The sequence below is a fragment of the Spinacia oleracea genome, chromosome 6 (assembly GCF_020520425.1).
Source record: "Spinacia oleracea cultivar Varoflay chromosome 6, BTI_SOV_V1, whole genome shotgun sequence".
In the NCBI taxonomy this organism is placed as follows: domain Eukaryota; kingdom Viridiplantae; phylum Streptophyta; class Magnoliopsida; order Caryophyllales; family Amaranthaceae; genus Spinacia; species Spinacia oleracea.
In genome coordinates, this window is record NC_079492.1 from 86,627,454 (window position 1) to 86,771,632 (window position 144,179).

At 36.2% G+C, this 144,179-nt stretch overlaps 3 protein-coding genes, 1 long non-coding RNA gene and 1 other non-coding gene across 19 annotated transcripts; 3 read left to right on the plus strand and 2 right to left on the minus strand.

Annotated features, from left to right (window-relative positions):
- The first annotated feature begins 18,668 nt into the window (after positions 1–18,668).
- Positions 18,669–34,645, plus strand: LOC110802716 (uncharacterized). Of its 15 annotated transcripts, none has more exons than XR_008924019.1 (9): positions 18,669–19,293; positions 19,854–19,922; positions 25,053–25,143; positions 25,503–25,659; positions 26,966–27,166; positions 27,960–28,676; positions 28,853–31,417; positions 31,521–31,706; positions 34,447–34,645. It is a non-coding gene; the product is annotated as an uncharacterized lncRNA (long non-coding RNA). The 15 variants fall into 15 exon arrangements; XR_008924028.1 differs by having other exon boundaries at positions 26,966–27,075; XR_008924021.1 differs by having other exon boundaries at positions 25,527–25,659.
- A 12,932-nt stretch (positions 34,646–47,577) lies between these two features.
- LOC130464640 (small nucleolar RNA R71) lies at positions 47,578–47,684 on the plus strand. The gene has a single exon (XR_008925010.1). It is a non-coding gene; the product is annotated as a small nucleolar RNA R71 (small nucleolar RNA).
- A 9,806-nt stretch (positions 47,685–57,490) lies between these two features.
- On the minus strand, positions 57,491–68,370 carry LOC110802715 (uncharacterized). The gene is made up of 14 exons (XM_022008171.2): positions 67,912–68,370; positions 67,323–67,484; positions 66,307–66,372; positions 65,974–66,117; positions 65,780–65,890; positions 65,414–65,515; positions 65,152–65,337; positions 64,741–64,830; positions 64,533–64,667; positions 62,046–62,168; positions 60,120–60,205; positions 59,437–60,049; positions 59,200–59,277; positions 57,491–59,012 (listed from the first exon to the last, which is right to left on the minus strand). Exons 1-14 carry the CDS (start codon positions 68,215–68,217, stop codon positions 57,972–57,974), a joined length of 3,243 nt encoding a protein of 1,080 aa, XP_021863863.1. The 5' UTR covers positions 68,218–68,370; the 3' UTR covers positions 57,491–57,971.
- A 38,654-nt stretch (positions 68,371–107,024) lies between these two features.
- On the plus strand, positions 107,025–107,501 carry LOC110802710 (uncharacterized). The gene has a single exon (XM_022008164.2). The coding sequence runs from the start codon at positions 107,127–107,129 to the stop codon at positions 107,499–107,501; it is 375 nt and encodes a 124-aa protein (XP_021863856.1). The 5' UTR covers positions 107,025–107,126.
- A 105-nt stretch (positions 107,502–107,606) lies between these two features.
- Positions 107,607–127,635, minus strand: LOC110802708 (DEAD-box ATP-dependent RNA helicase 39). Its single transcript, XM_022008162.2, has 9 exons — positions 126,937–127,635; positions 126,048–126,143; positions 125,757–125,945; positions 125,546–125,686; positions 117,450–117,590; positions 113,257–113,399; positions 112,195–112,324; positions 112,045–112,093; positions 107,607–108,373 (listed from the first exon to the last, which is right to left on the minus strand). Exons 1-9 carry the CDS (start codon positions 127,618–127,620, stop codon positions 107,751–107,753), a joined length of 2,196 nt encoding a protein of 731 aa, XP_021863854.2. The 5' UTR covers positions 127,621–127,635; the 3' UTR covers positions 107,607–107,750.
- Positions 127,636–144,179: the final 16,544 nt, after the last annotated feature.

Consider the following 144,179-nt stretch of genomic DNA (forward strand, 5'->3'; position numbering starts at 1 on the left):
AACAGCAGTACTCACACTGAATCGTGCTCCGTCAAAAGCTGTTGAAAAGACTCCATACGAATTATGGACTAGGAAACTTCCAAAGTTGTCTTTTCTAAAGATTTGGGGTTGCGAAGCATATGTCAAGCGATTAATTTCGGACAAGCTTGAACCAAAATCTGACAAATGTTTCTTCGTTGGGTATCCAAAAGAAACTAAGGGGTATTACTTCTACAACAAGTCAGAGAACAAAGTATTCGTTGCTCATGACGGTGTCTTTTTGGAAAGAAATCACATTTTCAAAATGACAAGTGGGAGAATAATAGACCTCGAAGAGATTCGAGACGAACAACGAACCAATAACTCTTTAGAAGCAGTTCAAGGTGAAGAACCTCCAAGGCCTTCAGAAGAGCCAGTGGGAGTAGTTCCTCAAGACGTTGTTGCCCCTCCTAGGTCACACAGAACTAAGGTACAGCTGAGCCGTTGTCTACTAGCCCGAGAGGGATGTTTTGACCTTTGTATCCGATAACCAAGTAAAGCGCCTTGTTGTGGGCACTTCCTTCTTTGGGTAAGTCATTTTCAGTAAAGACTATTGCCCGGTCTTCTATGTCCCTGGTAACTTGGTTTACTAGTAAATCCGGAGTGATGTCGGTGGGGACTGAAACGTGGTCAAGGGACCTGATCACTTTATCACGGTGCACTTTTGAGGTGCACATTAGATCCCAAATAGTTATTTCTGTCTTAGTTTTCTTCAATTGTCTTAGGAAAGGATCTTCTATAACTTCGGCTATTGTATTAGGCCGAGCGGTTTTGGGATTTTTCCAAACTGGGATATCTCCCACAGGTGGTGGGTTGATATCTGGTTGATATATCCTTCCGGACCGAGTTTAATTATTGACCTCGGTCTCTGCCGGAGGAGAGTAAGTGAATGGCACCGCATGCCAGTACTCAATGAAGTAGTTATGGCCTGTGGCCTCTGCTTGGAACGAATAGACATCTTCGGTATCGTCATCCCAAATGCCGCAGATGTTGTCATACTGGTGGTTCGTTGGTGATTGAGCCAATGGCTTCCCTTGAGGTGTTATGTAGTTCAAGGGGTCGGCAACTGTGCACTTGAGATGGTCGAGAGTTATGCAGCAAGTTTCCAGAGGACTTTTTCCATTGCTGGGTCTGTGAACATTGGGTAAAGGGATGACGTTATCTTCTATCATATCCTATATTGTTTTCTTGAGGTGCCAACAACTTTCAACATCGTGGTCGTGGCCTCTGTGGTATTTGCAGTAAGCAGAGGCGTTCCAGTATTTCCCTTTGACACAAGGCTATGGTGTTGGTCCTATAGGAGCCAGCTTATCTTCAGTGCAAAGTCGGTCATAAGCTGCTTCCAGAATGGACCCTAATGGGGTAAACTTTCGATCTTTGATCCATCGTTTAGTCCTGGGTGGGTTGCCTTCAACAGCGTGAACTTCTTTTGCTTGGGAGGATTAACCTTTTTTATGGGGGTTGTTCCTGGGCGTGTATTGCAGTCTTGCCGCAAGGCTTTGGATAGTTTGAAGAGGTCGTCTTCAATTCTAATTCCCACATCGTATATCCTTTTGAATGAATCTAGGCCGAGGTACCGAACGTGCTATTTGTAATCAAGGTCCAAGTTATCAATAAACATTTGAACTAGCTTAGGTTCGGGAGGCCTCTGTATTATTTGAGCAGCCTGCTCTCTCCATCGGGCGAAGTAGGTGGTGAAACCTTCATTCTTGTTTTGTGAGAGCACTTCTAACCCCGCGCATGGTCACTTGGAAACCCATGTTCGATGAATATTGGCAAATGAAGATATTTGTGAAGTCTTCCTAGGTGGGGAAAGTCTTGGGATCTAACTCATAGAACCATTGAAGTGCAATTGTCTCTAAGGATAGAGGGAAGGCTGGTAAGTACATATACTTGTCGATCCACACCTTTAAGGTTCATCGCACCCACAAAGCTTAGAAGGTGATTTATGGGATTGTCTGTCACCTGAAACTTGGGCAGACCAGATGAATTTAATTTCTCTGGTAATTTTCCAGTAAGAGGTTTAGGATCGAGAGAGAATAATTTGCTTCCCATGGTTTGCTGAAGGACCATGTTCTCGATTTTCCTTTCATTGTCTTGCTCATTTTGGGCTTGAGTAGCCGTTAGTTTCAGATTTTCCATGCGAAGCTGTTCCATAGCAGTGGCCATTAGCTTGACTTGTTCGGTCAAATCCCCGAGCAACATGGTGCTAGTTGGTGCAGGAGAGAACTGAGGTTGGAAGACTGGAGATCCTGGAAAAGGGGAATGATGGGCGGAGACAGGAGTTATTATTTCTGCAATTGGGCTAGCAACTGGGGTAGAGGACTCGAGACGCGTTAATCTTTGGTCTTCAGTTCGGCAGCGAGCAGCGGAACCGACCCTATGTTATGAGACAGCTATTTAGGATGACAGACTTTTCAACTTTTGGGCAGAACTTTGACATGGGCTCGAAATGACTTGTTTTCTAACAAAAAGCGATTGTTTTCTAGAGACTCGGCTTAGGTGAACATCGAGATTTTTAGCTTTGAATGGTATTATGCCAGTCAATAATTATTTTACGAATAGTTCGCTATTAGCCTAAAGAGGAAAGGTTTGTCGGTGAATGAATCAGTAGGCGTTGGAATTTTCTGAAGGAAATAATTCCCTTGGTCCAAGTATGCATTTAATGGTAAGTCTAATAAATGCGGTTCAGTGTTAATTATACAAGTTAATAATTCAGTGAGATCAAGTGAACTGTATGCCTAGCTAGAGGCCGCTTCAGTTCAAGTGGATTAATGATATTAATCCACAGCTTACTCTTGACTGAACCCGTAGGGTCACACAAATAGTATGTAAACGGATCAAGTATTTAATGGCATTATATACTCCATCTATGGATATTCGGAATCGACGGATCTTGGTTTCAGTGGGAGCTGAGATCGTCAAAGGCAAATAAATGAATACTCCGGAAACGATGATATTGCCGGAAACGGAAATATGGATCGTATCGGAAATATAAATATTATCCAAGTCGTAGATGTTGCTGGAAACGGAAACATGGTACGTATCGGAAAATATTATCGAGAATGGAAATATTACCGGAATCTGAAATATTGCCGGAAACGGAAATATTGTCGGAATCGGAAATATTATCGGAATCGGAAAATAATTCCGGAAACGGAAATATTAAATATTCGTTCGAAACGGAAATTAATTCTGGAATCGGAAATGTTAATATTGTTCGTATCGGAAATGAATTCCGGAATCGGGAAATTAATCGGAAGCGCGTCGTACGAATTAGCATCGGACGAGTTTGCTAGACGAAGGCCCAGCGCGAAGCCAGGCCCACGTCCAGCAAGCCTGGCGCGCCTCATAGCAGCCCAAGGCCAGGCCCAGCGCGCGCCTAGGCTGCGAGCACAAGGCAGCAACGCGTGGGCTTCATAGCTGCGTGGGCTTTGCGTATGCGCAGGCATGGCCTGCGCGTATGCGGGTCATGCTCATGTGTGCTTGCGTACGAAACCTAAACCATGTAGGATTCGTTTAAAGATTAAATTCCTATGTCTACTAGATAAATTAATTAATAGAGTTTTAATTAAATTCAGATTAATTAATTCGTTTCCTAGTAGGACCAATACCTTTTCCATACCCTATAAATAGGTGATCAATGCTCACAATTTATAACGAGTTTTCTAAGTATTCATAAGAGTTTTAGGCATAAAATTCAGTCACTTATTTGCCTCATAATAACCGAAAATACATAGTACCTTTGGGGCGATTCTAGTTAATTAAACCTAAGGCGGATCCGGACGTGCTGTGGACTTTCTACGGAGGGACGACACTTGGAGTCCTAAAGACTTGTTCTTATTCGGTTCGGCGCAGCAAGGGAGGGCACGCTACAAAGAGTATGCATCCTAAATTATGCTAATTGTTTTGTGGCAATTAATTTGGCATCCTGGCTTTTATGGTTTTTCCGCATGATTTATATTCATTTATATGTATCATAACCTAACAATGGTATCACAAGCCTCTAATTAATTCCATAATAATTGCTTAACATGGTTAGATTTTATAAATTTGCAAGGAATTAAAAGGGGTGATTAATTTTCGTAATTGTAATTAATTGCAAATTTGCGTTTATTTAATTATATGTACGCAGTTTTTCGGCAGTTTCTTCGTTACTCAACGAAATCGAGTGATTTTTGTGTCAATTTCGCATGTAAAAGGCATTCTAAAATTTTGACACAAGTGCTATTTTTCGGCCGGACCCAGAATTCCCAAATTCGAAGCCTAGCTATGACTTTTCGGAGGTTTTAGTTTTTCGAACGCAAAGTTTGTAATTTTAAGATGTTAAAATAAATATTTGCGCTTCTTGTTGTTAAATCTTGAATTTTTGATTGGCCTACTGTATATGTTTAAAAAATTTGAATTCCTAAGCTTGTTAATTATACAACCTAATTTGTAATTGTAATTAATTTGTTGAAATTCGAATAATTTAGAATTGATTTGATTTTCATAATTAATTGATGATTTAATTAGGTATCCATGATTAAAAACCACCATAAAAATGGTTAATTAATGATAAATTTTAAATTTTTATGACCTAGATTTGCACGCACAAAGCAAAGGACACTACGGGTTACCCTTAAGGGGTGTTGTATAGTGCGGGCATGCGAGGACGAGCAAAGGAGCTCGTCGCCCATGCGGTACGAATGCAGCGAGCAACAAGCAAGAGGCGCGCGCGCGCGAGGAAATGGTGCTGGGCGCGTGTGCTATGGGCGATGGGCAATGCATGAGCCGAGCGAGCAGACGCGTGTGGGCAGCGAGCGTGCTGCGCCACAGCGCGCGCTGCCTCGCCCAGCGAAGAGACCAGAGGCGTCGAAGCAAGGCGGGCTGCGCGCAGCGTGGCCTGGGCTGGCTGCGATGCGTGTGGTCTGCTCGTGTGTTGCCGAGCATTCAGTCGATGGGGCGCTGCTGCCTCATGACTCGATGGGGCTTGGGTGCAAGCCCAAGTGCCTCGTCTTGTTACGATTGATGCGTTTTGAATTTAATTTTGAATTTTCAGTTCGGAAACGATTTTACTTAACTTTAAAATACGTAATATTAATTTTTTTCTCGGAATTTAATTTTGAATAATCTAATTATTATAAATTCTAATTTATACTAATTATTTTACTAAAATTAAAATCTTGAATAAATTTAAATTCATTTAATTAATTCAACTGAAAATAAATTAAAGGATTCAATTATAAATTTATATGAGCTTTAAATTTTAATTAAATCTGTATGTTTCCGGTTAGACTAGGAAATACAATTTTATGTTTAAAATTAGTAAAGCATGTAAATTTATTGGTTTAAGTGGGAGCGTTTTAGTCATAAACTCTTGATTAGGTCTACATTCCTTTAAGGTTAAAACAACTTGATTAAAATTAATAAGGATTGAATAATTGGTAGATTATTGGAAGCCTTGATTAATTGCTGCAAATTTTTATGTGATGCATAATATGTTCTACTAACCAGCTATGTGGGCCATTCATGATAATGAATGGGTGAATGGTATATATTGTATATGTACTGTTTTGCAGGTTATTGAAAAGTGACTAGTATGGCCCAAATAGGATAGAAAATATGGTCTGCGTACCATTAATTTGAATGTAATATTGGTCTAAAGTACCAAATTTTATTGCTTTAAATATGGTCTGCGTACCATCAAATAGTTGTAATTAGTTTAATTATAGCTTATCCTATTTTAATAAAATGGCGCCTCCCATCACTACTACATTTCTTATCAGATGCAACGCCTAAAATCGTTGCATTAGGCATCAAAATCCGTCGTATTAGACCTAATGCGATGACAAATGACCCTTGCATCCGGTGGCGTTGCATTAGGCCTAATGCGACGATCAGTGACCTAATGCAACGGGAAATTAATACCGTCGCATTAGATAAGCATCTAATGCGACGGTCCTTAGATGGGATGTCGTCTTTAGCTAATGCGCCGGTTATTTTAGCTAATGCGACGGGTATTTTAGCTAATGCGACGGTTATTTTAGCTAATGCGATGGATTTCTAAGTTGGCTTAAAGAAATAATGCAACGTGTTTTAGCCTAATGCAACGGTAATTTTTTGTCAAAATAAATCTGTTGAGCAACGAGTTCATTTATTCATAATAATAAATAATAATAATTAAAATTAAAATTAGTTTTCTAAATTAAGAAAGGATGTTAATAATAAAATATTTTTATTGACTTAAAGAGTAATATTACAATATTAGTGGCCATAGGACACATGCATTACAAAATAGTCGTTCACTAATTAATTTAGTGTTTTTAATGAAAAACAATACATAAAATAAAAATCCATATAAAAAAATTCAACATTACTATAAATTACAAAATAACTCAAAAACAAACAAGAGCCTCCACCGTCTCATTTGTTAGATCTACATTTATTCTCCATTTAGCTCACCATACTCCTGCAAGTTTAAATCACGAATGGGCACAAGTTAGAGATGGTGCACTAGCTAAAACACGATAAATAATATAATAAACTTCATGTTTATTCAAATAAAAGCATGAAATTTCACAAAATTGTAAGTAATACCTAGATACGACTATTTTTATATGAAAATCTCAAATCCTTAAAATGACTCCAATCAAATACAACTTACTGTTTTAGGACGGAGGAAGTAGAAATTGTGTTTAAAGTTTGAATGTGGGATTCAGATTATTCATCTAGGGTAAGTTTCTTGCATCTTCTCAAATTACCGACGAAATCCAGGCCAAGGCGTTGGTAATTTGGTATGAGCTTGATGGGTTCAGTCAAGGGCCTCAGTCAGGTCACGGGTGCAACAAGAACACAAGTCCCTTAACAAAAAGTTCAGAAGACAACAAAAAAGATAGAAAAGAAGGGAGACAGACATTACATCGATTCTATATTGGAGAGTGAGACAATGCAAGATAATATAATGCCAAAACAAATATATTACCTGGTTGTCCCAACAGACTGCCCATTTAGCTCACTGACATACGCGCACTAGTTGCATCCTTTGGAATTGATGGATTCACAAAATCAGGAATAACAATATTTATCAAATCAAATTCAGGGATTAGATTCTTGAGGTTGAGATATAATCTTAGACACAACGCTATCAAATCAAATTCAATTAAAGAGAAGAATAAAAAGACAAATTAGCTACCAAACTTTGTAAAACTTAGCAAAGCTCGTGCAAAGATGTCATACACAAATCCCACAATATTAAACATGCTAAGCACATTCTAGTAATTATTTATCCTCAGATTGCTCAAATACAAGAGAGCAGAAGAAACCAAGATGAAGACAGGAAACTCTCCACATTGATCACTTCTTGCTTGATTACCAAGCACTTGCAAGGCTGAAAAGGAGCTTGTAAATGAATTGAGTTTCAAGTCAAAACTATCACGATTAGCTCAATTGAGAGCCAAATTCGGCTAAATCTCTTAGTTAGATTTGAATATATATCATAGTCGGGTGAAAATCCACAATTCAACTTTGAGATGACCAAAGCCAAAATAGTTATTATCTTCACTCTTAAATGCTATAACATACTCATTGTGATAAACATTGACATAGAAAAGCAGAAAAAAATTGCCAGAAAGTGTGAACTTTCTACTTATGAACTAAATGCAATGATTACAGACACAAATATTGCATGTTATCACAGTTCCAAACAGCTGAAACTATAATCACATATGAAGAAGCAATCAAATTTCGCATACAAAGCTCTTCTTGAAACAGACACCAACGAAAAATAACCTACGATTACATAAAATAAAAGCACATTCCCATGAAATCAAATGAACAACAAAATCATAACTACACGCACGCACAAACACACGCGGTGTAAGGTGATCTCCAAAGGTATCCCCGAAACCAAAGTAGGAATCAAAACCAACAAGCCAGCTTCCAGCAGAACAATGCAGCAGATTATTCAAAACTATCCTCAAAACAAATCAATCAATTAGCCAACAAACCACCATAAACAGAACATCAAACCGAACAACACAACCCATCAAAACCCGAAACCTAATCTCAAGACCAGTAGAAAACCCACTTAAGATCACAATCCACCATCTCTCATATCCCAATTGACACACAACTTTATTTCATAAAACCACACTCCCAAAAAAACAAAAAACAGAATCAAATTATAAATCAAGTAAAAAAAATTGCACACGAAAAAAAACTCAAGTAGAATAAAATTGCTCAGGAAAAACAAAAACAGAATCAGAGAACGTTGAAGCACAAAGAGATACGAAAATCAAATTCTCTTTGAAATAAATTGCACCAATTGAAGAAAAACACCGGGGAAAAAAATCACTATGACCCAAATTCCACACAAGAGAAAAAGAAAATTAGAGAATTGAAGAAAGGCATTGTTGGATTACCTGATGAAAAAAGAATCCACTATTCTGGAAACGAATAATAAATCAGCTTCAATCTTGGAATTCTCAATCAACAAGTAAAAATGTATAAGATCCTTCAACAATCTGCAAAAATAAGATAAAATAACCAATTTTTTTAGTGAAATATAATCAAAAATTAATCAAAAAAACATTCAGATCGAGCTTCTTTGGTAAATTAAAACAAAATTGAGGTGAAGACTTCAAAAATCAGAACCATAACTTATCAAAATTTTAAAAAAAATATAGAATTTGCTGGAGAAGTTTGAGAATTCGGATCAAGTATAGTGCAGATGAACACAAGAACTTTCTAAAGAATGGGGTTTGCGGATTCGGCAACAAGTAGTGCTTAGGGTTTTGATTTTGGTATTCTGGTTCAATCTTATTTTGTGAAAGTTGGAAGGTTAATGGCCTAAAGGGTTTATCGTTTCTTTGTAGAAGCCTAGAAGGTTCCTGTTAAAAAAATAAAAAGCAAAAGGGATTTTAATGGTTGTTGGCTCGTTGCGGCGACGTTGCATTACCAAACCCTAACGCAACGGTATAGATGCTATCTCGACGGCTAAGATGATACCGTTGCATTAGATAAACATATTACAACGGTTAGGATAATGTCGTTGCATTAGACCTTTCTATTGCAACAGCTACATAGTGACCGTTGCATTAGTACAATTTCAACCGTTACATCAGCTCGAAAATGTAGTAGTGCATGGTGAAATTCAAGACGGAGTTTCCAATCCATTTTCAAGACGGACTTTCAAGTTGAAGCTTCAAGATGAAGTCGGGTCATACTAGATCACATTTACATCTTATGCATGTTTTAAGTTATTTATTGCTTTAAATATGTCTTAAAATGCATGAGATCAAAGCTTGATTATGTTGCATGATTAAGGATTTTAGTTCACTTAAAATCTAACCAACATAGTAAGAGCTTAAGTTCCAAACTTAAAAAAAATTGAGTTAAAAGGTGCCATGCCAAAATATACACTTGCTTGGATATCCTTTACATCAATCTAGTAATAGTTTTCCGCCATAGCGAGGTGTTACTTATTGATCCTAAAGGGGTAAGGTACACAAATAATTGTGTGTACATGTTAGTTTTGGTGAAACTCAACGATATAAGTAAGGAGTCCTTTTATGTCGTGGAAAATGAGATAGGTTTACCTAATAAGTTCTTAGACGTACCTATCAACCAAGAGTAGTTTCTAGACTATTAGCAAAGGCTTTGCTTACCTAAAATATTTTAGAATTGAGTCTAAATACATAATGTGCTTAATTCTTCAATGATTTAAGGGTCTTGGAATCATTTTATTCACACCTGCCGGAACAATAAATTCGAATAAAATGCCAATAACTTGTTTAAATTGCATGATTGCTTTAATTTTCAAGTTATTACTCATGATAAATTTTTAGACTTTGCATGCTTCAATATATGTTTTAATTATTGTTTATAATTAAATATCTTGCACTGCAATAAATCCTTTTAGAAAGGTAACAGTAAATTTCCTCGATTGGTAGTGAATCCAAGAACAATTCACGAAAATGAGAGAAAGTGAGCAAGTTAAAATGTACGTTTCTTTTAGCGACTTTAATGGTTGTTTTCGAGTATCAAAGTCGAATGGCAAGCCGATTGGTGCTTGTGAATTCAAAATACAATGTAGTTTTGAGAGCATAAAGCATTGAGTTTAAACGCTCAGCTTTACCAATGGTTAACAACCTAATATATTTGTCCATTTAATTCTCGAATGAGTCTAGTCCCTAGACATTCAAATAGATCGATGCTTAGAGAACTTTAGAAGCTTCTGGTAAGATCATCTAGTTGAAGCAAATATTCAACATAAATAAAATGGTAAGAACCTTGTTGGAGTGACATTATACATGTCTAACAAAGTATAAAAGTCAACACTAGAGAAGTCAATTCTTAAGACTATAAGAGAGGGTATAAGAAATAGGAAAATAAGGAACAAAGGAAAGGAATTTACGATTCCATTTCTACCTATAAGTTTATGTTTAAAGAGAAGTGACCTAGCAATCAAACTTCCTTGGTATCACATACCGCTTGAGGTTCTTACTTCGGTAATAACTCAAACAATGGAAGCTAGGCTACACAAATGGCCTACAAGTGGGAAATGAAGCCTACATTAATTGTAGGGTCATCTAGTTTGTTTTAAGTCCTTTCAAGGCTGGAACTCAATGGCTATTTTGTTCCATAATCAGCATACCTAAATTTCTGTTTTCAAACACAGAAAGACTCACATTCAAGAAAAACAAAAACAACGTTTGTTTGTTTATTTGAATGAAATGGTCATTTATGGGTTGAGTCAATATGCTTGATTAAAACAAACAACTCTTTAACAATAAGAACTTTACTAGGTTCAAATCAATCTCTTGATCTGAGTTCCATAAACCTTTAGCATTGTTGCTTAGACCATGTCAACAAGTTAACATTCAAAAACTCTATTTTGATGGACTTTTGAAAGTTGGTTGATTTCTAGATCAAGACAAGCTAGTCTTACTTGTTGAAAGTAACAAAAGATACGAACTATTGTTAGAACGCCTAGACAATAGAGTTCAAAGCTAAAGAAAGATTTTATGACTTTATTATTTCACATAGATTTGAGTGAATATAGGTTTATTTACTCAAAGTGATATAAGTTTGAATCTGTTTGGCTAGTTCAAAGATTCAGAAGTATAAAATCCACTTGGCAAGAAATCATAAAGATCTAGGTTAATTAGATCATGACGATGATTACTTTAAGACCAAAAATGATCATCAATGATTGTGTGTTGTAATTTCACGATCTAGCTCCATAAGATATGGCATATCTACGTTGGAATGATCGAAGTCAATTAGTTCTTGATTCGATCAATGATGAATCATAAAGAATTTTCCTATAATTTCTAAAACAAAATGCTCAACTACCACCAAACTAAACCAAATTCGTCAAAGCTATTGAAAAGTAATTTCAGAATATCTTTTCATAATATATATCTAAAGAGTTGTTAAACTCAGTGGGAGCTTAGTGTTTGTTATTCGACAAACTAAGGCCCAAGTATAGATATATGTTTCATTGTGATTTATTCAAATGAGACACAAAGGTATTGTTTCTACCACGAATTTTTGAGAACATAATGTTTGTTTGCTCGAAATAATGTCCTTTTGGAGATTCGTTTCAAAAATGACAAGTGGGAGAAAATAGACCTCGAAAGTCTTCGAGGCGAACAACAAACATAAACGGACATTCCGGAGGCTTTTCGAAGTTCTTTAGAAAATCCAAACACGTATTCTTTAAGGACTTTAGAAGTGGCTTTAAAGAATAGACATCTCTTAGAAGACTTTACAAGTGCTTCAAGGAGAATGGAATATTCAAAGGACTTTCAAGTGGCTATTGATATTCTATTGTTTGATGTTCTATACCCAAGTAGGCATAGAGTTCAAGTCACTGAAACTATGAGATTCTTCTATTAGATGGTGAAGAAACATGGAGTTCAGGTCACTGAAGCTATGAGATTCTTCTATTAGATAGTGAAGAAACCTATAACTTGCAGTCAAACTATTATTATGTAGATTAATGAGTTTGTGACCTGTAAGAAAGCTATGACGAAACCTAGATTCCCTAAAATGGTTAGAGTCCATATATAGACTCAATGTTTTAGATGGTTAAAGGCCATAAAACATAATCAATGTTTTGATGACAAAATTGAAAATTTGTTGATTTGCAAGAATAGGTTAACACCTAATGGTTGCAAATTGGTTTTAAGGATAAAAACCATCAAACATGGAATTGTGTTCATACACAAAGCTAGATTGTGTTGAAGCCTCATGCATAATCTTAATGCTCAAGTCTATAATTCAAGCAATGATTGCATATTGGTACATATGGCAATTGGATGACAAAACGTATTCCTTAATCAAATGTTGGAATAAACTATGTACATGGTATGTCATAGGATTTGTTGATCCAAATAGATGCTTGAAAAGGAAATCTAGCTTATGAAATCTAAGTACAGATTTAAGCAAGCAATTGGGAATTAGAACTGTATTTTAGTGAAGCTAATAAGTATTTTAGTTTCATAAAATGTTAATGATTCTTATACATATATAAGAAGTTTAGTGGGAGTACATAAAACTTAATTGGTCCTATGTGTATCACACACATATCTCTCTATTATGAAATAACATTCAAGTGCTAATGACTTAGATTTGAAATTACTCATCAATGATGGACCATGGCGAAACTTAGTACATACTGGGTATTAAGATCTATTTACAAAGATCTTATAGGATTAAGTAATGCATTTAGTAAATCAAACACGAAAGACTCCATTGGAGACATTCGACCCATATGAATAAATCTAAGTAAAGGATGTTTGAACTATGTATAAGCATTTACTAAGTTAAACATCAAAGGATCTAAGTGAGATTCTTAACCTATATTATATGTCAAAGAATTTAGCTGGATTTAGTAACTACTGAAACTAGAATGAGCTAAAGTTACATGAATAGAATTCAATTGGGAATTGTTCTGCAAAAGAATTTATCATGTATGATATAATATAAGGATCGCCAAAAACGTATCGTATGACTTTAGGCATGACGAACATATACCAATCTCTAATTGATCTAAGTGAAGATCAACTAGATTGAGATCAAGGAAAACTTATGGTACTTGAAAAGGTACATAGGAATAGTTCTTGATTCAAGGAAATAAAGATATGCTAAATATTGGTGTTACACGCATAAACACTGGCAAAGGATCAAACAAGATTCCTTTGGAGATAACCATTGGCAAGGACGAGCTGAAGAGTATCGTGTTTTGAAATGGCAACATGGATTAGAGACCATGAGTTGTTGCGTGGGAAATTAAATATTAATTTCTATGTTCTGAGATACATATGGAAAGTCTTCCACATATCTATGGACTGCTTGGATAAGTAAATCCACAAAGAATCACTAGCAACCTATATAGTTGAAGTAAAAGTAATTATTGCCTAAGAAGCAATGAAACATAGTTGTTTATATTAAAGAGTTCTTCACTGAACTTGGGTGGATCACATGTCTGCTGATTTGATGGTTCTTCATTGCAAAATGCGTAGAACCACTATTGAAGTAAGAGAGACTAGATCACATAATAAACAAACTCAAAATATCTTATCATCCTATCTCGAAAGACATTCGATGAAAAGGATATTAAGATTGGCAAAGCATGATAACTATACCTATGCAACAAGTGAGAAACAACACTCACATTGTAGCACTGGAAATCAAGCATAGCTTTGAATTCCATGAACTATTTTAAAGATGGGTTTGAGTCCCATGGTTGTAAAACATTGGGGTTGAACATTTATCATATATGAAATGTATTTTCATATTCCATTTAATCTTGGTTTAGTATTAAATGACGAGTCCCTTCAATTTGACGATATATTCAAGATAGACTGTCAGGACCAGTCTTGTGACTAAGAAATGTCTATCAAGTGAACTTGAATGTCAAAAGTTGAAAATGGTCCCTGGTCGGAGTTTTCTATAAAGATAGACGCATAGAAAACGCTAGACAAATAGAATGCAAGATGACTAGAAGTTCTGTTTCTTGAACTATGTGGACATGGCAATGTCGCAATCATTTGCATATATACTTACTTTGGGAAGACTAGTATCGGACAGACCTATGAAACTTTACTATAAGAGATGAAAATCTGTCATAAGTAAATTTCATTAAAATTATTAGACACTAATCCTCAATACTGAGTGATTTGAGATTACTTGTTTGAGAACTGCTTACTTTGACGTTGTCAACTGTCGCACCGTAAAAGGAGGCTATAAAGGCAACGCTCGGGTAATCACCTATTAAACAAAGCCTAATCTCAAGATCGCAAGATTAGGATTGTCCTCCCATAAATCGGGATGAGATGCTAAAAGTTGTACAACGCCACTCGGAGAGCTAGAAACTGTAAAATGCATGGTCGTGCTCAGATGAATCATAGGCTATGAATATCTACTTATTTGATCAGTTGAACTTTGAAACCGAGAAACACCTCTGGACATAATAAGGATGACAACTCTTACCTTATGTTCAAAGAGCAAGCATCAAGTGACAAAGGAATTAGGAAATGCACACTTGTCCCTAAGGACAAGTGGGAGAATGAAGGAAATAATTCCCTTGATCCAAGTATGCTTTTAATGGTAAGTCTAATAAATGCGGTTCAATGTTAATTATACAAGTGAATAATTCAGTGAGATCAAGTGAACTGTATGCCTAACTAGAGGCCGCTTCAGTTCAAGTGGATTAATGATATTAATCCACAGCTTACTCTTGACTGAACCCGTAGGGTCACACAAATAGTACGTAAACGGATCAAGTATTTAATGGCATTAAATCCTTCATCTATGGATATTCGGAATCGACGGATCTTGGTTTCAGTGGGACTGAGATCGTCGAAGGCAAATAAATGAATACTCCAGAAACGATGATATTGCCGAAAACGGAAATATGCATCATATCGGAAATATAAATATTCTCCAAGTCGTAGATGTTTTCGGAAACGGAAACATGGTACGTATCGGAAAATATTATCGGAAATGGAAATATTACCGGAATCTAAAATATTGCCGGAAACGGAAATATTGTCGGAATCGGAAATATTATCGGAATCGGAAAATAATTCCGGAAACGGAAATACTAAATATTCGTTCGAAACGGGAATTAATTCCGGAATCGGAAATGTTAAATATTGTTCATATCGGAAATGAATTCTGGAATCGGGAAATTAATCGAAAGCGCGTCATACGAATTAGCATCGGACGAGTTTGCTAGACGAAGGCCCAGCGCGAAGCCAGGCCCACGTCCAGCAAGCCTGGCGCGCCTCACAGCAGCCCAAGGCCACGCCAGGCCCAGCACGCGCCTAGGCTGCAAGCACAAGGCAGCAACGCGTGGGCTTCATAGCTGTGTGGGCTTTGCGTATGCGCGGGCATGGCCTGCGCGCATGCGGGTCATGCTCGTGTATGCTTGCGTAGGAAACCTAAACCATGTAGGATTCGTTTAAAGATTAAATTACTATGTCTACTAGATAAATTAATTAATAGAGTTTTAATTAAATTCAGATTAATTAATTCGTTTCCTAGTAGGATTCCAATACCTTTTCCATACCCTATAAATAGGTGATCAATGCTCACAATTTATAACGAGTTTTCTAAGTATTCATAAGAGTTTTAGGCATAAAATTCAGTCACTTATTTGCCTCATAATAACCGAAAATAAATAGTACCTTTGGGGCGATTCTAGTTAATTAAACCTAAGGCGGATCTGGACATGCTGTGGAATTTCTACGGAGGGATGAAACTTGGAGTCCTAAAGACTTGTTCTTGTTCGGTTCGGGCGCAGCAAGGGAGGGCACGCTACAAAGAGTATGCATCCTAAATTATGCTAATTGTTATGTGGCAATTAATTTGGCATCCTGGCTTTTATGGTTTTTCCGCATGATTTATATTCATTTATATGTATCATAACCTAACATTTTCCAACGCTGGGACAATCAGGTTGGAAATTTAGCATCGGTGGCCTGTGGTGTGAAGGTAATTTCTAGTGCTTGCAGGCTCTTTTCATTATTTGTTTGTGCAGTTGGCCCATTGTAGTCAGATTTTTTCCGCAACTTAGTTTTCATTAATCTAAGCCCCTTCATTTAAGCTTTCATGCGCTCACATGTTCAACATTCCGACGCGAAGAATATGATTCCTGCGTACTAGCCTTTAGGTTTGATTTTGTAAAAGCTGATTCGAAATATTAACTTTTTGACTTGGTTAGGCCTAATTTCTTAAAAGTACCTTCGGCGCAAATTTAAATATGCCTTCCGTGATGGGTATTTTCAGCCAGTCCTACGTAATGCTTAAGGAAAATGCGTATTCCGGTCTTTTACATCAGTTGCACAAAGGTTCGACTTTTTAAATTTTGAATTTTAATTTACAAGCTCGAATGCGAGGAACAAGCAGGGTACGCGCTAGAATAAATAGCGCACACTAGTGAAGCGCCAATTTTTTCCAGCGCTTGCTTGGTCAGCGTTGTTTAATTTTCTAGTGTTGGCAAGGGTAGTGCTAATTTTTTTCTAGCGCTTTGACCCTGGCTGCAGAATTTTTTTGATTCGTAGCTTTTTATATATCTCGATGTTTAAAGCATTTTTTTGAATTTTGACAGCATTGTTGGCCTTAAACTAAGTGTCTGGTTGGTTAGTTTCACATAGCACGTAAGATTTCTGCACGAAACTAACAACGAACATGAGTTCAGATACAATACACATTTAGGTTTATGCTAGTCTCTAAAGTTCAATAGGTTTGGGTGTCGAAGTTTACCAAACCTAACTCCAATCCCCTGACAGGCCCTTGTTAGAGTAGCCAGGTTCATGACGAATTTTACCAAGGCCAATCCGATACGTGCTGGAGTGACATATACCGTGAATGGACCCATGAGATAAGTGGTTTAATTTTGGTGGATTTGCTACATTTTGAACGTGCCGAGTGGACAACATCCGAAGCGCGTGCATCCCCGGGCTAATAGGTGTCCTTATTCCCAACTTCCGAGATGAAACATGCCCCGGAAGCCAAGATTAGGTATGTGGTTCTGTCGCTTTCATTCGTCACATTGAATACATCAAGTCGCCCCAACTGAATAAGGAAGTTAATTGGGGTGTAGCGTTCGGTTTCTGCTATAAGGCTTCTTCACCGACGCACTAATTGCACAGATTACTTCAATATTGTCCCCAGTGGAGTCGCCATTGTGAGGGGGTCAAAAAAACACGACAGGGCGCTTCTAAAAGACTATACGGCTCGCGCGACCTTTTTTTCCTCTGGATGTGGAAAGCTATATTAAGTAAAACAGGGACTAACTGTGGGCATTAGCCTCTTTTTCACTAGTCTGTAGGAGTCGTCATTCAGTTTTCAATACATTGAGGAAAATTAACATAACCCAGTTATCGTGATATGCATGGACTGCAGACATATTTGACTCACAAAGGCCATAGGTTCCCTTATGATCCCTGATGTGGAGATCGCTCAACATACATCCAGCGGAGTAGAGATAGAGAGTTCGGGGGATTACTATTGCGGGGAGTGCCCAACATTAACCCACGCGGCGGTCCTTACTAGTTCAATGCGACGATGAAAGGGACATGCGTAATGCTACATTACTAATCTGAGTTGATTTTAATGCAAAGATAATTAACTAAACAACGTCAAAAGAGTGATTTAAGTTGATTTAAGGAGCCTAGAAATATCAGATTTGTCCAGAGATTACCTTATTAGGCGTGATTAACAAAACAGATTATATGAACAGATTTATATGATGGTAAAAGTGATCAAGAGTAGATTTCAGGTTACAGTATAGCGTAGGCTATACTGCGGTCCTCAGGAACACTAACCACTTGACTTTGCTAGCTTTCCTTTTAGTTTTCGAACCTCCTGGTAACTGACTTAGTGCGGGACGGGATTCTTTAAAAGTTTTAAGTGTTTAGGCTAGGTATTGGGACAGAGCTTCGGCAATACTGGAACTTAGCTGGTCAATCGTACGGGTAGAGTCTGCTTAACAGTGTGTTAATGCGGCAGACTGTTGAAAATGCGGGACAGAGAGAAGATGATTAAGCTTCGGTCAATAATCAAGCTTAGGGTTTTTTGAGGGGATTGTGTGTATTTTCCGGGGTTTCAGTGGCCTCTTTTTATAGCGTAACAGGCCGAAATAAGATAAGATTGAAGAAATGAGAGTTTTCTGAAAAGCACGTAGTAGCGCTGTAAATTTGTAGCTGTAACAGCTCTGATTTTCAGCAGCTTTCAATTTGGTGTCAAAGTATGTTTATTAGCCTAATCTCGCTCCTAAATGACTCTTGAAATAAATTCGAAAATTAAGATTTTGAGTTTGTTATTTTAAAATAATTTACTGTTTATCGACGAGTAATTATTAAATTAAGATTTCTATTTTAAATCGAATTAGCAACTTAATTTTGATAATTTATTTCCCTAAATGAGTAAAAATTTATAATTAAAATTGGTACGAAATTTTAATTTTTTATTTGAGTTATTAAGTATATTTATATTTTAGCTTAAAAATAAAAACTAAACTAAATCATATTGTTAACTGAATTATGTCAATTCATTCCTTTTATTTTATATGATTTTATGTGTCAACTCTAGAAAAATCTAGAGACCCTTTTTTTTTTTTTTTTTTTTTTTATTTCTCTCTCTTGGGCCTCACGAAACTCTCACTCTCACTCTCTCACCCTCCCACTCTCACCCGACACTGTCTCTCACTCTCACTTACAGACACACTCTCTCTCTCTCTCCACCCTCGTTGTTTCTCTGCTCTTATGCGCCGCCGAGTCGCCGGCCTCGACTGCCGTTCCCTCTCGTCGGCGATGTTTGTTGTTGGTTGGTGTGGTTGAGTATGCTGATACTCCTGTCTCTCGTTTCTCCTCCTCTCGACCTTGCGCAATACCACCGCCGACGGTGGCCTTAAATGGTCGTCGTCGATATTCCATCACTCAATTGGGTAATCTCTTTAATCATATTGTTAATTGATTTGAGTTTTATTGAATTGAGAAAATTCCAAACCCTAATTTACTCTTTGATTTTCACTCTCACCTCTGACGGGAGATCGTTTCCCCGTCCCAGTGGGCTCGCCACCATTGTTGGTGGCATCGGGTAGTAGTCCTCGAAGTTGGTGTAGCTATTGTTGGTACCCTGATCGTCCTCCCTACTTTCCTTGCCTCTTCTCTCCTCCTTGCCACAGTTTTTGATGTTGTTGGTGTTGATTCGATTCGATTGTTGCTGTTGATTGTTGCTCCAATTGTTGTTTCTTCTCTGCTTCAATCTCTCTGAAGGGTATAATTCAATCTCTAATTCAATCTTATTTAGTTCATCTGATCAGTTTAATTATTATATATATTTTTTAGTTTAATTATTCTGGTTTAAATGTAGAAGCTTTATAGAATTGTGTTTTAATTGATTTGTTAGTTTGATATTAAAGGAATGATTTTGAATTATTGAATTCAAACAAATTTCATTATTTTGTCAAACAATATAAATTTATTATTTCATTTCCAAAAAGGTTTCTCTTAAAAATAAAGTAAAATTAAGGCTTCATAGTGCGAGCATAATAATTTAAGGATGCTTATAAGTAATACCTTGTATAAATTAATGGTTATTGATGTATATAGTCTTCAATTAAAAATGTTTTGTTTATTAAGTTTGATTCGATTTTCTTAAAAAAATAGGTGCCATGTCAATTTCTAAAATAAGTTTATCAAGTTTATGTTTAGTTTAGAATGAAATTTGAAAGATTTATTAGTCAGATTTTGAAGAGAGTTCGATTTAGTTCTAATTCGATTAAAGTGAATGGTTTATTGATTAGAGACTTTGTTTGTTGGGGTGTATTATTGGAGGTCGTTGAATTATGGATTTCCGCGGAGGTTGATGATCGAAATGTATAGTTATTGGAGTTTATATCAAAGGTACACATCGTCCAACCAACTTCAATGTTTGAAAATATTTTTGTGTTTAAGTATCATGTATATGTATAGATTGAATGTCGTTTTACGAATTGAATGTTTTTTTGCGAATTAAATTGTGTTTTGCAAAACTGAATTGTATTTACAAATTGATTTGTTCTTTGCAAATTGAATTGGATTGTAATGCTTTTATGAATCATGATTCATTTAAACGAATGTTTGTGTCAATGAGAACCCAAGTGAGAGATGGTTTGAGTTGTGGTATTGAGCGGCTAGAGAATTGAGTTCATTGAGTATCTTGAGGTCGAACTTAGAAATTGTGAGATATGTGAAAAAGTCAAAAGGTTAAGAGAGTGTTAATTAAGAGTTAATCATAAGTGAATACGTTAATGATCAGGTAAAAGTCCTTGCATAATGGAATTAGTCCTACTTGAGTTTCTAAGGAGTTGAGGTCTTAGTGTTAAACTACATAAGAGATCCCAAAGTAAGATTTAGTGGAACCAAAGACATCGCTTTTAATTTTAAATTCTTGTTTTCAATGAAGGTTTATGTTTTCTTTCAACTGGGTCGTACTTGTTTTTAATTTCTTTTTAATTTCTTAAAGGACATATATTTTATCTTAATCAAGGGTTAATAATAAAAGGATTCTTTTAATGTAGTAAATGAGAAATCTCTATACTATTTTAAGTATAACAAAAGCCGAGTTTTAATGATTCTTGAATGAGTCGTTTCAAAGGTTTGTAATCTTTCCTAACAAGCCATATTTATTTTGGAATTTCCTAAAAGTCTCATGTTTTTCCCAAAACTATGAATTATGGAACTCAAACTAGCTTTGAACAATATTAAAGTGTTTAATGAACTTAAGAGTTGAAATAATAAACTAAAGATGTTTCGGTTTTGTTTTAAGTTCTTTAAATACAAACAGTTTGCAAATAAGTAAATCTTTGACAAGTTTTATAAAAGAAATTATTGTAAAGAATAACGATATACTTTAAAATAAATAATCAAGTTTTCATATTTTTGAAACCTATTAGTTTGATATATAACTAGTGGGCATTTCTAAGAATAATAAAGTTTAATTTGAGTAATTGAGTTTTATGTAAACGTTTCTAAAACACATTTCAGGCACACTAAGCTCACCTAATTTAACTTTTATAATTAAATCATACTACGAGGTTATTTAATATTCAATTAGATTCTCTAATGGACTATAGTTAACGATGTTACCCTTTTGAGGTCAAATTATGAGTTTGTTGGTTAAGAAGTTTAATCAAAGGAATAAATCAACAAGAGTGAATTCATGGGTTAACTAGATCTTTACGATGTGAGTGGTGTAAGTTCAAAGAGTCAACGAGTCTCGAGGATGATTTATTTATTAGTTGAGGAATTACTCTGAGAAAGGAGTTGAGTTGAAATGTTATGGGAAAGAAGCAAATAGATGATTAAAGAACGCGAATAGTAATTTGAGAGCAAAATCGTATATATATATACTTGAAAAATAAATTCTTAAGTAGGGGAAAGTAGTCGAGTATGTGAGGCGTAGTCCTCACATGCATCGGTGATGAAAAACATTGGAAGCGAGTGCTACATCAGTAGACTCGTGGTAAATGGGCTTGACCCATGTTTGGAAGCGAGTGCTACATCAGTAGACTCGTGGTAAGCGGGCTTGACCCGTAGTTCGGCGGGATAGACCCGTTAAAGCGGCTTGGCCGTAAAGCGAGTGCTACAAAAGTAGACTCGTAGAAGCGAGATAGACTCGTAGTTAGGGACATGTCCTAGTTAAGTCTTGCAAGCGTATGTTTATCAGGAGGGCGACGACCCCCACCGTATAGAGAGAGCTGGTCGTGCTGACCCCTCTCTATCCGTGTTCACTTTCCCCAACTGCAAACTAATATGTGGAAATAAATTATCACTTTTCGCATTGTGTTATGAAATTATATTCGAATATGCATTGTGAGTTTGAATTGTGTTTGTGAGAATGTTACGTAGGAAAGTTATAAGACTTGGTAACATTGTGGCAGTGAGTTTTGTAATAAGCTATGAATAAATATATATTATGAGTACATGATTTATAGAGTTATGATTGGAAATGAATAAGAGCACGTCAATAACTAGATGAGTAATAAGTAGCGAGCTAAATTATTGAGGTAATTGTGAATTGGGAATACTATGGTGATGTAAAGTCATGAGTCTTTGTGATAATACTATGGTGATGTGGTTGCATCACGTTTTCTTTTAAAAGAATAACATTGTTTGAATCATACATACTTCACGAAATTGTTTTTAACGAGATTCGAATTCTTTCTTCAAGTTAAATTTTTCAGGTGTTTTGAATAAGTAAAGTTGCATTTCAAAATAAACGTAAAACTGAATCAAAAAACTATTTTGAGCCACCTATCAAATGCATTTCAGGTTGGATGTGTGTACTCAGATTACGCTGATTTTGTTATATGAACCTGTCCCGGTGGGGGCAGAGTTAAAATGTTTTGCAAGTAGCAAGAGTCGAGTCTCAGTTCAGATTCAAGGTTCGTAGAGTTCCCCAATGGCCTTGTGTGTCCAAGGTTGGATTATGGATTCGCCAAATGTAATTTAGTTTTCTAAAGTGTTGTTAATAGGCTGTATAATTTCTTCTTAAAGCTTTTAGTTATAATTTATGGATTATATATATGTATTGGAGTCGTAGTTATGTTAAGTTTCTTTAGTTTAAGGTTAAGTGATGTGCTTAAAAGTAGCTCATTATGTGTGGGCTGCTACAGTGACACGCTGGAGATATTTTGGGATAGGTTATATGTTGGAATGATGTAATTGAAGCAGGCGAAAGAGAATCTGACGTAATTTCCTAAACAATATCTTAGGTTGTCCATATTTAGGGGGAGTGCTGCCGAAATTTTTAATAACTAATTAAGTTTAAGGGTCTTGATTAGTGTCTTTGAGTTAGGCTAAACCCGTGATTAAATCTCTGAAGTTGTTTAAAGAGTTAAAGTTTGTTTAGCAGGGTTTAAAGTTGTAGTTACGTTGAGTTTGTTTAAATTAAGACTAAGTGTGTTTAGAAAGCAGCTCGTTAAGGGCGGGCTATTACACTAGCGCTTTGATCAGGAACACTGGAAATTTTCAGCGCTTAACAATGCAGCGCCAGATCTGTATTTTACAGCTAGATTAAAACTTTATTTTTGCTTGAATAGGTAAGAAACCAATTACAGCGCCAGAAAATTATGGCGCTTGTGTTGGTGCGCTGGAATAATTGTGGCGCGTGCTTGCCAAGCACTGGAATTTTCCAACGCTAGTGTTTTACTTCCACTTTTCCAGATTTATTCGGTTTGATCCGAATCTCACTCACGGTTTAATCTTTTAAGAATATCAGTTGGTGTGCAACTCTTCATTCTTTATCCAATGATTAATTATAGTGCAACATAATAACTTGAATATTTATTTTACACGGTTACTATTTTGGGCATCAGTTAAGCGTAGAAGTTACTATAAATAGCAGTTTCTAAAAATGGAAATGCGGTTTTTAGGATTGTCAATTAGTCACAGGCTATTCGTCGCATACTTAGGAAAGCGTAGTCAAGCAGAGTTTGGTTTCATCATCGAACACATCACTTCGGGCCTAGGGACAAATATAGGCGTCTACAAGCTCCAAATGTCGCCCCTCCGTAGATAGTCCAAAACACATTCAGATCCACCTTAGGTTCAACCAACTAGGATATAATTTAAGATTTTTATGTACTCAAGAACTCTCTATAAGTGATACGCAATAATATTGATCGAATTCAAGTTGTGATGTATATCTAAATTTATGATCATGGATCACATATTTATAGGGGAATACAATAGTCATATCCTACTAGAATTAGATTTATCAAAACCCTTAGAATTAGGATTTAAGTCAATCTCAAATTCTTAGTATTTTAGGAACCTCCAAATACTTAGGTATTAAGATTATCATAAAGTTCTAAATCAAGTAGGATAAGGAAAACGGGTATCTTGTGGCCCAAGCTACTTGCCTCACAAGTAGCCTTAGCGCCCAAGCCCATTGCATCGCCCAAGTACCACGCTGGTTGTTGCCTTGGTGCGCAAGCCTTGCCTTGCTGCCTTGGCGCCCACGCTGCTACGCCTCCCATGCCAAGGCTGGCAAGCCACGCTGGGCGCTGGGCCTTGTGCATGGCGCTGGCTTATCGTGCCTTATGGGCTTGCTCGTCGAGCAATGGGCTGGCTCGCTTGTCGGCATGTCGATCGTCGTACTTCCGATTCCAGAATTTATTTCCGATTCGTACAATATTTACGTTTCCGAAAAAATTTCCGATTCCGACAATATTTTCCGGTTTCAACAATATTTCCGATTCCGATAATATTTTCGTTTCTGGCAATATTTCCGATTCTGACAATATTTTTATTCCTGTACTTAATATTTTCCGAAACAAAACATATTCCCGCTTCCGGTAATATCTTCGACTTCTAATATTTATATTTCCATCATGAACCATATTTCTGTTTCCGGCAATATCTTCATTTCCGGCAAATATTCGTTCTTTGCCTTTTGATGATTTTAGCTCCCACTGGAACCAACATCCATCATTTCCGAATGTCCATAATTAGAGTCTTTATTGAATCTTATATTCACCTAAATACTTGATCCATTCACGTACTATTTGTGTGCCATTACGGGTTCAGTCAAGAGTAAGATGTGACATTAGTATTCTTAATTCCACTTGAACTGAAGCGACCTTTCGCTATGCATTCAGATCACTTGATCTCACATAATAATTAACATGTTTAATTAATACTGAACCGCATTTATTAGACTTAGCATAAATGCATTAAATGCAAACTTGGACCAAGTGCATTATTTCCTTCAATAATTTTAGCTACTTGGTATTAATAGATTATCTCATGTGGTGTTTAATGTAACTCGTTTATTTGTGTCACATTTAGCATAATATCATGTTATATACATTTAATAAAGTTTCATTAGCAAGGTGTTTGGTCATAATCCGGCCAAAGGTAGTATCTTATAACATAACATTTTTATAAGGTAGTTTATTACAACATTTTTTTTATAAGGTAGTTTTTCGCAAAAATCATATTTTATAAGGTAGTTTTTGACAAATTTGCCTCTTTTAAATTAAAATTAAGGTACTTCTTGTTTGTTGGTATAATATCCATAGTGTGTGTGGTGGTCGGTGGACATATGATGTTACTCTCACCCTATCATTTATTCTATAAGGTATTTTGCTTCCTTCCTTTCTCTGCTTTTCCTTCAGGAATATTAATGTGTAAAATAGTGGAGGATTCCCATGCACTTAATACTATCCAAATATGCAAATAACAAATTACTCCAACAGTAAACAATTGAGAGATTATATATTGTAATGTTTCTAATTGAAACTTAGGCTACTAGAGTTGGAAGTCTGTTTTCTTATGCTCGTCACTAAGCCGTCTTAATGTTAATGTTTTACCTCCTTGAACTACAATTTTTGTTTCTTAGAACAAATAGTTTAAAACTAAAATTTAGGAAATGTGTGAACCATAGAGTTTACGCTTATTAGTACCTACAATGGTTATAGCTGACCCGTTTGTATCAAGGTGTTGTTTTATGTCAATCACCAGGTTTCAAGGGCTCCTCTTTGTTGTATGTGTTCGCATTGTGGCAGTTGTTTCTGGACACTTGATATTGAACAACTTGTTAGGAATCTCCATCTGTATCTCATTTATAAGTCATGTGCGGCTTCCAAACAATAAAGTATGTGCGATGCTCCTTGCATGATTGTTTATGTACAACATCTTTTTGGTTTTCTACTCGGAGAGATTCTTTGGTGAGAATTTTATGGTATGTAGCAACCCAAAAAGCATCTAATCCCATTCATACAGTAGCAACTAGGTTGAGTCTTCCTGGTTTGCAATTGATTACTTAGAAATTGGAGATGAAGATTGTCTTCCATAGGAATTTACTATGTGGAGTCACTCCAGGAGAACATGCAACAGACTTCATGATGCTTATACTAGGAGACATGGTATAGCATTTTCGCAACTTTACTATCTATATCAGTGATTCAATGGTTGGCGTGTTATTCAGTCTTGATTCTCGAGTTAATTTAATGTTGTTGATACTAAATGCTTTGAATTTTAAATAATACTCCCTCCGCCCCTTAATATTCTCCCCAGTTTGATCGGCACAAAGTTTTATGTAATTTAATTGACTTATTAATTTATTGTAGTATTTGATAGTAAGGTATATTTTTTTTAATATAGTTAGTGGAAAAAGTGTCAAATAAAGGGGTGGGGGTGGGGGTGAATTGAATTTTTAAATTCTTTTTAAGGAAGTATGAATATATGTAAATCATGGTCAAGTGAGAAAAAATGATATAATATTAGTAAAAATATGTCATATATAAAAACGAGACGAGTATTAAGGGACACCTTTATAAGGAAAGTGGGGAGAGTATTAAGGGACGGAGGGAGTAGTACATATGTTTGCTGGTGCCTGCTGGTGGTAGGCCATAATCAATCATATACACTTTTCTTTTACTCTCCTAATCATTTCTTCTTATGGTTGGAGAGCCTACGTGCTAGCTCATCACAATATCATTAAGCAAGGTTGTCTGTTGATACTTGGTAGTTACCCCCATTCAAGCTTTTAGATGCTTCAGGGCTTTGTGCATTGAGGTGCCATCAACTTTGTGTTCTTCAACTTAAAGTCTTTTTCTATTTTTTAGGTTTCCTTTGGCACGTGAAAGAATTCATTTCCAGTCCTTTTACAATGAAATCCTCTGTTGAGGCAAACATATCAAGTTAAATAGCAGGCTAATTCGATCTTGTCCATTTACAAATAAAACATCATACGTCTACTTAACATTTTTATCAGAGATGGAAATGTTGTTAGGTAACTTTCAGGACATAAATTCACAGTATATTTTCCTTGCCTTTTCTCAACTAGTAGTGAAATGTTCTGATTGTCTTCATCTGTCCTCATCACTAGAAAAGCCTCAGTCCTTTGTCGCTAAGGAATTGTGTACTTAAATATATTTTTGAATGTTTTTTATTTTCAGGCTATCCCTGCCATGCTTTTAGCATTAGTTTTCAACTTTGATCACAGAAAGAGCAGAGATGTATTCAACCCATTAGAATTTGCATCCTCTCGAGGGCACAAGTATATATGGTACGCCACTTGTAGATATGTTGTCGGCCTTGTAACGTCTTTGGCTGTTGGAATTTTGACACATTTTCCATAGCCAACCCTTTTATACCGAGTAAGATGTTCAAATCCTTTTTATTTATTTATACGTTTATAGTGTTATTATAAGGATTCCAGCATACCGGCATACAACAGTTGGGAAATTTTGAAAACGACATGGTTGATGTGAATCCATGTGATTACTTATTAGAAAGAGATGTTTCTTCTCGCGTGTAACTTGCTATTATGGGTTTTAAATGTCAATCCATGCTCACTTTTAGATAAACGGCATACATCATATAAAATTTTGTAACTCTAAGTAGATTTTAGAACCAATTTTGTGGCCTTTAGGTTAAGATTTTACTGACATATATGTGAACTCATGGGTCTACAAATGCCCTGATTTTTAGCTTTGCTGGTAATAGGACATATGTCTGATTAGTTGAACATGGAAGGAAATAATTATCTGTGAATTTCATCCAACTGTACATGGAACCTGGAGCTAGTTCTATTCCAAGATAATTACAAAAGTTTCTTTAGATCCCCCGCTCCCCCTCCAGTACAATAGTGAAAAGTATTGAAACATATTGCCCGCTTCTTTGAGTGTTGGAAATATTGAAGCAGAGAGGCTTCCGTGATTATATGTTTTTGATAAATTCGCAGTAAGGTTTATGAACATTTTTGTTGTCGAGGTTTACCTATTTTGTTAAAAATCGTGGAACTTCGCATAATTACTAACTATTTTACTTATTACAATTTTGTCAATAAAGTTAATTTCTCCCCTGCAAGGTCAAGCATCAATACATCATTTGTTAGTTTTTCTACAGTAACTTAAGTTTCAGCCAAATTTTAAATGGTTTGTTGTACAGGTGGAGGAGATGCAAGTAGGACTGTGCACCGGTCAAGAACTGGCCCGGTCGGGACTGGAACCGGAAAAGTCCAGATCTGGAATGTCGTATTTTCTACGTCCAGAGACCGGACCGGACTAATTCCTGTCATGTCCGATCCGGACCTGATTATTCGGGTTTGATCCGAACTTAGATCGGTGGATCCCAAAATTTGCAACTTCTTATTTCCGGATTTATTTTTTAAATAAAAAAAGCACTTTAAAATTAGACTACAACAAACTCTAAACACATAAAATTAAGATGAGGACATGAGGTAATCAATAATCTCATCTTATCCAAAACAATATATGTAAATCAGACATTATTAGGCTCTGTTCTCTTTACCTTATTTTCACTTATTCACTAGAGGAAAAATTGCCATCTGCTTTCTTTCAAGTGCGGCTCATTTAATAAATTGGCAGCACTTTAGAGCACCAAAAAAAAAAAAACACATTTCACAAGTGCGGGCTCATTTTAGAAAATTGCCAGCACTTGAGTTTATGTGCGGGCTATTTTTAAAATGAGCCGCACAAAATGTCACGGGTTCTTTTATTCATTTTTCATTTCCCCGCTCCTCTGCTTCTTCTCCGGTTCTTCTCTGCCTCATCGCCGCTGCTCTTCCTCTCCTCTTCCTTCCGCGTCGCTCCTCCTCCCCCTCCGCCGCTGAGCTCTACCTTCTTCCAGATCGAACTAATTCAGGTTTGTTCTTCGATTTTTTTTTAAAATTTTCGGTTATTTTTGGCGATTCTAGTGTTTTTATTGTGTAATTATTGTTAATTTCTCTCAGTTTTGTTATTTTATTTTTTGATTGTTCGAATTGCGATTGTATTTACCAAGGAGTTATTAACTTTGATTTTGCTGTTTCGTTGTCGTAGTGTAGTAAGATTGACCTCAAGAAGAGCTCCTAGTTTCTGAAAAAGAAGAAAAAGTTGTTTAGCATGTTTTTAAGTCGATCAATTAGTAGGAGGGATGACAAATAGAATATTTGGTTTCGTTTAATCTCACACGAAACGCAAAAGTTTCGATCTTCCCTCAAATGTTTGGCCCCTTTATCCTCCCAATTTACCAGGTATTTTAATTAATCCCCCACTTAATCCTTTTTTTCTCTCTCTCCTTTTTCGATCAATTATTTTTCGGAATGAGCTGAATTACTATTTTATACGTATAGGTTGTTGATTGTCGCAAAATTCATAAATAAAATATTTTGTTTATTACAAAAATTTGAGCATATTATCATTGTTGAAATAACTTGAATTTAAGTAATGAATTTTATGGTTTTGATTCAGGCTGCGATTAATTTATGTTGTTGTTGATTGGGCAACTTCTAACAAATTTTTATGATGTTAATTGGCTATGAAGATAGTGGGTAAAAAATTTAGTATCATGTGTGTTAGATTGATTAATCTTGGATATTAACATAGATTTTCTTGAAGGGGTGGTAAACTAGTAGTGGAGAGCTCTTATGGTCTTTGATAAATGTATGTGACACCAATTTTGGATTTTTGTTGTACATAGAGATATAGTTTGAGTAATTGAATTTCTGTTTGTTCAATGATAGGGATGGGGGTGGTTATTAACTTTGATTTTGCTTTTTCTTTGTCGTAGAGTAGTAAGATCGACTCAAGAAGAGCTCCTAGTTTCTGAAAAAGAAGAAAAAGTTGTTTAGCATGTTTTTAAGTCGATCAGTTGTAGGAGGGATGACAAATAGAATCTTTGGTTTTCGTGTTAGTCTGTCTTAAGTGATAGGAGTAGCTATCAGCAGAAAGTTCTTTCCTGGATTAAAGCAACAAATGGAGGTAGTCTGTTGTTGTGGTTGTGGCTTGATAGTAAATTGAACTTAATGGTTGGTTGTATGAGGATTTGTTTGGAGTCAATAAGGTTGAACAATCTGATGGCTGCTGGTGTAGAATATTGTACATGTAACAGTCAGGGTACTGGTGTACTAGGTTTATCTGGAACTTTGTTTTGCTAAGGAATTTGGTATGGGAACTTGTTGCACAGAATGACATTCCTAGTCTAAGACTTTCAGAACTCTAAATTTGCTTGATATTGTGCGTTTCTTATGTCAAATGCCAACAGAAAACTCCTCAGTTTTGTTATTTTATTTTTTCGGTTCGAATTTCTGAACTCTAAAGCTGCTTGATATTTTTTCGATTCGAATTTCTGAACAGAAAAGTTGCTTGATAAGTTTATGTTGAATATGCTTTGTGAATTATAAAATTTAAAGTTGCATAGTATTTTGGGTCGTGTAAATTCCTGTTTATTTTCTTTTCAATGAAGTGGCTATACGCAAACTTGAGATTTAAGTCATTTAACTTGATTACATTTTGAAAAATTGAAAATTTAGCCGTGATTTGGAGGGCCTTCTGAAATACTGAGATTTTTAAATACCTAGATGTGAAACTTCATATTAAATATTACTGCAACTCTTCTTGATCGGCAGTTCTTATCATAAGGAAATTGGAATTTTCTTTATACATAAATCATTTTGTTTGTAGAATAAGCTTCTCAGACTATAGACAGGTAATAAGTCTTGCAACTCTCTTTCTAAAGACATCAGACTTCTTCCTTTTGCTCAAATATAACCAAGCAGCCAGCCTGGAAAATAAGGCATCCTTCTCAAAAGCATGAGAATGGAGACATCATTATTTCAATTTCAAAGAACAACTATTGATAAATAAACTTCTGAGACTTTTGACCTATATACATCCCCATTTAGCTGGCTTATGTTGTCATTATTAGAAGCTTAAACAGATTGGCTGGTTATGCTGCCCATGCTAAATGTCTGATTTCAGAGTACTTTTACCCTTCATTTTTTACCTCTGAGAGAGTCAATTTTCTCTGATATCATAAAGGAAGATTTTGAAGTTCTGTTGGCCAAAGGCCCGAAACTAAAGTATGATCTTAATCTCGGTTTTCTACAGCAACTCCTCTCCACTGACATTCTTTCGGGATTTCACTACCTCCTTTGACCTTTTATATTTTGGTCGATACCAGATTATTTATTGGTCTTTCTGTATCTAGGAAGATTTATACCTGATAGAAAAGTTTACTTGTTTTATCAATGGTATTTCAACATTCTTAGAGGTGTTATGATACAACAAAGCTGATATCCTTGTGATTAATTAATCTCAAGAAAGCTGTTTATCTCACCCTCTTTAGATTTCTATTTGAGATTAGCTATGTAAATCTCCCAACAGTAAAGCAATGTACTGCTACGCTTCACATGTTCTGTGTTTCTTGTGTTGTATTCTGATCTCTTTGGGTACTGTGTTTCTGTACTGCTGCGGTGCATTTTGATCTGATCATATTTTTTTTCTGATATGTACTGATGCTTACTGATCTGCATTGATGTTTTACTGATCTGCACGGCTGCTGCATAACTGCTCTGCATGTTGATTTGCACGGGTGCTGCATCATTAAGGTGCTTAAATATTAAGGTGTTTGTTCTCATCCCAACTTTGATACTCATATTTTCAAAACTAGTAGTTCAACTATGAAGATTATGTATAGCTAAATACTTTCATTATTATGATTAACCAGGTTATGCTTTCGGGAATACTAAGTATTGTGGAGACCGATGTTGCATTGCTAAAGGCTGTATTTCCTCTTTCTATTGAATGTAAAGGAAATTGGCAATAGGCAGTCAAATATAATCCTCACAAAAATCCTGAAGGTGGAAAATATTTTTCGCATTCAAGAAAGCTTATGAACTCCTGCAGCGTGTAGGTACATCTTGAATATATTGTTTTTAATCTAGTACACGTATGATGATCATAATGCCTTTTCAATTTATTGTTTTGTAGTCAAAATATGAACTATAATGAACAAACGAGCCTTAAATGTGCATAACTTGACCAAATTAGGTGATAATGGTCTTTGAAACATAAAACTAATTGTATTAAACATGGAAAGACTTTAAAATACTTATTTAAGTTCATTAGTTGAAAGTTGGGATCGAAATAAGCCATTTTAGTCAAAATGTGAACTATAATGAACTAACGAGGCTTAAATGTGCATAACTTGACCAAAATGGGGTATAATGAGTATTTGAAACATTAAACTAAGTGCATTAAACATTGGAAGGCTTTAAAATACTTATTTAAGCCTAAATGCCTTTTCAATTTATTGTTTTGTAGTCAAAATTTGACCGATAATGAACTAACAAGGCTTAAATGTGCATAACTTCACAAAAATGGGTGATAATGAGTCTTTTAAACATAAAACTAATTGTATCAAACATGTAAAGACTTTAAAATACTCATTTAAGTTCATTAGTTGAAAGTTGGGACCGAAATAAGCCATTTTAGTCAAAATGTGACCGATAATGAAATAACGAGGCTGAAATGTGCATAACGTCACCAAAATGGGTGAGAATGAGTCTTTTAAATATAAAACTAAGTGCATTAAACATGGAACACCTTTAAATTAGTCATTTATGTTCATTAGATGAAAGTTGGGACCGAAATAAGCCATTTTAGTCAAAATGTGAACTATAATGAACTAACGAGGCTTAAATGCGCATAATCTGACTAAAATGGGGTGATAATGAGTATTTGAAACATAAAACTAAGTGTATTAAACATAAGATACTTTAAAAACTCAATTAAGTCCATTAGTTGAAAGTTGAGACCGAAATAAGCCATTTTAGTCAAAATGTGACGGATAATGAACTAACGAGGCTTAAATGTGTATAACCTCTCCAAAATGGGTGAGAATGAGTATTTGAAACATAAAACTAAGTGCATTAAACATGGAAACTCTTTAAAATGCGCATTTAAGTTCATTAGATGAAAGTTCGGACCGAAATTAGCCATTTTAGTAAAAAATGTGACCGATAATGAACTAACGAGGCTTAAATGCGCATAACTTGACTAAAATGGGGTGATAATGATTATTAGAAACATAAAACTAAGTGTATTAAACATGAGATGACTTTAAAATACTCATTTAAGTCCATTAGTTGAAAGTTGAGACCAAAATAAGTCATTTTAGTCAAAATGTGACCGATAATGAACTAACGAGGCTTAAATGTGCATAACTTCTCCAAAATGGGTGAGAATGAGTATTTGAAACATAAAACTAAGTTTAATAAACATGGAAAGGCTTTAAAATACTCATTTAGGTTCATTAGATGAAAGTTGGGACCGAAATTAGCAATTTTAGTCAAAATGTGACCGATAATGTACTAACGAGGTTTAAATGTGCATAACTTCACCAAATGGGTGAGAATGAATCTTTGAAACATAAAAATAAGTGTATCAAACATGGAAGGACTTTAAAATACTCATTTAAGTTCATTGGATGAAAGTTGAGACCGAAATAAGCCAATTTAGTCAAAATGTGACTGATAATGAACTAACGAGGCTTAAATGTGCATAACTTCACCAAATAGGTGAGAATGAGTATTTGAAACATAAAAATAAGTGTATCAAACATGGAATGACTTTAAAATACTCATTTAAATTCATTTGATGAAAGTTGGGACCAGAATAAGCGATTTTAGTCAAAATGTGACTGATAATGAACTAACGAGGCTTAAATGTGCATAACTTCACTAAATGGGTGAGAATGAGTATTTGAAACATAAAACTAAGTATTAAACATGGAAAGAATTTAAAATACTCATTTAAGTTCATTAGATAAAAGTTGGGACCGAAATTAGCCATTTTAATCAAAATTTGACCGATAATGAACTAACGTGGTTTAAATGTACATAACTTCACCAAAATAGGTGAGAATGAGTATTTGAAACATAAAATTAAGTGTATCAAACATGGAAAAACTTTAAAATACTCATATAAGTTTATTAGTTGAAAGTTGGGACCTAAATTAGCCATTTTAGTCAAAATGTAGCCGATAATGATCAAACGAGTCTTAAATGTGCATAACTTCACCAAAATGGGTATTTGGTGAAGTATAAAATAAGTGTATCAAACATATAAAGACTTTAAAATATGTATTTAAGTTCATTAGTTGAAAGTTGGGACCGAAATTAGCCATTTTAGTCAAAATGTGACCGATAATGAACTAACGAGGCTTAATTGTGCATAACTTTACCAAAATGGGTGAGAATTAGTCTTTGAAACATAAAAATAAGTGTATTGAACATGGAAAGACTTTAAAGTACTCATTTAAGTTCATTAGTTGAAACTTGGGACCGAAATTAGCCATTTTAGTCAAAATGTAACCGATAATGAACTAACGAGACTTAAATGTGCATAATTTCACCAAAATGGGTGAGAATGAGTCTTTGAAACATAAAACTAAGTTTATTAAACATGGAAGGACTTTAAAATATTTATTTAAGTTCATTAGATGAAAGTTGTGACGAAATTAACCAATTTTATTATTATACGGTTTATTTTTTCTTTGTTTTGAACAAATTAAGTCTTAATTTATTATACGATTCAATATTTACAATATAACTAAAGTGTATATATATTTTTTGATGGTCGATCTTTTTAAGGTATTCAATAATCCGAGGGAACGGCCTTTCACCTTTGAGGAGATAGATGAAGTTCGAGAAATGTTGGCAAACTTCATTACCAGTGATCGTCTTTGATATTTTCTTGTACTGAATCTTAAATTATGAATGCTAGCTAGTTTTTCATATGATTGTAATGTAATCGACTTTTATATTTACAATTATATACTATTTGATTTAATTATCCATATAATTGGATACTTTTATATGACGTATGGAGGTTAATCAGTGGCGTGGCCCAGTTGTAATATGTAGCAGGAAAATCGGTTGAGTAACAAATCTAGATCAAGTGCGGCTCATTTATAGGCCAACGCTCATTTTTATGCTTGTGCTACCCATTTCTATGTCAAGTGCGGGCTCATTTTCAAATTTGGCAGCACCAAATATGTCAAGTGCGGGCTCATTTTCAATATTAGCAGCACCAAATATGTCAAGTGCGGACTCATTTTCAAAATTGGCAGCACCAAATATATCAAGTGCGGGCACATTTTACAAATTGGCAGCACTTGAAACATCAAGTGCTGCCAATATTTTGGCAGCACTTGAGAAACATCAAGTGCGGGCAGGCCATGTGCTGCACATGTAAAAGCCCGCACTAAACCCCTTAAAATGAGCCCGCACTTGAGGTTTTTTCCTCTAGTGATTTCAGGTCTGATAAGATAAGATAAAATAAGGGCCAATAAGATAAGATAAGTTCAGGGTTAATAAGATAAGATAAGATAAGTTCAGGGTTAATAAGATAAGATAAGATAAGATAAGATAAGTTCATGGCCAATAAGATAAAATAAGATAAAGTAAGGTAAATATTATCTAAGGTAATACTATAAGTTCCAATAAGATAAGATAAGAGCTAATAAGATAAGATAAGATAAGATAAGGGTCAATAAGTTCAGATAAGATAAGATAAGGGTCAATAAGTTCAGAAAAGATATGATAAGAGTCAATAAGATACGATAATATAAAATGCCTATAAAATAAGATAAATTCAGGGCCAATAAGATAAGATAAGATAAGATAAGTCAAATTCAGGTAAAGAGAACACTATAACAAAGATCCAAAACTAAAATTCAAATGAATATCATTAATACTTAACCACATATATGATTTTTTCACAAAAACTAATTTGTAAAAGAACTAGATCATCATATTAAAAATCCAATTAGAACCCAAAACCACAAGACTATAATTTTATTAAACTTTCAAGTTCCGTAAAAAAACTTCCAAGTTGACAAGTTACTCCAACTTCCAGATTGCCATACTTAGCCAGATGCTAATGCTTGAAACTTCGAAGCGGGAAGCAGAAGTAACGTATCGGCGATCTTGTGGGCCGTTGTGACTGACCGTGGATGGCTGATTTTGGATTTGTGGATAGAGAATGGGGGTGAATGAGAGAGAATGAGAGAGAAGGATACAACTGGGTAAGTGAAAGGGGGAGGAGAAAGAAAATATGACTATTTGGGTAATGGTGGCGGCTAAGTCTGGTAGAGTTTTTTTACTTCTCAACTTGTGTTATTATTTTAAAAAACTCAAGTTTCAGGTCCAAATCGTTTTTCCGGTTTTTGACCGGTCCGGAATCCGGAATCTTAAAATTTTTAAGACCGGTGTCCGGTCCTGAATCTACCGGCCTGGACCGGACCGGACAATTAAGGTCATGTTCCAGACCGAATTCAGAACCCGATCAAGTTATGCACACCCCTAGGTGCAAGTACATGAAAATGAAGGTGGCATGACGACTACACATGGTGGCTTTTGTTGGTTTATCTTGCCTGCGGGATGTAATTACACATTTTTCTCCTGTAAACTGCTTCATTAACCAAATAAAGTCGTGATCTTTAATTCTTTTAAATTGGGTTAATATTGGATCCTTGGACGGAATTGGGTCGCTTAGACATTCATTTCATTTGTTTGGGAAGTTTTATTATTCTTACATGATGTGTTGTCTGAATTTTTTTTTCCGGTTGATGGCTTTAATACTTGCATCAACAAATATTTTGACGCCAATTGATGAGCCGATTTCCGGCTTTAATACTTGCATCAACAAATATTTTGACGCCAATTCATATAGCTAACCGGCTATATTAACTATAGCGGCAAGCATAAGGTTCGTTCCAAGAGAATGGTTATGTTTGAGTTTTCAATCTAATGTGTTTAAAAGCTAATTCGAATGGAAAAAGAATTTGTGTAAGTATGAATCTATTGAAAGCAAGAAAAGTATGAAATATGAACAAGTAAAGAAATTCTAGAGATTTCGGGAATCGGCAATGGAAGTTGAATTTGGAGTTCCGAAGATCAAAAATGCAAAGGTCAACACACATTGATTATGCAAAGACTTGACAATTAGAGGAAAAGCAACGAATGACGCGCTCACCACCTCTCGGGTAGAACGCGCTTAGTTCTCTAATATAGGAAGAGCTCTCGCATGATCCTAAGACTAAATAACTAGCAATTGAAATCAACTCTTCACATGCAACATCCTAATTCGCAATCTCTTGCCAAATTAACATGAAGCACTCCAATCAATCCTAGTATAACTAGCATTTGCAACTACCAATTCAACTAGTCATGGAAATTCTAAGCATCAAATCAAAGTTTAATTACAACATAAACCTGAGTTTCCCTTCATTTCCCCCAAATTCATTCCCAAGCTTCACCCCTAATCTCTAGACTATGAACTATTCAATAGGCATGATTATGACTAAGATTAAACTAAAACTAATCCTAATCATGAAACTAATTGAATTAATGAAACTAATTGAATCAACAAAATTCAGAAAATTCAAATATCAAAATTGGGGGAAAAATCAAGAAAATTCAAAATACGAAACTAAATCTAAGATTCAACAATGAAATCAAAGCTTAAACGAAAATAATGAAGCATTTAAATAATGAAATAACAAATTAAAGAGAAAATTAAGAATTATACCTTGAATTGTTGAAACTGCATCAAAATTGAAGAACACAATTGAAGAACAAAACTCAAATGAAAGAGAAGAGAAATCTGAAATTTAATGTTTGAATCAACTAAGAATTGAAGAATTTGAAGCTAAGAATCCTAATCCTAACCTCTAATCTAATTCTCTCTCTTGAAATCTAATTATGAAAATATAAAAATGAAAACTAACTAACTACGTGCTTGAAACAATGCTGCGCATTCCCTTTTATAATAGCAGTTCCGCGACGCCGTGCGACCGCACATCATTCTCGTTCGTTCGCACACAAACACACTGAGTTCCTGGTCTTTTTTTGCTGATTCGTGTGCTCGCACAGAAGTATGTGCTCGCACAGAAAATCCGTGTGTTCGCACGGCTGTTGTGGTTGTTGTTCTGATGCGCGCTACTCCTGCTGTTCTTGCTCGAAGTTGCTGCTGTTCTTGCATGAGTAGGAGTGGCTACTTGCGTGTGTCACTGCAGGGTTGTAGCTGCTACAAGGGACTGTAAGGGAGCTCGTTGGAGAGCACAAGAGGCTGCTACAAAGGCTCGGGCACAACTGTTGGTGGCCTGCTTGTGTACAACAGATGTTGGTCGTGTGTGTGCCATGGATATGGCTGCTGATCGTGCGCCCTTGCTGCTGGACTTTGGGGCTGTTGTAACCTTGCGTGTTGCTGCCTAGTTGTGGGCATCGTATGCGTGTTAGTTGCTTCGCCTAGCACATCGCAAATGAATCGTATAGCATTAGTAAATCGTAAAGCACGTTATTAAAAATCGAAAATCAAATTATGAATTCGTTTAACATTTTTACAAACCGTAAAACATAATACTCGTCGACAAGCATAATGACACATTAATAATACGTTAATACTCAAAACGACCCTTACACAATGAGAATGCGTACAAAACGCACGTTTAGAGCAAAAACGACTAAAACATGCGCAAGACGAGAAAATGTTATGATTAATGAAAAAATGCGATAAACGAACTAAAAACGATAAAACTAAGCAAAAATAATAATAAAATGCTAAATAAAATGCTAAATAAAATGAACTAAAATCCTAAGCTAAGAGCGACATAAATGCCGCTCATCAACTCCCCCAAGCTAAACCTTTGCTTGTCCTCAAGCAAAGCTAGAATGAGAAACGGGAAGAAGAATGAGCTTATTTATTAAAAATCAAAATTACGAAAATAAGAACTACAAGAATGCACACGAACTCACTTTCGTAGGAATCACGGTTGCATTTAAGCATATGCAACAAGCTCTTTAAACCCCACAATCGCTCATGAGAACGAGTGGGATCTCGCAAGGGTTTCAAAAGAGTTCAACCCATAACTCTTCCAAAAATTGAATCAAGGCAATACCTAAAAGGAAAATAAACTAAAACAAAAACAAAGAAAAGAAAAGAAAATGAAAGAAAAGAAAATGAAAGAAAAGAAAAGAAAAGGAAAAACTACAAAAAGATTCAAGAACCGGGCTGTTATTATGGAACGAGCACAAAAGAATGCAAGTATTACTAAATCAATAAACGAATGCACGCTAACCAATGTCCTAAGTCGAGTGAAGGATTCAAAGTGTGAAGCATAGGGAACTGGCAGGCTAAAGTCGTATCACCTTATCAAAAATAAACCTAAGTCCACTAGCTAGGTAGCAAGGGAAGTCAGAATCGAATCCACGGGGAAACAGTGTTTTTTCTATTACTAAGAATAAAATCTAGACTATTGGGAACAGGAAAGTTGGTTGATTTGTGTACTAAAGCTACGAAAATAATTAAATGAATGAGAATTCAGATATTAAAGAATCTAGGGCATAGGTTCACCAACAAATAGCAATCCAGGATGATAAACAATCGACAATAATCAATAAAGTAATTAATTAGACTAGCATGCTCTCTCGAATCGATACTAATCATAGACTTAGAATTAACGGGCTCTCGCTACGTATTAATCCTAATTCCACCTATTGACACAAGCCTAAACATCAAATTGCATCTCTCGAATCTTAACTTGATATTGCTAGGCTATCACAATTAAACCTGCGCAAATCTAATCGCATAGTAGAATAAACCAATCAATAGGAATCAATTACCATACCAACAATCAACAATATTTAATCATCCCTTCATAATTATTCATGGATCCCCAAACCCTAGAAATTAGACTAATCACACATATTACCAATAAGCAAAGCAATTAATATGATTGAAAACATGATTAAAGCAAAACAATAAATTAAAGTAAGATGCAATACCTAATTGAAGAACAACGAAATAATAAAGATTGAATTTTTGATTGAAAATAAAAACTAAGTCTTGGAAAAAATTTAGAGAGAATAAAACTAAGCTTAGGAAAATAAACTAAGTCCTTCATACTAGAATGAAAGATGTCACTAAAAATAAAAGGGGCTAGTATTTATAGTTTTGCCCAAAATATAGCCCAAAATCGGAAATAAAAACTCGCGAAAAAAGCAGCAGGGGTTGGCGTCGCCCGATCGGGCATTCTGCTCGACAAGCGGCCCGATCGGGCGGTTGCAAAATGCCCAGAACAGCGTCCAGAATGACCGCCCGATTCGGATCGGGCGAAGCCCGCCCGATCGGGCGCGTGTTGAAACTGCACGATCCTCTATTTTCAAAACGCCATAACTCCTTCGTTATTCGTCGGAATTAGGCGAGTAACCACTTGTTGGAAAACGATTGAAGTCTAAAATCCAACCCAATTGGAATTACTTCATTTGGAGTTGTAGAACTTGAGTTATGATTAAAATAGTGGAATTTAGTCATTTTTCTACTTCTTTCGTTATTCGCTTTGCTTCAAAACTCTTCCAACTTAATGTCTGTGCTCTCGAAAGTATATAATCTATTGTATTGATTAAAATGAGTAGGAAATGCACAAAAATATGCTAATTCCTACAATGATGAACCTAAAACTACAAACACACTACAAGGAGCACATTAATACTGAAAATCGCTCCGAAGAGCTCATTTGAGATCAAAAAGTACTAAGGGACGGGGGTAAAAACACTATAAAATATGAATATATCAAACTCCCCCAAGCTAGATCTTTGCTTGTCCCTAAGCAAAGAAATCATCGATGAATACATAAATCAACTTCACCCCAAACACATCTTAAAACAATGGATACGATTCAAGGTAAAATTCAACAAGCATGCATAATGCCAACCAATCAAATCCATTCGACCACAAATTCTCCCTAACAATCGTCACGCAGAGCGAACCACAAGTGCACAATGGAATTTAAGACTAGTGCTCACACACTCTTCACTCATTTATATGGCGGGTAAAAGATGTACCCGTTCTCTCTCCTCCCAATATGTATGTGAACAATGCCCTCCCAAACTCGCAACACTCGTGTGTTTGAAAGAACATGAACTCAACCTAATAGTCGACTCGGAATATGTCATGTCATAACTTGCATTGATAAACAACTACTTTCACATTAATATGACTCTATGCACAAAGGTCAGAAGGACTTCAAAGCTTGTAATGCTATGCATAGGTAAGGGTGCGGTAAATTTGGGTAAAATGTGAGCTTAAAGCCTTGGCTTTGGGGAGCATAAATCCTAGTAAAACCCATGATCAATCACAAGTGATGACCACAACTCTCCCACTCAACACATGATAAACAACAAATGAACTACACCATACTTTCTTGCCTTTTTCATCTATAAAACCAATCACTCATAATAAGAAGGAATTACAATACTTGAATGACACAATGCTTTGAATTTTTCTAAAACAAATGAATTTCTCTTTTTTGCTCAATTTCAATTTTTTTTTCTTTTGGAAACCTTCACATTTTCTACTCTTCTCATCTCTTTCACTCTTCATTAATTTTTTTCTCCTTTTTCAAACCACAAACAGGATAAGAAGAACTCCCTTATTTCCTTTTCAACACTCACTTTGTGCTCAAAATGTAGCACACTACAACTCCCTCACCTCACTTACTATTAGCTCCCCCAAGTTAGGCTTGGGACTAGTAACCAATGGGGATTTCATGGGCTTGTAATATGGCTAGTCACCGAATAAAGGGGCACAAGCAACAACATGGGCAGAAAAGAGGGAACAAATGTGTCTAATTTCATCTGAAGGCTACCTAAATAGAAAAACGCCTTCATCCTCCTCAATGTGCATGTATACGAGTCATAAAACATTACTAACAGTTGTAAATCAATACTCAAAATCAATGATACACCAGGAAGCTATCACACATTCCTAACCAAATCAACTAGCCAAGCACCAAGTTTACAAATAGTTGGTCAAAGTTAACTCATGCAAAGGCACCAAAATAGTCGAATATTAAATCATGGCCAACATATCAACAATGCTCGTCATCAAAAACCAAGAATCAAAACATTTCAATCATGGGGCACAGGGAAGCATGATTTATATTCATCGGAACGTATTTTTGTTCTTTTTTTTTCAAAAGCGATAAGCTACTCTAGAAAGAAATAACACATACCTCCCCCAAGCCAAACTCAGCAATGTCCTCAGTGCTTGAAGGAGTGGAGATCGAGGGTCTCAATCTTCAATGAACCCCTCCGGCTCCAACTCTTATGTGCCTCCCGCAAAGCGATTGGTTAGTAAATAACCAACCAACGAGCGTAGAAGCTTGTCATGCGCACTCGCCCATCTTTCGTGCAACAAGACATGCACGATAATCAACAACAACATTTGCATAAAGTCCAAATGAGCTCTATGCCGGTAAGGAGTAGGATTCCTAAAGGAAGAAGAACAAAAAGAAAAAACAATAATAAAAGAAGAATAAGAAAAGGAAGGAAAAGAGAAAGTAGGCATACTCTCCTTATGGAAGTTGTTTTTGCGGACTATTGATTCTTCAACCTCAATGATCAATGAAATAACTCTCTCTGTGTTTTGGAATTTATGGTGGACAGGCTCTTCACCATATAGAGATCTCTGCAAAGCATCCACCTCTTCTTTGTAAGTATTGTAAGTACATGCAAAAGATTCACAAAGAGGAACATACTCTATTGGGTCATTGTGCTTTTGATTTTCGTGGGAAGGAGGAAGATCCTCAAGCAAAGGTTTTATGGGGAAAGAGAAGGGGAGTTAGACGGTGTAAACGGGGCTAAGAATAACCCTTCTTGGACTTGGAATATGAGGGGTAGGGGTTGACACAACAACAAGGGTTTTATCAACTTCAACTTCTTCATGGACTTGCTCTATAACATATGGCTTTTAAGTTTCAACAAATCCTTCATCCATTGATCCAACAGTCACATCATCATCCTCCAACTCATCCTCAACCTCTATTATAAGTTCCTCCCACTCTTGGTTGCCTATGGGTTCACTCAGTTGACCCCCATCCCCAACACAACTCGAATCATTATTTTCAAATAATTTCTTGAACTTTTCTAAATCTCTCAAGAGTAGCCTTACTAGCTTTAATAATCTCATCAGTAGCCTCTTAAGATCTAGTACACTGAATCTCAATCTCAATCTCAGAGTTTAATCTTCTTAATTCCTCTAAGAAGCTATCTCTGCTTTCTGATTCGGGTTGAACAGGATTAGGCAAGGGTTCACAATAATACTCGGGAGAAGCAACAGTGGAATCATGAGGCAAAACATTGATATCCATGCAAGGGTTAGATAAGTCATTAGAATAGACACGATTATCATAAACATTAGAATGCACCTCATTATAACAAGCATTCAAGGGAGAGGGGTAGAAACATGTAGATTATGCTCATAATTTGGATTAGCACATGTAACATTAATGGCCATTTCACGCTCATACAAATTTCTTGCGAACCACATATAGTAATCCCACATATCATCCAAAGACAAGGCTCGAAAATCACCATTAAATCTACTTTCTATCACATTCCTTGTATACTCATTTAAACCACCATAAGCAAAACCACAAGAATCCTAAAGATTAAGATTGTGGTAACCAATAAAATCATTTAGCCTATCGAAATACACCAAAAAAGGCTCATTTACAAATTGAGGGAAAGAATAATAATCCATTTTTTCAAGGGAAAAAAAAAGTTAAAAAAAAATTAAAGTTAAAAAAAAAATTTAAAAAATTAACTAAAGCAAATAAAATATATACATGGTCTCAAAGAACTAGAAGTTCTATGAGACTCAAGAAAATAATCTAGATCATAAAATTAATAGCAGAAAATTAAACCGTTTCCCCGGCAATGGCGCCAAAATTTGACAGGCTCTTGCTCTTGTTCAATCCCAACATACAAATAATGAGCCTGGCCGGGTCTAAAACGGGTGCGGCCCTGAGGGTCAGGCAAGGTGAAAAGCCTGTTTCCCTCAAACATCCAAAACATGGCACCCGGGCGAAATAACCCATGCTCGCTCTGCAAGCGGCGAAGCCCGGCAAATAGGCCAAATCTAGCAAGTTGTTACCCAGAACCGGTATCTGGTTGGCCTCTAGAAAGTTCACCGTAGCCATAGCAATGTGGGTGATCAACCCACCAATGGTGATGCGGGTGGTGTGCAAGCTAGTGGCTATCGAGTAAAGGTGGGAAGCCATATGGTGGGCCAAGTTCATCACGTACCTATCCTCTCCTTCCAACACATACCCACCCAAAATCTCTAACTCCGTACTCCTAACATTCTGATTCTCCTCCCTTCCAAAAATGGTGAACCCCAGAAACCTGTAAAATACAATGGGGACAGGGTGTTGAATCCTAGAAGCATGCAAGTGTTTCCTACTACCGGGATCACTATTTCCGGTCAGCTTTCCTCACATTACACTATTGTTATGGGCATTACCAGGCTTCCTACTAGGGGTAGTGGACAACCCAAAAATCCTACCAAAGTCCTCAATACCCAAATGTACATCACGGTTCATCAAACGAAAATGAACCGAAGACACATCCCTATAACCATTTTTACGCAAATGCAAAGAACTCAAAAACTCCAAAGTCAATCGCCTAAAATTAAGACGCAACATGCTATACATATTCTTCGTACCAACACCATAAAAAACTCGTTTGACATCCTGTTCAATACCCATATCATGTAATGATTTTTGACAGATAAAACGGGTAGGAATTACCTCCCTCTTTTTGAGGTGGACGAACCAATCCCGTTGCCACTCCGTAGTAAAGATAATTTCCTGAAAATTCCGGTCAGCTTCGAACTAGGGCGGCGGCGGTGGTGGTGTCGGCTCACGAGCTCGAATTGTAGAAGCCTCGTGTTGGTTCCTTCCTTGGATGGTGCAATTCCTTTTAGGACGGCTAGCCATTGTTGAAAATCTAAGTTTTTAAGGTTTTTGGGGTTTTTGGTGGAATTTGGGGATTTTGTGGAGAGTGGAAGAATCTGAAATTAATTAGGTGGAGGTTGTAGAGAATGATGAGAGGAAGATTTTGATGTATGGTTTGTTGAATTTGGTGAAGAATTGAGTGAGATATGAGGGTTGGAAGATTTTTGAGGTTGGGGTTTAATGGAGGAAGAGAGAGAAAAGAAGTTGAAGAAGAAGATGATAATGAAAGAAAGGAGGAATCCGTGGTTTAATTCGACAGAATCGCGCGTCACCTGATCGGGCAGCATCTCGCCCGATCGGGCAAAATAAAATGCTCCAGTTTCCTTCGATGCGCGCCCGATCGGGCACACCTCGTCCGATCGATCCGGATCAGGCGCCTGCAATTTTCTGCCAGATTCTCCCTTTCAGCCTAAACTTCAGCCTCTGACCTCAAAGTGACATTATCGCACACCGCCCGATCGGGCGGACTGTCGCCCGATCGAGCATCCTACTCGCCAATCGAGTCGATCAGGCAACCATCGCCCGTTCGGGCGATTTTCAATTATTTTCCTTGTGTCGACACGCACCCGATCGGGCGCACCTCGCCCGATCCGGATCGGGCAAATTGCAGGCTACTCCGTTTCAGCTTTAATTCCACCTTTTCGAACTTGGAGCTTTAGGCCTGCACACCACTAAATGCCCAAACAGTAAAATACCCTCTTCTCACCTCTCCAATACCAAAAGTTATACTAAAAACACACACCAACAAAAAGAATTAACTGAAAACACACAAAAGGAAAAAAAATGAAAAAGTACACTACTAAAAGCGATAAATGGATAGTGAAGTACTCATCCCCCGATTAGATTGATGCAATGTCCCCATTACACAATCCCAGTTTATGCGCAGAAAACGAAAGGAAGGGGATGAGAGCCACGACAACTCATCGAATGGGGGCACCAAAGATGGTGCCATCTGGTGTCAAATCAGTTGCCTAGGATGAGCTATGTGGCGCGAAAAATGACAGATCACGACCCCGATCATGAATACGGTGCCCAGCGTTGACAGAACCTTCGGCCTTTTGGATCACAGAGTCATCAAGTCGTACCCCCTTTTGAACCCATGCCAAAGAGTTGATACTCCGGTCACCTCCACCTGCAAAGCAATTCGAAACACGTGCTTTCTCCGAAGAGTTGTTAGAGTGAGTGTGAGCCAATTTATCATTAAAATAATTATTAGACACATTTACACCACAACATGACTCCTCTATCATGGGACTCTTAGAAACATGGGTTAAATTGAAAGTAACTTTGTCATCCCCCACATTTAAATTCAGCTTGCCATTTTTGACATCAATGATTGCCCCTGCAGTGTGTAAGAAGGGTCGACCTAAAATAATGGGAATCTGTCTGTCCTCTTCCATGTCCAACACAACAAAGTCAACAGGAATAAAAAATTTACCTACTCTAACAGGCACATCTTCTAGAACACCTAGGGGTATTTCACAGATCGATCAACCATTTGCAGAGTTATGTTGGTGACTTTTAAATTACCCATGTTCAATTTAGTACAGACAGACAGGGGCATGACACTAACACTGGCACCTAAATCACATAAAGCTTTGTCAATAAAAAGATTGCCAATGTTACATGGGATAGAGAAACTCCCAGGGTCTTTCAACTTGGATGGAGACTTATTTTGTAGTGAGGCACTGCACTCTTCAGGAAATGCAACAGTCTCCACCTCACTGAATTCTCTCTTCCTAGTCAAGATGTCTTTCATGTATTTAGCATATGCATGTACTTGAGTAATTAATTCAGTGAAAGGGACTATTACCTGCAAATTCTTTACCACTTCTAAGAACTTAGCAAACTGCTTGTCTAACTTGTTCTTAAGCTGACGGTGAGGGAAAGGAAGTTTGATAGGTGGGACTTGTATCTCAACCTTCTTCTCAACCCTTGTGCTAGCTTCCTTCTCCTTGACCACCTTCTCACCTTCTTCTGGCACAGCATCACTGACAGACGCTTCAACATCTCCTTCAATAGTCATAGGCGGCCCATCATACTCATATCCACTCCGGAAAGTGACAGCATTTACAGACTCTCTGTTCTCGGGCTGTGAAGGGAGATGACCGTGGGGTCTCCCTGTAAGAGTAGTAGCCATTTGTGCCAACTGTGTATCAATGATCTTGTTATGGGCAGTAAGACCAGCAATTTTGGCATCCTTTTCGCTCAGAGAATTCTGCAAATGCAACATCATATTCCTCATCTCTACAAGCATAGGATCAGACTGTGTGGGTTGAGGTTGTGGTGGTGGAGGGGATGTGTTTTGTCTAGGGAACCCAGGTGGTCCACTAGACTGTTGGTTGTAGTTACTCCGCGGTTGGTATGATTGTTGTGGTGGTGGTTGGTAGGGTTATTGTGGTGGTGGAGGATGTTGAATCTGGTGGGGGTTCTGGACATTAGTACTCCTATATGATAGCAGGGGTTATTTTTATACCCCTCATTGTAAGAGTTTGAGTACGGATTATTCTGCTTGTAGGACTGGAATGCATTGCATTGTTCGATAGAGCTCCTACATTCCTGTGCATAATGACCTTGCACCCCACAATTATCACAGACATTGACAAATTGGGCACTCATTGCAGCGACACTAGCATGTTGGGCGGACTGAGAAGATGCAATTTGCATATTATCAAGTTTATGATGTAGGGCAGTTAGCTGAGCAGTAAGTTGTTCAATAAAGTTCATCTAATGCTTAACACCCCGGTCGGCAAAACCTCTAGGATTCCCATATTGGGCACTATGAATGGTCATCTCCTCAATCACCTCCAAAGCTCTAGGCACCTCAAGTTGCATGAATCTCCCACTGGCAGCTGAATCCAAAATAAATCTAGACTCGTTACCCAGACCATTGTAAAATTGTTGGATTAAGAACCAGTCACTCAAACCGTGGTGTGGGCACTCTCTCTGCAGATCCTTGAACCTTTCCCAGGCTTCAAACATGCTCTCGTCTGCCCGTTGGGTAATGGAAATTATCTCACCCCTCAGACAAGCCGTCTTCTCAGGTGGGAAGTATTTCACATAGAAAGCAAGAGCCAAAGAATCCCAATCGGTGATTTTCATAGCTGCTCGGTTGAGCCCATTAATCCATAGCTTTGCCTTCCCACTCAATGAAAATGGAAAGAGCATCTCCATAGTCTGCTTTGGTGTTAGATTCTTCTGCTTAACAGTAGCGCAATATTGAATGAAAGACTGAATATGGAGATTAGGGTCTTCACCCTTTTCCCTACCGAATTGGTGTCTCTCAATCATATTTATCAACTTGGGTTCGATCTTGAAGTTCTCGACCGCAACAGAAGGCATGATCGCCTTGGGAAGCACAAACAGACTTGGCTTAGAATAGTCTGTAAGCCTTGGCTTAGGTGGTGTTTCGTCACCCATCTCTGAATCTGTATGGAATAGATTGCCACTCATATGGTCAGATTCAGAGTCCGAATAGTCTCTCAACTGTTCAACGAATCTACGCCGTCTACGTAAGGTCCGTTCAGGTTCAGGATCGAACGAAGTCAGATCGCTGGTATGGACAGTCCTGGGCATAAACAGGCAAAACTAGAAAACAGTCGTGAGATCCGATATCAAGGAACGGGAGTTCCTTAGAAGTAACAAAAAATAATTTAGAAATAACCTTTCCCCGGCAACGGCGCCAAAATTTAACAGGCTAAAGTCGTATCACCTTATCAAAAATAAACCTAAGTCCACTAGCTAGGTAGCAAGGGAAGTCAGGATCGAATCCACAGGGAAACAGTGTTCTTTCTATTACTAAGAATAAAATCTAGACTATTGGGAACAGGAAAGTTGGTTGATTTGTGTACTAAAGCTACGACAATAATTAAACGAATGAGAATTCAGATATTAAAGAATCTAGGGCATAGGTTCACCAACGAATAGCAATCCAGGATGATAAACAATCGACAATAATCAATAAAGTAATTAATTAGACTAGCATGCTCTCTCGAATCGATACTAATCATAGACTTAGAATTAACGGGCTCTCGCTACGTATTAATCCTAATTCCACCTATTGACACAAGCCTAAACATCAAATTTCATCTCTCGAATCTTAACTTGATATTGCTAGACTATCACAATTAAACCTGCGCAAATCTAATCGCATAGTAGAATAAACCAATCAATAGGAATCAATTACAATACCAACAATCAACAATATTCAATCATCCCTTCATAATTATTCATGGATCCCCAAACCCTAGAAATTAGACTACTAACACATATTACCAATAAGAAAAGCAATTAATATGATTGAAAACATGATTAAAGCAAAACAATAAATGAAAGTAAGAAGCAATACCTAATTGAAGAACAACGAAATAATAAAGCTTGAATTTTTGATTGAAATTAAAACTAAGTCTTGGAACAAATTTAGAGATAATAAAACTAAGCTTAGGAAAATAAACTAAGTCCTTCATACTAGAATGAAAGATGTCACTAAAAATAAAAGGGGCTAGTATTTATAGTTTTGCCCAAAATATAGCCCAAAACCGGAAATAAAAACTCGCGAAAAAGCAGCAGGGGTTGGCGTCGCCCGATCGGGCATTCTTCTTGACAAGCGGCCCGATCGGGCGACATTCCGCCCGATCGGGCGGTTGCAAAACTCCTAGAACAGCGCCCAGAATGACCGCCCGATCCGGATCGGGCGAAGCCCCCCCGATCGGGCGCGTGTTGAAACTGCACGATCTTCTATCTTCAAAACGCCATATCTCCTTTGTTATTCGTCGGAATCAGGCGAGTAACCACTTGTTGGAAAACTATTGAAGTCTAAAATCCAACCCAATTGGAATTACTTCATTTGGAGTTGTAGAACTTGAGTTATGATTAAAATAGTGGACTTTAGTCATTTTTCTACTTCTTTCGTTATTCGCTTTGCTTCAAAACTCTTCCAACTTAATGTTTGTGCTCTCGAAAGTACATAATCTATTGTATTGATTCAAATGAGTAGGAAATGCACAAAAATATGCTAATTCCTACACTGATGAACCTGAAGCTACAAACACACTACAAGGAGCACATTAGTACTAAAAATCGCTCCGAAGAGCTCATTTGAGATCAAAAGTGCTAAGGGACGGGGGTAAAAACACTATAAAATATTAACATATCAAGAACTAAGGGTTTGCACTTGCCTATCCCCCTCCAACCGGTCTTACCGCGTCAAATCTCTAGATCCTATTCACCCTCAAAGATAGCTTCTCGTGACGCCGCGAAGGTGCCGGAAAGACAAGAATTGCAAGAGACGAGAGAAGGTTACTCGACATCTTAGCATGACAATCCCATTCCATAAATTTGACCGATTCCTCCCTCCACCGAAAATGACTCAACTCAAAAGGGTCAAGAGGGCTTTATGGTGTAGCGCAAAGGCTAGGGGTAGGGTGTGGAACAAATTAGGAAATTGGTGCTCAATCCTAAAGTGAAGCACAAAAATGAACTTTACTCAAGAAAATAGAACCACAACAAACGCATTCCACTTATTTGGGATACCCCCAAGTTTATTCAACAACAAAACTAAACTAAAACTCTTGTTTGAACTTTTCTTGATTTGATTTTCTCTTTTTTAGCGTTTCAAATGAAACTTATCTCGTTGCCTTGTTTTTCTCTATTTTTGGCTTTTTCAAAATTTTCCTTTCTCTTTTTGCTTTTTTATTCACTATATACATCACATTTCCAAAACTTGCCATTCCAACCAACAACAATCATTCCTCATCATTGGCATAATCATTCAAAACATCAAGCACAATAACACAAAGATTCACTATCACTTCTAAGGGTGAAAATAAAACAAAGGCTAATCGGCTTCCTAATCTACAAAAGAAAAATAGTCACCGAAAGAAATGCCTTTATTTTCCCCAAAAGTAGTTCGGTCGCGGTCTCGAGAAGGAACAAGTAAAATTCGGGATATAGGATAGTCAATACCAAGGATCCATGCCACTCCATATATGTAAACTTGTGTTTGGGCTAAAATGAACATGATCCTCACAAATGGGAGCAAATACTATCCTCTCCGGCTTCAAGTCACTAGAGAGAACGACACCGTCTTACCACAAACAAAGGGTTCAAGGCTCATGCTACCCAAAGTTCTATCCGACCACCTTAACACCCAAATCCTAGACTCGAACCAAGACATTGAAAACCGTGCACACGTCTACCAATTAGGAATAAAAGTATTCTATTCTACAAGTTCCATTTTTATTATGCCCGAATCAAGAATAAATCCTAAAAACTAGAAAAACTTGCCTTGACTAAGATCGAAATAGGAAAAAGAAAGAAAAAGAAATAGAAAAGAAAATAAGGAAAATAAGGAAAATAAGGAAAATCAATGACACTAATCAAGAAATATGCACAAAATCCAAAATATTCACAAAATCAAGCAATCCATCACATGGAGATCAAAGTAGCAATCCAAACAATAAAATCTCCCCCCAAGCTTGAATTAGGTCATGTCCTCAAGGCCTAAAACGGAACTAGGAGGGGCACAGCTATCCATCCAACCAATGCCCCACATGAATAATGCCCGATCCCAAAGAATGCATGTGAGTTAGAAGGATACTACCGGAGATGTCGTGGGAGCAAGTCCCGCAAAGAACCGTAATAACGAACGAACTCACCAATAAGAATAGCCGGACATGGCAAAGGTAGATTTAAAGACTTCCACATCAAGAAAGCTTGAGGCACAAACACTAAAAAAAATCAAGAAAAATTAGTATACATGGGCTAAATGGCCAAAACCCATGGATTGCCTCCCGAGAAGCGCTCTTTTTACGTCATTAGCTTGACGAATTTACCTCTAGTAAGTACCCCGACAACGATCGCAATAGTTTGTCAAATGCATTGGAAAACATATCCAAGAATAACAAGTAGGCAAGAGTCAAATGAGAAGCATGCACAAAGTAAAATGCAACTCTATGCCTATGGGGGTGGGGTGCCAAGAATAAGAAAAATCAAAAGGAAAAGTAAGAAAATAAGAAGAAGAATCAAAAGGAGAAAGAGAAAAAGGGAAAAGAGAAGACTCATGCTCCTCGACGGACTCTTTTTGGGTGACAAGAGAACTTAATTCCTCAAGATGGGGAAAATGGGGCACATGGGGGTGAATGGAGGGTGGAGAATCCTCAAGTGGTGGGGCTCGGAGAAAATAAGGAAGTGAGATGGGAAAGGAAGGATAAATCTCGAGTTTCTTGATTTGGAAAGGGGTATGAGGGAAGGGAGTGGGAACACAAGTTTCACAAACAACTTCACTCACATCACAAGGAGTACAAGAAATCTCAACAAGGGATCTATCAATCAAATTCACATCATCAACTTCATTACTATTCTCAGATTCATCAAAAACCACCAAATTAGGTGCTTCACACTCAATGACATCCTCAATAGAACTATCACATCCCAAATGAATCGAATCATTCTCAAAATCCAATGGGCAATCATCAATGGGGGTGAGAGTCACTTTCGCTCAAGGGAGGGGAGGTGGGAGAAAGAGGAACTACCTCTAAGTTCAATACCTCACCCTTTTCAACATCATTCCCTTAACTAAATTGATTATCATCCTTTGCATAATATGAATTATAATCATCATCATCCCATCATCAATAAATTTGCAACACGGACAAGATTTTGAAAATTCACAATGCGAGGAGGTTTGAGAATCAACATGGGGAGAATGGTTGTCATCAAGCTCATGAGCATTAACATTAGAAACATGAGGGAAATCATTGACATTCATGCAAGGATGCGAAAAATCATGAGAATAAGCATGAGAGTCAAAATATTGAACTCTAGCAAACCACAAAAAGAAAGGCATGGCATCTCTCCAATGCATGTTTTGAAGCTCTCCATTACAATTGGATCGAATGTTTCCCTATTCACTCCATTATATATAGCATTACAAGTGTCCCATGCCGTTAAACCATTAAGAGTTCCATGGGTGCGACGATATTCAATCACCGCATTTACTCTATTATAATACATCCAAAATGGTTCATGAACAACTTGAGGAATTGAGAACACTCTTGACATATTTTTTATTTTATTTGAAAACTAAAGAAAAAGAAAAATGAACTAGACTAGTGAACTAGAGAGAAAAATCAAACAATGATGCCATTCCCCGGCAACGGCGCCATTTTGATGAGCCAATTTCCGGTCGTTGACGGATACCGCTCAATCAAACAAAATTTATAAACTCCTAACTAACCGGCTATATTAACTATAGCGGCAAGCATAGGGATCGTCCCATGAGAATGGTTATGTTTGAGTTTTCAATCTAATGTGTTCAAAAGCTAATTCGAATAAAAAGGATTTGTGTAAGTATGAATCTATTGAAAGCAAGAAAAGTATGAAATATGAACAAGTAAAGAAATTCTAGAGATTTCGGGAATCGGCAATGGAAGTTGAATTTGGGGTTCCGAAGATCAAAAATGCAAAGGTCAACACACATTGATTATGAAAAGACTTGACAATTAGAGGAAAAGCAACGAATGACGCGCTCACCACCTCTCGGATAGAACGCGCTTAGTTCTCTAATCTAGGAAGAGCTCTCGCATGATCCTAAGACTAAATAACTAGCAATTGAAATCAACTCTTCACATGCAACATCCTAATTCAAAATCTCTTGCCAAATTAACATGAAGCTCTCCAATCAATCCTAGTAGAACTAGCGTTTTCAACTACCAATTCAACTAGTCATGGAAATTCTAAGCATCAAATCAAAGTTTAATTACAACATCAACATGAGTTTCCCTTCAATTTCCCCCAAATTCATTCCCAAGCCTCACCCCTAATCTCTAGACTATGAACTATTCAATAGGCATGATTATGACTAAGATTAAACTAAAACTAATCCTAATCATGAAACTAAGGATGCGTTCTATTCACCTGATTTTCACTTATTTTTCCTGAACTTATCTTATCTGAACTTATCTGAACTTATTAGAACTTATCAAAACTTATTTTAGTTATAAATTGTACTTGGCCAACCCTTATTTTTCCTGAACTTATCTTATCTGAACTTATCTGAACTTAACTGAACTTATCTGAATTTATTTTCCTGAAATAAGTAGAAATAAGGTGAACAGAACAAGATCTAATTGAATTAATGAAACTAATTGAATCAACAAAATTCAGAAAATTCAAATATCAAAATAGGGGGAAAAATCAAGAAAATTCAAAATATGAAACTAAATCTAAGATTCAACAATGAAATCAAAGCTTAAACAAAATTAATGAAGCATTTAAAGAATAAAAGAAGAAACCAAAGAGAAAATTAAGAATTATACCTTGAATTGTTGAAACTGCATCAAAATTGAAGAACACAATTGAAGAACACAATTGAAGAACAAAACTCAAATGAAAGATAAGAGAAATCTGAAATTTAATGTTTGAATCAACTAAGAATTGAAGAATTTGAAGCTAAGAATCCTAACCTTTAATCTAAGCCCTAATCTAATTCTCTCTCTAGAATTCTAATTATGAAAATCTAAAAATGAAAACTAACTAACTACGTGCTTGAAACAATGCTGCGCATTCCCTTTTATAATAGCAGTTCCGCGACGCCGTGCGACCGCACAGCATTCCCGTTCGTTCGCACACAAACACGATGAGTTCCTGGTCTGTTTTAGCTGATTCGTGTGCTCGAACAGAAAATCTGTGTGCTCGCACAGAAAATCCGTGTGTTCGCACGGCTGTTGTTGCTGCTGTTCTGATGCGCGCTACTGCTGTTGTTCTTGCTCGAAGTTGCTGTTGTTCTTGCATGAGTTGGAGTGGCTGCTTGCGTGTGAAACTGCAGGGCTGTAGCTGCTACAAGGGACTGCAAGGGAGCTCGTTGGAGAGCACAAGAGGCTGCTACAAAGGCTCGTGCACAACTGTTGGTGGTCTGCTTGTGTACAGCAGCTGTTGGTCGTGTGTGTGCCATGGATATGGCTGCTGCTCGTGTGCTCTTGCTGCTGGACTTTGGAGCTGTTGTAACCTTGCGTGTTGCTGCCTAGTTGTGGGCATCGTATGCGTGTTAGTTTCTTCTCCTAGCACATCGCAAATGAATCGTATAGCATTAGTAAATCGTAAAGCACGTTATTAAAAATCGAAAATCAAATTATTAATTCGTTTAACATTTTTACAAACCGTAAAACATAATACTCGTCGACAAGCGTAATGACACATTAATAATACTTTAGTACTCAAAAGGACTCTTACGCAATGAGAATGCGCACAAAAGGCACGATTAGAGCAAAAACGACTAAAACATGCGCAAGACGAGAAAATGTTATGATTAATGCAAAAATGCGATAAACGAACTAAAAACGATAAAACCAAGAAAAAATAATAATAAAATGCTAATAAAATGACCTAAAATCCTAAGCTAAGAGCGACATAAATGCCGCTCATCACCAATAATAGTTGCAGGATGTTTAGCACTTGCTCTATTTATCGTTCTTTTCGTTGCCAAAAATGTAAGCGTCTCTCAACTTGATTACTATCCTACATGTTAAAGATTGAAGCTTTGGATTGACAAGAAACGATTCAAGGAGTCAATCATCACGTAGATCATTTCATTTCTTAACAAGTATAGAGTACTTCTACATGTTTTGGGTGATATCATAGGAGCAAAGGAATTACTAGTTTAAGAACTTCATTACTATGATATTTTTTTCTCCAGGATATATAAATTTATGCTATTTAGTTTTATATTTAAAATTTAGTCTTATCATCTTATGTTTTATATTTCAATTGTTTCTTTATATATTTCTTATGCATCATGCCTTTAACATATTGCTTGTATACATTCAGAAATTTATTACAGGCAGTGGAAGGATATGACATGGTTTCTCTTGATTGAGTTTTGTTATTAACCAGTCTATATATCAATCTCTTTGAAGCTAAGGGATGAACATTTTATGACCTACTACGTATTTGTTTGTTGTATATACAATTTTATTTAGTTGGTTTTAACACAATCTCATGTTCAAAAGATAATACACTTTCACTTTTACGTAATTGCCGACATTATGTACTACAAGGTCGAATTCACTCTATCCTAGACATATACATTGTTGGCACTCTTTTCCATAAACTAGATTCATCGTTTTATTTGGCATAGCGCGCGATCCGATTCCTAGTATTTCAAAACACGAAAATCTATATGTCATTTGTCTCCTGTTAAAAAGTTTACATTATTTCACATTTTTATTTTTTTAAATAAAGATATTAATTGGCACGTTTTAATTAAATTTTAATCAAAAAACTCTTTGTATTCATACCTCGATTCATCCCGTTCAACTTTTTATCAACATATTTGTTACTCTAACTTTGTAAAAAAGACACTATTATTACTTTTATTGCCTTGAATCAGGTCACATTCAGACAAGTGTTGAATAAATTGGTTTTCGGATATCAAATTTATATGAACATAGTTGTAAAATACATGTAACACTGCACGAGCTAAAAAAGTAGTCCCTCCGTTCTTAAAAGTTCTTCCCATTTTTCGAATTGGCGTTCATTTTTATTCTTCCTATTGTGAATCTTTTCCTTTTTACGGCAATTTTTTTTTCCAAATACTTTCATTCTACAATTTAATTTCCTACCATATCTTATATTTATTCCTACCCAATTATTCTCATTGATTTCTCCACTCACCCTATTTAATTCATCACACTCCCCAATTTATTCACCCACCTTATTTTATAATTTTTTTTTAATAAAATATATCCCCTTTCTTTCTTTATTCATTTCTCTCTCTTTCATTTATTCTAATAGTAGTACTCTATCCGTCTCTTTTTATTCTTTATGTTTTCCTTTTTGGGTGTTCCAAAATATTCTTTACATTTCCTTTTATATTATCACATAAATGATTTAATATTCTGTCAAAATTTGTGTCCAATGATTATTTTAACCAATTAAATTCATTTGGTCATTTAATCTCTTTCCACTTTGACAATAAATTTTTCTCTTTTTCTCAGTATAGAATTTTGATAAAAGTGAAAACTCATAATAAATAGACGTAATTTGTCTTGTTTAAATTAAAAAAAATAGAGGAATCTCAATGTACATTAATTAGTCGTTAATACGCTTGCAAAATACCAAACGTAAACAACAAAAAGAGACGGAGGGAGTATCTTCTAACTTTAATCATTATTCTAACGCCCAATCATACCAAGATTTCATTTTTCTTAATCCCCTGCCCAATTCCAACTAGGAAGAGCATAAAGGAATGGAGAGAGTATTTTTATAATTTCGCATATATACATCAAGCTTGTTTGGTAGAGTTATGGGACCTTGTTATTTAGAAGTCACATGTTCAAGCGCTCCATCAACTTTGTTAGGCTTGGGAGAATTCTCTTACCACCCCTTACTAGTCTGTTATTGATGGTTCAGCAGAGTCCTTCTGAAAGTTATAAACCACAACAATACAAATGGAAATGATTTTCTTTCCATTAAAGGGAAGAAAAATCATTTTTCCATTTTCCAATTTACCTATCTCTTGTCTCTTCCTATCAATCATCGCCCATCTACTTCTTTTTCGATAAAATTTGTTACAAAAACCAAACAAAAGAAAACTATAATAGAATTTCGTTGTCTCATGAAAAAAAGGATCAACCAAACAGAGCCTTATGGTTAACTCAAAGAATCAACCAAACATTTTAATCGTTAATTCCACATTCGTGTGACATGCACGGATGCAACGATAGATGCACCTTGGAAGCAATAGCCCCGTATGAATTGCGCACTACTCCAAAATTTAAGTCTGCCATAACACATCAACGCCAAATAGGAGTAAACAACTCCCCCCATTCTACTCCTGATTTAACTGGGCATCAATCTACTCTAAAATAAATCATCATCGAGGTACTACAGCAGTGAACTCTAAATTAAACTAAAACACACAAAAAGTGTACTACGGAAGGTCTTGGTCATACACGTTTTTGACCAAAACTACCGGACTACCCCTACAGTTCATTGAAAAGCCATAATAATAACTTGTCAATGCTTGTCCTTGCAGAAACCAACTGTCCCTAAGAAAGCTATACAATATCATGTTCCTTAATGTTAGACCTACAATAGTTACAGCAAAACCATGAAACAATGTAACTTCACCAATCATGTTCTTGTCTCACTCCAGAGAGTCAAAATGAAACTGCATATATGATTCCACGTTAGAGGGCACACAACCATCGTAAGTCAGAAAATAAATTAAGCCTCCCAGACTCAGATAAGCCAAAAAAATTTGGAACTTTAACTACAGCCGAATCTCCCGTCCAAATCTAGCATGTATTAATCGGTTCATCAGTACTTGTTCAGGATGAATTTTTCATACAAAGCAATAAAATCTTTCTTCTTGGCCGGAGCCCTGAGCTTGAAAACCTCATCCCCAAAATTGTTTTCTGTCAGCTCTTGCTTGAGCCTCTGTATGGTGAACTTTCTATAGTCCTGTGTGTCAGTTTGCTGACTACTTTCATCATCATCTCCCGTAAAAACAGAATCACAATCAGCTGCTGAGGCTGCTTGCTGTAGTGGGCTGGTTGTACTTTTTCTTCTTTTGTTCATTCTTGCTTTATCAACATCCATACCCTCAGAATCCACACCCACATCATGCTCATCCACCCTGGAACGCTTCCCATGTGAAGCAGACTTCAGCTTGGCATCAAGGGCAGACTCGTTCAAACGAACTGATGTCAACTCTTGCTGAATCATATCAAGTTTTGCTTGAGTAGCCTGCAGCTGATGAGAAAGGGCCTCCGCCCGGCGATTTGCTTCACCCCTTGCAACACGTTCGGTCTCAAGGAGACCTTCAAGTACTTGAACAGTGCTAGCTCTTTGCTCATTGTTAGATTTCATCAGTGTTTCAATTTCCTTCTGCCTTTCTTCAACCTGAGACTCCAGCAGTCTTACTTTAGCACTGGCATCCAATTCGGATGCACGGAGGGTTTCTAGTTCATTGGCCAGATCATTTTTCTCTCTCCCCAAGTGGTCAACCTGCCTCTCAGCACGCTCAATTTGGGCCAATCTTTCCATTGCTGTCCGCTGGATTTCACTTTTTTCCTTCTGAGCAGCAACTGCTTCTGACCGCGCTTTATCAGCCACCTCAATGGCTCTTTTCGCTTCTTTTTCAGCAACTCTACATCTATCTTGCACCTCATCAAACCTCTTGAACTCAGATCGATATTTCTGCTCCAGATGTATCTTTTCCTGTTCAAGTGTGTTAGCTTCTCTCTCATATGATTGTGCAGTAGCATTTGCAGCATCCAGCTTCTCATTTAACTCTTTTATGTCACTGTTCATGCCTGCTATTTGCAACTCATACCTAGCTATCTTGGAATCAGCAGCCTGAGGGAAAATAACATACAAGTCCGAGACATAAAATTTGCATACTTCAGAAAGCAGAAGATGAATTAAAACGCTCAAACAAGTCAGTCATTCCCATAAGTGGAAGTTACCATAGAACACCAAAGATTATGTTTTAACTTGATTTTGTATTCACTTCCGTAAATTAAAAATAAGCTATAGAAAATACCTTCAACTCAAAACTCAAAGTTGCCAATCGCTGCTCTGCATGCTCATTTTTTATTGCATGCTCCTTGATTTCCTTCTCCTATAACATAACATAGAGTAGCTTAGGTTGTGACTGTTCATGCAAATTATAACGCCATTGTAAACCTAATAGTTGCAACAAAATACTGTTGAGAAATATGTTAATACTACAGAGCAGTGAAGGCGGAAAGCCATTGAGAATAAAAGAATGAGTTAAGACCTTCTTTGCCAGACTAATAGCAAATTCACTTCTAAGAGTATCTTCCCGGGATTGCCTAGTCTTATCCGCACGCTCCTGCACAACAGCTGCCTTTTCAAGGGCTGCTTTGGCTTCTCGAACAGCAATATCATATTTCCGTTTCCACTCATCAGCTTCCTCTTGAGCAGATTGAACTTGTTCACGAGCAGCGGCTAGTCTTGCTTCTGCAGCACTAGTTCTGGACTTGAGAGCATCTCTATCAGCACTTGCTTGTTCTTCTTCATCTTTCTTCTTTGATAAGACATGCTCATATTTCCTTTTCCATTCAGAGGATTCCTGCCTGACAGACTCCAGAGATTTCAACAGGCTGGAGGATCTTTCCTCCAAGGAGCTGCATTTGCTCTGCAAAGAAGATATATGGCTCATATACTCATCAGCAACCTTCTTCTTTTCATTTATAGCACCCTCATAACGCTTCAAATAATCAGATTTTGATTTCTCGTTTGCTTCTAACTGTTTGTTGAGCATATTCATCTTATCTTCGATTGAACGGCACTTTAAACCCAATGAACTTTTCTCGGATGTGACCTGATCTATTCGCTTCCTGACGAGGTCAGCAATTGGACCTTCCAAACTGGAAAACTTCAAAGTTAAAATAGCCCAATCAATATTAAGAAACGTCAAATCAAAAGAGGGGCACTAACCTTTGCTGAAGAAAACTTGCCAGTTTATGCCATTTTCCAGGACCAGAAGTTGACTTTTCAAAATCTGAACAAAGGTCATCAAGGATCTGCATATCAAAGTGTTCTGCTAATCAAATTCCAAATGCAAGAATGTATACAAGCAGTGAAATGTGCAGTTACGCACCCAATCAATATCAAGATAACATGTTGTCATGACATCAAGTCAACCAATCTTGATATATCAAGGCACAGAAGAAGCAAACAGAAAAAAGCAGCGCAACATGTTTCCTTCAGTGTTCCTTGAGTTCACTTCAAACAATAGGACACATACAGAACAAGAAGTAGAACTTTCTGAAATCCAGTAAAACTATACAAAGCATCACACTCTAATATCTGGCAAATGAAGAGTATAATTGAATGATCAGGAATTCAGGGTACTAAAAAGGGATTCGGCTTCGGCTACTACACGTGAATCCAAAAATAAGCCATTTGGATAGGATTCTAAAGTTTTCTGGGTGGCTTTGGATTACAACAACAATACAACAATATTGAAGCCTTAACCCAATGGCGGATCTTGAAGAAATTTCTTTTGGGGACCAAAAAATTAAACAAGGATATAAGAAAATCTTTATTATGTCAGTCAACTCTCTTGAAGTTGGTGTCCACTTTAAAAAATGCCTAAAAAGCCCTTCCATTTTATGAAACCTTTACAAATTAAATATTTTTAATGTTAATTAAACTATGAGTTGTCATGCATGTTTTCGGAAATGTAGATTACGCATCGTGTGCATTTACTTGTAAGTATATCCGCAACTAAAACAATTAGAAAAAAAAGTATATTTCCAAATTTAACGTGGGTAAATAATACTCTAAAAATACTCTGTATTAAAACATGTGTAGTTCGTACTACAATAATGAAAGGTAATATCATTTATTAAAAAAATTGAGAAAACATACAAAATGCGGAATTTCAAACTCGGAATGAAAGGTCTTTAGAAAAAAAAATAGAGATGTTACGACTTGAGAGCTCAGGATGTCAGAATAAAGCTGAAAAGAAGAGAGAGACTAGTCCCATGTGGCCTTGTGTGTCAGACTGTCAGTGCCTTAGTAGTAACTGGTAACTTGAAAGAAGGATAAACTGACAGAGAAAGACCGGTAATTCGTTTCCAACTTTCCCTGGGGTTTTTGCACTAGCAGTTTTTTGGGCTTCTACTAGGGGCCAGGGCCACAGATGGCCCCTATAGAAGATCCGCCATTGCTTAAACCCAATGATGGGTTCGGCTACATGAAACAAGATTTTATCTCCTGTGCTCTTCAACCATGATCCTCTCCCTTCATTCTTTTCTATCTAGTGTGGCTTTGGATTGGGTTATTGAAGAATGCAACTATACTAGACTTACAACTCAAGTCAGGTTGACATCACTCACATTAGATAATATTCTGCAAAGATTACAGTTGATCGGTCATAGTTTTACTTTGAATTCAAACATCCGTCCGAATCTTATTTAGCTGGAAAGAGATGCATTAGGTTCTCACAAAGCCAAAACTGTGAAGAAAGTTCAGACTTCTGTTTACTAATTATTGCTATAATTTAATCTTGATTTTTCCCTTGCCTACTTTGTTCAACATCACTACAAAACTCAAGACAGGTTCCTTCCCGGAGGACAGATCAATACTGAACCATAGTAGATGTGTAACTTATTGAACTTTTTGTTCAAAATTTAGGGAATTAAAACATACTTTGATACTCCAGAGGTTCGTAACTTTAGTTTGGATGATATAGGTAGTTTTCATAAGCTACTTATTACGCACTATGAAATTTGAAAGGTCATTTAGGAAGTCATTAAAAAGATAACACAAAAACAAGAAACAGAACGTGCAGGAAAATTGAAGTCTATACAGACAGAGATGAGATAAATAAAGTAAAAGCTGCTAAAGCAAATCCACCTTGAGAACTTGCTCCAATTTTGCATCAGCAGAATGACAAGCCGCTCGCAATCTCTTCTCCATGTTCTGAATAGCATTCGAGCATTGCATATCTGCCTCCATAAAAGCATTCCTTTTGTAATCCTGGATAAACAGTCAAAATAGTCAGTGGTTTACAACAATTCAGACATAGTGTCCCAGCCTATAATCAGCATACCTGCAAGAAATTGATCCAACCAAAACTTCGAAAGTCAATAAAACTTAGTTCAAAAATGTACTTCACACCCGAACAGTGAGATTGACCGACCGAAACCAAACAAGTTAGGGAGGGAAGGCAACGATAGCTAATAGCAGCTCAGCTCACTGGTGAAGTTAGACAAACCGAGAAAATTACCCAGCTGAGAGAAAACTGATCCCAGCTGAGCAAATATTTTGAGGTCACACTAAACATTGATACTAAAGGGAAAACCAAACCAAAAACCCAGACCCAGCCAACATATTTGATACCGTCCAAGTGCCTACAAATCAAACTTCTCACAAATTATTTAATGAACACTAACTGGTGTTCAACAGAAATTGTAAAGCGCCAAGAATAATTTAGCATTTTACACTAAGAGCATGTTTGGTATAATGTGTTTTAGGTGTAGAAAGAATCAATAACCGTTTCTAATTACTTATTGTTTGGTATGAGATGTTAATAACACACTCCATTTCCTAAGGTTAACCATTATCACCCATTTGTTACCTCTCCCAACCCTATGGTAACAAAATTGTTACCCTCCTCAATCTTCAGGTTGATACCAGGGATTTATTTCCTTAAGCCCTGTTCGGGGACATTGCGGTCTGTGGTTTTTCTGTTTTTTTCTCTTAAAAAGCAAAACAAATCTGTTTGGGTTTTTTTTTAAATAAACTAATCATGCTTTGAATTTCCTTAAAAAAAACCGAAACGGCGTAACCACATTTAGTGGTTTTCATTTTACAGTTTTGGTTTTAGGAATACTCTTACTGTCAATCTCTCCTCTCCTCTCCTCTCCATTCTAATACTTCTTTGTTCTAGAAATTCTTTGTTCTTATTTTTTTAAAATTTTGATTTTTCTAATTCAATTTTCTCAAAATTCTCATAATTGTTATCAACTCGTCTTTGTTGCGCCACACCATATATCCATCTATGTCTGCCACCGCCATCACCACCGCCATCGCCACCGTCTACTCTTGTCTCGTTCTTCCTCACAAGTTTCAATTGGTAAGAAGAAAATTCGAAAAAAGGGTCGAATTGATTTTTGTGTACAAATTATGAGACAGGCTTTCAATTATTTCATATTAATTTGGTGTGGTTCACTTATTAGTAGTTATTACTTATTGATTGAGAAATAAGAAGCAGGATGGTATTATCTGATTTGTGAGAGAATTGATTGAATGCTTTTATCAACATCATCATCATCATCTTATTTGTTTTCATTTTACATTAGACTTTTACAATGATGATATATATTATAGTATCATTTTAAATTAATTCTCTTATAAATAATATGGAGATTGAACTATTTAAATGGTACAGTGGTGGGAAGCGGGGCGAACGAAGGAGCAATATGAATGGGTGGTTGACGAGTAAAAGAAGGTACTGGAGAGTTGGGATGTTTTTATTTTTAATAATAATAAGAATAATCATCTAGTTTTGAAAATATTGGAAACCAAAACGGAAATCAGTTTTTGGTTTTTCTAAAACAGAAAACCAAAAAACAAAAATGATGCCGAACAAGCCCTTAGTTATACCAAAGGACTAATAATGGTCAAACTTAACATTACCCTTTCGCCTTCTCATTTGTTTCTATTCCATTTCCTTTCTTAATTTATACCAAACATGCACCAACTCTTAATTTTATACCTCCAATATCCCCGTACCCATGTCAAAAGTTAGGGCGATATCACAGTATCCTAAATTTTAGAATTAGCGTATCTGGCACTTGGATCCGTACAAGGATCAGATACTTGTACCTGCGTCCGGGACATATACCAGGAATACCACATTCAGAGACCTTAAAGAAATAGGAAACACCATATATGCGAATATTTTTGGCTGTCCTAAAGGTCAACAAGGCATAAAAGAAAATCCTCCAAGCCAATAATTCTCCATCACATTCCAACATCTGTTCAGACACATTTCATACCACCATACACATAATATGTGATATAAGCACTATATCTACAGTAAACCACCTTCTATGAGAGTACAGTTGCAAGAAGTATGCAAGACATGAAAAAAGGTTGGTATCAAAAAAATTATAAGAACGTCAATGAAGACACGCAAGTAGGACAAGCTATCCCTACAAATAAACTCAAAATAAATTCCAGGTTAGCCAGATTCCTTCGTATTTCCCCTATTGAATAATTTGGGAAAGCTCCAGTATCCAACAAGGAAGCTCATAAAGTAAATTTACACAAAGAAAAATTAACAGCACAAGAATTAACAAGTACACCGGATAGGAAATGTTAGTGTTTAACAAGTACCTCAAAAGCCTTCCTAAAAAACGTCTGGAGTAGCTTCTCATATTTCTGCCTAACTGGACCAGCCCCCACAGCACAAGCATTAAAGACACCCAAGGCCTTTTGCACAGCCACTTCATGTGCTTCTCTTAATGCTCCCTAAAAGCAAAAAAGTTGACAAATATGTAACAGAAACAGACACTATACAAATTCTTTTTGGAGCCATACTTACTTCCTCGGCTGGCTTAGAACGGTCAAAAGAGGACATATATTCTTCAGTAGCTGAATCATATGCCCTTCTGCACTCTGATTCTTCAACACTCTACAAAGCAAAGAGTTTACGCATTAGACAAAGCATTTGGCTACACGTAAGACACGGATTATTGTCGCAGCTTTTAACAAGTCTGCTGATAGTGCTGATCACATCACAGTGAGAATTGATATGGACAATTACAGAAAATCTGCTCTAAAGATAGTCAAACAAGCTCTAAATGTGTAAACAAATCAACAAAAAGTAGCTGATAAACTCTGGCCATCATATGTACTTGCAACAAATATATTGTAAACAGAAACATCTTGAATCAAGCAGCAAAACTCCTAACAACAATGGCGGACATGATGAATATTTAAACTGAATACTGACCTGCCAAGAAGACGTGATGGTGGGGACTGCCCCATGATTTAGTGCATCCAAAAATGATTGAGTAATACCAGCGAGCAAAGGTCCATTCATTGTGGTTGCTCCCATTTGTTTTGGCCTAGTTCTCTCAAATACATACCTCGTCAATGCATCCAAACCAGATCGAAATTCTGGCCTCAATCTGTCCATCTGCATTTTAATGAATATACTCTCAATAGACTATGACCACAACAAAAAGAAAACAGCAATTGTGTGAGATACTCACTGAGATTTGGTCCATGCGCTGGAGTTGACTTTCATTATTTAGCGGCCGCACAAGAGTGAAGCATTCTCTATCAGGAAATAGAGCTCGAATTGACTCCCGAATCTAATCATCATAATGTTATGCATGAGCTTTCGTAACTGGACATTTATAATAAACTTAAAATTTTCAACACTCTCAGCATGATTAATCCTTGCAACACACAGCATCAAAAGTAACAAAAAAACAGTTGTTTCCTTTCCAAGTCTATATACACAACTAAATATACAAGGTACATCATCATGTTGGGAAATTTGCATCCAAATTAATTGCTGGAAACAATAGTCTCCAAATATGTACATTGTTTAAGATATCTTTCCAAAATGATACCTCATTCTTGGCAGAAACATCTTTCGCACCTCCTTGGGGTCTCAAAGCAAGCTCCAGATAATCTCTGGGGGTTATTTTCCTGTTGTCTTCGGTCAAATCCAAATAGAAATCCTGAAAAGCAATGTTCAGTAACATTATACCAAAGAAATATACAAAGCTGGATCAGATGCTAGTCACGCTACTAAAGTGATTACCCTTAAAAGCCAAATAAAGATTGGAGAGAACTGTCCTAGCTCAGAAGCTGATGTATTTCCCCCAGAAGCTCTCACTCGAATATGTTTTGTCATTTCGGTTACAAGAGAAAGACGATCAAGTGCAGCCTCATCGATTCCACCCATCTGAATTAGATATTAGAAGTATTAATATACAAAACTCAGAATAAAATAATATATTCAGAGAGCAGTGTTTGTATTTTGCAAGGTATCAGACACTAATAAATCACACAGCTAGAAAAAGTAAGACATTCTAACATGACTACATTCGACGAGAAATTATTGGTAGGAAACAGAAATAAACATGTATCTAACCTGGTTATAGATGAACATGCTGGACAATAGGACAGCCAAGGAAAATATCTGGGTGCTGTATGTACCCTGAAGAATACTTCAATTACAACAAAGAATATATCTAAAACACTTCAAGAAAATAGATGATTGGAGAAAAAGCAAAACAAAAATGATACTAGACCACCCTTATTGCAAAACAGAAATTAATTTTGCTTTGTTTAGAGCATCCATTCTCATGATCCAATTTTGAATTACGAGTCTCTCTTCCTCTTTTCTTGTGATATGGCCCATGGAGCACAGAGATAGAGAGAGACACTGGTTCAGGGAATGGTTGGATCATCTACCTCTTCTAGTCCTCTCTCTATCTGTCTCCTTTTTCTTGGGCCATGGCAGTGGCGGTACCAGTAACTGAACCCTTACCGGAACCAGAAAATTCTGATTGGTTTTTTAAACAAAACAGAGTTATAACATATTAAGCGCGCGACAGCTTCAGTATAGTGTTAAGTGCTGCAGTGGTTGAAGTATGGGGTGTTGATAGCAGGGATTAAGAGTTCAAATCTCAGTTCCTTAAAAAACAAATCCCTAACTTCTTTGTTCCCTATGTTTTCCTCTTCTTTTTCTTTTCCCTTACTTCTTTATTATGGACTTTTGTGTTGAGTGGGATTACTTCAATTCCTTTATAATTGGGGTTTATTAATTAGTCTTTACTTTCTTATTACGGGGTTTTGTGTTAAGTGGGATTAGTTCTATTCCTTTATAATTGGGGTTTTATTAATTTGTCTTTCCTTGGGGCTAGTTTTTTAATGTTAATAACACCGAATTTATTAGCTATTATTTAGATCTTGGATTATAATATTTGATTTTATTTATATTTGTCCGAAAATTTCGAACCCTTAAGCAAAAAATCCAGGCACCGCCACTGGGCCATGGGAGGATAGAGATTCAAGATCCAAAATTGGTTATGTGAAAAATGATGAACTTTAGAATTAAGTTCACACATAAATAACTTCCAAACTCAACAAGTAGGGAATTCTAACCGTCTGATCATAGGCATCAATTCCCTCACTGTCCAAAAGAATAAGGTTATATTCAGTTCCATCTAAAGCAGTCCTCTTTAGCGGAACGCTCCATAGCCAAAGCCCTTTAGTGCACGGCTTATGGGTAGATGCAACTTGAAATCCACTGCTCCTGCCTAGAAGCTAAACAGTACATAAACCACGTTAAACAATCAATTTATAAAACTTTCCAAACTAGAAAAAAAAAAACAAGGAATAGCATGAAATGAAAGTAGGTTATGTCTTAATGATTACATCTAAATCCAACTTAAATGAAAGCATGAACACAGGAGGCAGATAAATGTAGAATAAGCATCAAATACTTTAAGTTTAGACACAAAGATCAACGCAGGATGCCCATTTCATGAGGAAATTAGGGAATGTATAGCTAAGTCGGCTTTGCAATTTCCCAAACGACTAACGTAAGCTATGTTTAATAGCACTCCAAATACATAAATAAATAAATTTAGACTTAGTTTTCACTCCTCGACAGCAAAATTAACCACAATTAAACCCTAAGTAAAAACCCTAACCTAAAATCGAGAATGAAATTAAGAAAAAGGTGGAAAACCTGATTGAGGATGAAGCTCTTGCCCTGGCGAGCGCGGCCGCAAACAGAGACAACACCAATTGGTTCTTTAACAAGCTGAAGCACCGCTAGGGCTTCTGGATCTAATCTGAACTTCCCTTTTTCGTCGCAGTACACGAATCTAATTGGCCGAGCTGGCCCTGTAACCACCGGAGAAGACGACGAAGGCGGCGTCTGGAAGCTTCCTGCCGGTGACCTAGGCGGTGGTGAAGGAGTTTCCGGCGAGGAATCAGAAGAATCGCCGTTGTTTTTGGTAGTGCTCCCCCCTCGGAAGAGTCTTTGCATCATATTTGCAGGTAGTTTGTTTCTTGTTCCACTGAGGGGGTTTTGCGCTTTTACAAATCTTTTTGAAATTAAGAATTTGAAGTTTAGAATTTGAAGAGAGAGAGAGAAAGACGGGAGAATTTGAATGGTGGTGGTTTTGAAGTGTTAATATGGGTTTCTAGTCTTTCTACTTTCTAGTGTCGTTATCTACAGTTTGAAGTCTTTGGCACACTGTGTTATTTTGACCCGGTTTGGTCGCAAATTTGATGGTGCAGGCGTGTGCACCGTGTTCTAGGTGCACCGGAAATAAAACTACATAAAAAATACATAAAACGCCCATGTTTTATTAAATCCCGGAAATAAAAGAACATTTTCCTTGAACAAAAGAACAATACCCTTGAACAAAAGAACATTAAAGGCTCTGTTCTTTTCAGCTATGTTTTTCGCGTTTTTTATTCGATTTGCTTTCATCTTGCGATATATATTCTTCTAGATTTTATGTTTTGAACTCAAATTATGAAGAGGAGAGAGAAAATATGAACTAGGTTTTCTAAAATGGTTCTTAGAGAGAGAAAGTAGTGAAAATTCCCAAAAATTCGTTGATTTTTCTGCTTCAACATCAAATTAAATCGATTCTTCTTCTTCAAATCTGAATTCTGCAGCTAATAATCAGATTTTGGGAGGTAATTTTTCAATTTTGAAATAATAAATTCTATGTTTTGATGATTTTGATTTTGTAATAATCGTGTGTTTGATGATTTTGATTATTTTGATGACTTTGTTTTTGTAATAATCGAGTTTTGAAGGTTTTGATGATTCTAATGAATCAAATTATGTAACAACACGCTGATTTCGTTGAAATCGCTGATTTTGAAGATTTTGACTATGTAATTACGATTTTTTTTCCAGAAAAGAACAGTTTTACGTATTAAAAGAACATATGTTCGTATTAAAAGAACAGTTTCTTTATGCTCATATTAAAAGAACAGTTTCATTATAGTAGAAAAATAGACCATTTGCGTTTCATAATTTGTTCTTTCATTCTATTGTGTTCTTCTTTTTTATTATTTTCAATTTCATTTGCGTTTCATAACTTGTTCTTTTTATTTTATTGTGTTATTGTTCTTCTTACTTTTTATTTCTCCTTTGTTCTTTTGATTGCGTTCTTTTTCTTGGTTTTATACATGTTAACCTATTATTTTATCAGATATTATTATGAATAATGTGCTTGATAATTCATAATAGAATGATGAAAATGATGATTCCGAATCATATATTATTGTTGGACAAGGTACTTGACTTGTTCTTTTAGTCTCTCTATTTGTTCTTTTAGTCTTTTCATTTGTTCTTTTTATAATATTCTGTTAAAAGAACAAAATAAAAACACGTGCATAATTCTCATTATGCACTCTTTAAGAATTTTTCATTTCTCCTTCCCTGTTATTCTTTGATTCTACTTCTTATTTTTTCATTTTCTATTTTCCAGCAACTATATATATATAATAATTGTACTTATGAATCATAACCATTAGTCATTTTAGAAATACATTTTAGAGAGAGAAAGAGGAGAGGATTTATATTCTCTCAACATAAGAGAGATTTTTTGAGAGAGAAAGAGTGAGATGGTGAGTGAAAGAGTAAAAAATATATTTTCTCCTTATTCTCTCTCTGAAATTCCTTCTGAATGTTTCTCCTTTGTTGAAAATGAGTGAATTAAGAAAACACTAGTTCAATTTGGCTAGTTTTCGAAGCAAGAGAATATCTGGAGAGCGTGATATTTTCCGAGGATTGAGATCAGTTTTTGATGATTTATTAAAAGATATTGATGCTCCTGATAAATGTTGATCAAGTGTTTAAGGTATGTTTCCTTGTTCTTTCCTCTAATGTTCTTTTCAAATTGTAATGTTCTTTTCACAACTTACTTTTATTGTGGCTTCAACATAGTTTGTTCTTTTAAATCAATATAGTTTGTTCTTTTATATCAACGTACATAGATTGTTAAAAGAAGAACATATAATGGTTTGAAAAGAACAAATAACACTTAAAAAAAACATAGTTTGATTCGTGGTAAAAGAACAAAAATACTTTTAAAAAATATAGATTTAGTTTTAAGTGCATCAAAAAATCGTCGTTTCGTCTTTTTTAAATTAGAACATAAAATCGTTTGAATAGAACAAATAACATTAAAAGAACATAGATCTGATGCGTTGGATAAGAACAAAAATAAATTTAAATAAAAATATAGATCAGGATAAATTGTTTTTTACCACCTAAAAAAATCGAAAAATTGTTTTTTACCACCTAAAAAACAAAAACTTGTATTTTACCACCTTAAAAAAAATTTAAAAATTGTTTTTTACCACCTGAAATATGAAAAAATAGATTAAAATGTTATGTAGGGGGTCACAATAACGGTAATATTTCTAATATGTTCTATTCTTCCACAATTTCATGTACTTAACTCAATTTTCTTCCCCCGTTTCCTTATTTTCCATTAATTTACATAATTTTTCACCACCATTGATTCACAAAATTGACAAAATTTAATGGAAGTAAAGAGCAAAGGGTGAAAGAGTTAAAGAAAATCACACAAGGAATGTATAAAATTGGAAGGAAATTGAATAAGGTAGCCATACATAAAGGTTTCATCTATTTTTTGGTTTTTTAGGTGGTAAAAAACAAGTTTTAATTATTTTTTAGGTGGTAAAATACAAGTTTTAATTTTTTAGGTGGTAAAAAACAATTTTTTGATTTTTGTAGGTGGTAAAAAACAATTTGTCCCTAGTTTTAAGTGCATCAAAATATCGTCATTTTTGTCTTTTTAATTAGAACACTAAGTGGTTTGAAAAGAACAAATACAACTAATAAAAGAACATAGATTTGTTGTTCTTTTCGTCCCTTTTCATTATGTTCTTTTGTTTGATAAGGAAAAAGAAAATGTTGTTCTTTTTCATGTGTTTTGTGCTCTTGTTCTTTTTTTTTTTTGTCTTTTTTTTTAAAAAAAAATTGAGTTTTTGTTATTTTATTTTTCTTTTGATTTTGTTCTTTGTGTTTTCTAAAAAAGTTGTTGTTCTTTTTTTAATTATTTTGTGTTCTTTTTAACTTTTTTACTGTTTTTTAATTTTTTATAATATTATCGATAATAATGTTTTTTTTTTGTTTTTTTGTTGCATTTTTTACATGATGTTCTTTTTGTAAAATAGTTGTTCTTTTTATAGTGTATCAGGAGAGAGAATATGTTATTTTAAATTTTGTACATTTTCTTTAGTTTTTTAATATTAGTGTTTTTTTTCAGCTTTTGGTTAATGTTCTTTTCGTTTACTCTATTATGTTCTTTCTGTTTAGTTTCTTATGTTCTTTTTTGTAGTTTTTTGTTTTTTTGCGTTTTCTTTTAATGTATTTGCGTTTTGGTGCAGGTGCACGTAGATCTACGTGCAGGCCCCTACACCATCCGCGCGTTGCTGTTTGGTGATTAGCAGTCTTTGGCACACTGTGTGATTATGGTCCTATTTGGTGATTAGCAGTCTTTGGCACACTGTGTGATTATGGCCCTGTTTGGTGATTAGCAGTCTTTGGCACAGTGTGTGATTATGGCCCTGTTTGGTGATTAGCAGTCAGATGTAGCAGATTGAAAGAAGTTTTCACTAGCTGATTGAATAACAATTTTGACTAGCTGATTAATTAGATTAGCAGTTTGTATAAAAGTGTTTGGTAAATAGTTGTTAGCTGTTAACTGTTTAATTTGTCATATTTAATTGTTTAATTTTAAAAGCACAAATTGTTAATAAGATAGATATACATGTAATAATGTATGTATTGTTATATTTTTGTGGGATAAAATGTACTATATATCATGAAAATAATTAAACAATATTTTGCAAAAATAATTTGTGCATGTTTGTGAAAATAAATAATACTCTCTTACTAATATCTAAAATAAAATTGTGCGATCAACTTTATAGTTTGCATATTAATTTTGTATTGAAGTCCATTTATGAATTAATCTAATTCACTAATTACGAGGTTGGAATGGAATAGTGAGCAAGGACAAATGTTGAACAAAAATGTTCAAAACAAATTATCTCTAATTATAATGTTACAAACCACTAATGACGTAAAAGAATTTCAACAACTTGTCTATTCAAACAAATAAACCAAATGCTTGGTATCGGTTCCAAAAGAAGTTTGTCATGCCTCGTTGGTGACTCTTGGTATCCTGTTAAAAAAAATTCTATGGCCCCACCCCCCGTGTTTTAATGTGTAATGTAGTTCCTGGTTAGTTTGTAATGGTTTAGCTATCGTCAAAAAAAAAAAAAACCAAATGCTTAAGAAATACGACGTCGACATGTAGATCGTCTACTTGCCATCAAACTAGTAGTAATGTTATTTCGAACCTTTATCATCTCGTCAGTACTTAAACGACGAGCCTCTTGTAAGGAATTACAATCAGCATTCACTTGTACTTCGGGAAGAATAAAGTTTGAGTCTCTATCTATGATCACAAAAGATTGGTCGGGAATGTTGCTTCTTCTTATGTAATTATGCAATGCACATGAAGCATAAATTATTCGATTTTGATCTTGTGGCGAATATATTGGTAGTTCTTTTAGTATCTTCCAACATGCCTTTAAAATGCCAAAAGCCCTTTCAATACAACTTCTCGAAGATGAATGGCGTGCTCGATTAAAAATTTCTCGTTCTGTTCTTGGGTTTGCACCACGAAATTATGCTTGGTGATACCTTGTCTTATGGTAAGGGGTCAAATACCCTTGTCTTTCGGGATATCCTTAATTTGTCAGCTAAGTAATATTTGCCTAAACACAAGGATACCAACTACTTTACGAGCTTTAACAATGGATAATGATTAAATTTAATTCATTACTTGTAACAAATTTACTGCATGAGGTTTTGGAAAATTTAGACTTTTACTGATTGTGTCGAGGAAAATTCAAGAATCATGAGCAGATCTTTCACACCACTTAACACATACGTAAAAAGTAAATCAAAGTCACAAGCTGCTAATACGTTAACGGTGGGTGTCAATTTCCTTCCTTTATAGCGCAATTGATCTTCCTCGGAAACAACTATGTCTATATGAGTACCATCAATAGCTCCAACGCAATCCTAATGTGAAAAAATTGGCACCAAATTCATATGAGTTGTAAATTATAAATAAATGAGAAAAGAATAACAAAATCTAGTAAATTGTTGTTACCTTAAAATGTGGCATACATCGAGTATCATCGCCAATTTGGGAGGGAATTTCCTTATATTCGGGGTCACTTGGTCTTAATATATCCCTTGACAAGCCATCCATGGCATCCAAGACTTCTTTTAAAATTCTACTAATGGTTTCACCAGAATGTTGAAACCGCTCTTGGGCTTGCCGGTTTGAGGCTCCTATACTCAATGTATAGAGAAATATACCCAATTTCTCTATAGTGAATGTTCTTTGATAGGCTAAAGTCGTATCACCTTATCAAAAATAAATCTAAATTCACTAACTGAATAGCAAGGGAAGTCAGGATCAAATCCACGTGGAAACAATGTTCTTCCTACTACTATTCAACAGGTCTAGACTATTGGTAGCATGCAAAAGGGTTTATTTGAGTATTATAACTACGACAATAATTAAATAACGATAATATCAATACTGAAAGAATCTAGGGCAGCGGTTCATCACAATTGCAAACCAGGATTGGACAACAGACAATAACAATCAATTAACAATCATAACTAGGAAAACATGCATGCATCTCTCGAATCTTATGAATTCATTAGGGAATACAACTAGCAGTCTCTCGATTTACTAGAAATAAACCTATCTAGTAGCCACAAATCATAAACATCGAATTTATACCTCTCGGCGCATAATCTAAGGTTAATCAAACTCAATCAAAATAGTCCGGGCGAACAGAATTGACGAACAATTAAAGTATAGAAATTACAATCAATAATCAAACATTATATCCAATCCAATCCCAATAATACATTCATAGATCCCCTAAACCCTAGAAAATAGATTACTCACACATATTTAAATTAAACCAAACAAATATATTTAACGGAAGCATAATTGAAATTAAATAATAAAATAAGAAATGAAGCAATACTGAATTGACGAACTAAGGATGAAATTGAAAGCTTGAATCTTGAATAATAAAAGTGTTTAACAAAAATTTTAGAGAAAAAATAAACAAAGGAATAACCTAAAAGTGTTGAAAATAAGATCATTATAAAATCCTTAAGCTTGAATGTTTATGCTATTACTAAAACTTAAGCTAGACCTGATCAAACGGCGGGCCGGGCCGGGTTCGGGCTTTAAAAAATCAGCCCGCTATGTCGGACCAGGCCGGGCCAAGATTCGGGCCAAAATTTTGTGCACAAACCCGCTATTTTTGGACCTAAAATACCGGGCTTTTCAGGCCATTTTCGGGCCAGCCAAATTTATAACTAAAAAGTGTAATTTTGTATTTCCCAAACCCGCCCAAAAAAATAAAATTTCCGAGCCGGGTCGGGCCCGTAAATTCTGCCCAAACCCGCAAAAATTTCGGGCCGGGCCGACGGGCCGAGTTCGTCTTGATCAGGTCTAACTTAAGCTAAAAACGGAGCATTAAACGCTAAAAAGCGCGCAGAGGTTGTCGTCGGCGAACAACTCGATGAATATCAACAGCAGCCAGAGCACTGCGCTGGCGCCCGATCGGGCGCGCGTAGATGCATTAGCTCCTCATCCGAAGAGCGATCTTCGGCCTTGCGAGAACTGAGGAGCCCACCACCCGATGGGCACCGAGTGAACAGCGTCCGACCGATCGCGTGTAGAATACAAAATTTCTCTTTTTATTCGCCCGTTTGGTCTCCATTCGCACATAGATCGTCAGGCGACCTTTAATATAAGCCTTGGGATGCCGTTCTCTCTTCTAATCACCGAGTCTAACCCTTAGGGCTCAAACATGAGCATCATAAGCTCTTTAGAGTTGACAAGGATCATCCCGGACTAGCTCGGGATCATGTAGTGGCCCGTAAAACTATAAAATGAGCCTAAAAAGGCCAATTTATCTTCAAACAACTTGAAAACTCAAGGCACACTACACAACAAATATTAGTACTAAAACGACTCCAAAGAGCCCATTTGAGATAGAAAAGTACTAAGGGACGTAGGTAAAAACACTATAGAATATGCACATATCATTCTTTCGGAAGGAAGCAACCCATACTTACTTTCCAAGTCAATGACTAATTGTCGAGATGTACTTGTTGTCATTCTAAACATGTTAAAACAACATTTTTCATGGCCATTTAACACATCATGCATCCATTTTTCTCCGGTCATATCAGAAGTAAAGCATGGTACCTTATGTATGTATTTTATGTAATAAAGAGAAACATAACCCATTGCACAAGCTATTGAATCCCAAAACAAATTATTTCAACGTCTCTTGCGTATAGCATTACGTTTATTAGTCTGCAAGTCCATACCTATAAACAACAACAACAACAACCACTAAATACTAATGATATATAACTATAGAACATCAGTTGGTAGATAAAACAACGTATTTTAACTAAGAAACTAGTGTGTGGCCCGGGGGGATGCCCAGTTGCTACTTTGAATAATTAAATTTGGAGATTCTTCTCAATTCAGCCCAATATTTGACCAAAGTACGTGTAGACGGTGTAGTCCATTAAAGTAAAAAGATTCATTAAGTTCACCAACTACACATGTACATTGTGTCATTTATCATGCCAATTAATTTTTCAATTACATCATCTTACAATTCGTTTAATTTATTTTCTAATGGAACTAAATGCTTAAAATTAATAAGATATATGAAGGTAATTTTTATAGTTGATGCTTATGAGACTTATGATATCATGTTTAATTCTTGGTTTTCCTAATGCTATAACTGTTATTTTGTATTCCAATATAGTCTATAAGAAATAAAAGGTAACATATAGATTTAAATGTTTTAGACTTCATGTTAACATGTATTATACATTAATGTGCACAAATAAACAACAATTAGTGGTTGGTTAAGATGGTAATAAGAGTTATTCTCCAAACTTGAGGTCTTGTGTTCAAACCGAACATCATCGCACCAGCGAGTATGCAAGGCCCACGGCCCATGCTGCTCGGCTGCGCGCGCTGTGGGCTTCGGCCTGCAGTGTGTGGCGGGGCGCGGGTTGTGGGTTGCGTGTGGGATCTGGCCGGTCAAGGCCTTTTGGTCTTGGCCGGTTAAATCATTAATATAATTAGGTTATTATATTTTTCCCACACAACACACATTCAGTTTTCCATCTAACCTAAACCTAATTCCTAAATCATGTTCTTCAGTTTTTCTCTCTGCAAAAATTGTTCATCCCGAAAAGAAAAAATCTTGTGCGCTGTCTAAGATATAATAATGAAGACGGATCTGAACGTGTCGGTGAACCAAATAGAGGAACGACAAGTGGAGTTCTTTGCTCATGTTCGTTGATACACTACTCGGGAAAACATGCTTCGAATGTAAGTTTGCTTAAACTGTGCTTTATACATGTTTCCTGGCTTTGGCGATATTCCGCACATGTTATTGATAAGGCGATTTTCGCGTCGTTATACGAATACCACCTAAATCAAACAAAATTTATAAACTCCTAACTAACCGGCTATATTGACTATAGCGGCAAGCATAGGGATCGTCCCAAGAGAATGTATGTTTGGCTTTTCAATCTAATGCGTTCAAAAGCTAGTTCGGATGGAAAATGAGTTTTGAATTAATCTAATGAAATCAAGAAAAGCACGAAATACAAACAAGAAAAGAAATTCTAGAGATTTCGGGAATCGGCAATGGAAATTGAATTAAGGGAAGAAGGTCAAAACACAATGATTATACAAAGACTTGATGCATAGGGGAATAGAAACTAATGACGTGCTCGCCACCTCTCGGATGGAACACGAGAAGCATCTAATCGAGGAACAACTCTTGCATAATCCTAAAACTAGACCACTTGCATATAAGACCTACTATTCACTTGCATAAAAGAGGTTCACAATGTCTTTGCAAACCTAAACTATGCATTCCAATCAATTCTAATCAACTAGCATTTGCAACTACTACTTAATTAGTCATGGACATCCTATCACCAACTCACATTTAATCACAACATCAACATGAATTTCCCTATAATTTCCCAAATTCATTCCCAAGGTTTTAACCCTAACCTCTAGACTAAGACTACTCAATTAGCATGATTAACATCAAAATTAAACTAAAATTAATCCTAATCATGAATCTAATAGAATTAAAGAAACTAATTGAATCAACAAAATTCAGAAAATTCAAGCATCCAAAATTTGGGGAAAAATCAATGAAATTCAAAACATGAAACTAATTCTAGAATTCAACAATGAAATCAAAGCAAGAACGAAGTTAATGAAACATTAAAGAATTGAAAGAACAAATCAAAATAAGAATTAGAATTATACCTTGAATTGTTGAAATTGCATCAAACTTGAAGAACAAAATTGAAGAACAAAACTCAAATGAAAGAGAAAAGAAATCTGAAATTTAGAGTTTGAATCAACTAAGAATTAAGAAATTGAAGCTAAGAATCCTAGTCCTAACCACTAATCTAAGCCCTTAATCTAATTCTCTCTCTAGAATTCTAAGCTAATTCTAAAATTGTAAAATTACGTAAAATCTAATTGTTCGATTTTCGTATTTAAACTCCTCCGCGTAGCCGTGTGGTCGCACAAGGGAAGCCGTGCGCTCACAAAAACTGGCGCTGAGTTCCTGATCCATATTTTCCAATTCGTGTGCTCGCACAGAACTCCAGTGTGCTCGCACAGAAGTGTGTGCTCGCACAGCAAATCTGTGTGTTCGCACACAGCAGCTGCTGCTGTTCTGCTCGCGCGCTACCGTTATACTGTACTTGCTGCGCTATATTTCTCATGATGTTGCTGCGTTGTTCTTCTCACTTGCTGCTGTTAAGAGCTGTTGTTCATGAGGTTGCTCGAGTGCTAATGGCTACAACAAAGCTGAGTGCACAGGTGCTGTAATTGCGGAGCTGTTGCTGCACTGTTCTGCTCGTGTACTTCTGGTGTTGCGTGTTGCTGTGGCAAAGCTGCTATGATGCTTGTGTGCTGTGTCTAGGTTGTGGCTGCTATCAAGGGACTGCAAGGGAGCTTTTTGGTGAGCTTAAAGAGCTGTTGTAAAGCCATGAACAAGAGCTGAAAGTGCGCGTAGCAACAACAGCTATGGCTTTCTGTTTGTTCGAGCATAATGGCACATTATTAAACATGTTAATGCTCAAAACGACCCTTAGGCAATGAGAATGCGCACAAACGGCACGTTTTAAGCAAAAACGACTAAAATCTACGCAAGACGAGAAAATATTACGATTAATGCAAAAATGCGATAAACGAACTAAACACGATAAAACTAAGCAAAAATAACAATAAAATGCTAATAAAATGAACTAAAATCCTAAGCTAAGAGCGACATAAATGTCGCTCATCAAACTCCCCCAAGCTAAACCTTTGCTTGTCCTCAAGCAAAGCTAGAATGAGAAACGGGAAGGAGAATGAGCTTATTTATTCAAAATCAAAATTACGAAAATAAGAACTACAAGAATGCACACTAACTCACTTTCGTAGGAATCACGGTTGCATTTAAGCGCATGCAACAAGATCTTTAAACCCCACAATCGCTCATGAGGGCGAGTGGGATCTCGCAAGGGTTTCCAAAGAGAATCACCCATAACTCTTCCAAAAACACAACCAAGGCAAGACCTAAAAGGAAAACAAACCAAGAAAAAGGAAGAAAAGAAAAAGAAAGAAAAGAAAAAGAAAATAGAAAAGAAAGAAAAATTAAACTACAAAATTCAAGAAAAGGACCTTTATTATGGAACGAGCACAAAAGAATGCTAATATTACTAACCAAATAAACGAATGCACGCTAACCAATGTCCTAAGTCGAATAAAGGATTCAAGTGTGAAGCAAAGAGAACTAAGGGTTCGCACTTATCAATTCCCCTTCAACCGAGCATACCACGTCAAATCTCTAGATCCCATCCACCCTTAAGAATAGTTTCTCATGACGCCGCGAAGGCACCGGAAAACAAGAATTGCAAGGGAGAGGAGAATGTTACCCGATATCTTAGCATGACAATCTCATTCCAATAAATTTGACCAAATCCTCCCTCCACCGACAAAGACTCAACTCACAAGGGTCAAGAGGACTTTTTAGGGTGTATCGTTAGGCTAGGGGTAAGGTGTGGAACAAATTTGGTAATTGGTGCTCAAACCTAAAGTGAAGCGCAATGTTAGAACTCAACTCAAGCAAATCGAACCAAAACAAACTCATACCACTTATTTGGGGTACCCCCAAGCTTATTCAACAACAAAACTAAACCAAAACTCTTTTTGAACTTTTCTTGATTTGATTTTCTATTTTTTTGTGTTTCAAATGAAACTTTTCTCATTGCCTTGTTTTTCTCTATTTTTGGCTTTTTCAAAACTTTCCTTTCTCTTTTTGCTTTTGCCTATTTATTCACTATATACAACATAATTCCCAAACTTTGCCATTCATACCAATCAACAATCATTCCTTAACTTTGCATAATCATTCAAAACCATCAAGCATCATAACTCAAAGCTTCACTATCACTTCTAAGGGTGAAAATAAAACAAAGGCTATTAGGCTTGTAATGTGCTTATAAGAAATGAAGGGGCAAGGCTTAAATGGCTAGCAAGGGGGCAAATGCAAACAAAAATATATGAGAAAAATAGAAAATAAAGTCCTAAACTAAAAAGAAAAATAGTCACCGAAAGAAATGCCTATATCATCCCCTAAAGTAGTTCGGTCGCGGTCTCGGGAAGGAAAAAGTAAAATTCGGGAGATAAGAAAGTCAATTCCAAGGATCCATGCCACTCAAAATATGTATACAATGTGTTTGGGCTAAAATGAACATGATCCTCACAAATGGGAGCAAATACTACCCTCTCCGGTTTCAAGTCACTAGAGAGATCGACACCGTCGTCTTACCACAAACCAAGGATTCAAGACTCATGCTACCCAAAGTTCTAACCGACTTTCTTAACACCTAAATCCTAAATTCGACCCAAGACATTGAAAACCGTGCAAACATCTACCAATTAGGAATAAAATCATTCTAGCCTACAAGATCCATTTTTATTATGCCCAAATCAAGAATATTGCCTAAGAAACCTAGAAAAACTTGCCTTGACAAAGATCGAAAAGGAAAAAGAAAGAAAAGAAATGAAAAAGGAAATAAGGAAAAGAAAATAAAGAAAATCAATGAAACTAATCAAGAAATATGCACAAAATCCAAAATATTCACAAAATCAAGCAATCCATCACATGGAGATCAAAGTAGCAAACGATAGAATCTCCCCCCAAGCTTAAATTAGGCCATGTCCTCAAGGCCTAAAACGAAACTAGGAGGGGCACAGCTACCCATCCAACCAATGCCCCGCATGAATGATGCCCGACCCCAAAGAATGCAAGAGAGTTAGAAGGATATTACCAGTGATGTCGTGGGAGCAAGTCCCGCAAAGAACCGTAATAACGAACGAACTCACCAATAAGAATATCCGGGCACGACAAAGATGGATGCAAAGATTTCCACATCAAGAAAACTTGAGGCACAAAAAACTTCAAAAAATCGAGAAAAATTAGTATACATGGGCCAAATGGCCAACACCCACGGGTTGCCTCCCGAGAAGCACTCTTTTTACGTCATTAGCTTGGCGCCTTTTACCTCTAGTAAATACCCCGACAATGATCGCAATAGTTTGTCATATGCAATGGCAAACATATCCGAGAGTAACAAGTAGGCAAGAGTCAAAAGAGAAGCAAGCACAAAGTAAAACGCGACTCTATGCCTACGGGGTGTGGGAACCAAAAATAAGAAAAATCAAAATGAAAAATAAAAGAAATACTCCCTTCTTCTTTCTTCTTTGTGGAAGGAGAATCATTAGGATCAATAGAGGAAAAAGAATCCTCAAGCGGTGGGAGTTGGGATAAAAAGGGAAAAGAGATGGGAAATGAAGGATAGATGTTGAGTTTCTTCTTTCGGAATGGGGAATGAGGGAAGGGAGTGGGAACAAAAGATTCACAAACAACTTCACTCACATTACAAAGAGTACAAGAAATCTCAACATAAGATCCTTCATTCACTTTTAAATTTTTTTGGTTGGCACATTCACTTTTTTCCTCAATTTGAATCGACTTAAGCACTTCGAGGCAAAAAGGAGCAAATAAATTTTCATCACCATCATCAAGGCATTCACTCAAACAGGAACGAGTAGGAACAAACTCTCCGATACTCAACTCCTCAATGCCATGCATCATAGGTGGCAATGTAGCCTCAAACTCATCTCTTCTCCGCGAAACATCCTTAATAGATTCTTGCATTATTAGGTTAGAGATTCCCAAAAAGCCTATTCGTTGGGACATGACCTCAAATGAATTCAAACTAGAATCTATACTTTGCTCTTCTTGAATTTCAAGATACTTCATTAAAAGGAGCATCTCAAACAATGATTTTGGAGATTCAACTTTCAAAGAGCTTAGGAAATTATTATGGAGATAGAGAAGATCATCAAGTGTAATTGTTTCATCATTTTGAGATACAACGGAATTTGCCATTTTTTTGGTTTAAAAAAAAAGAAAAAGAAAAATGAACTAGACTAGAGAACTAGAAAGAAAAATCAAACAATGATGCCATTCCCCGGCAACGGCGCCATTTTGATGAGGCGATTTTCGCGTCGTTATACGAATACCACCTAAATCAAACAAAATTTATAAACTCCTAACTAACCAGCTATATTGACTATAGCGGCAAGCATAGGGATCGTCCCAAGAGAATGAATATGTTTGGCTTTTCAATCTAATGCGTTCAAACGCTAGTTCGGATGAAAAATGAGTTTTGAATTAATCTAATGAAAGCAAGAAAAGAACGAAATACAAACAAGCAAAGAAATTCTAGAGATTTCGGGAATCGGCAATGGAAATTGAATTAAGGGAAGAACAAGGTCAAAACACAATGATTATGCAAAGACTTGATGCATAGGGGAATAGAAACTAATGACGTGCTCGCCACCTCTCGGATGGAACACGCGAAGCATCTAATCGAGGAAAAGCTCTCGCATAATCCTAAAACTAGACCACTTGCATATAAGACCTACTATTCACTTGCATAAAAGAGGTTCACAATGTCTTTCCAAACCTAAACTATGCATTCCAATCAATTCTAATCAACTAGCATTTGCAACTACTACTTAAATAGTCATGGACATCCTATCACCAACTCACATTTAATCACAACATCAACATGAATTTCCCTATAATTTCCCAAATTCATTCCCAAGGTTTCAACCCTAACCTCTAGACTAAGACTACTCAATTAGCATGCTTAACATAAAAATTAAACTAAAATTAATCCTAATCATGAATCTAATTGAATTAAAGAAACTAATTGAATCAACAAAATTCAGAAAATTCAAACATCCAAAAATTGGGGAAAAATCAATGAAATTCAAAACATGAAACTAATTCTAGAATTCAACAATGAAATCAAAGCAAGAACGAAATTAATGAAGCATTAAAGAATTGAAAGAACAAATCAAAAGAAGAATTAGAATTATACCTTGAATTGCTGAAATTGCATCAAACTTGAAGAACAAAATTGAAGAACAAAACTCAAATGAAAGTGAAAAGAAATCTGAAATTTAGAGTTTGAATCAACTAAGAATTAAGAATTTGAAGCTAAGAATCCTAATCCTAACCACTAATCTAAGCCCTAATCTAATTCTCTCTCTAGAATTCTAAGCTAATTCTAAAATTATGAAATTACGTAAAATCTAATTGTTCGATTTTCGTATTTAAACTCCTCCGCGCAGCCGTGTGGTCACACAAGGGAAGACGTGCGCTCGCAAAAACTGGCGCTGAGTTCCTTATCCGTATTTTCCAATTCGTGTGCTCACACAGAACTCCAGTGTGCTCGCACAGAAGTGTGTGCTCGCACAACAAATCTGTGTGTTCGCACACAGCAGTTGCTGCTGTTCTGCTCGCGCGCTACTGCTGTACTGTACTTGCTACGCTATTCTTCTCATGATGTTGCTGCGTTGTTCTTCTCACTTGTTGCTGTTAAGAGCTGCTGTTCGTGAGGTTGCTCGAGTGCTAATGGCTGCACAAAGCTGAGTGCACAGCTGCTGTAATTGCGGAGCTGTTGCTACACTGTTCTGCTTGTGTACTTCTTGTGTTGCGTGTTGCTGTGGCAAAGCTGCTATGATGCTCGTGTGCTGTGGCTAGGTTGTGGATACTATCAAGGGACTGCATGGGAGCTTTTTGGTGAGCTTAAAGAGCTGTTGTAAATCCATGAACAAGAGCTGAAAGTGCGCGTAGCAACAGCAGCTATGGCTTTCTGTTTGTTCGTGTACAAGGGTTGTTTGTGTGTTCGTGCTGTAGCTGCTAGGCTGTAGCTGCCTGTGCATAGCTGCTGGCCACTCAAATGCCCATAGCTCGCTTCGTCGCTGCACAAAGAAATATCATCGCTGCACTCAACAAACAACGAATAGCCAAGTTATCAAAATCGCCTAGCACACTTATTAAGTCGCATAGCATATTATTAATTCGTATCGCATATTTTCAAATCCTAAAATCATATTAAACATCGTCGAGCATAATGACACATTATTAAACACGTCAATGCTCAAACGACCCTTACGCAATGAGAATGCGCACAAAAGGCACGTTTTAAGCAAAAACGACTAAAATCTACGCAAGACGAGAAAATATTACGATTAATGCAAAAATGCGATAAACGAACTAAAAACGATAAAACTAAGCAAAAATAACAATAAAATGCTAATAAAATGAACTAAAATCCTAACTAAGAGCGACATAAATGTCGCTCATCAGTTATGTATGTTTAACTGTATTCCCCTTCAATATGAACATTATTGTAAGAGATGTAAAAATTTGTCATAAGTAAATTTCATTATCTTTTTAGGCACTAATCCTCAATACCTGAGTGGTTTCAGATTACTTGTTGAAAATTTCTTACTTTGACATTGTCAACCGTTGCACCATAAGAGAAAACTATAAAGGCAACGTTCAGGCAATCACCTATCAAACAGAGTATAATCTCAAGATCGCAAGATGAGTACTTTCCTCCCACAAATTGGGATGAGATGCCAAAAGTAGTAGAAGGCCACTCAAAGAGTTAGAAACTGTAAATTGCATGGCCATGCTTAGATGGATCATAGGCTACGACCATCTGTTTATTTGATCATTTTAACTCAGATACCGAGAAATACCTCTGGACATAATAAGGATGACCAGTCTTACCTTATGTTCATGAGCAGGCATCAAACGACCAAGTAATTAGGTATACACACTTGTCCCTAGGACAAGTGGGAGACTGAAGGAAATATGTCCTTTGTCCAAATTTATATTTAATGCGAATTCTAATAAATGTGGTTCAGTATTAATTAAACAAGTCAATTATTCAGTGAGACCAAGTGACCAGAATTCCTAGCTAGAGGTCGCTTCAGTTCAAGTGGGATTAATAATATTAATGCCACAACTTACTCTTGACTAAACCCACAGGGTCACACAAATAGTGCTTGAACGGATCAAGTGTTTAGGTGAATATTATATTCATTAAATACTAACCTAATGGATAATCGGAAATGATGGATGTTGGTTTCAGTGGGAGCTAAACAACTCATCAAAAGGCAAAGACAATAATATTTGTCTGAAACGAAGATATTGCCGAAAACGGAAATATGGTTCGTATCCAAAGTATTATCAGAAATGGAAATATTACCATAATCGGATATATTACCAGAACAACAGAAATAATGTTCGGAAATGGAAATATTATCGGAAAGGGAAACATCGCCGGAAACGGAAATAATGTTCGAATGGGAAATATTTCCGAAAATGGAAATATTGTCGGAATAGGAAATATCACCGGAAACGGAATATTTTCTGAATCGAAAATATTACAGGAATTGGAAATGGAATCGAAAACACGAATCTTGATCCATGAGCCGAAAGCACAGGCCAAGGGTCGCGTGCAAACACTGTCCATGGAAAGGCACAAAGGCGATCAAGCGTCGGCGCATGGGCCAACACAACCCAGGCCAATGCCCTTGGGCCAGCATCATGGCATCAGCGCTAGCCTGCAAGCAAGAAGGTCGGCATGTCGTGCATAGGTTGCACCTGTTGGGTTGTGTGCCTTGGTAAGATACGATTTCTTATGCGCCAAGTAACTTGCTATGCAAGTTTCTTGGGCCATAAGCAACTGATTTATGTTAGGATTAGGATTAGGTTCCTAATCTAACTAAACTTACTTGTTTCCTAAGTTATCCCTAATTATAGTATCCTAATTCTAATACAGTTAGGTTAAGGGAAATCTAGAATATTCTTTACACTATAAATATGACCCTAGGGTGAAATATTTATGATACACAATTGATACATCACACTATTTCCACACGTGTGACATATAATTCTAGAGAGAATTGTGACTTTGCTAATCACCTAAAAGTGAGATCCCAAAATCCTAAATACCTTATATTGAGATTCTAGTTGGTCGAAATTACGGCGCGGATTCGGACGTGTTGTGGACTATCTACGGAGGGACGACACTTAGAGTCCTTACTTGTTCTTGTTCTTGTTTTGTTCAGGAGCATCTAAGGGAAGACACGCATCACATATTGTATGTATTCCTAAATTATGCTAATTGTGTGATTTACTTGGATTATGGCAATTATGGTTTTTCCCCATGTCCATTAAATTGTTCATCACCTAAAAAAAACTTCTATCTCGGCTACTCTCCCATTTTGGAAATAATAGGAAAATGTAAGCAGGATATAACTAAAAAAATTAAGAAAAAATAAATTAAAGGAAAGAAAAATCAATCGAATAAGAAAAGAGGAGAGTAATTAAATTGACAAAAAAATGAAAAAAATGAGGGAAGTATAAATGGAAAAAAAAACAAGGAACGTAATTAAATTGAGAAAAAAAGGGAAACAATGAATAAATGTAACCAACATCAGTTCATAACAATATAATAATAATAATAAATAAATAAGATAATTTTTAAAAGACCAAGTATATTTCAAGGAATACTCCAATGAATTTTATACGGGTACTTGGAATAGTGAAATTCATTAAACATTCTCTTAGAGAAGAATTATTTAGGGAATTATATTCACTTACATGCTCTACACAAATAATTTAACAATAAAAAATTAATAAACATATGTTGTAATATTTTTAGGGGTTGAACACAGTCCGGTTTGGTGTAGTCTGACAAAACCTAAACCAAACCGTAAAGTACGTTATTGTATTTTTCCAAATCAAACTATATTACATGCATGACCGGACCAAACCACATTAAATTGGTTTGGTGTTATTTAGTTTTTGGTTTAACAACATTTTTTTTTGTTAAAGTAATTTGTAACATAAATATTAACTAAACACATTTAAAAAATGCTTGAAAAAAACAATATATTGAAGAATATACCATATAAATCATCACTAATATTTTTGGATCTACGTATATTGGATATAATTGTTTAAAATAATATAAAAGAATATTTTACGCATAAAATGGTTTGTTACGGTTGTTTTGTTTTCAAATTTCCGGAGAAGCAAACCAAACCATAAATTGCAGTTTGATTTTTTTTTTTCCAAACCAAACTGCTAAAAAGCAGTTTGGTGTGTTTTAGACCAAACTTTGAAAACCACTCAATCAAGGAGAAGAAAGACAATAAGATATAAGAAAGCGGTACTGGAGGTATTGGATTTAACATGTTTTATGAATTTTATGCACTATGTTATTAGTTTCTAGGAAATATGGTTAAGTGAATCAACTACCAAAAGAAATACATATATGAAGGATTTCGAACTACTTTTCTGTTTGTAATTACTCATTCTTATCAAAGAAATTGCAAATTTACTTATGACACTTTAATTTATGTCACGGGATAATAACCATAAGATTAACTCTAAGGGATACGTTGCCACTAACCAAGGTCGCTTATTATTCGATAAACTGAAACATGACACGTTTTGGATGCATTTATGTTAGTAGTTGGAGGCCATTATAGGAAGAGTTAATATAATCACATCTGATACTGTGCTCTTAAAATATAGCAGGTCATTTAATAAAATTATTCACCTACACAACCATTCTCCATTTATAGGAAAGATTGATCTCCACTATCAGACATACTAATTTATTTATTGATCCAAATATAAAAATGACTTGTGATTTAAATGGCTAATAAGTATATGTACTTCAAATTTAGTGTTGGACCTTTTATCTCTATTACTTACTTCCTCCATTTCTTATTACATGACACAATTTGATTTTTGACAGTATTCACACGAGATCCTTTGACTTTATTTTTTGATTTAAAAAACATGTCATGTGGGGTCTTATTAAATTCGTATTAATGGATATTTTTTTAATATCAATTTTTTATAATTTATCCTTAATTGAATATATTAATGTTTGAAATCGTGCATTGGTCAACGTGCCTAAAAAATTGTGTCATTTAAAAAAGGATAGAGGAAGTATATCTCTCAGAAAATTAAGTTATGCAAATGATGTTATCTCCAGAAATATATGAATTGAAATTAGTGAAGAGCTGATGGAATCTTTAAAATGGAAATGTTGTTTATATAATGCTTAAAGTGTAACACCCTGGTAATTCCTTATATTTATAATTACCTTTTTCCGCCTAATATAAAAGAATTACCAAGATATTACCGCAACCGTGATAACGGCTAAGGCTATTTACCAGAATTACGCAGCGGAAATAACTAACTTTCAAATCACATTAAATAGTTAATGATCACTTAACAAACTGGAACCATTAAGGCCCAAAACCAAAGTATTAAATAGTTTAAAATCCAGTAGCTATAGTTTAATAATTAAAGTAGTAATAGAGATAGTCATGACTAAAAAATTAAAATAGAGTTTATAAATGCGAAAGATGAAATAGTCTCTCAACACTATTCCCGTGATAACTTCTCTCGCAAGTTATCTCTACCAATCTGCTTATTGAAAACTACTCCCCAACAATGCAAGTGCAATGATGGATCATCACAGGGTCATTAAGGCAAAGGCCATGACCGGAAGACATGAAGCACGAAGTCAGCAAAAGCTGAGTACGAACAAGCTAAAATTAATGAAATCCTTGTCTAACATGCTTCACTCAACAGTATAATAATCCATATGAAAAAGCCATTTAATAAACAATTAATCATGAAGACATCCTCGAGACTTGACACGACTCTTAACTCATAGATTAATAAGAATTAGCTTCGAACGGGTAAAATATAATAACAAAGACCACTGAGGGAAACTGAGGGTGTTGGGAGCCCACCAAGCACCAAATAAATAAGGTTGGGCTTTCTACCGACATTCGGACCATACCAACGGAATTCCTGCGCATTTTATAAGCGATTAACCAAAAAAATGAAACAACGTCTTGTATCATTCAAGGAGTACGAGTTTCTTCTACGCGACTACCCCTATTGTTCATACTCAAGGTATATATGTTCCAAGAGTTTTGAAGCTCATTCGGGTTACACTTTACGTTAGTTAGTATGTTATGTTCAAGACTCAACCCAAAGACATAACATGCAAGAAATTAAACAATGGCACTTCATTTTAATCCTTTAGGACTTGTGATCAAACATATGACTCAAGTGAAATTACTCCCATTGTTCCTTCTCAAAAACACTGTTTGAGATAACCCGACATTGCCTGTTAACAAGCGGGGTGTGCCCTTAGCACGAATAGTCCTTAGTTCATTTCACATAAACTCCTTAAATGTATTCTACACGGCGGAAGAATAAACGATGCACTGAGGCAATATTCAATAGGCTCAAAGTACGCTAGACATCCCGTACAATAGCATAATCATAATAACTTGCATGCGAAATACTCATACATGCATATTAATTTGAACAACATATTTGACATAATTCAACGATTAATTATAAAAGTCCATAACATGATAGTTCAATAGAATCTATAAAGCATTAATCAATCCATAACATGCTCATTCACGTAGAATATATAGATTCAATAATAATACCAACATGCTTGTTCACACATCAAACATGAATTCTCAACACTTTAAGTTCACATGATTCACAATAAATATACTTCATAAAGTCCTCATGGGATAGGTGGTCATCCTAGTCATGTACGTACCTAGAATACCTAAGTACGGGGACCACTGTGCGAATCACGACTCAAGCTAGAAATCAACTCCTATAAACACAAAGGAGAAACTTAATTATTATACATGTTTACTAAATTTCCAGGACCTATTTAAGATTCTAAAACCTTTGTTTGATTTAGAAATTAATCGTTATTCATTAATTTAATAATCTCAAATAGTCAACTCAAGTCCTAGCATAAAAACATTGACTTTTTGGCTTTAAAATCATTAAAATCAACACTTTAAAACTTTATAATAAATCTGAAAATATAAGTTGATTCCCATAATTTAAATCGTCATTAAATTATGTAAATCAATTGCTTGAACATTGGAATTAAAATCCTATCAATAGGTCATCAATAAAACCATGTCTTGACCATAAAAATTGACACTTTATTTTATCATTAAATCTGAAAATAATAGTTCTTATGATTAAAATCAATCTCATCAATTTAAATACGGCAATATTAAAACACGGGTTTCATAACCGTTCCCAGCAATTTAAATAATCCAAAACAATAATCATAATTAAATAATTTAAAACGAAATTTGGAAAAGTTAAAAAGTATACGGAAATCGATCAACAACAACAACACACACACACACAACACGATTGTATTGCGTGTGGGGCAACGACACGAAGCAACATCAGCAGCACGAGCATTCGGATGGGCGAGCAGAGGTGCGCGGGTGCACTACGAGTAGGGGCGAGTGGTGCACGGGCTGCTCGACATGACACAGCAACAACGCACAGGAGTGTGCGTTGCTGGGCAGCGAGGGAATGCGAGTGTAATCCCCCGTATATTTATTAAGTTTATTCATATATTTTTACGTATAATTAATTATATTTAAATTATATTGGTGAATTTTAGTAATAAATAAATAAATATATATATTTAATGTATATTTATTTTATTCAAATGCATTCTAAATATTTTAACGATTTATGCAATCAAAAATAATTTTAAAATTTTATGTTGAAAATAATTCAAATTACGAAAACACATTTGAACTTGGAAAACAATCCTAATCGATTTTGGATTCAAACAGTAAAGCTCAATCCTAATCGTAGCCCAACTTGGTAAAGCCCAAAATAAATGAACCCATAGTCCCTCTCTTTGCTTTTCACGTAAAACACAAAAAAAAAAACTCTCAAACCCATAACTCACTCCTCTCGTGAAACTCTCACGCTCAAAAATCCAAAAACTCTCATTGCTTTCTTGTTGCGCCGCCGCCGTCGAGCCGCCACCGCCGGCGTCCTTATTCCCCCACCGCCTGTCCGGTAAGCCACCCTCGTCTTCTCCTTCGTCCCTTTCCGTTTTATCGCTCCTCCTCACCCTCTTTTTTGTTGTTGCGGCAGCCTCCACCACCGGTCGACTCTGCTGCTGCGCTACATTGCTGAACCGCCTCTGTCCGTCGCCTACACTAGCGGTCGCAGTGTCTCAGCCAGGCCGACGCTCTCCTTTTCTTCCTCTCGTTCTTTCTACTCTCTTTCGATCTCCTCCTTGCTTGCTGCACAAGTCCGCCGCTGCCACCACCAGCCGCGACGACCACCTAGTGTTGCGCAACCAGTGACCACCGCGACCCACGGCGCCGCTTCTCCCCTCCGGCCGCCGTCTCTCTCTCCTCACCTTGGTTATTTCTTTACCCCTAAAATTATTTAATGTTTTAATTTTGTTTTAGTAATTTAATTAATTTTTTTCTTGCTTTAAATTTATGGTTTTAATTATGTAAATATAAAAATCAGATTTCATATTTTGCATAATGAATTATTTAATTTTCAGATTTATTAATCTCGTTTAATAAGGATTTTAAATTATTAAAGCATGAATTTTTAAGGTTTTAATAGTTAAAAAACCATAGTATGATGTTTATGAATGATTAAAGTTATGATTTTTATGATTTTAAACATGTTAATTATGTATTGGGGTAGTTTGAAATTAGTTTATGTTGCTGGAAATTGCAAAGGGCATGTTATGTTGGAGTTTATGATAATTGGTGATCATTAGTGTAGTAATTACGATGCTAGGAGGTTTAGTAGCTAAGTATTGACATTCGGGAATGTTCTAATTATGTTTAGGAAGGGTTTGAAGCTCCCTAATGTTGCTGAAAATTCAATGTGACTTGATATGAGTCTATATTGGTTGTTGTTAGGTGGAGAATTCTCCGTAGGCAACTTTTGAATTATTAAAGTGGTCTCGCAGTTTGTTTACACAAGGTACGTACATACCTGTGTGCTTGTGGATGTGTGCTATTATGGAAACCATGTTGAACATGTCTATGAACTCGATTATGTTGAAATTTACATGTTTAATGTTGTTGGACGAACATGTTGAACATAGATTTTATTATGAGGATTATAACATGTTAACTGTTAGGTTATGATACATATGACAATTCATAAATCATGCGGAAAAACCATAAAGCCAGGAAAACATATTATTTACACATAATCATTTAGCATAGTTTAGATGCATACTCTTTGTTGCGTGCCTTCCCTAGCTGCGCCCGAACCGAACAAGAACAAGTCTTTAGGACTCCAAGTGTCGTCCCTCCGTAGATAGTCCACAGCACGTCCGGATCCGCCTTAAGATTGACTAACTAGAATCGCCCTTAAGGTACTTAGAATTTTCGGCACTTTATAGGCAATTGACTGAGTTTTGCTCTCAAAAACTCACTTTGAATACTTGAATGCTCGATGTAAATATGTGACCCTAGGCACCTATTTATAGAGTTATGGAAAAGGATTTGAAATCCTATTAGGATACTAATTTATTTAATTATAATCCTACTAGGACTCTAATTAAATAAACTAAATCTTTTAGGATTAGATTTAATCATATGAAAAATCCCGGTATCTTTAGGATTCGAGTAGCACACAAACACACACGCACGCACAGCAGCCCACGAGGGGCGCCATGCGCGCGCGCAGCCCGCGAGCTCGCAGCCCACTGCCGCAAGCCCACACGCTGCCGTAGCCTTGGCACGCGCTGGGCCTGCCTTGCGGTGGGCCTGGCGCAGCCTTGGCTGGTGCGTTTGTGGCGCGCTGGCTTGCTGGGCGATGGCCCGGCTTCGTGCTGGGCCTTCGTCTGGCAGGCCTCGTCCGATGCTAATTCGTACGATACGCTTCCGATTAATTTCCCGATTCCGGAATTCATTTCCGATACGAACAATATTCAATATTTCCGATTCCGGAATCAATTTCCGTTTCGAACAAATATTTAATATTTCCGTTTCCGGAATTATTTTCCGATTCCGATAATATTTCCGATTCTGACAATATTTCCGTTTCCGGCAATATTTCCGATTCCGGCAATATTTCCATTTCCGATAATATTTTCCGATACGTACCATGTTTCCGTTTCCGGCAACATCTACGACTTGGATAACATTTATATTTCCGATACGATCCATATTTCCGTTTCCGGCAATATCATCGTTTCCGGAGTATTCATTTCTTGCCTGTGACGATCTCAGCTCCCACTGAAACCAAGATCCGTCGATTCCGAATATCCATAGATGGAGTATTTAATGCCATTAAATACTTGATCCGTTTACGTACTATTTGTGTGACCCTACGGGTTCAGTCAAGAGTAAGCTGTGGATTAATATCATTAATTCCACTTGAACTGAAGCGGCCTCTAGCTAGGCATTCAGCTCACTTGATCTCACTGAATTATTAACTTGTTAATTAATACTGAACCGCATTTATTAGACTTAACATTGAATGCATACTTGGACCAAGGGCATTATTTCCTTCAGTCTCCCACTTGTCCTTAGGGACAAGTGTGCATTTCCTAATTCCTTTGTCGCTTGATGCTTGCTCTTGAACATAAGGTAAGAGTTGTCATCCTTATTATGTCCAGAGGTGTTTCTCGGTTTCAGAGTTCAACTGATCAAATAAACAGATAATCATAGCCTATGATTCATCCGAGCACGGCCATGCATTTCACAGTTTCTAGCTCTCCGAGTGGCCTTGTACAACTTTTAAGCATCTCATCCCGATTTATGGGAGGACAATCCCAATCTTGCGATCTTGAGATTAGACTTCGTTTGATAGGTGATTACCTGAGCGTTGCCTTTATAGCCTCCTTTTACGGTGCGACGGTTGGTCAACGTCAAAGCAACCAGTTCTCAAACAAGTAATCTCAAATCACTCAGGTATTGAGGATTTAGTGTCTAATAATTTTAATGAAATTTACTTATGACAGATTTTCATCTCTTACAGTAAAGTTTCATAGGTCTTGTCCGATACTAGTGTTCCCAAAGTAAGTATCTATGCAAATGATTATGACATTGCCATGTCCACATAGTTCAAGAAACAAAACTACTAGTCATCTTGCATTCTAGTCGTCTAACGTTTTCTATGCGTCCAATTTTTATAGAAAACTCCAACTAGGGACCATTTTCAACCTTTGACATTCAAGTTCACTTGATAGACATTTCTTAGTCACAGGACTGGTCCTGACAGTCTATCTTGAATATATCGTCAAATTGAAGGGACTCATCATTTAATACTAAACCAAGATTAAATGGAATATGAAAATGCATTTCATATATGATAAATGTTCAACCCCAATGTTTTACAACCATGGGCCTCAAACCCATCTTCTAAAACAGTTCATGGAATTTCAAAGCTATGCTTGATTTCCAGTGCTACAATGTAAGTGTTGCTTCTCACTTGTTGCATAGGTTTAGTTATCATGCTTTGCCAATCTTAATATCCTTTTCATCGAATGTTCTTCGAGATAGATGATAAGATCTTTTGAGTATGTTTATTTTGTGATCTAGTCTTTCTCGCTACAATGGTGGTTCTACGCATTTCTCAATGAAGAACATCAAGTTAGCAGACCTTTTTCTTGCTTCAAGAGTGGTTCTACGCATTTTTCAATGAAGAACCATCAAGCCAGCAGATAGGTGATCTTCCCAAGTCCAGTGAAGAACTCTTTAACATAAACAACCCTGTTTTATTGCTTCTTAGGCAATAAGTACTTTTACTTCAACTGTTTAGGTTGCTAGTGATGCTTTGTTTGGATTTGCTTATCCAAGCAGTTCATAGATATGTGGAAGACTTTCCAGCTGTATCTTTGCAAATAGATCTTAATACCCAGTATGTACTAAGTTTCGCCATGGTCCATCATTGATAAATAATTTTCAAATCTAAGTCATTAGCATTTGAATGTTATTTCTCAATAGAGAGATATGTGTGTGATACACATAGGACCAATTAAGTTTTACGTACTCCCACTAAACTTCTTATATATCTATAAGAATCATGTACATTTTATGAAACTAAAATGCTTATTAGCTTCACTAAAATACAGTTCCAATTCCCAATTGCTTGCTTAAATCTGTACTTAGATTTGATAAGTTAGCATTCTTTTTCAAGCATTTATTTGGATCCACAAATCCTATGACATGCCATGTACATAGTTTTCTTCCAACATTTGATTGAGGAATACGTTTTGTCATCCAATTGTCATATGTACCAATATGCAATCATTGCTTGAGTTATAGACTTGAGCATTACGATTATGCATGAGGTTTCAACACAATCCACGCCGTGAATTTGCTTGTAACCTTTAGCAACTAATCTAGCTTTGTGTGTGAACACAATTTCATGTTTGATGGTTTTTATCCTTAAAACAAACTTGCAACCAATAGGTGTGAAACTATTCTTGCAAATCAACAAAATTTCAATTTTGTCATCAAAACATTGAGTATGTTTTATGGCCTCTAACCATTTAAAACATTTGAGTCTATATATGGCCTCTAACCATTTTAGGGAATCTAGGTTTCGTCATAGCTTTCTTAAAAGTCACAAACTCATTAATCTACATGATAATAGTTTGACTGCAAGTTGTAGGTTTCTTCACTATCTAATAGAAGAATCTCATAGTTTCATTGACCAGAACTCTATGTTTCTTTACTATCTAATAGAAGAATCTCATAGTTCCAGTGACTTGAACTCTATGCCTACTTGGGTATAGAACATCAAACAATAGAATATCAACAGGCACTTTGAGAGTCCTTTGAATATCCTATTCTCTTTGAAGCACTTGTAAAGTCTTCTAAGAGATGTCTATTCTTTAAAAGCCACTTCTAAAGTCCTTAAAGAATAAGTTCGGATTTTCTGAAGCACTTCGAAAAGCCTCCGGAATGTCCGTTTATGTTTGTTGTTCGCCTCGAAGACTTTCGAGGTCTATTTTCTCCCACTTGTCATTTTGGAAACGAATCTCCAAAAGGACATTATTTCGAGCAAACAAACATTATGTTCTCAAAAATTCGTGGTAGAAACAATACCCTTGTGTCTCATTTGAATAAATCACAATGAAACATATATCTATACTTGGGCCTTAGTTTGTTGAATAACAAACACTAAGCTCCCACTGAGTTTAGGAACTCTTTAGATATATTATGAAAAGATATTCTGAAATTACTTTTCAATAGCTTTGACGAATTTGGTTTAGTTTGGTGGTAGTTGAGCATTTTGTTTTAGAAATTATAGGAAAGTTCTTTATGATTCATCATTGATCGAATCAAGTACTAATTGACTTCGACTATTCCAACTAAGATATGCCATATCTTATGGACCTAGATTGTGAAATTACAACACACAATCATCGATGATCATATTTGGTCTCAAGTAATCATCAACATGATCTAACCTAGATCTTTATGATTTCTTGCCAAGTGGATTTTATACTTCTGAATCTTTGAACTAGCCAAACAGATTCAACTTATATCACATTTGAGTAAATAAACCTATATTCACTCAAATCCATGTGAAATAATAAAGTCATAAAATCTTTCTTTAGCTTTGAACTCTATTGTCTAGGCGTTCTAACAATAGTTCATATCTTTTGTTACATTCAACAAGTAAGACTAGTTGTCTTAAAATGATCTAGAAATCAATCAACTTTCAAAAGTCCATCAAAATAGAGATTTTGATGGTTAACTTGTTGATATGGTGTAAGCAACAATGCCAAAGATTAGTGGAACTCAAATCAAGGGGTTGATTTGAACCTAGTAAAGTTCTTTAAAGAGTTGTTTGTTTTAATCAAGCATATTGACTCAACCTGTAATTGACCATTTCATTCAAATAAACAAACAAACATTGTTTTTGTTTTTCTTGAATGTGAGTCTTTCTGTGTTTGAAAACAGAAATTTAGGTATGTTGATTATGGAACAAAATAGCCATTTAGTTCCAGCCTTGAAAGGACTTAAAACAAACTAGATGACCCTACAGCTAATGTAGCATTGCCATGCTTCATTTCCCACTTGTAGGCCATTAGTGTAGCCTAGCTTCCATTATTTGAGTTATTACCGAAGTAAGAACCTCAAGCGGTATATGATACCAAGGAAGTTTGATTGCTAGGTTACTTCTCTTTAAACATAAACTTATAGGTAGAACCGGAATCGTAAATTCCTTTCATTTGTTCCTTTGTTTTCCTATTCCTTGTACCCTTTCTTATAGTCTTAAGAATTGAATTCTCTAGTGTTGACTTTTATACTTTGTTAGACATGTCCAATGTCATTTTATCAAAGTTCTTGCCATTTATGTTGAATATTCTGTTTCAACTAGATGATCTTACCAGAAGCTTCTAAAGTTCTCTAAGCATCGATCTATTCGAATGTCTAGGAACTAGACTCATTCAAGAATTAAATGGAAAAAGGATTTTAGGTTGTTAACCATTGGTAAAGCTGAGCGTTTAAACTCAATGATTTATGATCTCAAAACTACATTGTATTTTGAATCCACAAGCACCAATCGGTTTGCCATTCGACTTTGATACTCGAAAACAACCATAAAAGTCGCTAAAAGAAACGTACATTTTAAATCGCTCATTTTCTCTCGTTTCCGTGAATCGTTCTTGAATTCACTACCAATCGAGGAAATTTACTGTTACCTTTCTAAAAGGATTTACTGCAGTGCAAGATATTTAATTATAAACAATAATTAAAACATACATTGAAGCATGCAAAGTCTAAACATTTATCATGAATAATAACTTGAAAATGAAAGCAATCATGCAATTTAAACAAGTTATTAGCATTTTATTCGAATTTAATGTTCCGGCAGGTGTGAATAAAATGATTCCAAGATCCTAAAACCATTGAAGAATTAAGCACAGTTTGTCGACTCAATTCTAAAACATTTTAGGTAAGCAAAAGCCTTTTGCTAATAGTCTAGAAACTATTCTTGGTTGATAGGTACGTCTAAGAACTTATTAGGTAAACCTATCAATTTTGCCACGACATAAAAGGACTCCTTACTTATATCGTTGAGTTTCACCAAAACTAACATGTACTCACAATTATTTGTGTACCTTGCCCCTTTAGGACCAATAAGTAACACCTCGCTGAGCGAAAACTATTACTAGATTGATGTAAAGGATATCCAAGCAAGTGTATATTTTGGCATGGCACCTTTTAACTCAATTTTTAAGTTTGGAACTTAAGGCTCTTAATATGTTGGTTAGATTTTAAGTGAACTAAAATCCTTAATCATGCAACATAATCAAGCTTTTGATCTCATGCATTTTAAGACATATTTAAAAGCAATAAATAACTTAAAACATGCATAAGATAAATGTGATCTAGTATGGCCCGACTTCATCTTGAAGCTTTAACTTCAAAGTCCGTCTTGAAAATCTCCGTGAGAGGCACCATTTTCTTCAAATAGGATAAGCTATAATTAAAAACTAATTACAACTATTTGATGGTACGCATACCATATTTGAATTGAAAAACAAATTTGGTACTTTAGACCAATTACATTCAAATTAATGGTACGCAGACCATATTTTCTATCCTATTTGGGCCATACTAGTCACTTCATAACCTGCAAAACAGTACATATACAATATATACCATTCACCCATTCATTATCATGAATGGCCCACATAGCTGGTTAGTAAAACACATTATGCATCACGTAAACATTTGCAGCAATTAATCAAGGGCATCAATAATCTACCAATTATTCAGTCCTTATTAATTCTAATCAAGTTGTTTTAACCTTAAGGATTTGTAGACCTAATCAAGAGTTTATGACTAAAAAGGGCTCCCACTTAAACCAATAAATTCATATTCTTTACTAATTTTAAACATAAAAATGTATTTCTAGTCTAACCGGAAACATACAAATTTAATTAAAATTTAAAGCTCATATAAATTTATAATTGAATCCAAAAAGTTTAATTTAATTTCAGTCGTATTTAAATTAATTCATGATTTTAATTTTAGTAAAATAATTAGAATAAATAAAATTTATTATAATTACAATATTCAAAATTAAAATCCAAGAAAATAATTTAAATTATTAATTTTAAAATTACGTAAACTGAAAATTTCAAATTAAAATTTCAAAACGATCTAATCGCAACGCAACAACCCCACGCAACGCACGCCCATGGGCCACACGCACACAGCCATTGCTGGCCATGTGCGCGCAGCCCATGCGCTGCGTCGCATCGCTGCTGCTGCTATCCTTCGCAAGGCATCACGCGAGCTGGTGCTCGCTGCGCGCGCCAGCACTCGATGCACGCGAGCCATCGCTCGCTGCGCTCGCTCGCCAGCGCTAGCTTCATGCGAGCCAGCGCTCGCCAGCGCGCTCGCCAGCGCTCGCTTTATGCGGGCCATTGCTCGCTGCGCGCGCTCGCCAGCGCTCGCTGCGCGCGCTTGCCAGCGCCCGATCTTGCGAGCCATCGCTCGCTGCGCGAGGCATCGACGCTGGGCGTAGCACTCGTGGCACGCGAGCTTGCGCTCGCTGCGCGCGAGGCTCCGCATGCTTGCGCGAGGCAGTGCGCGCTGTGGCGCAGCTCGCTTGCTGCCCACACGCGACTGCTGTGCCTTGCTTTCGCCCTCGCCCATTCGTCCACTGCTCACAGCCCACGACACAAGGCAGGGCTGCTGCCTTGTGCTCGTGCACCATGGCCTTGCTCATTGCATTCGTGCCGCATGGGCGACGAGCTCCCTTGCTCGTCGTCACATGCCCGCATTATACAACACCCCTTAAGGGTAACACGTAGCGTCCATTGCTTTGTGCGTGCAAGTTATATGAGCGAATCGCATAAAATTTAAAAAATTTATATTTAAAATTAATGACAAATTAATAAATAATATTAATTTCATAATTTTAGGGCGAAAAATCAAAAATTTATTATTCAATTGATTTCCGATTAACATGGATTCAAGTCTAGGTCATAAAAATTTAAAATTTAACATAAATTTACAATTTTTATGGTGGTTTTTAATCATAGGTATCTAATTAAATTATAATTAATTATGAAAATCAAATTAATTCTAAATTATTCTAATTTTCAACAAATTAATCATAATTACAAATTAGAATGCATAATTAACAAGGATAGGCATTCAAACTTGTTAAACATATACAGTAGGTCAATCAAAAATTCAAGATTTATCAACAAGAATCGCAAATATTTAATTTAACATCTTAAATTTACGAAATTTTGCATTCGAAAAACTAAAACCTCCGAAAAGTCATAGTTAGGCTTCGAATTTGAGAATTCTTGGTCCGGCAGAAAAACATTATTTTTGTCAAAATTTTAGAATGCCTTTTACATGCGGAATTGACACAAAAATCACTCGATTTGGATGAGTAACGAAGAAACTGCCGAAAAATTGCGTACGTATAATTAAATAAACGCAATTTGCAATTAATTAACAATTACGAAAATTAATCACCCCTTTTAATTCTTGCAAATTTGTAATATTTAACCATGTTCATGCAATTTTAGATTATGAAAATAATAAGAGGCTCGTGATACCACTGTTAGGTTATGATACATATGACAATTCATAAATCATGCGGAAAAACCATAAAGCCAGGAAAACATATTATTTACACATAATCATTTAGCATAGTTTAGATGCATACTCTTTGTTGCGTGCCTTCCCTAGCTGCGCCCGAACCGAACAAGAACAAGTCTTTAGGACTCCAAGTGTCGTCCCTCCGTAGATAGTCCACAGCACGTCCGGATCCGCTTTAAGATTGACCAACTAGAATCGCCCTTAAGGTACTTAGAATTTTCGGCACTTTATAGGCAATTGACTGAGTTTTGCTCTCAAAAACTCACTTTGAATACTTGAATGCTCGATGTAAATATGTGACCCTAGGCACCTATTTATAGAGTTATGGAAAAGGATTTGGAATCCTATTAGGATACTAATTTATTTAATTATAATCCTACTAGGACTCTAATTAAATAAACTAAATCTTTTAGGATTAGATTTAATCACATGACAAATCCCGGTAGCTTTAGGATTCGAGTAGCACACAAACACACACGCACGCACAACAGCCCACGAGGGGCGCCATGCGCGCGCGCGCAGCCCTCGAGCTCGCAGCCCACTGCCGCAAGCCCACACGCTGTCGTAGCCTTGGCGCGCGCTGGGCCTGCCTTGCGGTGGGCCTGGCGCAGCCTTGGCTGGTGCGTTTGTGGCGCGCTGGCTTGCTGGGCGATGGCCCGACTTCGTGTTGGGCCTTCGTCTGGCAGGCCTCGTCCGATGCTAATTCGTACGATACGCTTCCGATTAATTTCCCGATTCCGGAATTCATCTCTGATACGAACAATATTCAATATTCCCGATTCCGGAATCAATTTCCGTTTCGAACAAATATTTAATATTTCCGTTTCCGGAATTATTTTCCGATTCCGATAATATTTCCGATTCTGACAATATTTCCGTTTCCGGCAATATTTCCGATTCCGGCAATATTTCCATTTCCGATAATATTTTCCGATACGTACCATGTTTCCGTTTCCGGCAACATCTACGACTTGGATAACATTTATATTTCCGATACGATCCATATTTCCGTTTCCGGCAATATCATCGTTTCCGGAGTATTCATTTCTTGCCTGTGACGATCTCACTCCCACTGAAACCAAGATCCGTCGATTCCGAATATCCATAGATGGAGTATTTAATGCCATTAAATACTTGATCCGTTTACGTACTATTTGTGTGACCCTACGGGTTCAGTCAAGAGTAAGCTGTGTATTAATATCATTAATTCCACTTTGAACTGAAGCGGCCTCTAACTAGGCATTCAGCTCACTTGATCTCACTGAATTATTAACTTGTTAATTAATACTGAACCGCATTTATTTAGACTTAACATTGAATGCATACTTGGACCAAGGGCATTATTTCCTTCATTAACATGGATGATTGTTGCAAGCATATCAATTGAGAACTTTATATTATTTTATATATATTGGTTAGATCGATTGATCGTTGTTCCCTTTTAGCTTTTCACTACTTTATGAGGGCCGAGGACCTTGTTTAGTAAGTTGAAACCTTATACCCATATACAGGGGTTGATCATTGTTAAAGGAAAGGTTGAATTAATTGGAATGAGTCTTGATTGATACCTTTGTGATCACGTACTTAATTCCAAGATAAAAACAGTTGTGAATAATCGTTGATGACTTATGTGATTGTTGAGTCATAACAGAGTTTTAATCTGTAAATCATGTAAAGAGAAACTGAGTAGCAATAGCTTTAGACTGTGCACGTCTGAAGTGACGGACAAACAGGAGTTGGGGTTCATGGTGGTAGCCCATGGCCTTTTCTGGGACCGGATTGATCACCGTGTTCTATTTTTATTCAAAAGTTCCTCGATATCGCAGGTCACTGAGTTTACGGAGTCGCGCCCGTACCTCGTCTTCCTTAGTGAAGCTTCTAGCTTGACAGCTCGGTCCATTGACTATTTCAATTAAAATAATATTATTGTTATAAAAGTTCTAGTCCAGTCTAGCCTAGTCTAGTCAAGTGTGGTCTTCAAATTAATATGTTTTGTTTGCCCTTATGTTTTATTAGTATCATGTTAGGATTGTTCGTTTAATAGAATCATGTTAGGATTATTATTGATTTAGTATGTAGTACTCAGCTTTGCTGATTACGTGCTTTGTTTGTGCGTGTTGATCATGGCTATGCCTTATTGATCCTGTGATGACCCATTTTGGTGAGCAGTCTCTAAGGATCAATAAGCGTTGCCATCTACAGGTTTGAAGATGATGCATCATTGGGATCGGGATTAGAGAGCTTGTATTTATTTTGTCTTGCCAAGTGATTTGGGTTTTGTTAATTTCGACTTTAAACTTGTCGTACTATTTACATTTCCTTATTTTCGTCGATTGAATTTTGGGATTAAATCTGTAATCGATTATTTATAAACCTAAAAGTTAGTTTTATGTTTTCCGCTGCAAAATTTTGAATAAGCCGTTAAGTTTTCACACGGGCTATAATGCCTTGATAATTCTCTACGTTTTATATTAAAAGGTTATTTTAGAAAAGAGAGATTTGTCGGGGTGTTACAGCGAGGGAGTGCGTGAGGCACGGGGCAAGGCAGGCAGGCAGGCACGGGTGTGCGCTGGGCGGCAATGCACGAGGCTGGGCGCGAGATGCGTGGGCTGACAGAGAGCCAAGCTCGTGGCTTGCTTGCGGCGGAAGGCAAGGGATGAGAGGAGAGAGAGAGAGTGCCGCAAGGGAGGAGAGAGAAAGAGAGAGAGAGAGAAAATACTGAATTTAATGTGGGGATTTAATGAGGGGAAGAGTTGTATTTATAGCTTTTCCTTCCCTCATGGGCTAGATTTTTAAATTTTGGTTGGGCTTGCTTAAGGGATTAATTAAAATTAGTTTCTTACAAGCCTTATTGGGTTTGCCAACGAAATTGGATTAGGCTTAGATTAGAATCAAATTCGTTTTCAAAATACGACCCAACAATTTCCGAATAAATAAATTCGTTGAATTTTTTTAACAAAAACCTATCTTCGTAAATAATTAATAATTAAATTATTAAAAATAAAATACATTTAAATCACATTAAATGCAATTAAATTCATAAAATTCTTTATAAGTACAATAAAATATATTTATAAATTACGAAAAATACGAGGTATTACAAAAAGAATCTGTTTAAACCAATATGCAATAATGCCCAATGTAAGAAAATCAATTATTTGCGACATAAAGATAATCAATAGTACGTGGCCGGTGATTTTTAGTTTAAATTTTAATAGAGGACAAACTAAAAATGCTAAATGTATCATGTATGATTTGGGAATCATATTTTGACTAAAGAATTAGATTGCATGTTATCTGATTCTACAAGTAAATCATACTTCGTATGTTTTATAACTGCATTTAAAAGAAAGGCTAAAGTACACCAGGGGACAAGTTGAACTTGCAATTATATTCCACGTAAAGTTTGACATAAATTTTGAGTAGATTTTTGCGCCCTTATGTATTCTCCATTTGATGGTGTTTTAACATAACTAGTTTTTTGGCCCGTTCGATGAACGGGCTGATTATAAGAAGAATAACTTTTTTATTTTATTTTTAACGAAATGAACTCTTTTTATGTGTGTTTTTTGTGGTTGTATTTTCCTTTCTTTCGCACACTTCATTATTAGTCTTCACATTCATATATTTACCATTGATGAAAACATAGTTTTTTTTATATATATAATATGATGAAAATATAGTTAATTATACAAGCTACTACGTATATTACACAAAAATTATGCCAATAGAGGATCTCCTATGTCTCGAATTAAAACTAAATACTTCGTATATCATAAACCATAAAACCGTAAATGAGAACTGTGACGTTTTGGCCACAATAAAAAGTTGATGCTCATATTTTCCACATGCTGTAAAATCTTGCTTTTGCCATTAGAATTTAGATGCACCTGAAATCACTAAAAGATGTTATATTGTCCCGTTCTCAATGTCATAAAATCCGGCTTATAATCCAACTTCTTTACGTCACTCCGTGTATTCCACTTTTACGTTTAAAATGGTTGTTTACATCATGTCCATAAAATGTTCGATAAAATGCTTGAACGAAATGTAGGCTCTTAATGACTTTCATGACGTCATTATGCCCACTTAAAGTCATATTAATATTAAATACAAATGACATTCCCATCTCGTAGAACATAAAAATACCCTTGGTTGCACCTAATAATTTTCACCACCTCGAGTCATTAACATTATTATGTTCATGTTACTCACCATATATCCATTATGTAGAATCAAATTTGTCTAATTTATCCCGTCCCCAAACAAATTATCTACTTCACCATCAAATATGCTGATTGTCATGGATTTCCCAAATTTAGCAGAACATGGTATTGAACCCAATCGAACAAAATTCAGAAATAATACTCTAGTGGCTTTAATAACTACTACTTAATAATTAGAAAGATCATGGTAGTAAAACAACAACCCTGCAAACGAACTGAATAAACTCCTTAGCTTTAATTTATCTATTTCAAGAAACGTGTCACAACACTATTATTGTTCGTGAAAGAATCTAAATTAACATATTAAAGATAAAACTAAAAACCTTAATTCAAATCAGAACCATAGCAAAAATTGGTAGATAACATGAATCTAGAAACAAATTAGAGTGAAAGATATCACTATGCTTAAAATGGATTAAAAAAAGATAAATATAGGTAAGACAAATTTACCTCAACTAAAATAAGATTATATAAAATCAATTAAGAGAACCTTTGCACCGATTTCGAACAATTTTAGATTTGAAGACAAAAATGCACCCAGCTTGTAAATTTCTTGGGAAAAAAAATTATGAACAGAAGATTAAGATTATTGCAATGGAGGAACCCGAATGAAAATTGTTTGTGGGTATAAAAACTAATTATATTAATAAACTCCTACCTTTTCAAATTCATCCATTTAGAAATTTATTAGTTAATTAATTAATGATTTTAAAATTACTAAAAACCTTTTAATGAAGGAATGAATGAGTTTGAATGAAACCATATGAATTAACTTTGTCATTGATTTTGAAGGTTGAAGGAAGTTAGAGAGATAATGAAGGTGAAGCATTTTTCTTAAATCTTTGTAGAATCATAAAATTTTTATTATTTTTTTATATAAAAAAGGAAAGGAAGATGTCACGTGTCATAAGTGAATTTTAAAAATAAAAAGAGGAACCAATGGAGAAGATGCCAAATGACAACTGTCACCATGTCATGAGTGGTTTAGGTTTTTAACTACTAGGTATTGATTTGTTGTAAAATTAATTGAATAACGACATTTAAAGTTGAGTGTATTGTTGTTATTATATGGACTTAACAAGACTATTATACTTTTATAGTTGACTAGTAGACTTTTATTTAAAAGTTAAGTTTAAAATTGACCATATTGGACATAGGGAATATAAAGATCTCAAATTCTCAACACGTAATATATTACAAGTACATAGATACTATAATAAGGTATACAAAAAAAACTGTGTTCGTAAGATGATAATGCGAAGTTCTAATAACTACGAAGTATGATATTATATGTTTCTTTCCGATAATTTTAATTAAGTCATACTACCTCCGTTCCTAAATGATCTTTACGGTTATTATTTGCACGGTAATTAAGAAATTTTGGTGAACATGTGATGGTGGGGTAACAAATGGAAAATGAGTGGCTATAAATTGTCCAACAATGTGAGTGGGTGGAAACTAATATTAAGTATTGTGAGTGGTGTTCCGGGTACGGAACTGGGGGAATGGTCTGGGTGTACCTTGCCCTGTCAAGCAGAGCAAACGTAAGCTAACCTCGGGGGTTTTACCGAGGAAACCCCATCCGATGTTTAAGTCAGTATAATGTATTATTTAGAAAGAGAAAGTAGAGAGAAGGTGGAGCAAGTACCGAGAATAATGTCCCCTCTCATAAATGAGGTTGGGGTATTTATAGGCGTACTATTCGGTACTTCGGCTTATTTAGATGTCGCCACGTGTATGACGACGATGTACAGGTTTGGTCTGCCTGTGAGATTGGTCTGCCCTTATAGGTTTGGTCTGTCCTTATAGGTTTGGTCTGCCTGGAGATATGGTCAGCCATGGTAGGTTTGCTCTGCCTCATGGTCTTTGGTCTGCCCTGGTAGGTTTGGCCTTCCTGGAGATTGGTCTGCCCTTATAGATTTGGTCTGCCTGGAGATTTGGCCAGCAATGGTAGGTTTGCTCTGCCTCATGGTCTTCGGTCTTCCCTGGTAGGTTTGGGTCTGGACTCACTTATACGATCCCGTACAAGTGGGTAAGTTATGGTGGGCCAAATAAGAGTAAAAATGGAATAAAGTAGGAGTGTAAAGAACTTTCAGGAACGGACTAAAACGGAAAGAGTAAAGAACTCTTAGGAACGGAGGTAGTATGTCTGTTTAAATACTATGTCAATATATTTTCTGTTGTATTGTTTTTTAGGTGTGTATGCAAACGCGAATGATCACAAATTACAAAATAGGGAAGAGGGAATTTGAACCTACGATTTTTCATAAGTAGATCTTCAATCTTAACCACTAGGTCAAGATATCATTAGTATGTACTATATTGTATTTTTTGTGTGCAAATAATCCGCAAAGGCAATATAAACGAACCTGATACCTATATTGTGGTTTTGGTGATTAGCAACAAAAACAAAATCAATTTATATAGGAAGTTAATCCACATAATCACAAATTGGTTAAACTGATCCAAATTCCTAATACGCTAACAACCCCACTCGTTGCTTTAATAAAAAGGACAACCATTCCACCAATTTGTGATACTCTTAAACCATTTATATAAATAGAAAACTCATACTCTAGAATCAATACCCCAACACAATATTGGAGTTCGCCATGGCTCGCCTTGTGTCAGCAATGAAGTCTTCGTTGAGTATGCCTCAAACTGGATTTGCAGCTCTAACCCTTTTCTTTTGCGCCTTGACGCTTTTCATGTGTGCGTCACACTCCAGAAGGTGGCGACGGTGGAGTGCTTGCTATACGAGCAGGGGCAGTGAGCCTGTCATACATCAGCTTCATAATGAAGGAATGATGTTCACTTCAACAGATGCAGAGGAAAACCATCATGTCTCAGGACCTGTTTGGCAGAAGAACATTCTCATGGGTGGAAAATGCCAGCTACCAGATTTTTCTGGTGTCATTATTTATGACTCTACTGGAAGTACTGTCGCACCAAACAAGCCTTCTCGACTTGCTCTTCCTTGGAAATAACTTTTAGTGTATCAATGTTGTTTCTATTCAATTTTATTTGACACTGAGAATGTTGTTTCAATTTACAATTTGTGTCTGACATGAATAAGAAACAATTTACGCCGATACAAAAGCATAATTTATAATATCGATTGAAACCCATTATCATATAGCAAGTTTCTACAAAAACGTTGCAAAACCCACAACAAATGACGATAATTCTTCTAATTTACATATAACCCAAATTTACCAAACAATGAAAAATTCAAGTTAACTTTTTGTAACCGAAGAAGAAGTTCGTCCACGGAATCCGACAACACTGATTTTGGAAGGTCTCTTAGTGGTACTGGCAGTTGTAAATTTTGGGGCCTTGAAAGATTTCTTTGTAGGTTTAAACTGGCTCACCATCTTTCCAGATTTTGGTTTCGGCTGATCAATTGCTTTTCCATATTTTCCAGTAACTGCTTTTCCACTGGAGGATTTCCTTGCAGTTGCCTGAGTAGCTAGTTTTTTACCTGTTGATTTCACTGAAGCAGGTCTTCCACTGCTTTTTCCAGGTACAACTGCTGAAACACTTGTACTACTGCTGCTTCTGCCAGGACCTTGACCTTGACCTTGACCTCGACCTCGACCTCGACCTCCAGGCTTTGCTGAAACAGCTCTACCACTGTTGTATCCAGCTTTTGCTGGATCAGCTCTGCCACTCCTTTTCAAAGCAGAAGTCCTAATCACCTTCATATTACTTCCTAGCTGTTGACTAATACGCGTCCTTGCAATATCCCTCCTTACACTATCTACACTCAGACATTCCAAGCTCTCGTTTTTATTGATAGCATCCTCGATACGCGTGGCCAATGGCACGTCCCTTTTAGCAACCAAACTGGTTACTTTTCCTATTTTGCAAATGTACATAGAATCGTAAAAATATGAGATCAATCATTATCAAAAACATATTTGAGCACTCACGCAGACACACACATCAATAAACCAAAATGAGAATTTTGTTTTACCATAATAGCTCAGAAAAAGATAAACACAAAAGTCTGCAGTACAAATCAGACCTGGTGACAACATTACAGTTAAATACCCAAGTATCCACAGAGGTCCATAAATAAAAGAAGTTTCAGCTTTCATCCCATGAACACACTTTTTAAGTACATCAACTCCTTCCAGCACTAGTAAGAAACTCAGCGTATATTGAATAATCCAAAAGACAAGACCTGATGCCTGTTTTCTGCACTATCCAATAGAATACTTAAAACTACTAACCATCATATGATTCTATCCCCGTTGCTGGAAACGTTCAACTTCAAGACCCTGCAGTGAGCTTCTACCTCATAGGACTCTAATTAAGGTGTCATCAACTGCTTGATGCAGCACCATGTTTCACCACAGTCCCTGTCAAATCATTACGTAGCAAGGAGATCTAGAGTTTGGGATACTTAATTGAACAAAAAAAAACTGGACAAGTCCAGCATCATCATCGTGGCTGAATGCATGTAACAAGGGAGCGGACAAGCTGTCAACAAGAGTATCAACTACCAAGTAAAGCCATATAAAGAACTCAAATCCTAGAAGAAACCCCATGCTGTCATCTCCATTGGTGTAGCTTCGGCATTCAAACTTCACATTTTATTTCTTCGCAATTCCACTCAGTTTGGGTTGGACAAAAAAAACTGACAAGAGAACAGAAAACCAAAAGCTATTTGAATTCTTAAATTACAGTGGGCTAAAAGCTAATTCTAAGATCCAATACGCTCAAAAACCTTAATCCACACGAGTAGGTGTTTGGGCTCAAAGGTGGTTTGACTAACTTGATGGCTCTACAGGAAGCCTATAAACAAGCCAGGTGAGCTGGAGACCGACAGGAGATATTTGGGCTTGAATGCTCAGGTAAGAAAGTCCAAACAACGAGAAGCAGCACTCACTACCCATCCAGATGATCATAGACAATAAGAACTGACCTCTGGTCGTTACCCTCTATATGAAGAATCTACAGTAACGAAGGCCATAATTAATGACCACCACCAAGGTTGTAGGATGCCCACTTTGTATCGGTGAGGATGGTAGGATCGGATCGGGAAAATCGGGTTGTAGGATCATAACATCCTATTCCCTCCTTTCTCAAATGATAGTCTTAGTTTGAGTTTTCCAAAGTTTCAACTCAATATTTAAACGTAAATATCTCCAAATGCATATGTTAAAAAATTATAAAAATTTGATATTGTGAAACTATACATCTAGACGAATAAAACAAGATCCCAAATGAATATGTTTCGAAATATATATTGGAAAAAATTTAGAAGTTTCACTTAAATTGTGAATAGTGTCAACATTTCAAACAAGACAAACATTCGAAAACATAGTGAGTACTAACTTGATAAAAGTAAAATTAAAATGATATGGAGTGACTAAATACACTTTTTCAAGTTTTAGAAAGGAAAAAATAAAACTAAAATACATAAAATTTCCAAATAAGAGTGATTTTGCAAGGCTTTTTAAGAATTGTGATGCACACCGAGGAAAAAGTAGAAGCCAAATTAGAAGTAACAATAACAATGAGTATGGTTGACTCCTGACTTCGAATTTGACTCTCTTTATTCAAAATTTAGAAGAGAGACTACAGTGGGTTATATTGTTTCTCTTAAAAATAATAGTAGAACTACCTGCTCTACCATTACAAAGCAAACAAAAGCAGGGACAAAGAAGAAGATATAAGGCTACCTAAAAATATGGCCGACAACCGACACAAGAGATGATATCGCCGGAGACATAGACCACGAAAAAATCACCGTTTTTGGCCCACTTCAAATTAGGGTTCTATATGAAATTGGAGCTTTTGATTTAGGGTCGAAATTAAAGCAATTACATGTAATTAATTGAGGGTATGGGTCGAATTGGTATTCCTAAGCCGATTAAGATGTTAACTGGAAGAAATATTGATTCAACTTAATTTTTTTGTTCGGATTTTTTGAATTTCAAGGATGGCTGTAGTCTTAGAACTAGGATCATTAGGATCGAGAGTAGGATCGAGATCCTACCGATCCCATACTATCCTACTCCGATCCTGGATCTATTGCGCACCAGACCATGATCCGGATCGTTTTGAAAAATCTGGATCAACACTGACCTCCTGTCTTAACAAGCATACAATTTTTAAAAAATATTACTGGTAACCTTACATGAAAGTAAATACAACAACAACAACAAAGCCTTAGTCCCAAAATGATTTGGGGTCGGCTAACATGAATCGTCGTAGGAGATCGTCATTGTCACCAATCAAACCAGAAAGGAGCAGGAAGTAAAAAGAAAAAAACAAGGAAAGGAAAGTGAAATTAATGAAAGTAGGATAAGAGAAAAAATGTATATATATATTATAGAAGAAATATTGTAAGAGATAATAAAAATAAGTAAAATTTAAAATAAATGAATAAGTAAAATAAGTACATTTCAAAATAGCATGTGAAAAAAAAAAATTGAAAGAATTTTAAAAATAGAATAAGAAAAATAATAATAAAAAAGAATCAGAAACATTGAAGTTGTATAAGTCAAATGAAGTCATCGATGTATATTCTCTCCCTCCACTCTGTCCTATCCAACGCCATATTTTCTTCAATCCCAAGAAAGCTCATATCGTGCTCAATCACCTTCCTCCAAGTTTTCTTAGGTTTTCCCCTACCCCTTGCAATTCTATCCCTTTGCCACCCTTCTATCCTCCTAACCGGGGCATCATTTGATCTTCTGCTTACATGTACAAACCATCTTAAACGATTTTCCATCGTCTTAAACTCAATCGGTGCAACCCCTACTTTCTTCCTAATAATCTCATTCCTCAAGCGATCCTTTCTTGTACCACACATCCAACGTAACACGCGCATCTCCGCCACATTCATCTTGTGCACGTGACAATATTTCACTGTCCAGCATTCCGTGCCGTATAACAAAGCCGGTCGAATTGCCGTGCGGTAAAATTTTCCCTTCAATCTTTGGGGAATGCCTGAATCACATAGGAACCCCGTGGCACCTTTCCACATCAACCAACCTGCTTTGATTCTATGGGCCACATCGCCATCCAATTCTCCATCCTTTTGGATAATAGATCCTAAATAACGGAACATTTAAGAGCCTTGGACAATTTTTCCATCTAAGGTAATCGCCCATGTCTCTCTATCTTGGACTCCACTAAACTTACACTCCATATATTCCGTCTTGTTTCTACTCAGCCTAAAACCCCGAGATTCCAAAGTTTGTCTCCATAACTCCTACTTACTTTCCACTCCTTTTGTTTCATCAATCAACACAATATCATCTGCAAACATCATGCACCAACCAACCGGTGATTTCCGACAAGTCTTTCCTCATTTTGGGATATTGTGTACCAGGGTTATACATGAAAGTAAATCAATATCAAAATAAGTTTTTTCAGATTATGCAATTATAATAGTAACATAGCAGAAAGATGGATAAATGTCGAAGAGAACAATCCTTTCCAAGTTCAGGCCATACAGTCAGCAAATTTGATTTTTGTACAATAAAAATTGTACAGTAATGGTTTTTAAGGTACCTTTTGCACCCATACGTGCAGTTCTTCCAGTGCGATGGAGATAATCAACCTGCACGATTGATTCATTAAGGTTATAGTTTGCAAGGAAAGAGATAATTGATGTACTCCGTAACAAATAGAAAAAACAAAATGGTACATGCTCATACTCACAGAATTCCTAGGGAAGTCAAACATGATAACATGGTCCACATCCAAGTCCAGTCCCCTAGCAGCTAGATCAGTGCAGACCAAAGTGGGACAATCACCATCTTCATCTTTAAACTTTTTGAGATTCTCAACCCTTGGTTCAGCATCGAAGAGATGAGTGAATTCTCTAACTAATGTATGAGTTCACCGTGAAAGTTTTATAGAAGGAAGCAAGAAATACAGCAGGGGGAGGAAGAATCAAAAACTATCCAGAACTATGTTGCTCGGAATATGACATGAATATAGACACTTGACACTAACTGTGGATCTAAACCTATGTCACCCAGACTGGGATACCCATATCGGACAGTGGTACGTTCCAAGTGCCCGACACGGCTATTGCATGACTTTGGTCCAAAATGAAGTGTAGAAGTGCCATACCCATGTCCAAGTGTCGAAGATCCGACAAGGGTATTTGAGGTAAAATGAAGAGTCCAGGTAACATAGATCTGAACATACAATTTTTCATGAAATAGCTGAGTTTAACATCTAAACAGGTACTCGTGCTGGACACTAGTAGCCTAGTCTGAGTAACACAAAATCCAGAGTCCAAAGAACATTCTGAATTAAGATTCTGAAACCATATTCTTTCAACGTTCTACAATGCCTCTATAAATGAATCAGCACCCCCTCTAGACAATAGACACTGCATTCAAGGAAAGCATAAACATGGAACAACTTCATAAAAAAATCAGGAGAAAAGGTAAAACTAACACCATATTAACTAATTCCATCTCCTGGTATGCTGGCAAATGGAAATTTCGGTAATCATACAGAAACTCCAGGCAAGCGCTTCCACTGAACTGGTACCAGAGTAATGCAATCAACAACTTAATATAGTAAAATAAACTCAGACTTATGCAATCAACTACTTAATATAGTAAAATAAACTCAGACTTATGAGACTCGCCACTATTCAATTGGACCGAACCTTAAAGAAGTTAAATGTCACCTTTAATTCATTGAATAATGCACTTCCATTAACCAAAAACAGCTACTCCAAGTTAAAAACACTGGTTGTCTTACCTTTGCTCTGCTGGGACTTCTCCATGATAATTAACTGTGTAGATTTGGTTTTCACGAAGGAAGTGATCTGCGGCACGACTTGAATCCAAAGTATTACAGAAGACCATGACTTTATTTCCTTTGGATAAGCTAGGTTCAAGAACCTGCATCAACATGAAAGAAGAGTGCAAGTCATTACAACACTTGAGAATTCAGATGACTTAGATGTGCTGTTGTATATGCATCAATAGCTCACTCCCACCCCCACAATAAGGCCCATCAAACCTCACTAGTTCATTACTTTGAGGGCCTTACATAATAGAAGAAGAAATCCCTAGAGAAAAAATAAAAAAGGCAGGCTGCCTGGGAAGCAGGACAGAGGTTGTACTATTGTTGCAAAACCTCCTTTCTTACGCTATTCTAAGAATCGTTGTGCTGGCCTTTCTTTCAAATGTGCTTTTCTTATCTCTGTGACACAATCGTAGAAAATCATAAAAAGAAATTACATTATTTCATTCACTCGGAAGTCAAAGGAAGGTTGCAAACTAACATCTAACACCAAAAGGATTCAAATGATTGCATGAAGTTTATTCTACGGTAGCATGATAAAGAACAGGATAGCTAAAAGGGCACTTGAAAAGCCTAAGAAACTCGAAAGCATCATCATGACTCATGAAGCGTAATCCATATTCCAAGGGAAATAAATAAACAGAGTTCCCCTTTTGCAAGTAAATTATTTAGTGGGATAGAAAATATTAATTAAATAAAGTTGCAAGTTGAAAAATGAGTGTTAAAAGCCTTTGTATAATAAATGCCCTATCAACCTTGTATATTTTGTTTTTGATGCTTTTCTTACTGGACGTAAGCCCTTGTGTGAGGGTATTGACAATTAGAAGCCTTCATATCCAGTTTAAGCTTCATTAGCACTTGAATCAACAAAGATTGGACCTTTGATTGAGTTTTAGAGTTACTATAACACTTATCCTATTAAATTTTGACTTGATATAATCAAACTCAACTCCAATGTATAAAAAGGCTCAAGGCGCACCAAGGCGATTTGGAGTTTCCTGCGCCTTAAGCGCACCTCGGTGACGTGAGGCGCCCTACTTAGTTTTAAAAAGCGCGTTTTCGCAGGACCTAGCGCCTAGCCATGACAGGCTCAGGCACCCTCCAAAAGGCGCGCACCTTTGCGCCTTTTTCCCAAGGCTCAAGGCGCAGCGCCTTACGCGGTATGAGGCTCCAACTGTTGACAAGTAGTTTTTTTTTTGAAAAAAAAACGCCTAAACCATGTGATTTTTATGGCCCCTAACCGTTAGAATTTACTATATTGAAAAGAGGAGGAAACCCTGAATTTTTCCATTTTTTCCATCTCTTTTAGAGACAGGTCATGTAAACTCCTCTTTTTTCTACTTTAAAGTATATGTTTTATGTTAGGTGTGGTGCACTTCTTTTGAAAATCTAAATGAATAGCCAATGTCTAAAAAGTTACTTGAACATTCCTTAGTCCCCTTTTTGTTTTGGTTTTTTTACCTAAAAAGGTTGATTTTACTGTAATTACTATTTTACCCCTTTGTGACAACAAGTAATACAATTTTGATTTTTTATCTTTTAGAAAATAATTACCACAAAAAATTAAAAAAACCGTACGCCTTGCGCCTAGGCTTCAGGGACCTTTGCGCCTAGCCTTGGTGCGCCTCACGTCTTTTCAACTAAGGTGCCCTAATAAAAAGTTTTAAAAAAAATTGTGAAAGAATGGTGTGCGCCTTGCCTTAATGCGCCCCTTTTTACGCCTTAGATGCGCCTCATCAATCGCCTCGCACATATCATAAAAGGCGCTAGCTCCAAGCGCGTCTTTTTATACACTGCTCAACTCTCACATAAAATCCCCTCCCAACGCCACTCACGCACCACTCTCACTTGTGACCACTAGGCACCCTCGAAGTTGCAATGCACGATAGCCGCAAATAGACACAAGTGTGCACATGCTTTGACCTAAATAACGAGATTCAATCTGTGTTTGGTTATGTAGCGATGAAACAGGGGAGATGGTGAGTTTAGGGCATACATAACATGGTTTGCAATGATATGAGCATATAGGAAAGGATTAGCATGCCCAAAGCAAAGTGACATAGTGAAACCAGCTTATGGATATTATGACCAGAAAGGTGTCGAGATCATCGTTCACGAGTAGAAAATCAAAAGAGACATGATGCATAAAAAAGCGCAAAGCGCACTAAAGCAATATGAGTCCTAGAGCTTAAACGCAAACCGCAAGCGCAAGGCGCGCGCTTCATCAAAGTGAAGCGCACTTTTTAAGAATTAAAGATTTTTTACTATTATGCATATATATCTTACTAAAATAACCACAAATATATATAAACAACAATAAATTTGCTTCCAAAAACATATTACTCTTTTCTTTAACAAAAATAAAGCATATAACATAGTGTTTATCCATAAGACAGGGCCAGATGACTGTTGTCTTCTTCTTTTTCCTTTTCTTTTGGACTCTTGGCCTACTTTCTATTGTTAAGGATTAATAGAGAGTGATCCAAAACACAATAACAACATATAAAAAAAGCTTTCAACGTAAAGTAATAAAAAAACAAAAGTTTTCAATGAAGCGCCAAACAACGCGCTTTTTGCGCTTCACGCGCTTAATCACAAGGGTTTCGGTCATACCTAATTAAACGATTTGCCCTAGAGTTTCAAGCTAGCTTAAGCGCGCTTTTTTAACATGAGCTCAGATTGATTCATGGGCAAGTCAAAGATGCAGTCAAGAAATGTTCTACGTAGGGATCTGCTTGGTATCAGAACTAACAATATACACAAGACTAGGTAAGTCATTTAGTTGCCTAAAAGGCATGGAATGTTTTGACCCACTTAATCATACTCCCTTAGTCCCTATTTGGCTATTTACTTGACACACTTTCCTTATGAAGTCGTCCTATTTACTTGACAAACTTCCATAAAAGGCATGGACCCACTTTTTTTTAATTATTTCTCTCTTCACTTTGGACCCACTGCCCATTAACTATGATAAAACAAATAAAGATATTGGGTTTTATTGATTAAAAGTGAATAAAAGAACAAGTTAGCGGGTTAGTCAGATGTCATTTACATATGGACCCAACTCAAATGGGAAATGGAAATTTAAATAGAGATGAAAAGAGTAGAAAGCAAGTAAAGCACCAAGGTCAAGTTGAAAACTCCCGTAAATAGCCGAATTAAAAGAAAAAATAATTTGGCAAAGCCTCTAGAAATCTCGACACTAAAACTTCTTTAAATTTGTTGCTAGAATGCACTATTTCAGTTATTATATATTTTAAATCATGTCTTCTAAACCCCAATATAACCTCAATGCAATCATTCAAATCCTTTAGCTGATTGTTTTTATTATAAACCTTCCCTGATGCAAGATGAATTAAATACGAAGACACACCATTCCTGCCAGAAAGGAAAAATAAACTAAATTGTGTTCAAAACTCACAATTAATAAGAAATTCTTCTAAAATCTACATGGATAAACCCCTCATAACTGCGCCCAACTTCAAGAAAATTGAGTTCTTAAGGTTCTTCCTAGAATGGACTTGAAGGTCACATTTTAACTCCTTTACATTGTGTTAACTGATCACATGCCTCAAACTCATAATTGGAGTTCAGGTTGCTACTTTCAGTGCTGTCTTCCGATCTTCCCTTTCCCAGATGGAACAGACCCTACATGATCCAGATCATCCTGTCAATTACAGCCAAAACATCATATCCCATGAGTGACCTGTGAAAGACACTCTGCGGCTCTGCCAAGTGACTCCACGTAGCATCACTTACTAATGCGAGTCTGAGAAATCAGTAGATCTCTATGATTTTAACTTGCAAGTTCAGTGATCACTAAGGACTCTCAACAGATGTCATCAAATATTCCAAAATCAGGATACTGACTTGAAGTTTGTAAGTTTATTACATATGAAATTCATTGAACCTCCATAATCAAATTCTTCCAGGGAAGTCCTAAGAATGTTAAAATCAGCTTAATCTTCGGAAGCAAAATGATAATTGACAAAAGCATATTTTGATTATTACAAAGTCATCGGAGAGGTGTAATAACAGACAAACAAAAAATCATTGATTGAACTAATACTATTAAATGTTTACTCAAAGCACGATGCATAATCAACATCATCAAGCGGGAGATAATAAGAGATAACGAGGCGAACCTGTAACAATGCTTCCAGCTTGTTTTCTGCTCCTGTAAGTCTTATAAAATCATGTCGAGCAGATGCAACCTTTTTGTGCAGTGTTGAAGTGCGCAAATGTATAATGCCTTGGAACTCCTCATCAACCAGATCTTGAACTGCCTTTAATGCAATAGCTTATTATTTAAGAGTGAATCAATGTGAACCAAATAGTAGTACAATTTGTCTATAAGTCTATAACTGGTGTATCCCCAAACAAAATCTAGAAAAATAGATAATGCAACAAAACATCTTTAACAAGATAGTTAATAAACAATGCACCAATCATCCAGCATTAAGGAGACGAACAAAGAGAACATCAGAAAGTTTGGCTCAGTCTAAATCTCCAAATTATTTTTTCTGAACTGCCATGTTCCAAGATCCAAAAATTACTTAAAGGTTTTCTCTTTTCTCCGACATTAGTAGGACTTTGACAACAATCACAACATTATGGGATTTCCAGTACAGAATTAGATTGGGTTAACATGAAACTTGGGGAACACATGCACTATCCAAGTTGAGATGGATAAAAGATCAGGACATTGGTATTCCTATCATACTTTTTGAGATACCAAAAAAAAATGATAACAAAATACAAACGGGAAATAAATTAGGAAGACAAAAGTCATAAAATGATACTAAAAAGTTCAAGAGTGTCAGTCTCGTTGAACAACATGAAATCTTAAGTCAAGAAAAGAAACACCATAAAGAAGCAACAACCACCCCCCGCCCCCTTTCCCTGAAAGTGTCCTGGCTAGAAAAACACCAAAATTCAGTCCATTCCCACATCAGCACATCACACAAAGGACAGGCAAGCATACTACTTTTCATAAAAACTTCCCCTTGTGCTTCCCAAAATTTACCATTGAGCCTAGTAGCCTACATGTTCTCTATGAGAGACCATACCAGACTAATTCCCATACTGGCAAACAACCTGTTCCAGGAAAAGGATGCCAGCCCAAAAGCAACAAAATAAACCCCCAACACTCCTCAAATGACACACATGTTAGGTAACAGACACTTGTTCACCTTTTATGCAGACAATTACCTACTGTGTTTACTGCCGAGCCTATCCAGACAACTTATACACATATAAGTCTCAAAGGGTTTGGTCAAGCTTCCACGACCCAGAAATTGAAACTAGGCGACACGCTATACTTTTGGGTGTAGTTTCTAGTTCTTGAGAAACATAAAATAGCTTCGAGAAGTTAGAAGGCGAAGCTCCAAATTGAATCAGCACTCTGGGAGCTGATGGCTCATTTAATAAAATTTTACAACAGTACAAAAACCCACAAATTCAAGAGTTCCTTGCCGTTAAAAATTAAAAATAAAACAAAACCCACCCTCTTACGCAACTCTAGTGTAATTTCTTTTGATAGAATGTTATGTCACCGACAAATAAATTCGCAACAAAAATCTTAAGATCTTCAAGCTCAAGTGCGGGAGGTGATTGTGGATGTGTTGAGATTGGCTGGCAGAGACAGGTGGGGATGAAGGAGAAAGAGGCCTCAATGAAACATAAGGGAAAGAGAAAATAGATGAAGACTTAAGGAGGGTGTGGTGACGTTAATCGTCATTAAAACACAAAATTAGCGGCAGTTTGATCTGATGAATGATCATATAATCTTCAATTCTTCATAGCCGGTGGTATATGCTTGTACAATCGTACCAGCTGTTTCTCAATATCTAACAACTCTCAATTTTATCTTGGAATGAGGCTTTTTATTGTAGTTATATTTCATCGAGTAGAACAGAAAATTAGAATGTGTTCTCTTTTATTTAAGGGTCAAGACTATAAATGGTTGGCCTTTTAACTTTAATTTTCTTAATTGATGGCTAGCTGGTCACTAAGTTAATTCTTATACGAAGTAATTTTGTATTTCTCTTAAAAAAATGTACTCTCTTTTAACTAGTATATATAATATTCAACAAGTTATTGAAGTGTTAAGGTAAACCAAATATCTAGATAAAACTTACTACATTAAATAATTATTAACGATCATTTAATTTTGGGAAATTCTCTTTGGTAACCTTAAGTTTTTGATTTTTCTCTTTGGTAAAATAAAAATAAGAATACTCTTTGGTAGCCTTAATTTCTATATATAGTTAAACAATGACATTAATGATGGGTTAACCAATTTAATTAACCGTGGTTAATATTTGAATGTACAAAAATACCCTCTTTAATGGGTTTGTACACCCTTCACCTATACTCACTCACTTCTGATCAGTTTAAAGTCAATCCATATGCACTATTTCGTTTTGTGTGTTGGTTTTCCTTCCTTCATATTGGGTTAACAAGGCATATTATTAGTTATAGCAGATTGTAAATTTTTTTGAAGAGATTTATAGAAGCTAGGTCAAGGCTGTATATATGATTAACAATGCTGCGTAAAAATGTTGTATATATGCTTAAGAATGCTTTATATGGTTATCAAAGCATATTATTTCTTAAGAATGCTGCGTAAAAAAACCATCATTGTTGAAGAGATTGCTACAATTAGTTTTAAAGTATTTAGGTAAGTTAATTGTTAATTAACTATACTCAGTCTAATCTTAGTTTAAAAAAGCGCGCCCAAGGCGCTCCTAGGCGCAAGGCACACCTAGGCGCAGCCCTCAGCGCCTAGAGAAGTCAAGGCTCAGCGCGGTCCATCAGGCGCGGCTAGGCGCGCGCCTCAGTGCGCTTTTTGCTAGCCGCAAGGCGCTGCGCCTTTTGGGCTTCAAGTCTCAAGGCACGAATTAGTTTAGGTTGCTGTTATTTCTTTTTTTTTTGAAATAAACTCTGCCCCACTTGAGACCCAACGGTCATATCTTAATTACTCTTGAGATTTGGGACCACCTACCCAAGGAGAGAGAAAACAAATCTCGAAATTGGAGACCCCTGTTCCTCAGTCCTCTGTTCCTCACTTCCTCTCTTACTCGGCCTCTCTCCCCGGCCTCCTCCACCTCCACGGCCACGGTCATGCTCGCCGGCCTCCTCCACCTCCACCTCCGACGTCGTCTTCTCCTCCACAACTCCTCCACCGCCGGCTTCTCCACGACTCTGCTCCAGGTATGTAAATCTATTTTTTTTTCTTTTTTTTTCTTTTTTTCCTTTTCCTTTTTCTTCTTCTTCTTCTTCTTCTTTCTTCCTTTTCTTCGTTTTTTTCCATTCTTCTCTTTTTCGTCATTTTTCTGTAAATTCTGGGGAAAAAATTATGATTTTTTAAAAATTTATTTTTCAATTTTTTTGAATTTATTTTCGGTTCAGTATTTGTTTTTCTCCTCCTTTTCTTTTTCGTCTTTTTCTGTTAAATTGTGAGATTATAATTTTGATTTTTTTGATTTTTTTTTTTCTGTTTTTCAGATTCTCTGCTTTAGATATTTTTGTATTTTTTTTCTTCTGTTTTTCGGTTCTGATTGTGGATTATAATTGTGTTTTTCTGTATTTTTTTTTAAAAATTTATTTTTAGCTTCTCTGATTTGAACGTTTTTTATTTTTTTTCTGTTTTATTTATTGGTTTCGGTTTTACTATATTATTTGTTTCTGTTTTCATTTTTTTTCTGTTTTAAATTGTTAATTTACAGTCAGTAGTAGTATAAGTCAGTAGTAGACTAGTAGTATAAGTGAAAGGGCTGTAGACACTAGACAGTAGCATAATATATGCTTGCTTTCCTATTTTCAGCTTGTTAATTTACTATGGAAGGTTCTAATACCGGCACTCCATCAACGGGATCATCCGGTGTTCAAGAACCGGCCAAAAAATATGGAAAACCGGATCCTAATAATAAGAATAATTGGACATGTATCTTTTGTGGTAAAGTAACAAAAGGAGGGGTCTATCGCTTAAAACAACACTTGGTTGGAGGATTTAGAAATGCATTGAAATGTCCTAGTTGTCCCGAACATGTGAAGGAGGAAGTCAAGAATTTCATGATTAAAAAGGCACAAGATAAGGCAAATAGTCAAATGATGCCAAACATACCTCAATTTGATGATGGTGTTGATGATGATGGGGAAGAGGAAGATTGTGAGATAGTGGGTAGTAGTGGTAAAACAAGTGGAAAGACTAGCAATCTTCCTAAAAAACCAAGGCACAAAGGCCCCTTGGACATGTTTATCACTTCTACTCCCAAAGATATATTGCAAGGAAGAGAGGAAAGGAAAGGTATTTTTGGAGTTTGTGACAAAGAGTTAAGGGAAAAGACTTGTAGGCATATTGCTAGGTGGTTTTATGATGCGGGAATTGCTTTCAATGCGGTTAATTATGAGAGCTTTGGAGTGATGATTGAAGCAATTGGACAATATGGTCCCGGCTTGAAGCCACCAAGTATGTATGAGCTTAGAGTTCCTTTGCTTAAGAAAGAAGTGTTGGACACTAACAAGCAAATGGAGGAGCATAAGAAAGAGTGGGCAATAAAAGGGTCCTCTATTTTATCCGATGGATGGCGTGATTCGGTTGTACAAAAAGATATTGTGAACTTTCTTGTCAACTCTCCAAGGGGTTCCGTTTTCATAAAATCCATGGATGTTTCGGAAGTTGTGAAAGATGCAACTTTGTTGTTTCAAATGCTAGATGACATGGTTGAAGAAGTTGGAGAGGCAAATGTTATTCAAGTGGTGACGAATAACGCATCTAACTATGTTAAGGCCGGTAAGAAATAATCATTCTCCCTTTACTTTTTAGTTGAATTTAAGTCCTATATTTACTTTGCCTCTAACTTGTCAATGGTTATATTTGGTTTTGTAATTTGTAGGTAAGCTACTTATGGCACAAAGACCTCATCTTTTTCAATGAAGGTTGAACACTATCAAAAGGCTTTTGAGTTCATTGATAAAAGGTGGGATGTTCAACTTCATCGACCTTTGCATGCGGCCGGATTTTATTTAAATCCGGAAATCCATTATGATAAACCCGATCAAGTTGCTAATGAGGAAGTTGTGAAGGGTTTGTATGATTGCATTGCAAGGATAGTTCCGGATGTGGAAACTCAAGACAAGATACTTAATGAATTGGATTCATTTAGGAATGCCACCGGACTCTTTTCCCATAACATGGCAATTAGGCAAAGGAAGACCAAATCACCAGGTAACCACTCTTACAAGTATTGATCTACATAAATTAATTATCAAGTTTTAAGTTTTATGACTTTTAACACATGTTTCTACTTTCTTTACCATAGCGGATTGGTGGTCTTCGTATGGAAATTCAACTCCCATTCTCATGCATTTTGCCATAAAGGTTCTTAGCCTCACTTGTGGTGCTACCGGTTGTGAGAGGAATTGGGGTGTTTTTCAACTTGTAAGTAACTTTGCGTTAGTAAATTTACATAATAATATGCTATTATTTAATAAGATAATGTGAGCAATTACTTATAAGTTATAATCTTTATTTCTTACAGCTCCATACTAAGAAGAGGAACCGATTGGCTCAAAGTCGATTAAATGACATGGTATATGTGAAATATAATCGAACTTTGTTTCGCCGGTACACGAGGAAAGACACCATTGATCTCATTCTCTTAACTGAGATTGATGAAAGTAATGAGTGGCTACTTGGGAGGATGGATGATAATGAGGAGAATGAGAATGATGATGATTTTGTATTTGATGGTGAGGATTTGACATGGGGTGCGGTTGATAGAGCCTCCGGAGCTAATGATCCTATCTATGCCACTAGAGCATCATCATCAAGAGTTGATAAAGGAAAAGGGGTTGCTAGTGGCTCCACTCCTAGAGTTGTGTTGTTGGATGATGATGATGATGAGATGGAAGAGGACATAAGTGGAGACTCGGGAGATGAGGATTATCAAGTAGAGGATGATGTGTATGACGATGATGACATAGAGTACTAGCATTTTAGGATGCTTACTATCAAGCTTGAAGAACTAATGTGTTTGCTTTTCTTTCTACTTATTTATTTTATGTTGATTGTGTGGTTTGTGTGGAACTTTAAGCTACTTTCTACTAAGTACTTTGTCGTTTAGCAGTATGTTCGCAACTAATTGCGCTTCTTTTCGTCCATTTATGCATTACTAATATGATTACCATGTTGTTTTGAGTATAAAATATGTTAGTTTTGTTCTACATTGAATTTCAAGCTTTTTTAGAATTTTTGTGCGCCTTGTATCCGAAAGGCGCGCGCCTGCGCCTTGCGCCTAGGCTCCAGGGCCCTTGTGCGCCTTAGTGCGCCTTGCGCCTTTTTAAACTAAGAGTCTAATAACATAGGTTTAAACCAAAATATAAGATAAAACCATCATATGTCATTGTTTAATTATGTATAGATACTTAAGGCTACCAAAGAGAAAATTCTTGTTTTTATTTTACCAAAGAGAAAAATAAGAAACTTAAGGTTACCAAAGAGAATTTCCCTTTTATTTTCTAGAATAAAAAATTAGGTCAAAAACCCTAGAATAAACAATGGGACAAAAACTCTATTTTAGTTAAAACTACTTCTGTTTCTGAAATCTTGAGGTCAAAGAGTCTCTAGAACAGTTTTTAATAAACTACTAGGAAGCATATTATTATAAACCATATAGAAGTATATTATTAGGAGAGAGGAAAAGCAGTCACAAAAGACATAGGTATAAGACATTTTTAAGGCTTAGGCTATTGCACTTCATATCTATTTTCATTATATATTCAGAATACTTAATTCTTAGAAGCTATTTCATATCATTTCAGCAGGTCCATTTTGGAATAGCTTTACAGATCTTGAAAGTTCCTTTTTACGCATGGGAAAGAATTCTCAAATGTCCAAGCAACAAATAAACCCTTTATTCTAATGAGGTTGGCAACATTACCTATCACTCCTCCAGACAAAGCGACAATTCGTGGAGCTTAAATGCTCAGGTCCTGGCGCCTAGCCATGACAGTCAGGCACCCTGCAAAAGGTGTGCGCCTTTGCACCTTTCAAAACGCGCACGCCTTTGCACCTTTCAAAACACGCACGCCTTTGCACCTTTTTCCCAAGCTCAAGGCGCAACGCCTTATGGTATAAGGCTCCAATTGATGACAAGTAACTTTTTTTTTTTAAAGGCCTAAACCACGTGACTTTTATGGCTCCCTAACCGTTAGAATTTAATACATTGAAAAGAGGAGAGAGGAAACCCTAAGTTTTTCCATTTTTTCCTTATCTTTCTCGGCGACATGTCATGTAAACTCCTCCTTTGTTTTTATTTTAAAGTAACTATTATATGTAAGGTGTGGCACACTTCTTTGAGAATCTAAATGAATAGCCAGTGACTAAAAAGTTACTTGAACCTTCCCTAGTCCCCTTTTTGTTTGTTTGTTTTTTTTTCTCTCGAAAGGCTTTTGATTTTAGTGTAAATACTATTTTACCCCTTTGTGACAATAAGTAATGCTATTTTGATTTTTTTTTTCAGAAAATAAATACCATAAAAAATTTTAAAAATTGTGTGCCTTGTATCCAGAAGGCGTGAGCCTTCGCCTTGCGTCTTGGTGCGCCTTTTAAAACTAAGCCCTCCCCCCACCCTACACACACACACACACACAATCCCTTGCCCCAATAGATAACTTTTTTAATTGTAGTCCTTACCAATATCTGGAAATGATTCTCACTTACTATAACGGTAATATAAACTAGCTAAGAGACAACAAAATCCAGCTGAATGTGGTAAATAAATACAATAAACAAAATCTATTGTGCCTATACGAGTCTAATCCAATGCAAACATATCTTTATATGTACCTGAACTTGCTAATCTACCTTTACTTCTCAGTTCTCACTTTGTCAGGCGCACAAATGAAGTACATGGTATGTACTGAGATCTACTCTCTTATCCAAGTAATCTAACATTACAAATCTGATGTGATACCATGACTAACATATCAGTAAATCTGCTGGAACTCAAAGTAATTTGAAAATGTGATGAGAAAAGACAGCTTAACTATGATGTTGATAGGAAGACTAACATCTTAGCCGCCTTTACATGACATCTTAATCATTTAAGTTCCAATTGTTACCCTTAATTTATGTGGTCAACATCAAGTTTGCACGCATATATGTAAATTGCCAATCACCAGAAGGAAAAAGTGAACCATGGAACTTTTAACCTAGCCCGTAACGTAAGCATACCTTCGTCATTGTTGCAGCTACCAAGACAGTTTGAAACCCAGGGTCATTAGGTTTTGCTGCACGATTCTTGAGTGGGGCAAGAAATTTACGAATATCAGGACCGAACCCATGATCAAACATGGTATCTGCCTCATCCAAAACCTGACGTATTTGTAAGTCAATAACTCACTGAAGTTAAGAATTCAATTGGTAAAAAAAAAAATAGACTCACCACATATTTGATATCACCATAGACCATATTCCCATCTTCAATATGTTGTAAAATCCTTCCTGGGGTGCCAACTACCATGTCTATGGGGACATTAAGTGAATCTTCTTGGGGTCGTAACCGACCACCACCACTTACCATAGTAGACCTGAATCGTGCATGATGACTGATACACTTTGCCACACGAAAGACCTGAAACACCAACCCAAAGTCCACAATAGAAGTCCATAGGCCCATCACTATCTGGTTTAGTGTTTGACTGAATTCTGAATGTTAGAGGATGAAGAAAATTACCTGTTCAGAAAGCTCTCTTGTTGGGCTAAGGACAATAGCTCGTGGACGCCTGGGTTTTATTCGGATGCCCGAGATTTCTTCATCCCGCCTCAATAGCTAATAAGTCAGCAAAAAGCATATTTCAAAAATCAGAGTTACCATCATTAGCCAAATAGTTGCATTAAGCATGTAGTATTTTAGCTTAAAATAATCAATTTGACCAAAAACAGCATCATAATTCATAAGTGGCAACCAATGCCACATCTTGCCAGCATAAAACACCATAATGATGACTCTCAACAAATTGAATGATAAACTGCAGATATCCTAGGGACTCATAAGTTTCTTATCATCAGCATAATTAGTAGCTGAATCTCAGTACCAAGCCATATACATAGTAACTCAGTTTCAAATGAAATTATGCAAAAGGTCTCATCAAACCCAAATACAGCTACCCACTGTCCCAAGGAGAAAGAAAATTAAAGAAACTAACAGGAGACCTCTTCTACTCCCTCCCCCACCCCACCCTGCCTCCTTCCTCTCTGCGAAATTGGCTCCATGACAAACATCCCATGTACTTGGCTAGTTTGACAACAAGAACTTCAATGTCCAACGTCACAAAATTACAAATTATAAAATTATGGCTGCTCTATGTTTGAACATTAAACAAATGGTAGAAACTTGTATACAACAGGTGTATTATATAAAACGTGCTCAATTACCCCACTATACATATAATTAAACTTAGGAAAGGTGCAATATGACTGACATTTATATTATTTATTTATGTCTATACCGGTTGTAAACAATACACGCTTTGTAAACAAGACCTAGTACAATCAAATAGTACATCTTTTCGACATAAAATTTCCAGTAAAACGATGGGAAAAAAAATGAGCTTGAATTTCACCTGAACAATGGGCAACATATAAGCCAAAGTCTTGCCAGAACCAGTATGAGACCCCAATACCACACTACCCCCCTCAAGAACAGCAGGTATACCAATACACTGAATTTCAGTAGGAGCTGAAATACCCATTTCCTCCAAAGCAGCAATTACTTCTTCATTCAAACCCAACTCACCAAAATTTGAAGCCAAAGTATGAGCACCACCCCCCTTTTTCTTTGAATTTTTGCTAAAACCCTCTTCAAATTCACCATTATTAACCAATCTTGAAGCTGATTTTGCAGATGGGGTTTTGATTTCTGAGGATTTAGGGACATCTTTGAGGTGTCTAACCCTCAATTTTTCAAGGAGGACTGATTGTTTGGTGGGGTTAGAGAGTTCTTCTGCTGCTTCAAAAGTGGCGATGGATGAAGAAGAACAGAGGGGCCTAAACCCTAGTAAAACCCTTGGAGGGAAAGTAAGTTTGCTAAAGGAGGAGCAATGTTTAGATGATAATGAGAATATGGAATGAGATATTAGGTTTGAGGAGAGAGAAAGTGTGAGGATGCTTCTTCCTGTTCCTCCCATGGTTCTTTCCTCGTTTGCAGATTGAAGATTGGAGGAGTGAATGCCCCCGCTATAGATGATGATAAAGGGAGCTTTAGCTTCTGCTTCTTTTTTTACCCTTCCTACTCCTAGGCACAACATGTGAGGAAGATCTAAGCAATTTTATAAGGTTCAAAAGTAATTTTCGGATTACTGAGTTTAACCGTTAAACTTTTACAGAAGGTTAATAATGTGGAAACTTTTGTCGGAGATGACGTGTCACCTTTTTCGCGGAGGTATCAGGTATGCACAGGCACTGTCTGCTTAGTGCTTACCTCCTGCAAAACAAGAATATTCTCTCTGATGTTTAAGTAAATATTCGATAGAGAGAGAAATTTGACGAGGAAATATAAATCTATATTGGGTATACCATTTAACAAGTATACTAGCACATACGTGAAAAAATGAGAAAGAAAAAGAAATATGAGATACCTAAGTTTTCTAGAGAGTGAGTGAAAACCCTAATTGGGTCTAGCCCCCTTCCCAAGTTCAGTTCAACTTCTGATCTTGTTTTTGCCTTGCAAAATCGTTCGTCTTCCTCCTTGTCCCATTTCCAGAATGAGATTCCCCTCAAAATCTCTAGACCAAGCCTTAATAGGGGTAATTATGGCTTCTTGGGTAGTGGATTGTCACCTTGTTGGTATCGAGGTCAGATCTCACCTTTCCGATCTTCATCTTGGCTTCATCAACAAGGCACCGTTGATCTAAGGGTGGAGATCTTTGCTGAGTCACCAGATCTTGGGTTCTGCAACAGTAATGATGGTTTAAGGGGGGTAATTAAAGTTTTCACTCCACTAATCAAACCCACCGCCCTGTTTGGACCTATAGCAGCGATTATCCAAATGCAGAGATGGAAAGATTTCGCCTATTTTCGAAAATCTACTCAGGGAAGTTTTTCTCTAAGCTTTTCCTTGCCTTTTCGATTCTTTTCTGTCATTTATTACTGGTTTTTGCTTTGTTTCAATGCTTACAGGTTGTTTGTTTGTGTTTCGTTTTAATTTGGGTGATGATTACTTTTTGGATGCAATTTAATTATGTTTTTCTAGATCCTTCCTTGTATACGAATTGTGTCAATTGCCTTGCCTGGGTGACTTTTGAGCTCCTTAATACTCCTAGACACATCTATAAATACTGGGTTGTTTTTGTATGTGGGTACTTCTTTTTTTACACCAGTCTTCCCAATTCTCTCACTGCCCTCTTTCCTTGCCTGTGTTTCAAGTCTAAGTCCTGTTTCCTAGTGCTTTTTCTCCTTAATCTGCTAAGTCTTTGTGTTTTAATGTCAACCAATCCTACAGAGTCTATGTGATACCCCGAATTTTTAAAACTCGATTAATTACGATTAATTATTTTTTTTTAGTTTAAAATCGTTTTAAAATCCCGATTTCGAACTTTATTTTGATTAACGAAGTTTTATTTCGATTAAGTTTTAATATCGATCGTTACACGATTTATTTTTCAGATTTTATAAATTTAATTTTTATTCGAGCATAAACTATATTTTTAAATCCTGTTTATTTCAAATTTTTAATAATTTCGGAACGTCCTTATTTTATTCAAAAAAAATATATATATATTAATTTACGTTGTGATATCGATAGTTCATAAAAATTATTTGAAAATCTGATTTTAATTAAACATTCCTAATTATATCAATTTCTAAATGTAGCAAAGAATTTTCAGAATTTTTCCTAACTAAGTGAAATTACTAAAATACCCCTAAAGAGCAAAATTCCAATTTTCTTCTCTTCCTTGCTCTTCACGCACAAGTGAGAAGGAAGCCATTCTTTCTTTCCCTTCTTCCCTTATTTCAGTCCACATCCATGCCTTGTTCCCCAAGGACATTTCAACTTCTCATTCACTCTACTTGTCATTATAATCAGCCAAATTCTTTCCAATTTTCTCGACCAAAAATCAGTTAACAATTAGAAATCACCTCCTTGTTTTATTGTTCGAACCACCACCACCACTGGCAGTGACCGCCGCCCTCGAAACCACCATCACCAATACCATGACTGGCCACCTCAACCCCTCGACCACCCGACCACCACCGCACCCACCGTAGCTCCCTGCTCCCCTCTCCTTCCCCGTCGCAGCACCCCTGCCCTCCCCTGTTTCACTCGGTCTCTTCCCCTATCGCAGCCACCACCATCCCACCACCACAACACAATCACCTCACCACCCCTCAAATCCAACCTCCGCCCAAAAATTCCCCGGCGAGCCGCCCTGCCTCAGCCCAGAACCGCTTCTCAAACTCCCCTGTTTTTCCCTCCTTGGTTCGACCATCCTTTTCCCCTTCCCTCGTATTCTGACGCCGTGAACCACCACCACCGTCGCCTCCAGGCGCGGTTCGCGGTGATGCGCCGCCCAACCTCCCTCTTTTCCTCCCTGCTCCTCCTCGTGCCCTCATCCCCTGCTTCCCCTGTTCCTTGTTTTCCCCTGCTCCGTGCTCCCCTTTCGTGTAAAACAGGTTCCAAATTGGAACCTTGTTTACTTTTTATTTCACATACCCAGCCCATAACTAGCTGGCCCAATTCTGGATCTTTAGGCTTTGGTTAAAACAAATATGAATTTTCAGATTCAATTAATCAATATTTATGTTTTAATGAATTTTGTTTTCGATATAATTATTCACTAATAAATCGTTATTACTTTTCAGGTTTAATTATTAATTTTACTAAAATAAATTACTAGATTTATTTAACAAAAACGAAATTTAAATAATATTTATAAAAATCGATTTATGATATATATATATACCCAAAAGAAAGTTTGATTAATATTTTGATTAATAATATTTTCAGTAAAACATGAAATTATATTTTTATTAAAATCCGTTACTTATAAGTTCTTTACTTATAAAATTTATTATTTATAAAATATCGATTTTAAGTTATTATCGTTTTAATAACTAATTCAATGATTTAATATTCAAAAGAAATCGGACTTGGAGCTCAGGATGAACGATCCATCGAACAAGAAGTATAAACTACGGTTGAGGTAACATCTATTGCTAACACCCACAATCCCCTTATGAAATGTGTTTTGATGAGATTATGAAATATGTTTATAATGATATGTTTTTATTGGATTGTGGGATATGAAATGTGTTTATAAAGTATGTTTTATGATGATTATATTCAAGCATGTTTATGTATGATTTTATAAGAACGATGTCTATGAGTTAATAATAAAATACGAAACATGATAAATACAAGTGTAACCGGTTCTGGCAGTTAGTGGGGTTACTATTTCTAGGTCGTGCACGTACCGCCGTACCGCGGGACACCCAACAAGGGAGAGTGCTCCTTGAGGGTTACCGCAAGCTAAAAAAAGAAACTACTTAGGTACGGGCGTATGTCCAACAAGGGAGAGTGCTCCTTGAGGACTATCGCAAGGTGGGAGACGTCCCGCAAGGCTAACTTGTCAGTTACCAAGTTAAATGAAGGTTTTATGAAATATAATGGGAACTATCAAAGTTTCAAGTTATAAATGATGTTTTATTGCATTTATGAAAATGTTTTACTATGTTCTATTCTCCCTGATTGCAAAGTAAATAAAATGAATCAAAATGAGTTTACGCTGTTAGGGTAGTATGTTACTGGGCCTCGGCTCGCGATGTTGCTTTTGTTTTAGGTACGAAGAAGATCATGGGATGCCTTAGAGTGAGGATGCAATCATCAAATTCACGATCGATGTTTAATAAAGATAACTATGTCATTAAAGGGATGTATTAATTAAACTCTAAGTTTGATTTCACGATTTGAGTTAGATTTTTAAATTAATGTTTAATCTTGTTAGAAATATTTATTAAGGTTTACTTAGATTTCAATGTAAATTTTAAAGAATTAATCGAAGTGAAGCATAATTACTGTTACTCAATAGTAGTCAGTAAACGTAAAAAGGTTATGTCGCCTTGTATTTCCCACGAGGGAGATACGGCAAGTGACGCTCCGACTAAATTAGGGTTTCCGCTGCTAATTAAAGATAATTAACCTAATTAATGGTGTGTAGAAGTCGGGGTGTTACAGTTTGGTATCAGAGCCAAGGTTCTGCGACCATAAGTGCTAAACCTTACGGGTTTTGCACGAAATAAAATTCATTAGGCTTTAAGCAAGAATTTTAAGGAATAAATTAAAAAGAATATTTTAAAATCAATTCAAGTTAAAATGGAATGAGTGTGAGTGTAGGAACGGGATTAAAGGGATTTATTCTCCTGTTATTTATGTTTTCCTGATTGAATATATTATGCGAAATATCGATTGTCGAGGGCATTAACGAGGCCATGAACGAAGCTCACAACAAGCGCAACATTCACGATGGCGCCAACATTGGTATTATTTTAATTTATCTCTCTCGCTTTGGATCCGAACTTCCCATGTTTTCATGTTTATCATGTTATGAGTTTCCTACCCTAGACAGATTAGGCAAAGTTTAAGCATTACTGTTTTCTTGAAAGAAGTTAAGTTAAATCACGGTGCGAACACAAAGATTTTGTGGATATGAATTGTTTTGAGGAATTTTATGGTTATGAATCGTTAAGGATAGTATAAATGTTTAAGTATCAAACGAGCATAAGGTTTTATTTCACGAGTGGTGGATCACTAATTAAGTTAAAGTTATTATAGGTTTATAGTGTTCAAATTATGAATGAAATTGATTCTAGGGTTACCTTCCCGTGTTATCCATGATAAATATTTTGGTGTATAAGTACAAAAGCCTAGTATCTAAAAGATGGTTGATATGCCTCTGTTAAGGAAGCTAAGAAGTTATACATAAACGTTATGAACCACATGAGTTAGGGTAGAAGACCCGTTTTAGTTGACATATGAATAAGATTTTGAGGATTTTATCAAAAGGAGTTATCAGGAATTAGTATATCAAAAGATTGAATGATAGAGTATCGAAAAGAGCATGAGTTTGTATTTCGTAAGTGGCGAATCAACAATTAAATCGAGATTTAAAGCATTGAAGTTACGATTGAAATCGATTCTTAGATTACCATTCCGCATAATTTATAAGGATTGTTTTTATGTATGCTTGATAATCTCCATAAAGAAAGCTAAGTGAGATAATTTAAGGTTTGCAAAATGTTATGGGAAAACATGTTTTGTGGTGATCGAAAAGACGAAATTGAGTTTGCATATAAAGCTTTGAGGATTCTACCAAAATGAGTTATCAAGAATTAGTCTGTGTATCAGGTTGATGATATCAATGAATGTTATGAAATTCAAAATGAGTTATGAATGATTGAGGAATGCAATGAAATTGAGAATAGGAAATCGACAAAATGACATGTCTATAAAACCAGGTAGTCTGAACTAAGTTTTCTGGAAGATATATTGTTTCTGATAAAGGCACATTTGATGACTTAGCATTATCCGCGAAATACGAGGGTTGTCTACCTGAAATACTAAGAATGAGTAACGATCGAAGTCGTATGTCCAACGATGTATTTTCTATCACGTGATTGACTCGAACCCCTGCAACGAACGTAGTCAACGAAGTTATTCAACGTAGAAGAAAAGAGCGGAGATCGAAATCAAAACGAATCGAATAAAGAAAGTCAACGAAAAGATTCCTGCAGCAAGGAAGCTCAAGAACAAACGAAAACGCAATATCTCCAAATAGTCGCCTAAGAATGATATAATGTACGAATCGCGATATTTTATGTAAACATGTTACGAATCAACCATGCTCGTGTGTTAGATCAAATGATTATAATATGAATGTTATGCTTATGTTGAAAGAGAAATTTGAATTTTTGAATTATGATTTACTTTATGGATTATGTTTATGATGTCATGATTGCATTGGTAATAACTAATCTTTTTACATGGAAGCCGCCTTCGATGGAAGTTCTCCTGAGCTCAGAGTACGAGATTGTTATAATAAATAATTTTTACAAATTGCTTGGCTATTAAAATTGTTAGATAAATATTTATTTTCATTATATATCTTCAAAATTATAATTTTGCATTAAAAATTACTATTTTTGGTGGAAAATATTTTCAAACGGGATCTCACAAAGAAAAATGGGAGCCTAGTCTACGCTAACAAGTTTGCCCTTTTTTTTTTATGTTCTTTGCTCCTCGATCCTATTTTATGAAGTAAAGTAGAGATACAAAAGACGATGGCGGAATATAAATGACCTTAATGACGATTAAGATCAACATATAATTTTGCCCCTTTTGTATTCTTTACTCTTCGATTCTAGGTCTCGAGTTGAAGCGGAGTCATTAAAGAAGATGGTGGAATGAAAGCTAGACATTGTCAGAATTGGAATGAAATTGTGAGATCTTGGTTTTAAAATAAATATCATACTTTAATCGAATGTTTTCGATTTTCAACAATCATTTTATACGTTTAATTTTCAAGTTTCGAGGACGAAACTTTTTCTAAGAGGGTAAGAATGTGATACCCCAAATTTTTAAAACTCGATTAATTACGATTAATTATTTTTTTTAGTTTAAAATCGTTTTAAAATCCCGATTTCGAACTTTATTTTGATTAACGAAGTTTTATTTCGATTAAGTTTTAATATCGTTACACGATTTATTTTTCAGATTTTATAAATTTAATTTTTATTCGAGCATAAACTATATTTTTAAATCCTGTTTATTTCAAATTTTTAATAATTTCGGAACGTCCTTATTTTATTCAAAAAAAAAATAATATATATATATATATTAATTTACGTTGTGATATCGATAGTTCATAAAAATTATTTGAAAATCTGATTATAATTAAACATTCCTAATTATATCAATTTCTAAATGTAGCAAAGAATTTTAAGAATTTTTCCTAACTAAGTGAAATTACTAAAATACCCCTAAAGAGCAAAATTCCAATTTTCTTCTCTTCCTTGCTCTTCACGCACAAGTGAGAAGGAAGCCATTCTTTCTTTCCCTTCTTCCCTTATTTCAGTCCACATCCATGCCTTGTTCCCCAAGGACATTTCAACTTCTCATTCACTCTACTTGTCATTATAATCAGCCAAATTCTTTCCAATTTTCTCGACCAAAAATCAGTTAACAATTAGAAATCACCTCCTTGTTTTATTGTTCGAACCACCACCACCACTGGCAGTGACCGCCGCCCTCGAAACCACCATCACCAATACCATGACTGGCCACCTCAACCCCTCGACCACCCGACCACCACCGCACCCACCGTAGCTCCCTGCTCCCCTCTCCTTCCCCGTCGCAGCACCCCTGCCCTCCCCTGTTTCACTCGGTCTCTTCCCCTATCGCAGCCACCACCATCCCACCACCACAACGCAATCACCTCACCACCCCTCAAATCCAACCTCCGCCCAAAAATACCCCGGCGAGCCGCCCTGCCTCAGCCCAGAACCGCCTCTCAAACTCCCCTGTTTTTCCCTCCTTGGTTCGACCATCCTTTTCCCCTTCCCTCGTATTCTGACGCCGTGAACCACCACCACCGTCGCCTCCAGGCGCGGTTCGCGGTGATGCGCCGCCCTACCTCCCTCTTTTCCTCCCTGCTCCTCCTCGTGCCCTCATCCCCTGCTTCCCCTGTTCCTTGTTTTCCCCTGCTCCGTGCTCCCCTTTCGTGTAAAACAGGTTCCAAATTGGAACCTCGTTTACTTTTTATTTCACATACCCAGCCCATAACTAGCTGGCCCAATTCTGGATCTTTAGGCTTTGGTTAAAACAAATATGAATTTTCAGATTCAATTAATCAATATTTATGTTTTAATGAATTTTGTTTTCGATATAATTATTCACTAATAAATCGTTATTACTTTTCAGGTTTAATTATTAATTTTACTAAAATAAATTACTAGATTTATTTAACAAAAACGAAATTTAAATAATATTTATAAAAATCGATTTATGATATATATATATACCCAAAAGAAAGTTTGATTAATATTTTGATTAATAATATTTTCAGTAAAACATGAAATTATATTTTTATTAAAATCCGTTACTTATAAGTTCTTTACTTATAAAATTTATTATTTATAAAATATCGATTTTAAGTTATTATCGTTTTAATAACTAATTCAATGATTTAATATTCAAAAGAAATCGGACTTGGAGCTCAGGATGAACGATCCATCGAACAAGAAGTATAAACTACGGTTGAGGTAACATCTATTGCTAACACCCACAATCCCCTTATGAAATGTGTTTTGATGAGATTATGAAATATGTTTATAATGATATGTTTTTATTGGATTGTGGGATATGAAATGTGTTTATAAAGTATGTTTTATGATGATTATATTCAAGCATGTTTATGTATGATTTTATAAGAACGATGTCTATGAGTTAATAATAAAATACGAAACATGATAAATACAAGTGTAACCGGTTCTGGCAGTTAGTGGGGTTACTATTTCTAGGTCGTGCACGTACCGCCGTACCGCGGGACACCCAACAAGGGAGAGTGCTCCTTGAGGGTTACCGCAAGCTAAAAAAAGAAACTACTTAGGTACGGGCGTATGTCCAACAAGGGAGAGTGCTCCTTGAGGACTATCGCAAGGTGGGAGACGTCCCGCAAGGCTAACTTGTCAGTTACCAAGTAAAATGAAGGTTTTATGAAAGATAATGGGAACTATCAAAGTTTCAAGTTATAAATGATGTTTTATTGCATTTATGAAAATGTTTTACTATGTTCTATTCTCCCTGATTGCAAAGTAAATAAAATGAATTGAAATGAGTTTACGCTGTTAGGGTAGTATGTTACTGGGCCTCGGCTCACGATGTTGCTTTTGTTTTAGGTACGAAGAAGATCATGGGATGCCTTAGAGTGAGGATGCAACCATCAAATTCACGATCGATGTTTAATAAAGATAACTATGTCATTAAAGGGATGTATTAATTAAACTCTAAGTTTGATTTCACGATTTGAGTTAGATTTTTAAATTAATGTTTAATCTTGTTAGAAATATTTATTAAGGTTTACTTAGATTTCAATGTAAATTTTAAAGAATTAATCGAAGTGAAGCATAATTACTGTTACTCAATAGTAGTCAGTAAACGTAAAAAGGTTATGTCGCCTTGTATTTCCCACGAGGGAGATACGGCAAGTGACGCTCCGACTAAATTAGGGTTTCCGCTGCTAATTAAAGATAATTAACCTAATTAATGGTGTGTAGAAGTCGGGGTGTTACAGTTTGGTATCAGAGCCAAGGTTCTGCGACCATAAGTGCTAAACCTTACGGGTTTTGCACGAAATAAAATTCATTAGGCTTTAAGCAAGAATTTTAAGGAATAAATTAAAAAGAATATTTTAAAATCAATTCAAGTTAAAATGGAATGAGTGTGAGTGTAGGAACGGGATTAAAGGGATTTATTCTCCTGTTATTTATGTTTTCCTGATTGAATATATTATGCGAAATATCGATTGTCGAGGGCATTAACGAGGCCATGAACGAAGCTCACAACAAGCGCAACATTCACGATGGCGCCAACATTGGTATTATTTTAATTTATCTCTCTCGCTTTGGATCCGAACTTCCCATGTTTTCATGTTTATCATGTTATGAGTTTCCTACCCTAGACAGATTAGGCAAAGTTTAAGCATTACTGTTTTCTTGAAAGAAGTTAAGTTAAATCACGGTGCGAACACAAAGATTTTGTGGATATGAATTGTTTTGAGGAATTTTATGGTTATGGAATCGTTAAGGATAGTATAAATGTTTAAGTATCAAACGAGCATAAGGTTTTATTTCACGAGTGGTGGATCACTAATTAAGTTAAAGTTATTATAGGTTTATAGTGTTCAAATTATGAATGAAATTGATTCTAGGGTTACCTTCCCGTGTTATCCATGATAAATATTTTGGTGTATAAGTACAAAAGCCTAGTATCTAAAAGATGGTTGATATGCCTCTGTTAAGGAAGCTAAGAAGTTATACATAAACGTTATGAACCACATGAGTTAGGGTAGAAGACCCGTTTTAGTTGACATATGAATAAGATTTTGAGGATTTTATCAAAAGGAGTTATCAGGAATTAGTATATCAAAAGATTGAATGATAGAGTATCGAAAAGAGCATGAGTTTGTATTTCGTAAGTGGCGAATCAACAATTAAATCGAGATTTAAAGCATTGAAGTTACGATTGAAATCGATTCTTAGATTACCATTCCGCATAATTTATAAGGATTGTTTTTATGTATGCTTGATAATCTCCATAAAGAAAGCTAAGTGAGATAATTTAAGGTTTGCAAAATGTTATGGAAAAACATGTTTTGTGGTGATCGAAAAGACGAAACTGAGTTTGCATATAAAGCTTTGAGGATTCTACCAAAATGAGTTATCAAGAATTAGTCTGTGTATCAGGTTGATGATATCAATGAATGTTATGAAATTCGAAATGAGTTATGAATGATTGAGGAATGCAATGAAATTGAGAATAGGAAATCGACAAAATGACATGTCTATAAAACCAGGTAGTCTGAACTAAGTTTTCTGGAAGATAGATTGTTTCTGATAAAGGCACATTTGATGACTTAGCATTATCCGCGAAATACGAGGGTTGTCTACCTGAAATACTAAGAATGAGTAACGATCGAAGTCGTATGTCCAACGATGTATTTTCTATCACGTGATTGACTCGAACCCCTGCAACGAACGTAGTCAACGAAGTTATTCAACGTAGAAGAAAAGAGCGGAGATCGAAATCAAAACGAATCGAATAAAGAAAGTCAACGAAAAGATTCCTGCAGCAAGGAAGCTCAAGAACAAACGAAAACGCAATATCTCCAAATAGTCGCCTAATAATGATATAATGTACGAATCGCGATGTTTTATGTAAACATGTTACGAATCAACCATGCTCGTGTGTTAGATCAAATGATTATAATATGAATGTTATGCTTATGTTGAAAGAGAAATTTCAATTTTTGAATTATGATATACTTTATGGATTATGTTTATGATGTCATGATTGCATTGGTAATAACTAATATTTTTACATGGAAGCCGCCTTCGATGGAAGTTCTCCTGAGCTCAGAGTACGAGATTGTTATAATAAATAATTTTTACAAATTGCTTGGCTATTAAAATTGTTAGATAAATATTTATTTTCATTATATATCTTCAAAATTATAATTTTGCATTAAAAATTACTATTTTTGGTGGAAAATATTTTCAAACGGGATCTCACAAAGAAAAATGGGAGCCTAGTCTACGCTAACAAGTTTGCCCTTTTTTTTTTATGTTCTTTGCTCCTCGATCCTATTTTATGAAGTAAAGTAGAGATACAAAAGACGATGGCGGAATATAAATGACCTTAATGACGATTAAGATCAACATATAATTTTGCCCCTTTTGTATTCTTTACTCTTCGATTCTAGGTCTCGAGTTGAAGCGGAGTCATTAAAGAAGATGGTGGAATGAAAGCTAGACATTGTCAGAATTGGAATGAAATTGTGAGATCTTGGTTTTAAAATAAATATCATACTTTAATCGAATGTTTTCGATTTTCAACAATCATTTTATACGTTTAATTTTCAAGTTTCGAGGACGAAACTTTTTCTAAGAGGGTAAGAATGTGATACCCCAAATTTTTAAAACTCGATTAATTACGATTAATTATTTTTTTTAGTTTAAAATCGTTTTAAAATCCCGATTTCGAACTTTATTTTGATTAACGAAGTTTTATTTCGATTAAGTTTTAATATCGTTACACGATTTATTTTTCAGATTTTATAAATTTAATTTTTATTCGAGCATAAACTATATTTTTAAATCCTGTTTATTTCAAATTTTTAATAATTTCGGAACGTCCTTATTTTATTCAAAAATATATATATATATATATATATATATATATATATATATATATATATATATATATATATATATATATATATATATGTTAATTTACGTTGTGATATCGATAGTTCATAAAAATTATTTGAAAATCTGATTTTAATTAAACATTCCTAATTATATCAATTTCTAAATGTAGCAAAGAATTTTCAGAATTTTTCCTAACTAAGTGAAATTACTAAAATACCCCTAAAGAGCAAAATTCCAATTTTCTTCTCTTCCTTGCTCTTCACGCACAAGTGAGAAGGAAGCCATTCTTTCTTTCCCTTCTTCCCTTATTTCAGTCCACATCCATGCCTTGTTCCCCAAGGACATTTCAACTTCTCATTCACTCTACTTGTCATTATAATCAGCCAAATTCTTTCCAATTTTCTCGACCAAAAATCAGTTAACAATTAGAAATCACCTCCTTGTTTTATTGTTCGAACCACCACCACCACTGGCAGTGACCGCCGCCCTCGAAACCACCATCACCAATACCATGACTGGCCACCTCAACCCCTCGACCACCCGACCACCACCGCACCCACCGTAGCTCCCTGCTCCCCTCTCCTTCCCCGTCGCAGCACCCCTGCCCTCCCCTGTTTCACTCGATCTCTTCCCCTATCGCAGCCACCACCATCCCACCACCACAACGCAATCACCTCACCACCCCTCAAATCCAACCTCCGCCCAAAAATACCCCGGCGAGCCGCCCTGCCTCAGCCCAGAACCGCCTCTCAAACTCCCCTGTTTTTCCCTCCTTGGTTCGACCATCCTTTTCCCCTTCCCTCGTATTCTGACGCCGTGAACCACCACCACCGTCGCCTCCAGGCGCGGTTCGCGGTGATGCGCCGCCCAACCTCCCTCTTTTCCTCCCTGCTCCTCCTCGTGCCCTCATCCCCTGCTTCCCCTGTTCCTTGTTTTCCCCTGCTCCGTGCTCCCCTTTCGTGTAAAACAGGTTCCAAATTGGAACCTCGTTTACTTTTTATTTCACATACCCAGCCCATAACTAGCTGGCCCAATTCTGGATCTTTAGGCTTTGGTTAAAACAAATATGAATTTTCAGATTCAATTAATCAATATTTATGTTTTAATGAATTTTGTTTTCGATATAATTATTCACTAATAAATCGTTATTACTTTTCAGGTTTAATTATTAATTTTACTAAAATAAATTACTAGATTTATTTAACAAAAACGAAATTTAAATAATATTTATAAAAATCGATTTATGATATATATATACCCAAAAGAAAGTTTGATTAATATTTTGATTAATAATATTTTCAGTAAAAAACATGAAATTATATTTTTATTAAAATCCGTTACTTATAAGTTCTTTACTTATAAAATTTATTATTTATAAAATATCGATTTTAAGTTATTATCGTTTTAATAACTAATTCAATGATTTAATATTCAAAAGAAATCGGACTTGGAGCTCAGGATGAACGATCCATCGAACAAGAAGTATAAACTACGGTTGAGGTAACATCTATTGCTAACACCCACAATCCCCTTATGAAATGTGTTTTGATGAGATTATGAAATATGTTTATAATGATATGTTTTTATTGGATTGTGGGATATGAAATGTGTTTATAAAGTATGTTTTATGATGATTATATTCAAGCATGTTTATGTATGATTTTATAAGAACGATGTCTATGAGTTAATAATAAAATACGAAACATGATAAATACAAGTGTAACCGGTTCTGGCAGTTAGTGGGGTTACTATTTCTAGGTCGTGCACGTACCGCCGTACCGCGGGACACCCAACAAGGGAGAGTGCTCCTTGAGGGTTACCGCAAGCTAAAAAAAGAAACTACTTGTTAGGTTATGATACATATGACATTTACATAGATCATGCGGAAAAACCATTAACCCAGGAAACATATTATTTACACATAATCATATAGCATAATTAGATGCATACTCTTTGTTGCGTGCCTTCCCTAGCTGCGCCCGAACCGAACAAGAACAAGTCTTTTAGGACTCCAAGTGTCGTCCCTCCGTAGAAAGTCCACAGCACGTCCGGATCCGCCTTAAGATTGACCAACTAGAATCGCCCTTAAGGTACTCAGAAAATTCGGCACTTTTGAGCAAGATGTGTGTTTGATTTTCTCTCAAAAACTCACTTTTGAATACTTGAAAACTTGTATATAAATTATGAGCCCTAGGCCTTTATTTATAGAGTTATGGAAAAGGAATCGTAATCCTAGTAGGATGCGAATTAATTGGAATTAGAATTCTACACGAATTCTACTTAATCAATTTATCCAATAGGAATAGACATTTAATCATACACTGACTCTTGCAGATTCAGGAATCTCGCATGAGCTGAAACTCACACACACACGGCAGCCACAAGGGCTGCCCATGCGCGTGCGAGCAGCAGCCCGCGCAGCACGGCCCACGCATGCGCGGCCTTGTGCGCGCTGGGCTGTGGCGTGCGTGCTTGCTGGGCGATGGCCTGGCTTCGTGCTGGGCCTTCGTCCGGCAGGCCTCGTCCGATGCTAATTCGTACGATACGCTTCCGATTAAATTTCCATTTCCGGAATCTATTTCCGATACGAACAATATTTAATATTTCCGATTCCGGAACTAATTTCCGTTTCGAACAAATATTTAATATTTCCGTTTCCGGAATTATTTTCCGATTCCGGTAATATTTCCGATTCTGACAATATTTCCGTTTCCGGCAATATTTCCGATTCTGGTAATATTTCCATTTCCAATAATATTTTCCGATACGTACCATGTTTCCGTTTCCGGCAACATCTACGACTTGGATAATATTCATATTTCCGATACGATCCATATTTCCGTTTCCGGCAATATCATCGTTTCCGGAGTATTCATTTCTTGCCTGTGACGATCTTAGCTCCCACTGAAACCAAGATCCGTCGGTTCCGAATATTCATAGATGGAGTATTTAATGCCATTAAATACTTGATCCGTTTACGTACTATTTGTGTGACCCTACGGGTTCAGTCAAGAGTAAGCTGTGGATTAATATCATTAATTCCACTTGAACTGAAGCGGCCTCTAGCTAGGCATTCAGCTCACTTGATCTCACTGAATTATTAACTTGTTAATTAATACTGAACCGCATTTATTAGACTTAACATAGAATGCATACTTGGACCAAGGGCATTATTTCCTTCAGTCTCCCACTTGTCCTTAGGGACAAGTGTGCATTTCCTAATTCCTTTGTCGCTCGATGCTTGCTCTTGAACATAAGGTAAGAGTTGTCATCCTTATTATGTCCAGAGGTGTTCCTCGGTTTCAGAGTTCAACTGATCAAATAAACAGATAATCATAGCCTATGATTCATCCGAGCACGGCCATGCATTTCACAGTTTCTAGCTCTCCGAGTGGCCTTGTACAACTTTTAAGCATCTCATCCCGATTTATGGGAGGACAATCCCAATCTTGCGATCTTGAGATTAGACTTCGTTTGATAGGTGATTACCTGAGCGTTGCCTTTATAGCCTCCTTTTACGGTGCGACGGTTGGTCAACGTCAAAGCAACCAGTTCTCAAACAAGTAATCTCAAATCACTCAGGTATTGAGGATTTAGTGTCTAATAATTTAATGAAATTTACTTATGACAGACTTTCATCTCTTACAGTAAAGTTTCATAGGTCTTGTCCGATACTAGTCTTCCCAAAGTAAGTATCTATGCAAATGATTATGACATTGCCATGTCCACATAGTTCAAGAAACAGAACTACTAGTCATCTTGCATTCTAATCGTCTAACGTTTTCTATGCGTCCAATTTTATAGAAAACTCCGACTAGGGACCATTTTCAACCTTTGACATTCAAGTTCACTTGATAGACATTTCTTAGTCACAGGACTGGTCCTGACAGTCTATCTTGAATATATCGTCAAGTTGAAGGGACTCATCATTTAATAAACCATAAATTAAATGGAAAAATGAATTCCTTTCATTTATTGTGAATGATTAACCAATAATGTTTTACAAAGATTTAAACTCTAAAACTTTAAAACATTAAACAGAGACATCAAAGCCATTCTCCAATATGCTTGATTCCCATAGCTGCAGTGTGCGAGTTGTGCTTCGCTTGCGGCAGAGGTTTAGTTAATGGATCTGATATGTTGTCATCAGTTCCAATTTTGCTTATCTCGACTTCTTTTCTTTCAACGAACTCTCGTAGAAGGTGAAATCTACGAAGTACATGCTTGACTCTCTGGTGGTGTCTAGGCTCTTTTGCCTGTGCAATAGCTCCGTTATTATCACAATACAGGGCTATTGGTCCTTTAATGGAGGGGACTACACCAAGTTCTCCTATGAACTTCCTTAGCCATATAGCTTCCTTTGCTGCTTCATGTGCAGCAATGTACTCCGCTTCAGTTGTAGAATCCGCAATGGTGCTTTGCTTAGCACTTTTCCAGCTTACTGCTCCTCCGTTGAGGCAGAAGACAAACCCAGACTGTGATCTGAAATCATCTTTGTCGGTTTGGAAACTTGCGTCCGTATAGCCTTTAACAATTAATTCATCATCTCCACCATAGACCAGGAAGTCATCTTTGTGCCTTTTCAGGTACTTCAGAATGTTCTTGGCAGCAGTCCAATGCGCCTCTCCTGGGTCTGACTGGTATCTGCTCGTAGCACTGAGTGCGTACGCAACATCCGGGCGTGTACATATCATAGCATACATTATTGAACCAATCAATGATGCATATGGAATCCCATTCATTCGTCTACGCTCATCAAGTGTTTTTGGGCACTGAGTCTTGCTTAGAGTCATTCCATGAGACATGGGTAGGTAGCCTCGCTTGGAGTCCGCCATCTTGAACCTATCAAGCACCTTATTGATATAAGTGCTTTGACTAAGTCCAA

Coding starts and splice junctions, on each gene's coding strand:
- LOC110802710 (XM_022008164.2), top strand. CDS start 107,127: ATGGCTCGCCTTGTGTCAGCAATGAAGTCTTCGTTGAGTATGCCTCAA.
- LOC110802708 (XM_022008162.2), bottom strand. CDS start 127,620: ATGTTGTGCCTAGGAGTAGGAAGGGTAAAAAAAGAAGCAGAAGCTAAA. Junction 126,144..126,936: donor ATATGTTGCCCATTGTTCAG/GTGAAATTCAAG, acceptor CTGACTTATTAG/CTATTGAGGCGGGATGAAGA. Junction 112,325..113,256: donor GAAGTCCCAGCAGAGCAAAG/GTAAGACAACCA, acceptor TGCTGAACCAAG/GGTTGAGAATCTCAAAAAGT.
- LOC110802715 (XM_022008171.2), bottom strand. CDS start 68,217: ATGATGCAAAGACTCTTCCGAGGGGGGAGCACTACCAAAAACAACGGC. Junction 65,516..65,779: donor ATGTTTCTGCCAAGAATGAG/GTATCATTTTGG, acceptor TATGATGATTAG/ATTCGGGAGTCAATTCGAGC. Junction 59,013..59,199: donor CTTTGAGTTTTGAGTTGAAG/GTATTTTCTATA, acceptor ATTTTCCCTCAG/GCTGCTGATTCCAAGATAGC.